We start from the raw sequence: 144,179 nt of genomic DNA on the forward strand, positions 1-144,179 counted from the left end.
AAGACAGAAACCAGTCCCTCAAATAGCCCCCAAACAAGCCAGAACGTTGTATGCATGGTCCACTCTCTTGTTTTTATCCCAAGGGAGGGGCCCAGAATTCGTGATTTTTTTTTTCCTAGTGTTCCACACTACACCATGTAGAGGGAGGGGCACAAGGGGGATGCTGAATGCTGGGAATTTTCCTACCCCTGTCACTGGAATCCCCTCTTGGTTTTACAAGGGCCAATGTGCTGTAGCTTGTCCAGTGATCTCTACAATTCTCACAGAGGTATTTAGGTTTATATAATGTTGTTAAGTTAATGTCTCTATCAGGGAAGGAGGGACTGTAGCTTTCTTGACTGCTGTCATGCTGATATCACTCCCATGGGGGAACTTTTTAACAAGTGGTATTGGAAAAACTGGATCTCTTCCTCACACCATACACGAGGATACATTTCAAGTGGACCAGAGTTTACAGTGTGACAGGAGACAATCTTCTCTATATTTAGAGTGGGAAATCTTTCCTAGCTATGACTAAAAACCCAAAAGATATAAGGCAAAATATTGATAAAGTTTATTAAGGAAACATAAAATGCTTTTGCATGGCAAACAATGAAACAAAACACCATCAATGAGGTAAAAAGATACATGACAAAGAGGAAAAATGATTTACGACTTATATCAGAAGGAAAGGTAAATGTCCTAATATATCCCTAAGACGTAAAGAACTTTTCTTGGAAAGGAGAAAATGCCAAGGCCCCTATACTAACTGGGCCAAAACTATAAACTAAAAGTACATAAGAATAAAGAAAACAGGAATTTCTCTTAACCGTATGGAAAAGATGTGCAGCCTTGCACATGTGAAGGGAAACGCAAGCTAATGTATGCACTAATATATCATTTATCTCCTATCAGATGGGCAAATTCAAAAATCTGGCAATACTACTGGTGAGATGCTGGGAAAACTTTCTTTCTCCGATATTGATGGGGAAAAGGCAAATGGTCCATCCTTCTTGAAGAGGTATTTGACAGTAATGAGCAAGATACCTTGTGTTTTCACCTTTTAAGCAGCAATGGTACATCTAGGGATCAATCCCAAAGATGTAGTGATATAAAAATTGCTAAAGATTATGTCAGGAGCCTATCCATTGCAGCCATATTTAAAATAATAGCGAGAGCCAGGTGCGGTGGCTCACGCCTGTAATCCCAGCACTTTGGGAGGCCGAGGCAGGTGGATCACCTGAGGTCAGGAGTTCGAGACCAGCCTGGCTAGCATGGTGAAACCCCGTTTCTACTAAAAGAAAAAATAAAATAAAATAATAGCAAGAATAGAAACAACCAGAGTGTCCATCAATAGAAGACCAGTTGACCACACTATGGTAGGTCCACACAATGGAGTACCCTCTAGTTGTCGTGAGGAGTGAGGGATGTCTGCAGGGAGGACTGTGGAGTGATCTCAAGGATATCTTTTTTTTTTCTGAGGTGGAGTCTCGCTCTGTCGCCCAGGCTGGAGAGCAGTGACGCGATCTTAGTTCGCTGCGGCCTCTGCCTCCCGGGTTCAAACAATTCTCCTGCCTCAGCCTCCTGAGTAGCTGGGATTACAGGCACCCACTACCACGCCTGACTAATTTTTGTATTTTTAGTAGAGACGGGGTTTTACCATGTTGGCCAGACTGGTCCCAAACTCCTGACCTCAAGTGATCCACCTGCCTCGGCCTCCCAAAATGTTGGGATTACAGGCGTGAGCCACCACGCCGGCCTCAAGGATTTCTCTTTTTTCACTTTTAGTAACTTTGTTTATTCATGTGTCTTTAACCACTTCAGTACATGCATTACATTGTAGCTAACACATCTACTCACTGAAATAACACAGTTCTCAACGTGGGGAACAAGTGGCATTTATAGAAATTTTTCTTATATGTGTGACTTTAAATGCTTCACAAGATGCATAATAGTGTGGTCAGTACATCCATTCACTGAAATAACACTGTTCTCAGCTTGGCGATCAGGTAGCCTCAAGGATGTGTTTTTAAGTTTTTAAAAAAGGCGAGGTGGAGAAGTTTATGTATTAACAGCTTATGCAGCATTTATCTAAGCAGGAGGCGAGAGTGTAATGAATGTCAGTCTCTCTAAAGAGAGATACAGGTCCAATGGCCAGGTAATACCGGTTGCCCCCATTTCTCTAGCCTTTAAGAAATCTGTTGACAAAAAAGAAAAGAGAAATCTGTTGAATATAACCGTGTATGGATGGGTTTTGCCAATTCTGAGATCCCTACCACTCACCTCTACCCGACTTTGGCCCCCTCCAAGAATGCGCATTCCCACATAAATGGTTTTGACTGTTTATTCCGCTCAATATTTGTCCCAGGTCTTTCCATTTTTTAATTTAAAAATAATACTTTCCCATACATTTTAGGCTGTTCTTGATCAGAAACCAGCAGTAGCAGCCCTTTATGGCCCTGCAGTGTTAGCGGAACCTACTTTGGAAAAGCTGTCTTTCTGGGCAAGGGTTGAAAGTGGCGGAGTGCTGGAGCTGGCTCTTACCAGAACATAAGAGCCAACCATAAGATTTTCAAGAATTTTGTGAGCCAGTTGTTAAATACAGCCATTATTAAAAACTACATTATATAAACTAACAATCACATCAATTATATTGAAAACAAACATAATATATGCTAAAAAATATCAATCCCTAATTATTTTTCTACGTTGTACTGTTATCTGTGTTCTTGTGGTTATTTACATTTATGGTATCCGAATGGTAAAAATACATCTCTTCCCAACTCTGCGTTCACTGACATCACTTTGATATCTTGCATTCGGCAAATGCAACAACCCAGGGCATTTCCCCCAACCTTCCTTTCCCCTGAGAGCCAGTTGCTAAACCTGTACCTGCACACTAATGGTTGAAATTGATCCACTCTACAGAAGCTCTGATGTGATGGGTATGCTCAGATCTAACCAATGCTGTTATGTGACATACACGAGTCAAGACATAACTCACAGTGCTCTACACAGCCATGTTTTAAATCTATGAACAGGGGTAGTACACGGCTAAGGGAAGTACACGAAAAAGGTTTGATATTTAACATTCACAAAGATGTCCTAAGATGCCAAAAATACACCATTATGAGACTTTAGAAAAAGTGTGTGTGTGTATGGGGGGAGGGGGGCATCAGGAAAATAAAAGGGGACAGGGAAAAGGGCCTCACTGCTTCCCCCAATGCCCATCACTTTATTTCTGTTTTTCCTCCCTCTTCTCATGCCACATCCTTTAACCAAAATATGCCTCCTCTTTCACCCAAGTCAACTGTGGGACTGTGGTGTGCCTAGGACACGATTTCATAGCAGGATCTTAGTCCTCTTCCAGGTACTACCGCTTCATTCCTCCAGAAATATGTGGACTTGTTCATCCATCACTAGGAAAGGAGGGGCTTTGGGATCATTTGTTCGAGTAACAAATCAGGGAAGAAGGAAGGTGTGAGCTGGACTTCAGTCTAGTCTTGCTCCGAGTCTGAGTGACTTTGCACGTTTGTTTCTCTGCCATCAGATCAAGAATATAAGAATCCTGACTTCTCGGGGTCTCAAAAAAGAAAGGACAAGTTGTAATTGGATGTCATCCGAATCAATTGTCTTGGGTAAAGTACTGGGAGGGAAGAAAGGAGGGAGATAATAGCATGGAAAAGGGCCCATATCCAGGCATGTCCAATTGAGCTTTCTTTCTGCCTGGTGGGGGGTCTCCAGGTCTTCATTTGTTTAGAATATCAGCAGAGGACTGGGAAACCAGTGCAGGTAAGAAAGATCTGATCGATTACTACATATTGTTGTTACCTTGAGTAAGAAATAAAGGGACTATTTTGGAAAAACCCTCTGACTGATGTTTGTTGCTTTGAGTTTTGAACCTTTTATTCAATGCTTTATTTAAAAATCGAATTATTCGCTGATTTAGGGCCTGATAAAGACAAGGGAGTGTTCGCTGATCTTTGGCTTAAAATTTCCCCCAAACCACTTCTGCAAGTCACTTTCATTCTTTGAGTGTGTTTCCTCATAGGCAAAATGGCAATAATAATGCTCAGCTTGCAAAGTTGCCGTGAGGCTGTATGTGCTTAGTGCGGTGTGCACAGAATAAATAAAAGGTAGTGATGCTTCCTCATATTTCATGGGTCCTTCAAAAACAGGGTCTGAGTCTAACTCATTTCTCCTGTTTGATTCTTCTTGTCCTGATTGGCCTCAGTTTCCCCCACTGTAAAATTCACATTGGTCTAGAACAAAACTGGCATTTCCCTTGGCCAAAACTGTCCTTCAAGGAAGTTTGGTTTGGCCCAGATATAGGGCTTAAAGAAGAAACCCGAGCCAACGTTTAAAGTTGAGTGATTTTATGTAGAAATCTAGAATTCCATCTTCTCTTGAAAAAACAGTCAATTTGGCCACCATGAGTCGCTATCCCTGCATGGCAACAATTGCCTGGAGCCAAGCAGCAGCTGCCCACTTACGCAGAGCATACACTGTCAGTTTGGCCAGAGGCCATCGGGCCTGCTCTACTCATTTACATGATCTGCTTGATCCTACAGGCATTGCCACTTACGGCCCTCTGGGCAACTGGAAACAGTCTATGCCAGGCAGAGGGTAGGTACTTCCTTGCTCAATGAATACATACCCTACTCTTTTTCCTCTACCATTTTCTTATCTAGCCATGTTAGGAAATCCCAGTTATTGGATAAGGTGATTCTCACTTTGAAACATGAATTGAACAAATCGGTTAGAGTCGCGATAGTCTGGGTTATACTGTGGTAACAAACAACCCGTATATCACAGTGCCTTATAACAACAACGGTTTATTATTTGTTCACGTACATAAACCTAGACACAAAGTGAAAACATCTTCATGTTTCCACATGCAGGGGTATACACATGAGTGCACAGGTATGTCAGCAATCACAAGACGAATAAAAACTCTGGCATATGAACTCACACAGAACCCCACTGAGAGACTGATCAACTTAGATTGCACAATCCTGTCTTTATGAGACAGAAAAAGGCCCCAGCATCCAAAAGAGTAAGGGACAGAGGTACAAGAATATCCACCCTCAGCCAAGGAGTTGCCCCATATAATAAAAAGCTTATAAAACACCTGAAGGCTTTAAAAAAAGACGTTAAGCGTTTTGGACGTTAACCATTTTGCACATTCAGAAACTGGATACCAAATAGGCAGTGCTCTATTGAGGCCTCCTCCTCTGGGTTCCTAGCTCAAGAGGGAGATGCATCCCAGATGTCCAATAGGCAGCGAGATGGAGCTGGCTGGCCTGGGGCGGAGAGAGGGGCTGGGAGGCTGGAATCCTTTATCTCCAGCAGGAGCTGTGGACAGAAAGGAAGGGGCCAGAGCCAGGTCACATCCACATCCCCTTCCAGATCTACTCTTTTTATGCGTCCCGCCCAACCAAAGATTTGTCACCTGGACTGTTGCATAGACCTCTTCCTCTCTGATTTCCCCATCTCCCATCTTGCCTCCCCCAATCCTTCCATCAAAGCCACCACAACTCTTTTTGTCAAGCTCAGGGTCTCTGAAATTGTTCTCCCTAGCTCAGAAAACGTTCCCTGGCTCCTCACTACCCACAGTTGCTGGTCCAGCCTCCTAAGCCTGACCTGTCAGACCTCTGTGATTGGTATCCTCTCCAGCCTCATCCCTTTCTGTTCCAGCAGTCCCTCCAGGGGTGTTTCTTCACTGACACACCATGCTCCATTCACCATTTGGATCTGGGAATGCCTAGCCTTCCCTCCCAGCCTCCCCAGTTGTTTATCCCCCCTCGGAGCTCCTCCAGCCCCTCCTCTCTGGGCACATCGTTAAAATTTGGCCACAAAACACAGCTTGCAAGGGCATCCAGGCTCCACATCTAGACTGGAAGCTCCCGGAAGGCAGAGACCAGACCTCCTTCCAGACCAAGCCCTTTATCACCTCTGTATGTCCTCCCCAGACCACAGTAGGCCACAGGCGGCTGAGCATAGACCCTGGGCTGAAAGTCAAGAGGGCCGGTTCTTCCACTTGATATGCTGCATGCATATCAGAGAGGGCAAGTCCCTGCCACTCTCAGGGCCTCAGCTTCCTTCTTTCTTGACATCAGGGCACTGAACGCTTGCTGTTGCACACAAAGCTCAATAAACCGAAGATTCAATAAACAGCCCTCAACTACCATCTCGGGAGTCATACTGAGGAGCTTGGGTGCCTGGCCCCAAGGAGATTCAACTTACTGACTCTGATTTTTCAGTTAGAACCTGCTTACCACAACGACCCCCATTCCCCAGCTATTCCCACCCTGTATTCTCCTTTCAGGGAGCAGGCTACCTGGTGGGTTGCAAGGCTGGTGCAGGGAGATGGAGTCAGGAGGGGCCTGGGCAGAGTTTCTCAGAGTCAGCAGAGCCTCAGCGGCCTCCAGCTTCCGCTGCCACTCTGAGTGGGCAGAAACCAAAGCCTGGTCAGAGACTTTGGGGACCTGGAAAGGAAAGTGCATGAGAGAATAGGCACTGGGAAACTACACCTCTTCCCAATACGACAAGTGCCCCTTCAGCCCCCTGTTCCCTCAACCTCCTCCCCCACCCCCACCAAGGCCTTCTGCTCTTCCCATCCACTAAACTCCGCCCCTCCCAGGGTTCTGGACCCCACTACTTTCCCAGGACCTGTGGCTGCAGTAGAAGAGGGTCAAGGGTGGCACAGGGCTGGAGGATCAGAGTTGAGCATCTAGAAACAAGGAAAGGAGAGGCCAGGGGATTAAATCCGCTGGCGGACACATACTACCAGTAGACAGAAAGAGGGGCAGGATTTTGCAGTATCTGGATGTGAGAATCCCAATGCCTGCTGGACCATTAGTCATTGTGGCTGGGGCAAGTCCCTTCTCCTGCTTGGCCAGGTTTCTTTTCCATACCTCTTTTTCCTGACAGGGACGCTTATTCCTACCAGCTCTTTCCTCCCAGGGCAATGGTGAAAATCATGGGAAATTACAGGTGTCCGTGCTTTAATTTGCAAAACACCTGGAGAGATGTGATTACTGTCCCTCTTCAGGGACTGGTTCTCACTTCCATATTGCCCAGTCCCCATGGGTCTTGAAGGGTCTCCAGGAAGCTTTCTCTAATGGCCTCTGGGCTTTGCCCTGGGCCTCTGTGGCCCTCGCCAGCACGGACCCCACCTTTCAGCAGGACCTTCTATCCCATCCACCTGTTTCATGTGGCATAACAACCCCCATTTGTTGAAGCCCTACTATGTGGCAGGCCTTGTGCCCGTTCCCTTTTCAATGCTATGGGTATAGAATATTGTCCTCAGTACATCCATAGGGAAATGGAGGTTCAGACACATAAAGTCACTTGTCCAAAGTCTCACAAATAGAAAATAGCAAAGCTAGGAGAGCCCTGTCCTCGCCCGTTAGTATTAGATGCTGCCTTGCCCTCCTCCTTCTTCTCCTCCTCCTCCTCTCCCTCCTCCTCCTCCTCCTCCTCCTCCTGCTCCTCCTCCCCCTCCACCACCTCCTCCTCCTCCTCCCCCTCTTCCTCCTCCATCTCCCACGGCATCAAGGACAAGGTTAGGCACACAAGACACAACCTGCTCCATGGTCCTCACGCTACTCACATGCTGGGCAGGGCAGGGGCCCTGTGGGGATCCCCAGAAGGAGAAACCAGTTGCTGCTCCAAGGTCACTGGAGTACAGGGCAGAGACAAAGGTTCTGGGGCCTGGCCAAGCAGCAGAGCCCCTTGGGAGCTCCCCTGCAGGGGCAGAGAGCACAGGTTGCAGTCAGGTACCAGGCCAGCCATGGAGAGAGGAGGTGTGGACATGTTTTAGGATGAGGATAGGAGCCTAGAATGTCAGAGCTCCGAAGACCTTGAAGACCAGCCAGTCTTGCCTTTCATTTTGCAACTGGGGAAATTGAGGCCCAGGGAGGAGAAGTGATATTTCCCAAGGTCACATGGTGAGCTGGTGATAGGATTGGAGATGAAACCCATGTCCTTGGGACACGGTGAAAGATGTCTGGACAGTGGCTGGGTGGGAGCCTGCCCGACTGGTCACCGACTCTCCTTACCTCCTCGGGGGCTGTGAAGATGTGGGTCTCGGGCTGCAGCATGTTGTTCTCCTTCCCAGCTGTGAAAGACCAGGAACAGCTTTGGTGAGTCTTTCCCCCAACCCCACCCCACTTCACCCCACCTCCAGTCGCAGGTCTCATCTCACCATGGAGCTCTTCGATTGCCCTGTCCCCCAGCTCTCTCCTTCCTACAAACACTTGGTAGACAACATTGGTGACATTTTGCACCTGGGCACACTAAGGTCCAGGGAGCAATTTGCCCCAGGTCGCACTGCAATTCTGTGACAGGACTGGTGACAGAACCACTCATGCTTCCTCCACCCAAACTCTGGCTCCCTCCCTTGCCAGAAACACTCACTGAGGGCTCCTGCTCTGATGGTCAAATTCCTGACACGGATGGGAGCTTTGGGAGGGGCAGCCATACTCCTTATTGGTCCTTGAGCCAGGTGTCTCTTTGATCGTGCCCGCTGCTCCCTCTTCAAGGCACTCACAGCAGGCAAGACCCTGAGGCGTTCTCTGAAGCAAAGGATAGCAGGGCTAAGATTAGTCCCATTTAGAGGAGGTCTGGCCCCTCCGCATCTCAGACACCATACTCATGAGAAGAGGGCACAATTGTGACACTCGCAGGCCTGGAAGAGGCAGAAATGCTTGTGGCCCCTGATTTGGGCAGTGATACCCAAATGGTTGTGGCAGCGGTCACAGCAACCTATAGCTCTTCTGGGGCCAAGTTCAGTCCCCCATGGGGCTCCAGTCTGACGCCCTGTGGTGCATTCAGAGTCAGAGGGGCAGCAGGGTGCAGCGGGTATTTATTTGTCCTCAGTACATCCATAGGGAAATGGAGGTTCAGACACACGGGATCCATGCTTCTAGGGTCAGGAGCGGAGGTCAGAATGGCCACGTGATCCCCTACCCCCAACGTACTTCCTCTGCCCTTGGAAAACCCTATCTGAGGTGGCTCAATGCTCCTTCTCCATCCTTCTCACCGCTGGAATCAGATTGCCTTCCCTCCCCTTCTTCTCCCATGGTTTTCGCCAACCTTCACTGCAACCCCCTTGCTGATGTTGCCTCCTTCCCAGAAGCCCCACTCACACATAGCCCCCTCCCAAGAAACTCTTGGAATGGATCCCATACCCATTCAATGCAGTCATTATTCTCCTTGCTTACCGTCACTTCACCATAGACCCCACTTTCAGGCATGCACATGCACTCCCCTGCCCTCTTCCACCATTACTACACGCCCTTCTTGTGTATCATCCTGCACTCTGCCAAACCCAAGTATTATTCCTGGCATCCACTTCACCAATTCTCTTCAGAACCTCCTGCATTCATTCACTCCCCGCACAGGATTTTGTGCCACCAGCACTCAATTCCATTGTCAGTCTCTTCTATGCCCTATATTCAATTTTCCCCTCACATTTCATGCTGGTTCATGCTGATTTTTTTCTTGTACTCCACCTTACACTTAATTATTCCCTTGCTCCCCCTTTGAGCTGATTTCCCTCTTGTATCCCATGAAATCATATTGTTCTCCTGGATCCCTGGCCCTCTTTCAGTTACTAATTTCATTCATCCCTTCATGCATCCCCCCCGGCCTTTTTTTTTTTTTTTTTTTTTGAGACGGAGTTTCACTCGTTACCCAGGCTGGAGGGCAATGGTGTGATCTCGGCTCACTGCAACCTCTGCCTCCCGGGTTCAAGTGATTCTCCTGCCTCATCCTCCCGAGTAGCTGGGATTACAGGTGCCTGCCACCACGCCTGGCTAATTTTTTGTATTTTTTTTTTTTTTAGACGGAGTCTCGCTCTGTCGCCCAGGCGGGAGTGCAGTGGCGCAATCTCGGCTCACTGCAAGCTCCGCCTCCCGGGTTCACGCCATTCTCCTGCCTCAGCCTCCCGCGTAGCTGGGACTACAGGCGCCCGCCATCACGCCCGGCTAATTTTTTTGTACTTTTAGTAGAGACGGGGTTTCGCCGTGTTAGCCAGGATGGTCTCGATCTCCTGACCTCGTGATCCGCCCGCCTCGGCCTCCCAAAGTGCTGGGATTACAGGCGTGAGCCACCGCGCCCCGCCATTTTTTGTATTTTTTAATAGAGACGGGGTTTCACATGTTGGCCAGGCTGATCCACCTGCCTCGGCCTCCCAAGGTGCTGGGATTACAGGCGTGAGCCACCGGGCCCGGCCGATTCCCTTGATTCTTCATTCAGCAGGTACCTGTTGAGCCTCCTATGAAGTGTCAGGTTCTGATCTAGCCAGTAGGGAACTCCTCAGTGCAGTAGTGTTTCTCTTGGACTCACACACCTTTTCTGCTTTCATGAAAACCCACACATTCCCTCCACAGCCTCCCCAAAATCTTCCATAATCCTCTCCACACTTCAACAATTGTGCTTGAGCACACCATTTCCCCCCACCCCCACCCCACCCCACACACGCAGTCCCACCACCCTGGAGCGCACCACTTCCTCAGGAAGCCCAATCATCCACTCCCTCCCGGACCTCCGAATCAAAAGCAATCCCATGAGCCCTGCCTCATTGGCCAAAGGCCAGGGCTCAGGGGGCTGGAGCAAGGAGTCCTCCCGAAAGGGATTCCGGGAGAGCTGAGGGCGCGATGGGACATCAGGAGCAGTTGGGGGTTCCCTGCTGAGGTAGCAGAGAGGGGAAGGGGTTGGGAATCTGGCTCAGGAGGGTGGGAGGAAATAAGAGGCGTGGAGAACGAGGACCTAATTCTGATGTCAGCCTGTGGTTGCCTCAGCCTCCGGCAAGTCAGAACCAGTCAGACGGTCTGAGGGAAGATCCAGCTTCTGCTTCCCTTCCCGCTCTTGCCACAAAGGCCAATGAGCTCTTGCGCTGCCTTCGACCTCCCGCCGCTGTGGCTGGCGACCAATGAACCTCGAGATCTCTTGACGCTCACGTTCTGAGGCCACGCCCCCATCACCTCCCCGTAGCTTCTCCCGCTCCCTGTACTAGGTCAGTCAAGAAATCGTGAAGTGATCGTTGAGCTTTATGCTCCCCAGGGCTTGTTTCCCAGATTAGTCTCCCTTTGGGTGTGAAATATTTGGTGTGCATGCATTTATAACTCATGTACTTGGTATTTTGTAATTTACCTTTTAAAAATTCAGCATGTGATTAAAGATCCATCCATATTTCCATGCCGCGGATTCCCAATCAGTGGTGACTTTGCAACCCCCAGGGAACAATGCTTGGAGACACTTTCGTCCATATTTGTGTGTCTCTGTTTATGAACTCCCTGTTATGTTCCACAGATAAATGTGTCTATTCCTGTACCACTACTAAATTGTCTTAAATTTTTTCACTTCGCAATACATCTTGACATCTGCTAGGGCAAGTCCCTGCATGGTGTTCATCATCTCCAAACACATCTTTGCTATTCTTTGCCATTCTTTGCCTTCTTGTCCTTCCGCACGAATTAGTATGCAATGTCAAGTCTCCCCAGACTCAGTCGTAACAGCTTTGGATTGCATTTTCACTGAATCTATGGATCAGTTAGGGGGAGAATCTACTATCTGTAGAATACTCAGCCTTCCTGTTCACCAACTTGGGATGTCTCCACTTATGTGCGTCCTTAATGTTTTAATCTTTCAGTTCAGTTTTTAGTTTCATCTTTTGTATATTTAGATCTTGCACATCATTTATTGTATTTATTCCAAGATACTGTAGATTGTTGCTGTTCTTGTACTTGATGTCTGTTTAAAAGGACAATTTCTATTTGGATCGAATTTACAGAAATGCCTTTAACTTTTAAAAACGTGACTTGATCTTAAAGTCTGTCAACATGCTAAACTCTATAGTAGGCGTTCTGGGATTATCTGTGAGTTTATGCATAGTAGAAATAGAATTGAAGTTATGGGGGTTTTTTGTTTGTTTTTTTTTTTTTTTTTTTTTTTGGTTGGTTGGCTGTTTGTTTTTTAACAGCGCTGGCTAGGAAATTTAGTACCAGATCTAATAGCGACAGCAAAATTGGGCTTCTTTGGGTTGTTCCGGATTTTAAAAGGAATGCTGCCAGCATTTCCATATTAATATTGTTTCCTTGTGTTTTCCTTAACTTTTCGTTTCCTTTTCTTTGCTTTCCTTTCCCTTCCCTTCCCTTCCCTTCCCTTCCCTTCCTTTCCTTTCCGTTCTTTCCTTTCCTCCTTCCTTCCTTCCTTTCTTCTTCCTCTCTCCCTACACCACACCACCTCCACCCCCGAATGTCTTAGGCCTTTTGTCCTTCTGCATAAATTAGCATGCAATTTCAAGTTTCCCAAAAACTCGGTTGTAACAGATTTGGACTGCATTTTCACTGAATCTATGGATCAGTTATGGGAGAATCCATTATCTCTAGAATACCCAGCCTAGGTAACTTCCCAGGTTTTTTCCAAAACCTTCAGCCAAGTTTAACTTATAATCCAAAAGGTTAAAAAATCATAAATGTATATCTTAATCAGTTTTCTATCTCTTTCTTTCTTTTCCTTTCTTTCTTTCTTTCTTACCCTTTCTTTCTCCCTTTCTCTCTCTCTTTCTCTTTCTCCTTCCTTCCTTCCTCCCTCCCTCCTTCCCTCCCTCCCACCCTTCCTTCCTTCCTTCCTTCCTTCCTTCCTTGGGCTGCTTTCTTTATTTGATTTGTAAACAAAGAAGAAACAAAAAAGCAGCCCCTCACTCTGTCACCCAGGCTGCTGAAGTGCAGTGTCGTGATCTTGGCTCACTGCAACCTCCACCTCCTGGGCTCAAGCAATCCTCCTGCCTCAGCCTCTCAAGTACCTGGGACTACAGGCACACGACCATCCCCAGCTAATTTTCGTATATTTTGTAGAGACGGGGTTTCTCCATGTTGCCCAGGCTATCGTGAACTCCTGGGACTACAGGCACACGACCATCCCCAGCTAATTTTCGTATATTTTGTAGAGACGGGGTTTCTCCATGTTGCCCAGGCTATCGTGAACTCCTGGGCCCAAGCAGTCCGCCCGACAAAAGTGCTGGGATTACAGGTGTGAGCCACCAAGCCAGGCCTCTTAATGAGTTTTCAAAAATTAAATATACGCATGCAATTAGTATCTAGAACAGGCAACAAAATATATGAGCAACACACAAACCTCTCTCGGGTCCCCTTCCAGTTACAGCTTTGCTAATGTCAAACCAGCTTTCCTCTCCCATAGTAAATGTAACTTAGCTATGGTGTATTAATTTTTTTGTGTATGGTACATTAGAGCAGTGGTCCTAAAACACTAGCTTGCATCAGAATCACCCAGAGGGCTTGATAAAACAAAGATTTCTGAGCTCCGTATCTGTATTCTCAGACGACAAGATCTGGGGTGGGACCCAGAGTTTGCTTTGCTTTGCTTTGCTTTGCTTTGCTTTGCTTTGCTTTGCTTTGCTTTGCTTTGCTTTGCTTTTTCTCTTTGCTTTGCTTTGCTTTTTCTCTTTTCTTTCTTTCTTTTTTTTTTTTTTTTTGACGGAGTTTCGCTCTTGTTGCCCAGGTTTCAGTGCAATGGCGCGATCTCGGCTCACCGCAAACTCCGCCACCCGGGTTCAAGATATTCTCCTGCCTCAGCCTCCCGAGTAGCTGGGATTACAGGCATTCACCACCACGCCCGGTTAATTTTGTATTTTCAGTAGAGACGGGGTTTCTCCGTGTTGGTCAGGCTGGTCTCGAACTCCTGACCTCAGGTGATCCACCCGCCTGGGCCTCCCAAAGTGCTGGGATTACAGGCGTGAGCCACCAGGCTCGGCCGAGTTTGCTTAGCAAACAAGTTCCCTGGTGATGCTAACACTGCTGGTAGGGGACCACATTTTGAGAACGACAGCACAAGAGAGGATAACATAAGGAACCTCCAAATATCCATCTCCCAACTGCAACCATTAACGACTCATGGCCAATCACATTTCATACATATCCTCTCCTCTCCCCCTCCTCCAGATTATTTTCAAGCAAATATCAGAAATCAAAAAAGTACAAAAATCATACGTGGATATCTTAATGTATCTTATTTGATTTGTAAACATTTCAGTGCGTAACTCTAAATATGAGGAATCTATTTTCCTCAACGTTTTATTTTGAAAATACACAAAGCTGAGGGGGTAATACAGTGAACAATCTGATGCCTAGATTCACGTTGTCTCATTGCTTTATCTCTCAGTAATTTTTTTCTTGCCTAACCACGTAGCAGTTCCAAACACTTCACCCAGTTACTTCAGCATGCACCTCCTAAACACTAGAATGTACTCCTATGAAACCGCAGTGCCATTATCACATTGAAGAAATGTAACAATGAAGGGGTAATACTATCCAAGTTCACATACAGTTCATATTTAAATTTCACCAAATGTCCCAATAATATCCTTTTGAAAGACTTTTTGGGGGATCAACAATCCAGTCAAGCATGGTACACTGCACACAGTTGTCATGTCTCTTTAGTGTCCTCTAATTGCAAACAGTACCCCCAAACAATTTTTTAAACCTTCCATGACGATGACATTTTTTCCAGAGCCGAGGCCTGTTGTCTCGTAAAGTGTCCCACAATACGGGCTGGCCTGATATTTGCCTCTTGTTTATATTTATGTTTGACACTTTGGGTACGAATATTAAGAAGGTGATGAGCAGTTCACATTATGTCACATCTGGAGGCTCCTAACGCCAGTTTCTCTAGTTATCGGTGATGCTGTTTGTATTCATCAGTTTTATCACTTAACTAAGGTATTTTTCAGACAGAGTACTACACTGGGAAGGTACTTCTCTCCCTTTGTGATTAATAAGTAGTCTGTCAGGATATTTCGATGACATGCGGATATTCTGCTCTCCAACAGAATTTTACCTCTTGGCCTTAGTATTCATTCAGGGCTCCTGCCCGATTTGATTATTACTTTGTTGGTTAAAAAGTGGTGATTTCTCTAATTCTATAATTCATTTCTGCTTTTATGGATGGGCATTTTGATGTAAAAAAGCTCATCTCACCCCCTCCCCCACCTCGTTGTTGTCGATGTTGCATTTGCTGTGGCAGAGACAGAGCACAAGCTGTTTATTCGTTTTGTTGAAAGAAATGTAAAGAGAATAAACTGGACAATATTAAGAGAAATGTAAGCAAATACATGATGAATTTGATAAGAATTTTCCCTCTAACAGTCTAATCAGATTGACAAAATTCGTTGCCTGAAATTAGAATTAATTGGTCAGCAATAGCAAAAAAGGCAGTTTATGATAATTATTAAGAGGATCTGAGGTTATTAATTTGGCCAACTAAAAAATGGCTCGGATCTTGTAGAATACACACACACAGACACACACACACACACATTTTTGGTGGAGACCTCATAAAAAGGTATTGTTATTTCAGTTACATAACGCATAATAGAAAATTATGAGACCACATATATAATATTTTACAGAACGCAGAAGGCCTTCACCTAAGTCGCCACTCAAATGTCCATGTAATACAAGACCTTTCTAACAGTATGGAAGAATAATTGATTCAAAGTCTGAAAAATTTCAACTACCTTACTTTTAGCATTACATGAATCATGGGAAATTTTGTCTCCAAGAACTTTCCAATTTGCAAAGACACGCTCGTAGCATGAAAAATTGAACTCATAGTGCAGTTATTTGGGTATCATGTCTACCTCTTAGAAAGGAAATCGAGTTAATTGTGAAAGACATCGCAGAAACTAGTTTCTATGGTGAAAGGCAGGGATCTGGCTGTTAGTTCAAAAATCAAATTTTGTTGTGATTTAAGTCAAGAGTCTGATGTTTCTTTTATTTCTTCTTTCCATTGTATGATTCATATTGAAAACATAAGGGCTTAGCTTCCTAAAGTCAACTATATGAAAAGTTTCATAACTATAGTTATTAAAGTCATTCAGTAAATATGCACAGAGGCAGTGAATCATCATAGGCTTATTTTGTCAGTCTTTGTTGAGTTTTGTATGTTTTGTTGGTCTTCTTAAAGACCTCGGTTTTTATTTATTGATTTTCTCTATTATTTTTCAGGTTTCCATTTCATTGATTATTTTACCTATCTTTCACATTTCCTTCCTTCTGCTTCTTTTGCTCCTCTTTTTCTAGTTTAGTGTAGTGACATCATAGATTACTGCTTTGATAATTTTCCATTTGTCTAATGGAAGCACTTAATGGCATAAATTTTCCTTTCAACAATGCTTTAGCTTTGCACCACAGATGTTGACATGTTTTATAATCATTTCCATTCAGTTCAATTCACTTTCTGAAGTCCTGGAAGATTTAGTCTTCAGTATTCTTTTTATTTAAATTGGCCAATAAAAATTGTATATATTTGTGGTGTACAACATGATGTTTTGATAATAAGTATACACTGTGAAATGGCTAAATCAAGGTAATTATCATATGCATTACCTCACATACTTACCATTTTTTGTGTGTGGTGAGAACACCTAAAAACTACTCTCAGCAAATTTCAAGTATACAGCATATTGTTATTAACCATAGTCACCACGGTGTAGAATAGATCTTTTGAAATTATTCCTCCTGTCTAGCTGAAAGTTTGTACCCTTTGGTCAACATCTCCCCCACTCCCCCAAACTCCAGCCTCTGGTAACCACCATTCCACTCGCTACCTCTAAAAGATCGACTTTTTCACCTTCCACACATGGAAATGCCACGTGTTGTTGGAAACGCCATGATTTCCTTCTTTTACATGGCAGAACAGTATTCCATTGTGTATATAGACCACACTTTTCTTTATTCGTTAATCCGCTGATGAACACTTAGGTTCATTGTAAGTCTTGGCTATTGTGAATAGTGATGCAGTGAAGATGGGAGTGCAGATATCTCTCTGACATGCTGATTTCATAGCTTTTGAATATAGTCCCAGAAGTGGGGAGGCTAGGTCATATGGTAGTTCTATTTTAACTTTATGAGGAACCTTCACACTGTTTTCCATAATGGCTCTCCTAGTTTACATCTGGAAGATTTTCTCTTTAGCCCATGGATTGAGTGGCATCCTTAACACTGAGTGGTGGTGAAAATCCTGACATCATCCCAGCAGGGACAAAGAGGGGTGTCTCCTTATGGCCTGGTGGGAGTATATGTTGGAGATCTCCACATAATCCTGGTGATATGATAGCGCAAAGGGGCCCTCGTCTCTGCCCATGGAAATGAATGTGGAAGTCTACGCTCCCCACTAGATCTTTGCTGGCATGAGTGGGGAAGGGGCCACAGAGTTTTCTGAGGTGTTCGACTGGAGTAGAGCAGTTATTGTGAAAAATATTTTCTGTCTTGTTTGGCTGCCTCTTTTCTGATCCTTAGGCTAGGCAGAACAGGCTTTTGTAGGTTTATTTCTTTGTTTCTTCACCTGTTTTGTTTAGTTTTGTTTCGTTTTGCCTGTGCATTTTGGCATTCCCTAGTAGCTGGTTTCTTCAGCTCCAAGTTTGGGATATATCAGGCAAAAACAAAACCCAAGGAACTCACCACCATGTCGTTCTGAGGTCCCCAGTTGGTCTACTTTCTTCTCTCCACTTCCAGCCTTATGTTTGTTTTATATATAGTGTCTAGAATTTTAAGTTGTACTTAGTGGGAAGAATAGGGAAATGTACAACTACACCATCTTTCCATCTTTCCAGAAGCAGCGGTCTCTATAAATTTATTTTATTTAAAAAAGCAAAAAATAATTATATATATTTGTGGGGTACAATACGATGTTTTGATATATGTATACAATGCGGAATGATTAAACTAAGCTAATTAGCATATCCATCTCCTCACCTACCTATCATTCTTTTGTGGCGAGAACATTTACAATCTACTCTTTTAGCAGTTTCAAAATACGTAATACATTATTTTTAACTAGAAATGCTGTGCAATAGATCACTAAAGCTTCTTGCTCCTGTCTAACTGGAACTTTGTACTCTTTGACCAACATCTTCCCTTGCCGTATCCCCCCCAAGCCCCGTCACCCCCAGCCTCTGGCAACCATCATTCTACTCTCTGCTTCTATTAGATCAACTTTTTAAGATTCCACATGAGTGAGATCATGTGGTATTTGTCTTCCTTTTTTTTCTTTTATTTTTTAGTTGACACATAGTAGTTGTGCATATTTACGAGGTACAGAGTGATATTTTGATACATCCATTCAATGTGTAATGACTATACCAGAGTAATTAGGGTATCCATCACCTCAAACATTTATCATTCCTTTGTGCTGGAAACATTCAAAATCCCCTCTTCCAGCTTTTTCTTAGCATATACTATACGATACTGTTAACTGTATTCAACCTACAGTGCTATAGAACACTAGAACTTATTCCTCCTATCGATCTGTAATATTGTATCCATTAGCCAACCTCTCTCTATCCTCCCCTCCCCTCTATACTTCCCAGCCTCTAGTAACCACAATTCTACTCTCTACTTCTATGAGCCCAGTTTCCTTCAGCTTCCACATATGAGTGAGAACGTGTGGTATTTGTGTCTTTCTGTGCCTACCTTGTGTCACTTAACATAAAATCCTCCAGGTTCATTCATGTTGCCTCGAATGACAGGACTTCATTCTTTCTGGTAGCCGAATAATGTTCTATTGTGCATAGATACCACATTTTCTTTATCCATTCATGTCGACGGACACTTAGGTTGATTCCGTATCTTAGCTATTGTGAATAGTGCTGCAATAAACGTGGGGAAGCAAATCTTTCTTTGATATACCGACTTCCTTTCTTTTGGATAAATACTCAGTTGAGGGACTGTTGGATCATATGGTAGCTCTGTTTTTAGTTTTTTGAGAAACCTCCGTACTGTTTTCCATGATGTCTGCACTAATTTACACTCAGACCAACAATGTGTAAGAACTCCCCTTTCTTCACATCCTCGCCAAAACTTATCTTTTTGTCCTTTTCATAATGGCCATTCTAACTGGGGTGAGAGGATATCTCACGGTAGTTTGGACTTGCATTTCCCTGATGATTAGTGAGGTTGAGCAATCTTCCATAAACTTCTTGGCGACTTGTATGTCTTCTTTTGAGAAATGTCTATTCCGATCCTTCGCTCATTTTTAATAGTGTTATTTGGGGGAGTTTTGCTGTTGAGTTCTTTGAACGTCTAGTGTATTCTGGATATCAGTCTCTTATCGGACGATTAGTTTGTAAGTATTTTCTCCCATTCTACAGGTTGTCTCCTCACTCTATTGATTGTTTCCTTTGCTGTACAGAAGCTTTTTAGTTTTATATGGTCCCATTTGCGTATTTTTGCTTTTGCTGCCTGTGCTTTTGTAGTCTTACCCATAAAATATTTGCCCTACTAGAACAATGCCCTGAAGCTTTTCTCCTTTGTTATTTTTATAGTTTCAAGTCTTCCATTTAAGCCTTTAAGTTTCTATAACAATATCACGGTGTCTTGGTTACTATAGCCTTATAGTATATTTTGAAGTCAGGCAGAGTGATGCCTCCAGCTTTGTTTGTTTGCTTCCCCCAACCCCTCAGGATTTCTTCGTTTATTTGAGGTCTCTTGGGGTCCCATATGAATTTTAGGATATTTTTTTCTATTTCCGTAAAAAATATCGTTGGTATTTTGGGTGGGATTGCATTGAATCTGTAGATTGTTTTGGGTAATATGGTCATTTAAGCAATTTTCATTCTTCTAATCCATAGGCATGGAATGCCTTGCCATTATTTTGTGTGGTCTTCAATTTTTTTTATCAGTGTCTTGAAGTTTTCATTGTGGAGATCTATCACATCCTTGGTCACATTTATTCCTAGATACTTTTTTTTTTTTGTAGCTACTGTAAATGGGGTTGCCCTTTTTTTTTTTTTTTTAATTTTACTTTAAGTTCAGAGATACATGTGCAGAACGTGCAGGTTTGTTACATAAGTATACATGTGCCATGGTGGTTTGCTGCACCTATCAACCCGTCATCTAGGTTTTAAGCCCCGCATGCATTAGGTATTTGTCCTAATGCCCTCCTTCCCCTTGCCCCCCACCCCCAACAGGCCCCAGTGTGTGATGTTCCCCTCCCTGCGTCCATGTGTTCTCATCGTTCAGCTCCCACCTATGAGTGAGAACATGCGGCGTTTGGTTTTCTGTTCCTGTGTTAGTTTGCTGAGAATGATGGCTTCCAGCTTCATCCATGTCCCCGCAAAGGACATGAACTCATTCTTTCTTATGGCTGCAGGGGTTACTCTCTTGATTTCCTTTTCTGCTAGTTCATTATTGGTGCATAGAAGCACTACTGATTTTCGTACGTAGATTTTGTATCCTGCAACTCTATTGAATTTGTTTATCAGTTCTAAGAGTTTTCGGGGAGTCTTTAGGTTTTTCCATCTATCCGATCATGTCATCTGTGAAGGGGTGCAATTTGACGTCCTTTCTTTCCATTTGTATGTCATTTATTTCCTTCTGGTGCCTAATTGCTCTGGTAGGACGTTCAGTACTATGTTAAATAAGAGTGGTGAGAGTGGGCCTCCTTCTCTTGTTCCTGTTCTTAGAGAAAAGGCTTTCAGCTTTTCTCCATTCAGTATGATGTGGGTTAGTTATATATACAGCCTTTTATTATGTTGAGGTATATTCCATTTGTACCTAATTTGTTGAGAGCTTTTATCATGAAGTGACGCTGCATTTTGTCCAACACTTTTTCTGCATCTACTGAGCTGATCATATCATTTTCAATCTTTGTTCTGTTGATGAGACAGATTATTGATTCGTGTGTGTTGAACCATCCTTGCATTTCTGGGATAGATCCCAATTGATCGTGGTGTATTATCTTTTTGATGTGCTGTTGGATTCAGTTTGTTAGTATTTTGTTGAAGATTTTTGCACCTGTGTTCATCAGGGACACTGGCCGGCAGCTTCCTCTTTTTCACTGTGTCTTTGTCTGGTCTGGGCATCAGGGTAATGCTGGCCTTATAGAATGAATTAGGAAGAATTTCCTCCTCTTCCCCCACCCCCTCCCCCTCCCCCTCCCCTCCAGCCCTCCCCAACCCCCACCACCACAGAAATAGCCAGGCAGGCAGTCTTGGGAAGGAGGGGCAAACACGGGGGCATGTGGCTCAGATGCACCTTGGTCCCAGGGCAATGGCAGCGGGGCCTGTGTTGGGCACATGAGCACGCCTGGACTCCGCTATCTCCCGGCCCAGCAGACAGTAGGAGCTGCAGCTGCTTAGGGCAGGACACGGAGCCTTGGGGGTGGGCACCTAGAGCCATGTTTTGCTGCAGCTGCCCAGCACACTGAAGCCTTTTGGGCTCCACACAGGTTCAAGCAGTGCCTCTGCATCTTCTCCCTGTAGCTCTGCCTGCCAGCCCAAAGGGAACTCCTGTGTCTAGGATCTCAGAGGTCCACAGCAGGAATGTGGTGCCTTAGGGTTCCTTCACTCACCACTTCCTCGGGTCCAGTCTGTGTCCAGGGGCCAGTCGTGGCACCCAGCAATACCAAACAGGCAGTCCTGCTTCCTCCCTCTTCCACCACAGTGTCTTCCATTGCCCCTTTATTGAATTCCCATGTTTTCTCTCAAAAGATGTGTTTGAAGTGTGCAGATTTACTTAATATTTTGCTTCCTCTCTGGGGAAGAGGCACATCCCAGCTGCATTTGGTCAACCATCTTTATTCCCAATCAAAATAAGCAATTCTGTCTGATAAAGCCATTGAAAAAAATGCAAGAGAACACTAAGAAAAAAAAAAAGCACGTATGTTGAATAGATTTTTTTTAATGGTATTTGAAAGACTCCCACGTATATCAAGAATATTTAAGGAACTCTATCATATGCAAACTGCCAGATTTTGGATTGAAAAAATAATAATTCAGAAAATTTTCAGTCTTTAATTCTGGATTTTTCCCCAGTTCCTAAGGTATGTCCACCTCCACTGAGTTAATATTCAGAAAGGTATATTTCATCTTTAATAACCAAAAATTAGTACTCCTGTGAAAGCTGTTAAAATGACAATCAGGAAATTCAGTAAATGTGGCAAATTGGCCATTATGTAAGTGCATTAATTTGAGGAGAATTGATTGTGTTGTCACCTAGCATCACTAAGCATATCAGGGAGAGTCATGAACATGAAGGATCTCTCTCCCTGGCCACTTTACGTCCGTGGAAACACAGGGGAAAAGCAGCTCACTGTTGGTCAGGTGAGGCAACTGGATTCCAAATCTCTTAATTTGGGTCACTAAAACAGACTGGGTGTTTATGGCATTAAGAGGTTGCTCACAGGTAGAGCTGGCAAAATGGCCAAATAGGAACAGCTCCGGTCTGCAGCTCCCAGTGAGATCGACGCAGAAGGCGGGCGATTTCTGCATTTCTAACTGAAGTATCCAGTTCATCTCGTTGGTACTGGATGGACAGTGCGTGCAGCCCACGGAGGGCAAGCCAGAGCAGGGTGGGGTGTCGCCTCACCCAGGAAGCACAAGGGGTCAGGGGATTTCCCTTTCCTAGCCAAGGGAAGCTGTGATAGACTGTACCGGGAGGAACAGTACATTCCAGCCCAGATACTGCACTTTTCGCATGGTCTTCACAACCGGCAGACCAGGAGATTCTCTCCAGCGCCTGGCTCAGCGGGTCCCACCCCCACGGAGCCCCGCAAGCTAAGATCCACTGGCTTGAAATTCTCGCTGCTAGCACAGCAGTCTGAGGTCGACCTGGGATGCTCGAGCTTGGTGGGGGGAGGAGCATCCGCCACTGCCGAGGCTTGAGTAGGCGGTTTTACCCTCACTGTGTAAACAAAGCCTCTGGGAAGTTTGAACTGGGCGGAGTCCACCGCAGCTCAGCAAGGATGACTGCCTCTCTAGATTCCTCCTCTCTAAGCAGGGCATCTCTGAAAAAAAGGCAGCATCCCCAGGCAGGGACTTTCAGATAAAACCCCCATCTCCCTGGGACAGAGCACCTGGGGGAAGGGGCGGCTGTGGGCACAGCTTCAGCAGACTTAAACGTCCCTGCCTGACAGCTTTGAAGAGAGCAGCAGTTCTTCCAGCACAGTGTTCAGGCTGTGATAAGGGAAGGACTGCCTCCTCAAGTGGGTCCCTGACCCCCATGTATCCTGACTGGGAGACACCTCCCAGTAGGGTCCAACAGACACCTCATACAGGAGAGCTCTGGCTGGCATGTGGGGGGTGCCCCTCTGGGACGAAGCTTCCAGAGGAAGGACCAGGCAGCAATCTTTGCTGTTCTGCAGCTTCCGTTGGTGATACCCAGGCAAACAGGGTCTGTAGTGGACCTCCAGCAAACTCCAGCAGACCTGCAGCAGAGAGGCCTGACTGTTAGAAGGAAAACTAACAAACAGAAAGGAACGGTATCAACATCAACAAAAAGGACGTCCACTCAGAGACCCCATCCGAAGGTCACCAACATCAAAGACCAAAGGTAGATAAATCCACGAAGATGTGGAGAAACCAGCGCAAAAAGGCTGAAAATTCCAAAAACCAGAACACCTCTTCTCCTCCAAAGGATCACAACTCCTCACCATCAAGGGAACAAAACTGGACGGAGAATGAGTTTGACTAATTGACCGAAGTAGGCTTCAGAAGGTGGGTAATAACAAACTCCTCCAAGCTAAAGGAGCACGTTCTAACCCAACGCAAGGAAGCTAAGGACCTTGAAAAAGGGTTCGATGAATTGCTAACTAGGATAACCAGTTTAGAGAAGAACATGGATGACCTGATGGAGCTGAAAAAAACAGCACGAGAACTTCGTGAAGCATACACAAGTATCAATAGCCGAATCAATCAAGTGGAAGAAAGGATATCAGAGATTGAAGATCAACTCAATGAAATAAAGCGAGAAGACAAGATTAGAGAAAAAAGGGTGAAAAGAAACGAACAAAGTCTCCAAGAAATATGGGACTATGTGAAAAGACCAAACCTACGTTTGATTGGTGTACCTGAAGGTGACGGGGAGAATGGAACCAAGTTGGAAGACACTCTTCAGGATATTATCCAAGAGAACTTCCCCAACCTAGCAAGACAGGCCAACATTCAAATTCGGGAAATACAGAGAACACCACAAAGATATTCCTCAAGAAGAGCAAACCCAAGACACATAATCGTCAGATTCACCAAGGTTGAAATGAAGGAAAAAAATGTTAAAGCACAGCCAGAGAGAAAGGCCGGGTTACCCACAAAGGGAATCCCATCAGACTAACAGCGGATCTCTCTGAAGAAATCCTACAAGCCAGAAGAGAGTGGGGCTCAATATTCAACATTCTTACAGAAAAGGATTTTCAACCCAGAATTTCATATCCAGCCAAACTAAGCTTCATAAGTGAAGGAGAAATAAAATCCTTTACAGACAAGCAAATGCTGAGAGATTTGGTCACCACCAGGCCTGCCTTACAAGAGCTCCTGAGGGAAGCACTCAATACGGAAAGGAACAACCGGTATCAGCCACTGCAAAAACATGCCAAATTGTAAAGACCATCGACGCTATGAAGAAACTGCATCAAGTAACAGGCAAAATAACCAGCTAGCATCATATTGACAGGAACGAATTCACACATAACAACATTAACCTTAAATGTAAACGGGCTAAGTGCCCCACTTAAAAGACACAGACTGGCAAATTGGATAAAGAGTCAGGACCCATCGGTGTGCTGTATTCAGGAGACCCATCTCACGGGCAAAGACACACATAGGCTCAAAACAAAGGGATGGAGGAAGATTTACCAAGCAAATGGAAAGCAAAGAAAAGCAGGGGTTGCAATCCTAGTCTCTGATGAAGCAGACTTTAAATCAACGAGGATCAAAAGAGACAAAGAAGGGCATTACATAATGGTAAAGGGATCAATGCAACAGGAAGAGCTAACTATCCTAAATGCATATGCACCCAATACCGGAGCACCCAGCCTCATAAGGCAAGTCCTTAGAGACCTACAAAGAGACTTAGACTCGCACACAATAATAGTGGGTGAAGCAGACCTAACGGACATCTACAGAACTCTCCACCCCAAGTCAACGGAATATACATTCCTCTCAGCACCCCATCGCACTTATTCTAAAACTGACCACACAATTGGAAGTAAAACACTCCTCAGCAAATGCAAACGAAAAAATGGAAATCATAACAAACTGTCTCTCAGACCGCAGTGCAATGAAATTGAACTCAGAATTAAGAAACTCACTCAAAACCGCACAACTACATGGAAACTGAACAACCTGTTCCCGAATGACTACTGGCTAAATAACGAAATGAAGGCAGAAATAAAGATGTTCTTTGAAACCGATGAGAACAAAGACACCACGTACCAGAATCTCTGGGACGCATTCAAAGCAGTGTGTAGAGGGAAATTCATAGCACTAAATGCCCACAAGAGAAAGCAGGAAAGATCTAAAATCGACACTGTAACGTCACAATTAAAAGAACTAGAGAAGCAAGAGCAAACAAATTCAAAAGCTAGCAGAAGATAAGAAATAACTAAGATCAAAGCAGAACTGAAGGAGAGAGAGAGACACAAAAAACCCTTCAAAAAATCAATGAATCCAGGAGCTGGTTTTTTGAAAAGATCAACAAAATAGGTAGACCGCTAGCCAGACTAATAAAGAAGAAAAGAGAGAAGAATCAAACAGACGCAATAAAAAATGATAAAGGGGACGTCACCACCGATCCCACAGAAATACAAACTACCACCAGAGAATACTATAGACACCTCTATGCAAATAAACTAGAAAATCTCGAAGAAATCGATAAATTCCTGGACACATACACCCTCCCAAGACTAAATCAGGAAGAAGTCAAATCCCTGAATAGACCAATAACAAGTTCTGAAATTGAGGCAGTAATTAATAGCCTACCAACCAAAACATGTCCAGGACCAGACGGATTCACAGCCGAATTCTACCAGAGGTACAAAGAGGAGCTGGTACCATTCCTTCTGAAACGAATCCAAACAATAGAAAAAGAGGGAAACCTCCTGAACTCATTTTATGAGGCCAGCATCATCCTGATACCAAAACCTGGCAGAGACACAACAAAAAAAGGAAATTTCAGGCCAATATCCCTGACGAAAATCGATGCGAAAATCCTCAACAAAATACTGGCTAAACCAAATACAGCAGCACATCAAAAAGCTTATCCATCACGATCAAGTCGGCTCCATCCCTGGGATGGAAGGCTGCTTCAACATACACAAATCAATAAACGTAATCCGTCACATAAGCAGAACCAATGACAAAAACCACATGATTATCTCAACAGATGCAGAAAAGGTCTTCAACAAAATTCAACAGCCCTTCATGCTAAAAACTCTCAATAAACTAGGTATTCATGGAACGTATCTCAAAATAATAAGAGTTATTTATGAGAAACCCACAGCCAATATCATACTGAATGGGCAAAAACTGGAAGCATTCCCTTTGAATGACAAGGATGCCCTCTCTCACCACTCCTATTCAACATAGTATTGGAAGATCTGGCCAGGGAAATCAGGCAAGAGAAAGAAATAAAGGGTATTCAATTAGGAAAAGAGGAAGTCAAATTGTCTCTGCTTGCAGATGACATGACTGTATATTTAGAAAACCCCATCGTCTCAGCCCAAAATCTCCTTCAGCTGATAAGCAACTTCAGCAAAATCTCAGGATACGAAATCAAGGTCAAAAAATCACAAGCATTCCTACACACCCGTAACAGACAAACAGAGAGCCAAATCATGAGTGAACTCCCATTCACAACTGCTACTAAGAGAATAAAATACCCAGGAATACAACTGACAAGGGATACGAAGGACCTCTTCAAGGAGAACTACAAACCACTGCTCAAGGCATTAAAAGAGGACACAAACACATGGAAGAGCATTCCATGTTCATGGATAGGAAGAATCAATATTGTGAAAATGGCCATACTGCCCAAAGTAATTTATAGATTCAATGCTATCCCCATTGACTTTCTTCACAGAATTGGAAAAAACTACTTTAAAGCTCATGTGGAACCAAAAAAGAGGCCACATAGCCAAGACAATCCTAAGCCAAAAGAACAAAGCTGGAGGCATCAGGCTACCTGACTTCAAACTACATTACAAGGCTACAGTAACCAAAACAGCGAGGTACTGGTAGCAAAACAGATATATAGAACAATGGAACAGAACAGAGGCCTCCAAAATAACACCACGCATCTACAACCACCTGATCTCTGACAACCCTGACAAAAACAAGCAATGGAGAAAAGATTCCCTATTTAATAAATGGTGTTGGGAAAATTGGCTAGCCATATGCAGAAAGCTGAAACTGGATCCCTTCCTTACACCTTATACAAAAATTAACTCAAGATGGATTAAAAAGTTAAACATAAGACCTAAAACCATAAAAATCCTAGAAGAAAACCTAGGCAATACCATTCAGGACATAGGCATGGGCAAAGATCTCACGACTAAAACAGCAAAAGCAATGGCAACAAAAGCCAAAATTGACAAATGGGATCTAATTAAATGAAAGAGCTTCTGCACAGCAAAAGGAACTATCATCAGAGGGAACAGGCAACCTACAGAAAGGGAGAAAATTTTTGCACTCTATCCATCTGACAAAGGGCTAATATCCAGGATCTACAAATAAGTTAAACAAATTCACAAGGAAAAAAACAAACTTCCCCATCAAAAAGTGGGCAAAGGATATGAACAGACACTTCTCAAAAGAAAACATTTATGCAGCCAACAAACATATGAAAAAAATGCTCATCATCACCGATCATTAGAGAAATGCAAATCAAAACCACAGTGAGATACCATCTGACACCAGTTAGAACGGCAGTCATTAAAAAGTCAGGAAACGTCAGATGCTGGAGAGGATGTGGAGAAACAGGAACGCTTTTACACTGTTGGTGGGAGTGTGAATTAGTTCAAACGGAAGAAAGTGTGGTGATGCCTCAAGGATTTAGAACTAGAAATACCATTTGGCCCAGCAATGCCATTACTGGGTGTACACCCGAAGGATTATAAGTCATTCCACTATAAAGACACATGTACACGTATGTTTATTGCGGCACTGTTCACAATAGCAAAGACTTGGAACCAACCCAAATGCCCATCAATGATAGACTGGATAAAGAAGAAAATGTGGCACACGTACACCGTGGAATACTATGCAGCCGTAAAAAAGGGTGAGTTAATGTCCTTTGCAGGGACATGGATGAAGCTGGAAGCCATCATTCTCAGCAAACTAACACAAGAGCGGAGAATCAAACACCACATGTTCTCACTGATAAGTGGGAGTTGAACAATGAGAACACATGGACACAGGGAGGGGAACATAACACACCGGGTCCTGTCCGGGGGTGGGGGGCTGGGGGAGGGATAGCATTAGGAGAAATACCTAATGTAGATGACGGGTTGATGGGTGCATAAAACCACCATGGCACATGTATACCTATGTAACAAACCTGCACGTTCTGTACATGTACCCCAGAACTTAAAGTATAATAAAAATAAAAATAAAAATAAAAATGAAAATAAAAAAAGACGTTGCTCAATAGTAACTAAACCTAATATTTTTTGAAGCATTAGCTGGCTGCCGGATAGTGCACCACATGCTTTACACGTATTGTCATCTTTAATTCCTACAATCCCTTTAGTCTTATCCTCAGTTTTGCAAGTTAGGAATCTGAGGTTGAGGGAAGCTAAGTCATTTATCCATGGTCACGGGAAAGAAAGTGGCAGAGCCTGGATTCAGAGTAAAATTTGTCTGACTCTTAAACATTATACTGTCATTTGAAGGCTCTTGGCAACTTTACAGACATATTTATCCAAGGCACCAGAATACTTTGAGAAGTCACGCCCTCAACAAACAGGTTGTGAGTAAGTTAGCAGCTTCAGTTCAAAGGGTTTCAGAGACAGGTTATTCTATGTAAACTCAAGTCTTAGGTTACTAACGGGATCCTCGATCAATGACCATGTGATGTTTGTTGATATGCAGAGGTTGATTCAAAAGGAGAGGGATGGAGTTATGTTTCCACGCTGTGGTGTAAAGAGCAGTCTCTTGGGTCCCTGCTGCTTTCTACCTAAAGGCCTATTAATAACTGCCCAGGTGGTGGGCTGCATCGATATAAATCAAGCCATTTCAGTGGGAAATCCTAGATTGGTGCTAAGGAGTTATTCAAAACCAAGCCCAGTTGTTGAAATAAATTTCAGTTTCTAGCTCTTCATATGGGACATCTCTGCAGCACCTCATCTGCACTCTTACTCCCTGAGGCTCCCAGCCACTTCTGAAGTGGCTAGGAATAAAACCTGTTGTGACAAGAGATACTAGCCAGGCTGCTGCCAAATATGCAGGTAAAAGCCTGGTTATATTTAAGACACGGTGGCCAAAAACAGCCCACATCCTTGATCCTCCATCCCTGCCCCCATCTTACTGAATTAAGAAATAATTTGGTGACCAGATGCAGGCTTGGTGATCATAAGGCTTTAAATGTTTTGGTTAAATGGAATCTACTTGAGAATGACAACTTTGAGATCAAAGGTGGTGAGCTATACATCTTTGCTTCTAGAGCTCCGGTTGTGGTCCCTTTCACATGGTCGGTAACCCGTAAAGTGATTATTGAGAGATACGTAAGTTCCGAGCACAGAGGGACCACCTAACAACAGACACCCTCATGGATAGGTATAATGAAAACTCGTGCAGAGAGTCAGCAACATCAGCAACGTAAGGACCTCTAAAAATTCTCCCCTTCGTAAATGCAATGAGAAAACTGGCAAAAATTGTCAAAATGAATGTTTTCGGAAACCTGCAAATTCACCTAAAGCTGAGGGGCAACCTTGGGCGTGTTTATTCAAGAAAAACAGCAGAATCTTTTTAGGAACAGTGAACTATGTGACATTTCAACTAGCCCTATCCTCATGGCCCTTTATGCAGCTCCATGGTAGCCTTGAATACCAACAGCCTGCAATCATGGTGAAAACCAGCAGCCTGGCAGCCACCAGAGGGAACAGAACAGGGTTGGAGCTCCTGCAAAGCCGCATTCCCGAGAATTGTCATTATTTGATCTGTCTGGTAGTTCCCGGGAAGGCCCTACTTACATGGCTGTCTTTATTTGGACTGACTCAGAGTGTGCCCAGTTTGAAACGCCTTTTTCCCTGGATGCATTTGTGAAAAATATTTGGAGGCAATTGCTCAATATTGCAGCTGCCTCAGGCAATGGATAACACTTGGGGCACACAATAGGCTAACCGATACCTTAAAAGGAAATCTAGGTAACGAGGTGTCCATTGGGACTTTTAAAAGCGATTACCTATTCCTGGGAATCTAGAAGGCCAGACACTCACCTAGGACTATGACATGGTCTGCAAAGACCCAAAAGGTGCCTAAACGGCCAACTCTGGTTTATTTTGAGGCTCTGTGAAAGAGTTGTCAATTGCCTGGCTGCGAGTTGAAGGCATGTCCAACATATCCACAGAGCCCCATGGCAATGACTGGGAAACTTACCTTTTCCAGGCATATAAAGACATCTCTGTCCAATCACCAGGTCACCACTAAGCCAACCAAGCAGGGCATTCAGTAGCCACACATAACAGAGGATACAGACTTTACAGAAGTAGTTCAGAAAAGTCACTAAACAAACAAGTGACAGCAGGATTAATAGCACCAAACAACAACAACAATACCTTGAAAGAAGGGAGAGTCTGAATTTCAGCGTTGCCACGTTCTATTAGTTAAAGTGTCCAGTTTTCAACAAAAAACTTACGAGACGTGCAAAGAAACAGGAGAGTATGGAACACGCAGAGAGAAGCTCAGACATTGGACTTACTAGAAAAAGACTTCAAATCAGCTATTGTGAATATGTTCAAACAACTAAAGGAAACCATGTGAAAAGAATTAAAGAGAAGTATGAGAATGATGTCTCAACAAATAGAGAAATCATCACAGAATATAAATTAGTGTTTTTAAAACACCCAAGCAGAAATTCTGAAGTGGAAATGTACAATAACTACAGCGAAAAACTCACTAGAGGGGCTCAACAGAAATGGGAACTCGAGAAAGAGAGAACATTTGAAACAATAATGGCCCAAACTCCCCAAGTTTGATTCAAATTATTAATGGACACAAATGAGAACCACAGAAACTCCAAAGAGGATGAATTCAAGAAAATCTTCACCGAGGCACATCTTAGCCAAACTGTTGAAAATCAAAGACAATGAGAGAATGTGGAAAGCAGCAAAGAAAAACAGCTCACCACACACAAGGGATCCCCAGTAAGATTAACAACCGAGTTCTTATCAGAAACCAAGGGGACCAAAAGGTAGTGAGAAGTCACAGTCAAAGGGGTTAATGAAAACAACAACAACAACAACAAACAGTTAACCAAGAATGTTCCATCCAGAAATACTCTCCCTCAAAAATGATGATGAAGTAAAGCTATCCCCTGATAAAGAAAAGCTGAGTCAATGTATCATCAGCAGACTTCCCTTACAAAAAAATATTAAAGGGAAATCTGGAAAAGACAGTAGACAGTAACTCAAATCCCGATGAATAAATAAGAACACCATTAAAGGTAACTAACTACAACAGCATTGATAAAAGACTGTACGAATGTATTGTTGTTTGTAACTCTTCCCTTCTTTTACCTGATTTAAAGGACAATTGTTGCATAAAGCAATCATTATAGAACTATCTAGATGGGCATCACAGGTATAAAGAAGTAATTTTATGACAATAGTAGCACAAAGGAGAAGAGACTCTTGAGCTTTATAGGGTCACAGTTTTGTGTAATATTGAAATTAAGGTGGTATCAATCTGAACTAGATTCTTTTGAGTTAAAATGTGATCTGTAATCTGTGGGGCAACCACTAAGAAAACAACCCAAAAATACAATAAAGAAACAACAGGTAAATGAATAGAGTATATGAGAAAATATCTGTTTAGCAGAAAAGAATACGTCAGTGCAGGGACAGAGGAACAGTAAGACATGAGAAAGAAAATACAAAAAACGGCAGGCATAAATTCTACCCCAACAGTAATTACATTAAGTAATTACATTAAGTTCAGTGTGAATAGACTGAACAATACAAATGTATTTTAAAGCAGATATTGGCAGGATGTAATAAAAACATGGTTGAACTAGATGCTGTCTACAAGACACACACTTCGGATTCAAAGGCACAAATAGTTAGAATGTAAAAGGTTGAGAAAATAAATACACTGAAAACAGCAACCGCAAGAGAGCTGGAGTAGTTTTGTCAACCCCAGAAAAAATAGAGTTTAAAACACAAACTATGACTAGAGATAAAACATGAACATTCTACAATTATAAAAGTGTGAAGAGGAAGATATATAAATTATAAATATATTTGCACTGCACAACAGAACACCAAAATACCTGAAGTAAATGCTGACAGAAATGAAAAGGGGAATAGATAATTCAGCAATCATTGTTTGAGACTTCAATACCTTGCTTTCAATAATGAATAGAAAAGCTAGTCAGAATACCAACAAGGATATACTAGATTTGAAAAAGCAATAAATCAAATGGTCCTAACAGACATTTATAGAACACTACACCCAACAACATCAGAATATATGTTCTTCTCAAGTACACCTGAAATGTTCTCCAGGATAGACCATACGGTGGGCTATAAAACACCTTAATAAATGTAAAAGGACAGAAATAATATAAAGTAGGCCCCCAAACCACAATGGAATGAAGTTATACATCAATAAAACATACATTAGTGGGAAATACATGAGCATAAAGAAATCAACAAACTCCTAAATAATCAAGGGTCAGAGAAGAAATCAAAAGGGAAACTAGAAAATACTTTTTGAGATATATGAAAATGAAGACTCAGCATGTCAAACTTTTGGGATGCAGTTAAGCAGTGCTTAGAAGAAAATGTATAGCTCTAAATGCTGATACTAAAAAAAAATAAGAAACATCTCGGTTGGGAGGCCGAGGCGGGTGGATCACGAGGTCAGGAGATCGAGACCATCCTGGCTAACACGGTGAAACCCCGTCTCTACTAAAAATACAAAAAATTAGCCGGGCGAGGTGGCGGGCGCCTGTAGTCCCAGCTACTCGGGAGGCTGAGGCAGGAGAATGGCGTGAACCCCAGGGGGCGGAGCCTGCAGTGGGCCGAGATTGCGCCACTGCACTCCAGCCTGGGCGACAGCGAGACTCCGTCTCAAAAAAAAAAAAAGAAATATCTCGGGTCAATAACCTTACCCTCCGCATTGAGACCCTGGGAAAAAGAGCAAACTAAACCTAAGCAAATCGAAGAGAAAAGTGGACACTGATTAGAGCATGAATTAATGAAATGAAGAGTGGAAAAATAACAGAGATAAACCAATGAAACAAAAATCTGATTCCTTGAAGAAGTCAACAAAATTGACAAACTGTAAGCCAGATTGATCAAGAGAAAAGTGAGGAGGTTCTATTCGCTGAAATCAAGAAAGAAAGAGGAGACACTGCTATCTACATTATGGAAAAATAAAGAATTATAAAGAAATAATATGAACAATTGTATGCCAATAGATTTGATGGCTTAGATGAAATGGATGAATTTCTAGGTATACATATACCATGCAAACTGGCTGGAGGAGAAATACACAAGTTAAATAGATCTATGAAAATGAAACAGAATGAAATAGTAATTAAAAACAAAAAACAAAAAGCAAAAAAACTACCCAGAAAAAAAGATCAGGCTCAGATGGCTTCAATGGTTAATTCTACTAAATATGTAAATAAGAATTAATAGCAATTCTTCAACAGTTCTTCCAAAAAAATAGAAGAGGAGGGAAAACTTCATAACTCATAAGCCTGGCAACAAAATCATATATAGACTCAAAAGCAAAACTATGAATAGGACAGAAAAAATCCCCAACAAAATATTAGCAAACCAAATCCAGCAACATACAAAAATATTTATACTCGGTGACCAAGTGGCATTTATCTCAGGCACATAAGGTTGCTTTAACAGCTACACATCAATAAATGGATTTTATCATATGAACAGATAATCATTCAAAAAACACGTATTCATCTCAATTTATGCAGAAGAAGCATTTGAAAAAGTTCAACAGCCTGTCATAAGAAATACACTCAAGAAAAAAAAAACTGGGAATAGAAGGGAATTTTCCTCAAACTGATAAAGAGCACCTATGATAAAGAACACCCACAGGTAACATCATATTTAATGGCAGAAGACCGAATCTTTTACCCTTAATGTCTGAAACAGCACAAGGATGCCTGATGTAGCCACTACTACTCAACAATGTATTGAGGGTTGTGGCCATGGTACCTGGTTTTCAAAAAGATGGGAAATGAAGACATAAAACTACCTCTATTAGCATACGGCATCATCTTGTAATTATAGAATCTTAAGGAATCCACTAAAAGACTTTAAAGACAAATACTGAATTTGGCAAAGTGAAGGAATACAACGTCAATACACGAAAATAATTTCTATTCCTATAGAGTAGCAAAAAGGACATTGAATACAAAATTAAGAAAACAATTCCATTTGCAATAGCAGCAGAAATAATAAAATACATGGGAATAAACCTAACAGAAAGTGCAAAACTTATACTCTGCAAAACCACGAAGCATCGTGGAAACAAACTAAAAGACTTACAGTGTTGAAAGACAAACAATAGTTGGAGACGTCAACACCCCATTTTGAGCGTTGAACAGATCATCCAGACAGAAACTCAACAAAGAAATATCGGACTTGCTCTGCACGATACACCAAATGGACCTAACAGGTATTTACAGAACATTTCCTCCAACAGCTGTAGAATACACATCATTCTCCTCAGCACGTGGATAAGTTCTCAAGGATATGCCGCATGTTAGGCCACAAGACAAATCTTAAAACATTCAAAAAATTGAAATAATATCAAGTATCTTCTGTGACCAAAATGGAATAAAACTTGAAACCAATAACAAGGGAAATTTTGGGAACTATACAAAAATGTGCAATTTAAAGAATGTGTTCCTGAATGAGCAGTGGGTCAATGAAAAAATTAAGAAGGAAATTGAAAAATGTCTTAAAACAAATGATAGTGGAAACACAAACTGCCAAAACCTGTGGGTTGCAGCAAAAGCAATACTAAGCGGGAAGCTTAACAGTTATAAGCCCCTATATCAAAAAAGTAGAAAAACTTCAGGTAAACAACCTAACAACCTAACAGTGCATCTTAAGAAACTAGAAAAGCAAGAGCAAACCAATCTCAAAATTAATAGAAGAAAAGAAATAATAAAGATCAGAGCAGAAATACATAAAATCTAAACGAAGAAAACAATGCACAAGATCAATGAAATGAAAAGTTGGTTTTTTCAAAAGAGAAACCAAATGGACCCACTTTTAGCCAGAATAAATGAGAAATAAAAGAAAAGAACCAAATAAATAAAATCAGGGATGATAAGGGAGACATTACAACTGATAGTGCAGAAATTCAAAGGATCGTTAGAGGCTACTGTGAGCAACTATATGCCTGTAGATTTGAAAACCTTGAAGAAATGGATAAGTTCATACACACATACAACCTACAAAGATGGAACCATGAGGAAATTTAAAACCTGAACAGAACAATAACAAGTAATGAGATGGAAGCCATAATTAAAGTCTCCCAGCAAAGTAAAGCCTGGTACCCAATGGCTTCACTGCTGAATTGCGCCAAACATTTAAAGAAGAACAAATACCAATCCTACTCAAAGTACTTCAAAAGGTAGAGGAGGAGGGAATACTTCTGAACTCATTCTATGAGTGTTTTCCTGATACCAAAACCAGACAAAGACACACACACACACACACACACACACACACACACACACATACACACACGCAGAAAACTATAGGCCAATATCCCTGATGAACATTGATGCAAAAATCCTCAACAAAATACTCACTCACAAACCGAATTCACCAACACATTAAAAAGATAATTCATCATGACCAAATGGGATTTATCCCAGAGATGGAAGGATGATTCGACATATGCAAATCAGTCAATGTGATGTATCATATTAACAGAATGAGGGACAAAAACATATGATAATTTCAAAGGATGCTGAGAAAGCATTTGATAAAATTCAACATCCCTTCATTATAAAAACTCTGCAGAAACTGAGTATAGAAGGAACAAACCTCAGCATAATAAAAGTCATATATGACACACCCACAGCTAGTATCATACTGAATGGGCAAAAACTGAAAGCCTTTCCTCTAAGATCTGGAACATGACAAGGATGCCCACTTTCACCACTGTTATTCAACATAGTACAGGAAGTTCTAGCTAGAGCAGTCAGACAAGAGAAAGAAATAAAGGGTGTCAAAATTACAGAGGAAAAAGCCAAATTATCCTTGTTTGCATATGACATAATCTTATGTTTGGAAAAACCTAAAGACCCCACCAAAAAACTATTAGCACTGATAAACGAATTCAGTAAAGTCCCAGGATACAAAATCAACATACGAAAATCACTACCAACTGTGAACAATCTGGAAAAGAAATCAATAAAGTAATCCCATTTACAATAGCTATCAATAAAATAAAATACCTAGGAATTAACAAAGGAAGTGAAAATCTCTACAAGGAACGCTGTAAAACACTGATGAAAGAAATTGAAGGGGATTGCAAAAATATGAAAAGCTATTCCATGTTCATTGATTGGAAGAATTATTATTGTTAAAATATTCATACTATCCAAAACAATCTACAGATTGCCAAAAGAAGAGCAAAGGCTATCCTGAGCAAAAAGAACAAAACTGGAGGAATCATATTACCTGACTTCAAATTATACTACAGAGCTATAGTAACCAAAAAGGCACGGTACTGGCATAGAAACAGACACATAGATCAATGGAACAGAATAGAGAGCCCAGAAACAAATCCACACACCTGCAGTGAACTCATTTTCCACAAAGGTGCCAAAAACATGCACTAGAGAAAAGAGTCTCTTCAATAAATGGTGCTGGGAAAACTGGATATTCACATGCAGAAGCATGAAACTGGACCTCTATCTTTCAACTTACACAAAAATCAAATTAAAATAGATTACAGACTTAAATCTAAGACTTCAAACTATGAAACTACTAAAAGAAAACATTAGGGGAAACTCTCCAGTATATTGCACTGGGCAAAGATTTCTTGAGTAATACCCCGCACACACAGGCAACCAAAGCAAGAAAAAAAAATAGACCAATGGGATCACATCAAGTTGAAAAGCTTCTGCCACAGCAAAGGAAACCGTCAACATTGAAAACAAAATAGAGAATAGAAAACCATGGGGGCAAAATCAATGAAACTAGGAGTCTCAAGTGGAATCCTTTGTTCATCAACAAAGTAAAGAGGCAAACCCACAGAATGGGAGAAAATATTTGCAAACTACCTGTCTGACAAGAGATTAATAACCACAATACATAAGGAGCTCAAACAACTCTATAGGGAAAAAATGTAATAATCCGATTAAAAAATAGGCAAAGGATCTGAATAGACACGTCTCAAAAGAAGACACATATATGGCAAACAGACATACGGAAAGGTACTCAACATCATTGATCATCAGAGAAATGCAAACCAAAACTACAATGGGATAGGATAAACAGGACTTTCATTAAAATTAAAAACTTTTTGCTGCAATTAATAATACCATCAAGAATGTGAAAAAAGAAGCCCCAGAATGGGAGAAAGTATTTGCAAATCATATAACTTATAAGTGACTTGTATCTAGATTACAGAAATTAGTTTTAGAAATTAATAATAAAACATATAACCTCATTGAGAAATGGGCAAAAGATGTGAACAGCCATTTCTCCCCCCAAAAAAATACAGGCAGAAGTAAATATAGGCAGAAGTAAAATGATACCACGTGGAAACTAGGATTGACCAAGAGGAATGAATGAAACCTATGGCTATATATGAAAGATAGCTTTTTTCCTCATTTAAAAAAATATATATATAAATGACAACTGACAGTTTATAACTAACTTGAAAGCGGAATGATGTTTATAACATACATATGTTATAGCATATGTAGAAATAAAATGCGTAACAATAGCACTGCAAAAAAAAAAAAAAGAGGAGAAAAATAAGGTATACTCCACTGAGATTGAAGCACTGTATGTGAAATGCTATAGTATTACTTGAAGATAGAGTGTGGTAAGTTGAGCAACCATTTAAATAAATTGAAATAGATACAGCTAATAAGACAGTAGTGAAGACAAATGGAATCCTAAAACGCCCAACCAAAATGTGATGAGATGAAAAAAAATGGACGAGAGGAGTAAAGAACAAATGGGAAAATAGAAAACAAACAGCAAGTACATAGATTTAAACAAAATATATTGATGTCCATTAAATTTATTTTTTATTTTAATTTTTATTTTATTTATTTATTTATTATTTTATTCTGAGACGGAGTCTCGCTCTGTTTCCAGGCTGGAGTGCAGTGGCGCAATCTCAGCTTACTGCAACCTCTGCCTCCTGGGTTCAAGCCATTCTCCTGCCTCAGCCTCCCGAGTAGCTGGGACTGCAGGCGCCCACGCCCGGCTAATTTTTTGTATTTTAGTAGAGACGGGGTTTCACCATGCTGGCCAGGATGGTCTCAATCTCCTCACCTCGTGATCCACCCGCCTCGGCCTCCCAGAGTGCTGGAATTACAGGCGTGAGTCACGGCGCCTGGACTAAATTTACTTTTTATCTCCAGGAACTAGGAAAAGAAGAACAAACTAACTCCAAAGTTAGCAGAAAGAATGAAATAATAAAAAATTAGAGCAGAAATAAAAAAAAAATAGGGAATAGAAGACCACAGGAAAATAATCAGTGAAAATAAGAGTTGGTTTTTTGAAAAGATAAACAAAATTAACAAACCTTTAGCCAGACTAAATGAGAAGAAAAGAGAGAAGAATCAGGGAAATAAAATCAGAAATGAAAGAAGAGACTTTACAATTGATGCCAGAAATATAAAAAGAACCATAAGAGACAACTGTGAACAATTACGCAGCAATAAATGGGTCAGCCCAGAAGTGGATAAATTCATAGATGCATACAACCAACCAAGCCTGCATCATTAAAAAAAACAGAAAATCTGTACAGAACAATAAGGAGTAAGGAGATTGGATCAGTAATCAAAAACTTCCCATTAAAGAAAAGCTAAGGACCAGATGGCTTCCCTGGTGAGTTCTACCAAGCATTTAAAGAAAATTAACCCCAAACCTTCTCAAACGCTTCCCAAAGCTTGAAGAAGAGAGAATGCTGTCAAGTTCGTTCTATGAGGCCAGGGTCACCCTGATACCAAAGCCTGATGAAAACACTTCAAGAAAAGGAAGCAGGAGGACAATATCTCTGATGAACATAGAGGCAGAAATTCTCAACAAAATACGAGCAAACCAAACTCAGGAGCACATTAAAAGGATCGTTCACCATGACTAAGCAGGATCTATTTCTGGGAAGCAAGCAAGGATGGTTCAACACGTGCAAATTAATTAATGTGATGCACCACATTAAAAGGAAAATTACAATTGAGGCAGTAACTAATAGCCTACTGACCAACAAAAGCCCAGGACCAGACGGATTCACAGCCAAATTCTACCAGAGGTACAAAGAGGAGCTGGTACCATTCCTTCTGAAAGTATTTCAAACGATAGAAAAAGAGGGACTCCTCCCTAACTCATTTTATGAGGCCAGCATCATCCTGATTCCAAAACTTGGAAGAGACACAACAAATAAAGAAAATTTCAGGCCAATATCCCTGATGAACGTCCACACAAAAGCCCTCAATAAAATACTGCCAAACCGAATCCCGCAGCACATCAGAAAGCTCATCCACCACGATCAAGTCGGCCTCATCCCTGGGATGCAAGGCTACTTCAACATACGCAAATCAGTAACCGTAATCCATCACATAGACAGAACCAATGACAAAAACCACATGATTATCTCAATAGTCGCAGAAAAGACCTCCAATAAAATTCAACACCCCTTCATGCTAAAAACCCTCGATAAACTAGGTATTGATGGAACATATCTCAAAATAATAAGAGCTATTTATGACAAACACGGAAACATTCCCTTTGAAAACCGGCACAAGACAAGGATGCCCTCTCTCATCACTCCTATTCAACATAGAATTGGAAGTTCTGGCCGGGACAATCAGGCAAGGGAAAGAAATAAAGCGTATTCAAATAAGAAGAGAGTAACTCAAATTGTCTCTGTTTGCAGATGTCATGACAGTATATATAGACAACTCCATCGTCTCAGCCCAAAATCTCCTTCAGCTGGTAAGCAACTTCAGCAAAGTCTCAGGATACAAAGATCAATGTGCAAAAATCGCAAGCATTCCTATACACCAATAATAGACAAGCAGAGAGCCAAATCATGAGTGAATTCCCATGATTTCTTCTTTGCTACAAAGAAAATAAAATACCTAGGAATACAACTCACAAGGGATGTGAAGGACCTCTTCAAGGAGAACTACAAACCACTGCTCAAGGAAATAAGAGAGGACACAAATGGAAGAACATTCCATGCTCATGAATAGGAAGAATCAATATCGTGAAAATGGCCATACTGCCCAAAGTAATTTATAGATTCAATGCTATTCCCATCAAGACCATTGACTTTCTTCACAGAACTAGAAGAAAAACTACTTTAAGTTTCATATGGAATCAAAGAAGACCCCATATAGCGAAGACAATCCTAAGCAAGAAGAACAAAACTGGGGGCATCACGCTACCTGACTTCAAACTATACTACAAGTCTACAGTAACCAAAACAGCATGGTACTGGTACCAAAACAGACATATGGACCAATGGAACAGAATAGAGACCGCAGAAATAACACCACACATCTACAACCATCTGATCTTCGAAAAACCTGACAAAAACAAGGGGAAAGGATCTCCTATTAAATAAATGGTGCTGGGAAAACTGGCTAGCCATACGCAGAAAACAGAAACTGGACCCCTTCCTCAGACCTTATACAAAAATTAACTCAAGGTGGATTAAAGACTTAAATGTAAAACCCAAAACCATAAAAACCCTAGAAGAAAACCTAGGCAATACTATTCGGGACATAGGAATGGGCAAAGACTTCATGACGAAAACGCCAAAAGCAATTGCAACAAAAACCAAAATTGACAAATGGAATCTAATTAAACTAAAGAGCTTCTGCACAGCAAAAGAAACAAGCATCAGAATGAACAGGCAACCTACAGAACGGGAGAAAATCATTGCAATCTACCCATCTAACAAAGGGCTAATATCCAGAATTTACAGGACACTTAAACAAATTTACAAGAAAAAAAAAAACAAACAATCCCATCAAAAAGTGGACAAAGGATATGAACAGACACTTCTCAAAAGAAGACATTTACATGGCCAACAAACATATGAAAAAAAGCTCAACATCACTCATCATCAGAGAAATGCAAATCAAAACCACAATGAGATACCAACTTATGCCAGTCAGAATGGCGATTATTAAAAATGTCAAGAAACGATAGATGCTGGCAAGGCTGTGGAGAAATGGGAACGCTTTTACGCTGTCGGTGGGAACGTAAATTAGTTCAACCATCGTGGAAGCCAGTGTGGTGATTCCTCAAGGATCTAGAACCAGAAATACCATTTGACCCAGCAATCCCATTAATGGGTATATACCCAAAGGAATATAAATCATTCTACTATAAAGATACATGCACATGTACGTTTATTGCAGGCACTATTTACAATAGCAAAGACTTGGAACCAACCCAAATGTCCATCAATGATAAACTGGATAAAGAAAATGTGGTACATATACACCATGGAATACTACGTAGCCATAAAAAGGAATGGGATCATGTCCTTTGCAGGGACATGGATGAAGCTGGAAACCATCATTCTCAGCAAACTAACACAGGAACAGAAAACCAAACACCGCACGTTCTCACTCAGAAGTGGGAGTTGAACAATGAGAATACATGGACACAGAGAGGGGAAGGACACACACCAGGAGCTGTTGGGGGGTAGGGGATGAGGGGAGGCAACTTAGAGGATGGGTCAATAGGTGCAGCAAACCACCATGGCACACGTATACTTATGTAACAAACCCGCACGTTCTGCACATGTATCCCGTTAATTGTTTTAGAAGAAATAAAGAAAAATAAAAATTAAAGAAAAGAAGAAAGAAAATAAGACATTTAAAAGCTGAGGAAAATTTTTTAAGCACACTCTTCTAATAACTACATATAATTAATTGGTAATCATCCCTAAAGACCTTGTTAAGGTTAAAAGAATGGTTATGTGGAGACTTTTTAAAACCGTATTTGTAAATCATAAAGAAAACTTCAGTCTTCAATAGATTTACTGGTTAGCAGTGTCATACATTTAAAGAAAACATAGTAGTAGTCCCAAAAGAACACTTTTAGAAAATACAGGAGGGAACACTTTCCAGTTCATTTTATGATGGCAGCATTACTTTTATTTAAAAAAAAAAAATAGAAAAAAGATACCAGAAGAAAAAAAGGAACTACAAACCAGTGTTCCTAATGAACATAGTTACAAAACTCCTTGATAAAATTTTAGCAACTTGAATCCAATAATATATGAAAAAAAAATAATCTATTACCAAGCACAGTCTGTCCTGGGAATGTAAGGTCATTTTACCATTAAAAATCCGTGACTATATTTCACCATATTAATGGAATAAAAGAAAAGAGCATTTATTATCCAGATATATAACAGAAAAGTAATTTGATAACATAAAACACCCATTCATGACCAAAAAACCCAAACCACTTGATAAGTACATAAAGCAACGTCCTCAACCTAATAAAGTACTCCTACAAAAAACCTGCAGCTGGCACCATGCCTAATGGTGAAATACTGAATGCTTCTCCCATAAGATTAAAAATAAGGCAGACTCTTACTATGCGTATACAATTATCCTTGAGGTCCCAGCTAGTGCAATGAGCCAAGGAAAATAAGTAAAAGGCATACAGATTGAATAGGAAGGAATAAAAAAAACCTCTCCATTTACAAATAGCATGATAGTCTACATACAAAATACTAAGGAATGTGGGGATAAACATCTCCTAGACCTAACAAGTCACATAACAAAGTTACAAGACAGAAACTCAACATACAAAAACCCACTGTGTTTCAACATACTGGGAACAAATAATTGGAGATGACATTATTTAAAATGTCATTTATAATTACAGCAAAATAAATGAGGTATCTATTGAGAATTTTAATGTAATATGTGAAAGACCTGTATGCAGACCACTATAAAATACTGGCGAGAGAAAGTGGAGACCTAAATAAACAGAGATATATAATGTTCGTTGATCAGAAGACTCAGGTTAAGATGCCAATTCTCAAGTAATGGATCTATAGGCTCACCATAATCATAATTAAAGTGAAGAACTGTTTCTCAAAAGTTATATATAAATGCAAATGACATAGAAGATCCAAAGCCATTTGGAAAAGAACAAGCATGAAGGACTCACATCACCAAAGTCTCTGACTTAATATAAAGACATGGTAATCATGACAGCCTGGTATGACCTTAAGAATTCACATAGGGATCATTGGATGAAATAGAAGAAGGGCTAGAAATAGACTTACATATATATAGTAAGTTGATTTCTAATAAAGGCTCAAAGATAATTAAATTAGCTGACAATTAACTAATAGTGCTGGAAAAAGTAGATCTCTTTACGGAAGACCCAAACAACTTCAATATCTCACCATTCATCCCGACATTATTCACACTTCATGCAGGCATTAATTCAAAATAAATCCTAGATCTAAGTGTAAATTGCAAAATATTAAAACCTACAAACATCAGAAGAGAAAATCTCTGTTGTGAGGCTAGGCAACGATATCTTAGGGTAGGACACATGAAAGCATGAATCACACTGGAAAAATGATCAATGGACTGCTATTGATCAAAATTCTATTATCAAATTCTATTAAATCAATATATATCAAAATTCTATTAAAAATATACCCTTTGGGTTCTCAAAAACCAGGGTTCAGTGTCTCTGTGAGGCACAGCTTTTCAGGTTCCTGTACTGGAACCTCGTGACTGACTTTGACTTCTATTAAACCCTAGAACAGAAAACCAGGCCTACATATTTTCAGTTGCAAAACCTCACGGTATTGTCTTGGGCTTCTACTTGTGATGCTCTCCCTTTTCTCTATTTCTTGGCCAATTTCTTTTGTCCCTCCTTTCAGGCACGCCTCCTCTGGGAACTCTTCACTGACTCCGTTCCAATTCCCAAGGCTGAGTGACTGCCCGCCTCCTCAGTCCTCCCGTAGCCCCATAAACGTCCCTCCATCACTCTCTGTTACATTCATGCCTCTCTCGGTTTCTCCCTCACAGAAGAGCTTGAAGCAGAGCCTCATTCAGGGCACGGCCCATGATAGGCTCACAGAGATCAACTCTGTAGCCTCAGGATTATGTAAGAGATGCTTTCCTAAACAGCACTATTGTTTCAAAAGCCAAAGAAAGACTCTGAGGCCACCTACTTCCACTTTCCCTTCAGGGTACTGTTTGCAGGGAGCTCCTGTGAAGTCAGCGGTGCGGACCGCACAGACCTGGTTAGCAAACGGGGGGCATAACTTGGCAGCATTGCTTGTAACTCAAATGTCAAAGCCTGATTTTGACATAGCAAGACTAGGCAACAAGGAGCTTTCACCTCTGCTCTTCTACTTTCTTTTGTTTGTTTGTTTGATTTGTCAGTTTGTTTTTGAGACAGAGTCTCCTTCTGTCTCCCAGCCTGGAGTGCAGTGGAGTGGTGCCATCACGGCTCATTGCAGCCTCCGCCTCCCAGGCTCAAGCAATCCTCCCCCCTCAGCCTCCTGAGTAGGTGGGGCTAGAGGTGTGTGCCACCATGCCAGGCTACTTTTGAAATTTTCTGTGGGGGTGGGGTCTCCCTATGCTGCCCAGGCTGGTCGGCTGTTCTACTTTCAACTCACCCCAGCCCAGGCCCTTCACCTCTCCCTCTCTCTCACATTTTCCAAGCCCTCCAGGCCCTAAACCACCTGATACTGACTGGTACATAGACGTGGAGTCTCACGTAAACCTCTGAAAAGAAAACTGCTGTTGATTTGGACTCTGGATACCATTACCCAGCTCACGCTCCTTGCTGTGACGACTCATTTGGACTCATACACCTGCCCAGGGCATCCATGTACATAATCCTGTGAATCAAAGGCAGGAGAGCACCCACATGGACACTCGGGTCTGTGGCATCCCCACCAAATGATGACTCATCACCAGCTTGAAGACCTCTGCTTTTTCTGCTCGGCAAGGAGAAACGTGGCTCGAGCCTGCTGAGAGGGCCAGGAAGCAGCAGCAAAGGAAAGAAAGATTGGAGGACTGGGAGTAAGAGATACAGAAACAAATGGAATGCGACATGCCAGAAATGTATCCCCTGCTGGAGCACCAGGCTGTAGGGGGGGAGGGACGATGGGGCAGGGGCAGAGGGGCTGAATGGGGCGTGGAGGGGGCAGGCCCTCGGCCTCTTTGCACCGGGCAGAGTGACGAGCTTCGCCGGTGTCTTCATTGAAGTCCTGTTGGTCCCTACCGGCACATCACACACTCCTGGAAGCATGATCTTCACTCCCTTCCTTCCACCTGCTGACCTGGTGAGTCTGGCTTCCCTCCGTTGTCCTGGAATGTCCCCTAGGAGGCTGGGCTTTGGTCTGCGCAGGTCACTGCTGCATCCCTCACCCATGGAAGAGGGCCGGAGATGCACACAACAGTTGCGTAACGGAAGCCAGGGATGGGAGGGAGCATTAGGATCCAGTTATTTAGTCTGTCTTTCAGAATGTGAAAGGGCCGCAAAAAGACCCTGAGGAATTGGTTGCTGTATCTGACACCGCGGAGGACCCATCCAGTGGCACAGGCTTGCCCAGGGAACCTGCTCTTCTGCGAGGGTCTTGGAGGAGCCGGTTCCAGAGGGCCCTGGCATGTTTCATCAAGTGCTTCAGGCGAGAGCTCCTTCGGAGCCAGCCTCTGCCTGTCTCACTGGCTCGCCACCAAGCCCATCCGCCTCCCCTTCCTGTTCCACCAAGAGAACCTCAGGCCAAGCCAGAAATCCCCAGGGCTCCCGAGGGTCCACTTGTCACTCTGCTTTCCTCCCTAGGGGAGGATACCGGGCACTCGGAATCTGAGACCACCGGAGCCACAGACACAGGCGTGAACGGTGACCGAGCCCCCTCTGATGCTCCATGCCCCTGCTCGCCCCAGTGTCCCGGTCACCGGGCCTGAAATAAATGCTGGCACGCTTGACTGTTTTTGCTTTGTGGCATTTGATGTAACTTTCAACACGTCGGCTGAACTGGGGGTGGTCAGCTTTGGTGGTGGTGGGGTTGTGAAGGGAGAGAGCTAGCATCTTCCTTAGCCCTGTTAGGCTGTCTGCCCTCCTCGAGGCAGCGCTGCTTGTTACTAGGTCCTGGTGGCGATGGGCTGTAGCCAATCAACGGTGAGTTTTCCACGGCTCTCAGCTCTGACCCTGGCGGGGCACTTACATGCAGGAATGAGGACGGAATAACATCTCACATGCAGGAATGAGGACGGAATAACATCTCTCTTACCCCCAGCAATGCACACAGTCTTCATATCTGAGGAAAACTGGGCGGTGTTTATATGCGGAGGCGAGAGGGTCATGTGGAGGAAGAATCTGTGGACCTCAGAAAAGGCGTTAACCCCTGTACTGACAAAGAGCTCCCAAGCCCCGCCTACTCCACCACAAGACAGAGACCCCTTCCAACAGACGGCCTTGTCTCCAACTATGCATTGTTCCTTTCCATAAGATGAGGACTTTATTTTTTTTCTTTTGCCTTCCTAAGGTGACCTTGATATGTGTTGCAACACAGTATCAGCAGGAGAATTCTGAAAGGGGGGCGGTTGGAGCATAATTGTCCCTGTTAACTAACAACCATGGAGGAGGCCCTGTTAGAAACTGCAGCACCAGGAGTCACCAAAGTAAATGGACAAGGATATTGGATGTGCTCTTTAGCATCAAGAAGCCTAACTAGGACACAGGAACACCAAAATTCTCTCTCCCCCTCCCCCGTCTCATGCAGTCCCCTGTGCAAAGCCAGGGGAGGAAAAAAAAAAAATGCTTTCTTAGGGCCTGCTGGGTGAATTACTCACCCTCTGGTTCTTCAGAGGTCCAGGGCCTTTAAGCTCAAATGAAATCCAGATGGGGTAAGGTTCAGGTAGGCGACAGCATTTGGAAGTCCCACAGCCCTTTTCCTATATTCCTGGGGAACAGCCACGGTGAGACCCATAGGTACTGAACAGACAGAGCTGTTAATTATGGAGTGATGGAGTTCTTTAGATCCCATGTCTCTGCAGCTTTTTCGATGGCACAGGTACCACCTATCTCCCCACAATGGCTCTGTCCTCCTGAGCTGGGCCCTAACTCAGTGGGGGAAGTTCAGCTCCATGTTGCTGCTTCTCCAAAAGGGGCTAGGACTTGACATCATGGGGTTTAGCCCTAAACCCCATGTTTAGTCCAAAAGAGGAGCAGCGTTCCAACTCCCTAGGGCTGGGGGCTTGTTGGGTGTTCGTTCCTTCATAGCTGCTGTCATAACCATGAGCTCAGTCATTGCACTGGTAAGGGAGTGTCAGGGAGAGTCTGTGCATACATGTGCATGGGCATGCTTGTGCTTGTATGTGTGTATTTAGGATGCAAATACTTGTTGAAACAAGAAATGATGTGGGGAAATCTGGTGGATAGGGCACAACTTGGCAGTCACTCTTGAAACCCAAGTGGCAGAGATGGGATTTAAAGGTAGCCAGACTCAGCAACAAGGAGCCCTTCTCCCCAGCACCACACTCTCTCCAGGGCTCTCCAATCTGATCCTAACATTGTCCAAGTCTGCTTTGCCCAGAACCATATGCCCACTACCCACCAGATGCTGACTGACTCCCACACACAGCCACAGCACTACGCATCATCTCCTGAAAGGAACACCTCCACTGCTGATTCGACCTCCAGTTGCCATCGTCCACCTCAGGCCCTCTTGGGTTGGATGGACCATGAGGACTTCCCTGCCTTCCCCATTGCGCAGGCCAGTGGACTCTGCAGCCTCACAGCAGAAAATGCTTTCCTCTGCCAGCCCCGTATACACAGGAGATTCCACTCATGTTGAAATTTGGTCCCCAAGGTGGTGGTGCTGGGAGGTGAGGCTTAGTGCACGGTTGTTTGGGTCACGAGGGCTCCACCTTTGTCCTTGTAGGTGTCTTGGTGCTCTCCTCACAGTAGTGAGTGAGTTCTTGCTCTGGCGAGACTGGATTAGTGCTCGCAGGAATGGACAAAGTGCCCAAGATAGTAGGTTGCTATACAGCCAGGATGCCCCTCAGGTTTTCTCTCATTGCATGTGTCCACTTCCCCCTTGACCTTCCTCACCACATTATGACACAGCACACAAGCCCTCGCCTGAAGCTAGGGCCATGCCCTTCAACTTCCCAGCCTGCAGAACCATGAGCTAAATAAATATTTTTTTATTTATAAATCACGCAGTCTCATGTATTCTGTTACAGCGACACAAAACAGATGCTCATGCATCTCAAGAGCAGGCCCATTACCCATTGCATGATGAACCATTTGAGCATGCAGGGCAATCACATGCAGGAATGGGGAAAGACAGGTCAGCAATAGGGGAAGGCATGGGTCGTCAGCTTTACACCTTCGTTTCTGAAATATGACCGTGACCGAGTTATGAGTTCTTCTCCTTTGCTTACACCTCCCCCCGACCCGCGTTTACATCACCTCACAATCCCCGTGCCTGAGAGACGTCTCAGGTAGGTCAGTAAAGTAAAGTCGACAGTGCCTCAGAAGAAGGTGTGGGGTCAGAAATTCCACGGCTCCAGGCTCACCCAGCACTTCTGGTGAACAGAAGACCATTGGACTGTGCGAGTGAGCAAGAGATTAAGCTTGTTTTTCTGCCCCACCTGTCCTCAATCTCTCTGGTGCTATGTTCCCGTGAATCCTGGGCAGCCTTACAGAGGCAGCAACATTTGTACTTAGCTCCATGAAATGTTACACAGCCTGCTGTGTTACAGGAGCGTCACATGTTTTTGTTTTATTATTCCACCATCCGGATCAAGGTGAGTGGTGTGATCACCATTCTGAGGTTGCATCGCCAGCACAAGAGGGAGCCAAGATACAGTCCCTGGTTGATCTGAGGCAAGGATCCTTCCATTACAGCAATGCAGTCTAAGAGCCACTGTCACCAACTACAAATCTAGGGGGTCCTATTGAACTGTGAGTTACAGCCCATGCTCTTGGTGATGGAGACACTGTACTTGCAGTCCCACATGCAGCAAAGCTAAAACATTCATGGAGTCAGGGTTCCCCGGTAACAGGGTGCTTGGAGACAGTTCCCACCACACAGTGCCCAATCTCCTCCCACACTGCACCCACTGGGGACTTGTTTTGACTGGTAAAATGATGGTGCGACGTAATGGGGAAAAAACTGCATCTGTCGTGCCCCTCCTCCAGTGCTCCCCATGGTCACCTGAGGTAATTCTACAGACTGCCAGAGTACTCCTGAGAACAGTCGGAAGACTGCTGGTGTCCTACAGAAGATGGAGCCTAACCGTGGGCCTTCCAGACACATACTAATGAGTGATGGGACCTCACATTGGTCATATCAAATCACATTCATCTGGTTTATTTCCTGTAGGGGGAAAGCTGCATCTCGCTGGAACCCCCAGAGTGGTGCCCGCAGCATCACAGGGTGGGCAGCTCAACCTTTAAGCCATCCCAAGGGGGAGCACACGCTCCAAGACCACTCTCATAAAAGGCTGACCCATCCTCACTGCACTGATTACAAAGAGAGACTTGGCTTTCCTGGGACTCCAGCATGAGGAAGTGTAATGAGATCATGCCAGTGAGGGTCAACGTGGGCTTTGCTTGTTTCTGTGACCCTGCCAGTCAATTTTATTCATTCACTGGCCATCTTTAGACACCTCTAGTCTCAATCACAGAAAATAGATGGGCATAGGGAGAAATTGTGCCCAAAGAAAATGCACTCACTCACTCGTGGGTTTTAAAGTTTGTGGGGAAAATTAGTGGAGGAGGGTTTGGAGGGAAGTGGCATTACTTGAGAGATGCTTTTCATAGGATAGATAGAACGGTGCTGTGTTAGGCTGGAGGTGGGCCTGGGGCAAGGTCCAGAGGCAAGGGGCCAAGGATGACACCCAGGTTTCTGGCTTGAGTGACTTGTGGCCCTGGGGTACCATTGACCCAGATAGGGATCACAGGCGGAGGAGGAGAATTCAGTGAAAGGCTGAAGAAATCGGGTCTAGTCTTCGGTTCTGCTAAGATTCATATAGCTGATGGGTTGCTGAGAAGCTACGTTGAACATACTTGGCAATTACACAGGAAATAACCAGAATTCTACCCCATTCAGGAAATTTATACACATCCTGTTCTTGTTTCGGCTTGGTTTGGAGTTTGTTTACATACACGATAACACATGTATGTTTTGGTGTATGGTGTAAAGGTGAGGCTCAAAACTGGTGGTGCTCAACCATGTTGGGTAATATTTGCAGGCTGTCCCAGGCCCTAATTGGCCACTTAAGGGTGGACAAGACCTGTAGTGCAGAGACATCATAAACCATTGGCACACACCATGGAGCATGGGTTAGGAGGCTTTGGTCTTGGTTTACTTATCCATCAGCGTCCTCTGGGGATTGTGAGGGGAGGGTGAACAGCCTCCTCCCAGAGGTAGGAGCTAGACTTGTCTTATTTACTTGCTGTGAGAACTAGATGGGGTAAAACGTGTGGGGGCATGCCAGGCAAAACCTGGTCCCCAGTAACAGTGACTTCCCATATCTACCGAGAGGACAGGAGCTATGGATTCTTTGGGTGGCATTTGTAACTCCACTGGGAATAGTATCATCAGTGGGCATTTAATGATTAGTAGTAATGTCGGTGACCATTTGTCTCATAATACACAGCTCTGGTATGTTTTCTGCAATTGCCTGGATGAGTAATCTGTTGGACTTGCATCATGTTCCTCATGTTCTTGTTTTTTTGTTGTTGCTGTTGTTGTGGGTACATAGCAGGTGTATCTCACTTTCTAATATCTTCCAGGGCTGTTGGGAGCTTTCTCATTGCTCCTCACAGCAGTCCTGGGTGGTTGAGAAGGACCGATGCTATTACTCTTTGTGGGAGCGGGAAAGAAAGCGTCTCACAGAGGGGTTGTGAAGATTACTTGGGATGCCCCCTCCACAGAGCAGCTGGTGTTGTACCAGGCCTAGAGGCAACATCCATCAGGTTCCTTGAGATCAGGCCCTTTGGGATAAGCTCTGGATGCCATTTGTCCCCAGATCATCATCCAGCAGCAGTCATTTACATGCAAATCATGATGATACTAGCAATAGCTGCTAAGCCTGAGAGGTTGCATTGATAAGAGCTATGGGCTGCTGAAATGATTGCTGGAGGTATGTCTCACCCCCTTTCCTTTTATCCCAGCTGGGGTCAAAAAACCCACCTTTCCGACACTTGCAATGGTGGCTCAGAACTGTTATCTGGTTATTAGAGAAGTGGCCAGGAGAGAGCCAGTTGCTTAGACAAAGTCACAGTTAGTGGTGGGTCTTGTCCTGGCCCCCAGATCTCCCAACCCTCACTACAAGTGTCCTGTCCAGCAGGCCCATTATTATGCCCCTTCTTCTGCCATTCCTTGTCTTGTGTGCTTTGAAGTAGGCACACACCTCTGAGGACAAAAGAGGGCTTCTTCTGCTACATGCTGTGTTCCCTCTGTGTCTAGGAGGAGGCCAGTATGAATGGGGCTTTAATGTTGGCCTATAGCCTGCCATGGGCCCACGTCACTGCATAGCTTTCCAGTTAGGCACACATAGGTCGGGATCTTGGATTAGAATCTAGGGACAAATCCCTGCACCTTTTCTTAGCCTCGCTTTCTGCATTTGAGCGCTGGGGTAAATAGGAGGAGCGACGTCAGCAAGAAGGCTGAACAGATGATCCCACAGTACCACTCTCCCCACAAAAGTACAACTACAAATTAATCAAAGGCAAGAATACCACCCTGGTTTCACTAGAACTTGGGGGAGAAGCAAGGAAACTTCCTGGGATGACAAAACTGAGAAAAGCCACAACCAGTAAGAGGAACAACAGTCACGTTAGACTGTGCCACCTCCTCCCCCAAACCAGCATAATGCTACTCACAGAGAATTTCTCTAGACCCACAATTTCTGAGGTGGAAGGAGGGAACTGGAAGTGGACATGTGACCTCCCCATCAGTCTGGGAATCTTCATGGGAAGTCCCCTCCAGCCCTATCCCACGGGTACCCTTCAGAGTTCCAGAAGAGAGCTGAAACACCTGGGGTGAATTGGGAACAGAAAGTGGGTGCACTGATCACAGCAACTCTCACGTGGATCTTGGCAGCTGCTCTGTGCCACGATCAGTGGGCATGCCAATGCTGAGGAGACTGGCCAGAACCACAGCACTGCTGGGGGCGCAACACACAGGAAGGCCCAGATCCCTGGCCAGATTTCTCACTAAGCCCATGTGATCACATGGAGCCTTCCCTTGACCTGGAAAGAACTAAAAGGTTGGCAATAATGGGCCAGTGTTCGCTTAAGTCTTCCCCAGACCAAGAAACAGTGGCAGGGCAGCAACATAGTTAAGTGGAGCATTTAAGTTCTGGTGCTCACAGTAAGTCTTTTCCAGACTGAAAGCAACAGCTGGCCAGGGATTAAGTTCCAATATTAAGTAGTAAAGGTTTGACACCACCAAGGAGCAGCTGCAAAACCTGGAAGAGGTGAGCATCTCCTTAAACACACAGACATCAACATAAAGAGACAAGGATTGTGAAAACTCACAAAATGTGACACGCCAAAAGAAACCAACCAAACTCCAGTAACAGACCCAGAAAAACTGAAGATCTATGGAATGTCTGACAGACAATTCAGAATAATCCTAAAGAAGTTTGGGGAATTACATGACAATATGGATAACAAACTAAATAAAATTTGAATAACAATCCAGGAACAAAACAAAAAATTTGACAAAGAAATAAAAACAATTAAAAAAAAAAAAAAAAAAAACCAGAAGTCCTAAAATAGAGAATACAGTGACTGAACTGAAAACCTCATTAGAAAGGTTTAACAGCAGAGTTGACCAAACAGGGGAAAGAATCTGTAAGCTCCAAGACAGAACATATATAGAGGAGGAAAAAGACAAAAGCATTTTAAAAGAGGGAAGAAGGCCTTTAAGAATTATAAGACATCATCAAGAAAATTAGACTCTGCATAATAGAAATTGCTGAAGAAGACAAAAAAAAATACAAGGTCTAGAAAGCATATTTAGAAAAATAACGGCTGAAATTTCCCAAATCTGGAGAAAGATCATAGCATTCAGGCACAGGAAGCTCAGAGGTGACAAATAAAATTCAACCCAAAGACAAATTCCCCAAGGCACACCATATTCAAATTATTTAAACAAATCAGAGGCAAAGAAAAATGCTCAAAGCATCAAGAGAAAAACAACAAAAACAACATATCACACTCAATGGGTCACCAATACAGCTTTCAGTGGATTTCTCACCAGAGACCCTGCAGGCCAGGGAAGGGAGGAATGATACATTCAACGTGATGAAGAGGAAAAAAACTGTCAGTCAAGAATACCATATTCAGCAAAGCTATCCTTCCAGCAAAAAAGAAAGAAAAAGACTTGCTGAAACAAAAAGAAAAGAAAGAAAAGAAAAAACGTGAGAAAAATCATCAACACAACACCTGTCTTACAAGAGATGCTAACGGGGTTTCTTCAGTCTGAAAGAAAAGAACACTAACATGTAACAAAAAAATATCCGAAGGTATAAAACTCACAGGTAATAGTAAGAAAGCAGACAGATTTACAATGCTATAATATTGTCATCGCGGGTTGCCAAATATATCTTAAGTATGAAACCTAAAAGACAAAACTGTTCAAAACAGTAATAACTACAACAATTGGTTAAGAGATAAGAATACAAAAAGATGTAACTTAAAACATCAGAAAGTCAAAGTGTGGAGGGAGGGATGAGTTAAAGTGTAGAGTTTGTTTTTGTTCGTTTTTCCTGTGATTAAAGTTAAACTGCTATCTGTTTAAAATAACCTGTTGTAATTATAAGACATATTTTATACATCTCATCATGGTAACCACGAAGCAAAAACCTATAATAGGGACACTAAAATATAAATAGGAAGGAATCAAGATTTACTACTAGAGAAAAATACATAACAGCAAAAGAAGACAGTAAGAGCAAAACAAAGGAAGAACAGATCTACCAAAAAAAAAAACAAAAAACAAAAAACAGAAAACAGGTAACAAAATGGTAGTGTTAAACTTTTACCTGTCAATGATAAACTTGAATGTAAATGGACTAAGTTCTCCAATTAAAAGACATAGAGTGGCTAAAAACACAAGCCCCAACTAAATACTGTCTAGAAGAAACTCACTTCACCGACAAAGACACACACAGACTGAAAGCAAAGGGTTGGAAACAGACATTCCATGCAAATGGAACCCAAAACAGAGTGGGAGTACCTCTACTTAGATCAGATAAAATAGACTTTATGTCAAGAACCATAAAAAGAAAAAGACAAAGAAGGCCATTATATGATGTTAAACAGGTCAATAAAGCAAAAGGATATAACAATTGTAAATATATGTGTGTGTATATATATACATATGTTTTTGTAACAATTGTATATATAGTAATATATATTACAAAATATATATATTTTAACAACTGTAATATATATTGTAATATATATTTAATTGTTAAATACGTATATTCTAACCATTGTAAATATACATATTTTGTAAATATATATATAGTAAATATATATAAATACTTATAATTGTTATAAATATATGCACCCAACACCAGGGCATCCAAATATGTAAAGCAAATATTAAAAGACCTGAAAGGAGAGATTGACCATAATACAATAATAGTGAGGGACTTTAATACCCCACTTTCAGCAGTGGACAGATCATCCAAACAGAAAATTAACCAAACAGAAAATTAATGTCGGCATTAAACTGCACTCTAGACCCCATGGACCTAACAGATATTTACAGATCATTCCATCCAAAAGCCACAGAATACATATTTTTTCTCAACAGCACATGAAACATTCCTCAGAATAGACCATACGTTAGTTCACAAAGCAAGTCTTAACAAACTTTTAAAAATCAAAATCACATTGAGTACTTTCTGACCACAATGAAGTAATCAATAACAGAGGGAATATTGAAAACTGGGCAAAGTCGTGGAAATGAAACAACATGCTCCTGAACAATGGATGGGTCAATGAAGGAATTAAAAAGGAAAAAGGAAATTTAAAGATTCCTTGAGACAGATGAAAATGGAAACACAACATACCAAATCCTATGGGATACAGCAAATGCAGTTCTAAGAGGAAAGTTTATAGCAATAAATGCCTGTGTAACAGAAGTGGAAATATCTCAAATAAACAACCTAATGTTACGCCCCAAGAAACTAGAAAAAGAACAACAACAACAACAAAAAAAAAAACCCAAAGTTGGCAGAAGAAAAGAAATAACAAAGATCAGGGCAGAAATAAACAAAATAGAGATTTTTTAAAAACAACTTAAAAATCAAAAAACAAAGAGTTAGCCTTTTAAAAGATAAAGAAATTGACAAATCTTTAGCTAGACTAACTAAGGAAAACAGAGAGAAGATTCAAATAAAAACAGAGATAAAAAAAGGAAACATTACAACTGGCACAACAGCGGTGGAGATGATGATAAGAGACTATCATGAACAACCATCTGCCAAGAAATTCAAAATCTAGAAGAAACAGATAAGTTCCTGAACACATACAAGCTACCAAGATTGCATCACAAAGAAATAGAAAACCTGAACAGAAACAATAAGGAATAATGACATTGAAGCAGGAGTAAACACTCTCCCATCAAAGAAAAGTCCAGGACCTGATGGATTTGCTGGTGAATTCTACCAAACATGTAAAGAACTGGTACCAATTCTTCTCAAAGGCTTAAAAACAAACAAACAAACAAACAAGCAAATAAATGAAGAGGAGGGAATAGCTTCAAACACATTTTACGAGGCCAGCATTACTGTAATTCCAAAGCCAGACGAGGACACGACAAAACAACAAAGCTAAAGACCAATATCCCTAGTAAGCATGGATGCGAAAACCCTCAACCAAACACCAGCAACACATTAAAAACATCATCCATCATGATCAAGTGGGATTCATCCCAGGGATGCAAGGTTGGTTCAATATATGTGCAATGTAATAAAAGTGATGCCTCACATCAACAGAACAAAGGACAAAATCCATATGCTCATTTCGATAGATGCTGAGAAGCATTCAAAAAATGTCAACATCCCTTCATGATAGAAACTCCCAGCAAAGTGGGCAAAGAGGTAAAAAACATACCTCAACAAAATAAAGGCCGCATATGATAAACCGAAAGCTAATATCATACTGAATAGGAAAAAGTTGGACGCTTTTTCTCTAAGATTTGTAACAAGAAAAGAATGCTCACTTTCACTGCTTAAATTCAACTTAGTATTGAAAGTTCTAGCCGGAGCAATTAGGCAAGAGAAAGAAATAAAGAGCGCCTGTATTAGTCTGTTCTCACGCTGCTGATAAAGACATACCCGAGAGTGGGTAATTTATTTTTTAAAAAGAGGCTTAATGGACTCACAGTTGCACGTGGCTAGGGAGTCCTCACAATCATGATGGAAGGCAAAAGGCACATCTTACATGTCGGCAGGCAAGAGAGAAAATGAGAGCCAAACAAACGGGGAAACACCTTATAAAACCAACAGGTCTCGTGAGACTTATTCACTACCGCGAGAACAGTATGGGGGAAACCGCCCCCAAGATTTTATTATCTCCCACCAGGTCCCTCCCACAACACATGGCAATTATGGGGGCAACAGTTCAAGATGAGATCTGGGCGGGGACACAGCCAAACCATAACAGCATCCAACCTGAAAGGAGGAAGTCAAATTGTCCCTGTTTACAGACGACATGGTCTTATATAGAGAAAACCCTAAAGACTGCACCAAGTAACTATTAGAACTAATAAGTGAATTCGGTAAAGTTGCAGAATATAAAATCAGCATACAGGAATCAGTAGCATGTCTGTTTGCCAATAGCAAACTATCTGAAAAAGAAATCAAGAAAGTAATTCCATTTACAATAGCCACAAAAAAATAAAAAATAAAATCCTAGCAATAAACTTAAGCTAGGAGATGAAAGATCTCTACAGTGAAAACTGTAGAACACTGATAAAAGAAACTGAAGAGCACACAAATAAATGGAAAGAGATCCCACATTCATGGACGAATTAATATTGTTACAATGTCCATATTAACCAAAGTGATCTCCATGTTCGACATTTGACATCCCTGTCAAAATACCAATGACAGTCCGGATAGAAAAAAAAAATCCTAGATTTGTATGGAGCCACAAAAGATGCTGATAGCCAAACCAATCCCAAGCAGGAAGAACAAAGCTGGAGACAACACACTACCTGACCTCGAAATATACAAAAGCAACCAATACAACAGGGCACTGACATAAAATCAGATACATAGACCAATAAAACATTATAGGGAACCCAGATATAAATCCAAGCATTAACAGCCAACTGATTTTCTACAAAGGAGCCAAGAACATACATGGAGGATAGGACAGTCTCCCCAATAAATGGTGCTGGACAAACTGTACGTTCACAATCAGAAGAATGAAACCAGACCCCTATCTCTCACCATATACAAAAGTCAAATCAAAATGACTTAAAGACTGCAATGTCAGACCTGAAACTGTGAAACTTCTAGAAGAAAACATAGGGGAAACGTTTCACGAAATTGAACTGGGCAACGATTCTTTTCTTCAGTAAGGCCTCGAAAGCATAGGCAACAAAAACACAAATAGACCAATAGGATTATATCAGACTATAAAGCATCTGCACAGCAAAAGAAACAATCAGTAGAGTAAAGAGACAGCTTACAGAATGAGAGAAATAGTATTTTCAAACTATGCATCTGACAAGGGGTTAATATCCAGAATATATAAGGAGCCCAAACAATAGCAAAATTCATAATAATTCAATTAAAAATTGGGAAAAATGCCTGAATAGACTTTTCTCAAAAGAAGATGTGCAAATGGCCAACGGATATATGAAAACAGTCAACATCACCAATCATCGGTGAAATGCAAATCTAAACCGCGATGTGATATCACTTCGCCCCAGTTAGAATGGCTATTATCAAAAAGACAAAAAGTAGCAAATGCTGGAGAGGATGTTGAGAAAGAGGAACACTTATGCACTGTTGGTGGGAATGAAAATTACTACAGTCATTATGGAAAACAGTATGAAGATTCCTCAAAAAATTGAAAATAGAACTGCTGTGTGATTCAGCAATCTCGTTACTGGGTATATAGCGAAAGAAAAGGAAATCATCACGTTGACGAGACATCTGCACTCCCGTGTTCGTTGCAGCAATATTCACAATAGCCAAGATATGGAATCAACCTAAATGCCCATCTACAGATGAATGGATAAAGAAAAATGTGGCTTGTATATACAATGGAATACCATCCAGCCATAAAACAAAATGAAATCCTGTCATTTGAGGCAACATGGGTGAACCTGGAGGACATTATGTTAAGTGAAATAAGCCAGGCACAGAAAGACAAACACCACATCACCTCACTCAGATGTGGAATCTTAAAAAGTTGATTTCACAGAAGCAGAAACTAGAGTAGTGGTTACCAGAAGCTGGGGAGGGAAGGGGGTGTGGGGCAACGGGAGAGGTTGGCAAAAATGTAAAAAGTTACAGTTAGACATAAAGAACGAGTTCTGGTGTTCTATTACACAGTAGAGCGAGTATAGAAAATACCAATGTAGTGTATACTTCAAGATTTTAAATCTAGAAGATTTTAAATGTTAACACTGCAAAGAGATGATAAATGTTTAAAGTGATGAATATGGTAATTACCCTGACTTGAAGATTATACAATGTATACAGGGGTTGAAACATCACACGGTACCCCATAAATATGTACAATTATGTGTAAGTAATGCATTTTTAAATCATGAATGAAAAGAAAAAGAAGCTTAAGAGTGTGCCCGAAACTCTTACAGGTGGAAAGCTCTGTAAGGGTACAGCTCATTACTGTGCCGCCAGCCCTCAGTGTGATCTTGGCGCATGGAACTATGGTGATTCTATCCCCAGTGTGCAGAGTACCTCTGACACCCAACTCAATGAGCATTTATTAAATGTAAATAAAACCAACCAAACAAAAAGAAAACTGAGGTAAATACGAACAACCTCACATGGTTGTGGTGAGGCCTGAATAAAGCAGTCTGTATGAACACCCCAAATGAAAAGTGTCCATGCAAGAAGACACAGGAAACAAAATGCAAACACAAGTGAGAGACAGGGAGCAAACATCTTCTTCAATTATAACAGACTAAATAATCACATTTGCAATATACAGAGAGCTCTGATGAGACAACTCAAGAAACACATGCGAGAACAAACAACAATAGAAGAGCTAACAAACAATCTGAGCAGGCCATTTATAGAAATACAAATGGCCACTATGAAAGGAATAGGAGCTCCACATCACAAGTCATAATGGAATTAAGATAACAGTGAGATTCCACTTTTCAAACTGCAACCTGACAAACACTTAAAATTATAATGATACCAATCGGGTATCATATACTGAGGTTCTGACGCTGGTAGTGTGAATTGGCACAGATTCACGCTACGCGCCAAATGTGCACTCCACATTTGGAGTGCCATTTGTCAGGGATTAAACAGTTTTAATATATTTACCCTATGGTGCATCCCCAAATTCTTTCTTCCTCCTGACACCAATCATAACTAGAAGTAGGGTGGGAAAACTGATGCTTCCTAGACCAGAGCCCTGGGGGCTCAGATGCCACTGTCTCAAGGCCCATCACAGGGTCCTAAAAGGGTTCTGTCAAGCCCTTGACAGACCCCTGGGCATCCTCAAGGCCAGGACCTTGGAAGGCTCCCGTAGGCTGAGCCTGAGCCTTGACTGAGCAGCCTGACTCAAAAATTATAGCTAAAAATCTCAGGGCTCCGTGAGACACAGTTTTCTACATCCATGCTTCCCTCAAGCACCCTACGTTGGCTTCCACTAATGCACAGAAGAGAAACCTGGAGTTTGATTGTGGATCCCCAGCAATGCTGGGGTTCGGCTCACTGGGAATTTAGGGGTAGTTTCAGGGTTGTCTACTCACTGAGTTTCTTGACATGAAGATGGAGCTGGTGGGGGGAAAAATATAATTGGCAAGTACCCCGGTTTGAATTTCAGTAAACCTTAAAGATAACAATGCAGAAATAGATCTTCCCTTAAGTCTTTAGGCTTATATAAGTAGAGTAATGTGAAAATCAGAAACCATCACTTTCAATTCGTCATTTAATCATCTACATGAGAGTCGCGTTGTGGGGCTGGAAGCTGATTAGAGTGGGTTCAAGGGGGAGTCGGGAGAGAGGAAAGGGAAGCGATGATACTAGTCAATGAGGCATCTCAGCACGTGAGGGAGTTTACGAGAATGTATCATCAACTGCTTGAAAAGAGCATACTCATCTACAGGAGGGGAGGGTGAAGATCCAGGCCAGGGACACGGGGATGGATTTTCACAGGGGGGGACAGGCCCTGAGCCAGAGGCCCAGCACAATGAAGAGTTCTGCCGGCCTCTGACAATAAGTCCTTTCAGACACCACATGTACATCGCACTTCTCAGAAAACATGAACTTCACTGGCATTCCTGCTGCTGCTGAGTCCTGATCTGACTGTATGGAGAAAGCCGCATCCCCCAGACTGGTGCTCTCAGCTTTGCAAGGTGGGCAGCTGCAGTTTTTAGCCTTCCCAAGGAAGAGCAAACTCTTGAGGACCTGGTGAGCCTGATTTCCCTCCAGCGTGGCAGATAGTCAGCCCCAGGAGAGCTGGGATCTAGATCTCTAGAGTTCATTGCTGTATCCCCAGTACCTGCAACTGATCCTGGTGTACACAAAACAGGCCCCCAGCGAACACCCGACGAATGAAGGAAGCAATGTTAGTGCTGGCTAGAATGATTTTTCCCTATTTTCCTGAACGGAACTGGTTCAGCTAAAGACACTATGCCCTTGGTTTATTTTGCCAACACCATAGAGGACCAGGCTTGCCCAGGGAACCTGCTCTTCTGAGAGGGTGTTGGAGGAGCTGGTTCCAGGGAGCCCTGACATGTTTCACCAAGTGCTTCAGGTGAGAGCCTCTGCCTCTCTCACTGCTCACCGCCAAGCCCACCAAGAGAACCTCAGGCCAGGCCAGAATCCCCAGGGCTCCCAAGGGTCCAATTGTCACTCTGTTTTCCTCCCTAGGGGAGGATACCGGACACTCGGAAACTGAGACCACGGGGGCCGCAGACACAGAGCCGTGAACGGTGACCACGCCCCTTCGGCTGCTCCATGCCCCTGCTCACCCCAGTGGGCCTGAAATACATACTGGCACACTTGACTCTTTTGGTGTTATGATATTTGATGTCCCTCTCCACATGAATATCCACCTCCTGTGATTTATGGTTTGCCTCTTTCGGTGAAGGTGGCAGGGAAGGGGGTCGCTGTGGAGAGAGAGTTAGGCACGGGGTACCTAGCCAAATGGGTTACTGTCCTCGTACCTTGGAGCAGTACTGCATGTCCCCCAGTCACTTTTGCAATAGCACAATGGTTGATGGACAGTAAACATGCTACTGGTTTCAAACACTTCATATAGGGTGGCTGATGGGCACTGACTGAGTGATAGCCCTTGGGCCGGAGAGGAGGGCTGTAGGTTGAGGGACAGGGAGGTGAGGTCAGAAGGAGAGAAGATGTCACAGAATCCACAGGAAAGGCTTCAGAGGCATTAAGTTATAATCTGACCACAACAACCCCCACCTCAACCTTGGAGAGAGCCCCTCCAGCACATGGCCTCATATCCATCACCTCAGGTTGTTTGTCTCTTATTATGACACCGTGTCTCTTTGTAAGCTGCCCCTGATATATATTGCAAGAAAATAGCAGCAGTGGGAAGAGCTGAGTCTGGTGGATGCTTCCCAGAACTGGAAAAAGCCCAGGCTTCTCCGGGATGGCTCTGCTCCTGGCTAAGGTTCTGCCATGGGAGTCCAGCCACCTGCAGTCCCGATCCCCACAGCCTAATGGAACCACTGGGTTCCTAGGAAACTCACAAGTTCACAATGCCACCCCCCAGCTTGACGCATTTGGCTCTGAGACACGCCTGGGAAATGTGGAGTCCAGGGGTCCTGAGAGCCCCCTCCTTCTCTTCTGTTTTCTACTTTTAGAGTATTGTACTACTGAAATATTTCAAACCTACAGAAAAACAGAGAGAAGAATACAGCAGCCACCATCCCTACTTAAAAATGCTTTGCTATATGTGCTTCACATCTCTCTCTGCTTTTGAGTTAAATACATTTTGGAGACACACAAACCATCCCCAATCTATACTCACTCCTCTCCTCCCTAGAGTAGGTCCCCCATCTTAGGCGTCTGAACACTTCTGGGTCTCCACGCAGCTTCAGAGCAGCTCCTTCTCTGGCATGGGTGCTCCCACGTTGCCTTAGAGATGTTTCTGTGATGCCTGCTGGAGAACTTGGGGGGATTCTACCCAGAATCCCAACCCAGAGGGTAAAAGCAAGAACATCTCTGCAGCTTTCACAGATAACTCTGGACCCAGCCCTCTCCCACCTGTACCCGTGTTCTCCTGAGGTGGGCCCTGTCTCAGTGGGAGAGCTGAGCCCTTCACCTCTGTTTTACCAGGAGAGGCCTGGAGCACCATCCTGGGTCCCAGTCCCACCCGAGTGATGGGTGTGTGCTTCAGTCACAGGGAGCAGGTCCCTTTTCAGCTGCTGTGACATCTCATGGGCTCAGTGGCCAGGAGTAGCTGGTAGGTTTGGGGAGGAAGGCAAGGCCAGGCAGACTCGAGTCCTGGGCCTGCTGGAAGAGAGGTGGGATCAGATAGATGCAGGCCACATAGCACAGTCCAAGGTGGCCCATCAACCATTTGCTCCGTCAAGGTGGTTGATACCCAGAGGGGCTCACTATACTGAGGTGGGTGCAGGAGCAGGTGTGGTGGGCAGCCTTCCAGAATGGCTTCCAAGGATCCCCCTTCCTGGCACCCATGCTCCTATGGAATTCCCTCCCCTTGAGGGTGGGCTGGACCTAGTGGCTTGCTTCTAACCAACAAAATTTGGCAAAGGTGATGGCGTGTCATTTCCATGCTTAGGCTATAACAAGACTGTGACTTCTGACCTGCTGGCATTCATTCTCTCCCTCAGGCTCTTCCTGCACGCGTGTTTGCCCAGATGGAGAAGGCCAGCTGGCGAGGAGCTGATGAAAGTCTCTGGCCAACAGCCATAGAGGAACTGAGGCCCTCAGGCCAGCGACCCACTAGAGCCTGCCAACAATCACATGAGTGAGCTTGGAAGTCTATCTTTCCCCAGCTGAGCCTACAGATGAGGAACTGGATCCTGCCAACAGCCGCATGAGTGAGCTTGGAAGTCAATCCTTCCCCAGTCAGGCCTACAGATGAGACTGTTGTCCCTGGGCTGGCAGCCTTGTGAGAGACTGGGAAGTAGAGGATCCAGTTAAGCCATACCCGGATCCCTGATCTACAGAACTCTCAGAGAAAAACTGCTTATCATTTTAACTTGATATGCTTGGGGTAGTTTTTTATGCAGCAATCAATAACAATTAAGACAGCAGGAATATCTGGGGGCTAGGGACTGGGTGCAAGACACAGAAGGCTCCATTAAGGCTGGGAGGGGTTCTCAGGTGCCAGGGTGGTGCATGGTGCGCCCACGTTTTAGTCAGACCTGGGGTCAAGTCCCAGCTTTGTCAGTAAATATCTGTGTGACCTTGGACAAGTATCTTGAAGTCTCCGGCTCCAGATTACACCCTGTAAAATTTGACTGACATTGAACTTGCAGGACCGTTGGAAAGATAAGTGTCAGCTTATGTAATCCACACGACAGAGTGTCTGATGTGTATTAGGCCCTCAGTAAGTGGCAGCCATGAGTAGTAATATAGTTGACCTGGGACCCTGCATCCTCCTCTTGGGAGCTCCCGGGTGACTCCGGGTCATTCCAGTGCCAAAAAACAAAAACCAAAACCCAAAAACAGTGCAGGAAAAATATCTTCCTAGCAAGTAGGACAAAGGCGTCTGTTCTCCAGGAAGAGAGGCCCATCACAGTGGATACTTTTCCAAAAATTCTGGTGTGAGGGAGGCAGCCCCAGCAGGCTGCAGCTCATAGGCCATATCCCTTATGCAAAGGACCAAATGCTCTCCTCCCTCCCTCCCTCCCTAGATTCCTCTCTTCCTCCCTGCCCCCATCCATCCCTTCCTCCCTCCCTCCCTCCGTCACTCCCTTCCTCTCCCTCTCCTCACTTTCTCTCTCTCTCTGCCTTCCCCTCTCGCCGAGGCCTGATTCCAATATCTTTACCCCACAATTCTGCCTCTTCACACTCATTTGACCCCTACTAGAAACCCAGCCCTTCTTTATGTCATCCTGGTTTTATTCTAGATGAACCCATATCAATGTCCTCATTATGCACTGTTTGCCAGCTTCCCCAGCCACACAGGATGGTATCCGATCACTGGCTTCTAGGGAACAGCTTGGGTGGGCATCACTCTGACCTCACCATTGCGCTTTAGAGTTGGTGTGTTTAGAAGGCCCAGTGTATGCACTGTAGAAAACTGCACAGGGACGGGAGCCCAGGACTCATCCTGGACCAGCAATGGAGACTTCCTTCTATACCATCCAGATCCAAATGAGATGATTCTGTGAGAGCCCCTTTCTATCCAGGACATTGTCTCTCATCCCTCAGACTTTCCATCTGGACATCTCAACTCTGCTCCTCTCCTACAGCCTCGTCTCTCTCCACAGCGTGGCTAAAATTTGCCTTCAGTACCCCCGAAAATAGCTGTTAATTCTGCCCTGCCTCAGGGCCTTTGCATTATGGCTCTCCTCTGGAGCCACCATTTCCTTGCTCAGCCTGTCACTTGTCCTTTTGATCTCTGATGTTCCTACCCTCAAAAAGAACACGTCCTTCTTCCCTTGGTAACATGTCTCCCCTCCACCATGCCAGTCCCAATCACAGTCTCCTCACTTGACTGTCTCACCATAGTGATACATTTTCTCTCTGTGTTACCTTGAGGAAGTTGCTATACCTTTCTGGGCTTCCATTTCCCTATCTATATGATGAAATATTTGACTAACACACAAACATACTGTGTACTCTTCTCTATCATAGCATTTCTCATGCTAGACTGCCCCCTCTGGCAGCTTAATTTGCATGACTGTCCTCACCCAGGTTCTCATCTCTGGAGCATGAGCTCTGCCTTGTTAGTCCTGGAACAGCCAGTACCTGGACACAGGGCTTTACCTACAGCACGGCACCAATAAACCTTTATTGAAGAAAACAAATCAATGAGCATGTGTCCACCAGAGCTTTGCTGTGCCTGGACTCTCTGATCTGGGATAAGGGTGAGAAGTATTCCTTTTATTTCCTCTAGCTTGGAGCCCAGAGCCTCCTGCTCAGCAGGAACCAGATGTTTTCAATGTCTGGACTCAGAGCTGTCTTCCTGGAGGTGCTGAGGCCTTTTCTCCAGTCCAGAAATGAATCTGGGCTGGCTGAATGTGGGTAGGGCAAGGGATATGAGACTGTGTGGGACACAGATATGGATGAAGCTGCCACTGTAGCTTAAGAGGCTCAGGCCCAGGGGACAAGATTTGAGGCCACCTTGTTCCCTCCTTCCTTCCCTTGGGCTCAGAGGGAGGACCCTTGTCTGCAACGATACCACCGTCCAACCAATCCAGTGGGTTACGAGGGGCCATAACTTGGAAAACAGCAGTCAAAACCCAAGTAGTCATAGGGGATTTAATAGAGCAGGGCTTGGTGTCAAGGGGACCTCACCTCTAAAACACACACACACACACACACACACACACACACACAGAGAGAGAGAGAGAGAGAGACAGAGAGAGAGAGAGAGAGAGAGAAAGAGAGAGAGAGAGAGAGCGAACGCCAGCCTGGAGCCCCCTGTTCACCACCCACCAGAGGCTGATTCACACACCAACACAGCCTCACACATTATATCCTCAGAGGCACAACACTGCTGCTGATTGGGACCTGGCTGCCATGAACCTCCTCAAGCTGTTTGCTGTGATGACCCATTTGCACAGGCTCTTGATTTCTAGAACCTCTCAGGTTCAGGGGAAGACAGGTTTCATCTGTCAGTGTTAGTCACAGTGTCCTCCCTTCACTGTCTCACCATAGTGATACATTTTCTCTCTGTGTTGAGCAAGTTGCTATACCTTCTTGAGCTTCCATTGCCCTATTGACATACTGAAATCTTTGGCTAAATGACCTCCAAATTCTTGTTCTTCTCACACATTTAGTGACCCCGTGGCTTAGGGGACTACTACATTCACAGCTACCTGCTGTGTCAGCCAGCTGCCTAGTTGCAAGTCCCCTGATGGCACTGCTGCCCTGGGGGCTATTATGCCTCCCATGAGCCCCATTGCAAGTATTTTCAGTATCCTCTAAGGATACCCTCACTACCCCCTAAGATACTGCATGACACCATTGGCATCTCACCCTGCCTAAAATTGCTTCTTTTCATACCCCAGAGCTACAGAATGGGTGGGCAGCTGACTAGAGTCTCCCAGGCTAGGTCCTTAGGAGACTATATATATATGTATCACTATCTTATGTCCCATGACAGACTTCAGAAACTCTAGGCCAGGGCCTGGATGCAACCCAGAAGATCCTCAAGGGCTGGACCTTGGAACTCAGGCTAGCCCCTGATTGAGCACCCTCATTCTAGAGAACTGCAGCAGAGGAACTCAGAGTCTCCACTGGGACACACGTTTCTGATCCAGCACCGTTTCATGGTAGCCAACCTTGACTGCTACAAGTGCACAGAATAGAAACTGGGTCTGCTTATTTGCAGTTTCCAAAATCACCTCAGTGGCCTGGTCTTTGTGCTTCAAGTGCTGTTCCTCCTCTCCCTTTCCCTGTCTAATTTCTTTCCTCACGCCTTTCAGGCACCTAATCCTCTGGGAAACCTCCACTGACTCCATTAACATCCCCAAGGCTGAGTGGGTGCCCTGTCTGAGCCTTCTCATGGACCCCGAAACTTCCTCCTGTCACTCTCTGTTGTACTCTGTTGTGCCTTTCTCAGCCTCTCCCCACCCAGCCCACTGGAGGCGACATCTGAGTATGGGCTTGCAGGCATGACCAGCCCTGGACCTTCACAGATTCTGTAAGGAAGGCTTTGTCTCAAAACCTTTTATATATCAACCACCAGATTAGCAAATAGTTAAAGGGATGAATAACATCAAGAGCGACGGTGAAGGACAATGAACACTATCCTACACTGCTCCTGAGAGAATAAATTGCTGCCACCTCTTTTCAGATCCATTTATCAACGGCTACTCAGTGTTGAAATATTTGTAGGGTTTTGTGCCAAAATTCTATTTATGTGTATCTCTTCTAGAGCGACACATCCTCTGCAAACAAAGATATTGGAAAAACTTTTGAGAACTTTAAAAGTTGAGGAAAAAAATGTGAAGGTCCTTGTGTATGGAAGTAGTTAAAGAATTATGGCATATCACTTAGAACACTATGCAGAAGTTAAAAATGATGAGACAGTTCTCCATGAACTGACAGGAGAAGTTCACCCAGACTTGCTGTAAAATGCAAAAATCAAGTGCCACACAATACGTGCATCCTGAGCCAGTCTGTATCTTATGGCCCCATAAAAGACAAGCGTATGTTTCTATTAGTGCATGTATGTGTATGTAAATGCATCGATTGAGGAATTTTTGAGGAAACACATTAAACCATTGCTGAGGGGGCTGGTGACGGAGAGGGGTGGACAAGGGAGACTATTGTTTTGTCTGTATTGTTTTCATACACGAGGATTATTTGCATAAATAAGACAGTATTGTAAACAGGTGATATACCTGTACTTACTAGGTCTTTAATAAAAAGAAACTGTTATTATTTGTCATAATAAGAATCACTTCGCCTCTTGCAGGAGCTTCTGCGAAACTTGCGTGCAAGTCAACGAAATTGTATTGAGATCCTCTCATGTACCCAGTGCTTTCACACATATAATTTACCTGTAATTTATCCAGTTCAATCTCAGGGCTGGCAAAATCCAGTTGACCCCTACTCCCTGTAACAACCACTCCAAATTAAAAAATCAACTTTTTCTTGAATCCCTACACACTTGTTTAATCTCAGCTGAGGGAGACATGGTATAAAGCTACGAGGGGCTGACCTCGTAGCCTTTCTCGATATAAATCCCATCCATCCACAGGGTGGTGCGGGGCGGGTCTTATCACCATCACTCACAGCCCTTCCCTGACTCTTTGCAGAACTCTGGGTCCATTCAAGGCAGTTGCACAGAGGCAGCTTATTTTCTCAAAGGAGATTCAGAAAAAAAAAAGGAAATGTTACTGGGCGGGACAACAGGGTTGTCCACCTCACCTGCCATCAGGCTTCGGGGACTGAGCAGCCTGGCCTCCTGGGCCAGCCCGGGACTCCTTTCTTTGAAAAACCGCTAGGTTGGTGTATTAGTCCGCTCGGGCTGCCATAACAAAATACCACAGGCTGGGTGACTTAAACAACAGACATTTATTTTCTCACAGTTCTGCCAGCTGGGAAGTCCAAGATCAAGGTGCTGGCCGATTTGGTTTCTGCTGAAGGCTCTCCTCATGGTTTGCCTCCTTCTTGCTAAGACGTCACATGGCCTTTCCTGGGTGCATGCAGTGCAGAGAAGAAGAGACCTCCCTGCTACCCAAATGTCCCTGCAGAAGCACAGTTGTCACTACCTCGAGATACTGACAGATACAATGAGCTCTGTGGCGTCTCTTCTCATAAGGACACTAATCCTGTAGGAGCAGGGCTCCACCCTTATGACCTCATTTAACCTTAATTGCCTCCTAAAGCCTCTAGCTCCAGATACAGTCCCATTAGGGGTCGGGGCTTCAATATATTAATTGCAGGGCGGGGGAACGCAATTCAGTCCACAGCAGTTGGCAAGGTTTTGTGTTGCGGACCCTCACTTTCTGGCGTTTCTGATTCCCTGCTGTTCAAATGTCCCTGCAGAATCACAGATGTCACTACCCTGACATACTGACAGATACAACTGGCCCCTCATCCTGCCTAAAGCCACCTACTACCACATCCCAGGGTTACTAATGAGGAGGTGAACTGGGTCTCCTAGCCCAGAGGCCCGGCTGATCGATGTCACTGCCTTAAGCGTCATCATAGACGTCAGAAACCCTGGACCAGGCCCTGGGTGCACCCTGGAATAGCTTAAGAGGGCAGAACCTTGGGATGGTTCCCCAGGAGTGATTCCAGCCCCTGAGAAAACTCACTCAAAAACTGCAGCAGCAGGGGCTCAGGGACTCCGTGGGGCACGGTTTTCTCATCTTGTTCTGCCACCTGGTGGCAGTTGGCTGCGTCTACAAGGAAACAGGTGGAAGCTCCATAAAACCTGGGCCTTTCTTCCTGGGAATTTCCAGCAGTTTGGAACAACCTTCCTACTTAGAAAATGAGTTTCTTTATATGAGAATGAAAGTTGTGCTGGGAGATGACAGTGTAGTTACTTGGGTCTTCATTTCTATTCATTTTTTAAGTTAACAATTTAAACCTAGCTTTTATTAAGCATTTAAATACAACTTGCCGGTTTGGTCATTTTAATCACATAGCTAGTCATATACAACTATAAGAAACATTACTTTCACTTGTTCATTGGTTCATGTTCAATTAACTCCTAAGTTTCAGTGGAGTGGTGTAGGAGAAAGCCTAACTGGAGTAGATTCAAGGAGAGAAAAGGGAGATAGGACAGACAATGAGACCTGCTCACTTCTTGGAGGAGTTTCTAAGTATTTCACAACACTTGCCTGGAAATTCACAAGATTTTGAGGAGAATTTTTGTACACGTCAGAGGGAATTACGTATTTACATGAAAGCTAAGGGCTCTTTACCTCTGATTTGCACACGAATCCTATGAATCACAGGGCTGTCTGAAACCATTTGAACCCTCCTCTCTGCAGCATACGGTACAAGTGACCACTCAGGCTGTGTTTCAGCACCTCTAATGTTGCTAATCTCATTACCTTACAAAGCCAGCGATGGCCTGGCTGGTGGGAAGGACATCTTCGTGTGAGTCCCATCTGCAGCATCTGTGGTCTTGTTAACCTCTTTCCCGGCTCCTTCCCCTGACCTTGTCTCTCTGCAATTCTGGGTCCATCTAGAACTCTGGTGTGACACCCCAAGAGCAGATGTGATGGCTGAGGTCCAATCATAGGCTTTTAGTGGATATGTATTCAGGGGCAAACACATAATGCTGCATTTACCTCCACACTATGAAGATATACAGAGCCTTCAATACACATCGATTACTCATAAATGTCTACTTCTTAGGTATCAGGATCACTCTTACAATTTCATCTACAAGGTCCAACTGTTAAATGTGAGAAAAACAGTGCACAGTAATGTGACAATAGTGTCCACATGAATGAAGTAGTTCCAGTTTCCCTGGGACTGAGAGCTTTCCCGGGACAGGGGCCTTTAAGTTTTAAAACCGGAATGGTCCCACTCATGGCAAACTAGGACCATGTGTGACCTTGGCATGCAATGAACCATTCATGGCCAAATAAAATGAGCTACCTGTAGAAGACCTCTACACATCATGTTCTCTCGAGGAGGACCCTCGGGGCTGTTCTGCTCAGCAAGCAGAAGCGTGACTCGAGCCTGCTGGGAGGGCCAGGAGGAAGAAACAAAGGAAAGAAAGATTGGAGGAGTGGGAGTAAGAAACACAGGAACAGACGGAATGTGACATACCAGAAATGTATCCCCTGCTGGAGCACAAGGCTGTAGGAGGGAGGGACGATGGGGCAGGGGCAGAGGGGCTGAATGGGGCGTGGAGGGGGCAGGCCCTCGGCCTCTTTGCACCCGGCAGAGTGACGAGCTTCGCCGGTGTCTTCAACGAAGTCCTGTCGGTCCCTACCGGCACATCACACACTCCTGGAAGCATGATCTTCACTCCCTTCCTTCCACCTGCTGACCTGGTGAGTCTGGCTTCCCTCCATTGTCCTGGAATGTCCCCTAGGAGGTTGGGCTTTGGTCTGTGCAGGTCACTGCTGCATCCCCAGCCCCTGCAAGAGGGCCAGAGACACACACAATAGTTGCTGGGTGGGGTGAAGGAAGCCAGGGATGGGAGGGAGCATTAGGATCTGGCTATTTAGTCTGTCTTTCAGAATGTGAAAGGGCTGCAAAACGACCCTGAGGAATGGGTGGCTGTGTCTGACGCCACGGAGGACCCATCCGGTGGCACAGGCTTGCCCAGGGAACCTGCTCTTCTGCGAGGGTCTTGGAGGAGCCGGTTCCAGAGAGCCCTGGCATGTTTCACCAAGTGTTTCAGGTGAGAGCTCCTTCGGAGCACGCCTCTGCCTCTCTCACTGCTCGCCACCAAGCCCATCCGCCTCCCCTTCCTGTTCCACCAAGAGAACCTCAGGCCAAGCCAGAAATCCCCAGGGCTCCCGAGGGTCCACTTGTCACTCTGCTTTCCTCCCTAGGGGAGGATACCGGGCACTCGGAATCTGAGACCACCGGAGCCACAGACACAGAGCCATGAACGGTGACCAAGCCCCTTCTGCTGCTCCATGCCCCTGCTCGCCGCAGTGTCCCAGTCACCAGGCCTGAAATAAATGCTGGCACGCTTGACTGTTTTTGCTTTGTGGCATTTGATGTAACTTTCAACACGTCGGGTGAAGTGGGAGTGGTCAGCTTTGGTGGTGGTGGGGTTGTGGAGGGAGAGAGCTAGCATCTTCCTGAGCCCTGTTAGGCTGTCCGCCCTCCTCCTCGAGGCAGCGCTGCTTGTTCCTGGGTCCTGGTGGCGATGGGCTGTGGCCAATCAATGGTGAGTTTTCCACAGCTGGCAGCTCGGACCCTGGTGAGGCACTTACATGCAGGAATGACGACGGAATAACATCTCTCTTCCCCCAGCAATGCGCACGGTCTTCATATCGGAGGAAAACTGGGCAGTGTTTATATGCAGAGGCGGGAGGGTCATGTGGAGGAAGAATCTGTGGATCTCAGAAAAGGCATTAACCCCTAAACTGACAAAGAGCTCCCAGGCCCCCCTACCCCACCGCAAGAGAGAGAGCCCTTCCAACAGACGACCTCGTCTCCACCTACGCGTTGCTCGTTTTCATAAGAGGAGGGCTTCATTTTTTCTTTCTTTTGCCTTCCTGAGGTGACCTTGATATGTGCTGCAACACAGTATCAGCAGGAGAATTCTACAAAGGGGGTTGGAGCATACTTGTTCCTTTAACCTGTTAGAAATTGCAACACAAGCAATCACCAAGGTCAATGGAGAGACGGCGGGCCTTTCAGACACACAGTAATGGGTGGGAGGACCTCACAGAGGCCCACGTCAAATTACATTGATCTGTTCACTTTCTGAATGAGGAGCTGAGTCCCACGGGTGCTCCCAGAGTGGGGTCCTCAGCTTTGCAGGCTGGGCAGCTCTAGTGTCTCAGCATGCCCAGGGGACAGCAACACTCTCGAGGACCCACTCCCACAGGAGGCTGACCCATCCTCCCTGCTGGCACATTCTCTTGCTTCTCTCTCATTAAGACTGAAATAAATCTGGAAGTGTTTGGTGGTTTTATGGGTCAATATCTTTTTACACCTCTTGAGAAAGATATTTAATCGGGATAGGGTTGGCTGTTGGAGATGGAGAGGAGCTTAAGACATACATACGTATCTGGACTCATGTATGTGGTTATAGTCATGGGACAGCATTGCTTCTTCCTAAGTACCTGTTAGGACTGTGACCTATAGACAATGCTTTTTCCACAGGTATCTTGCTATGGCCTTGAGGAGGGCAATTCAGTGTAACAATGCAGAAAAAATATCATCTCTCCCTGCCCAAATGCATATACCCTTCATAACTGACAATGTTTATTGGCTTCAAATGGAGAGCAGGCGGCTCGGGATTTTGAGGAAAGGCCTCAGATTGAGGTACACATAATCAGCTCCAACTATCCCCACCCCAAACTAAGACAGAGCCCTTCCAAAACCCTTTCCCCATTCACCTCAGATTGCATGTTTTCACATTATGATACCCCCACCCCCACTGCACCACCCCACCACCACCACCACCTCCAGCCTTTCCTTGACGCCAGCAGAGGAATGCAAGTGAGGGGTTACAGTGTAATATTCTCTGGATCCTACATATCCTAGGGTAGGCCCTGAGAGAACTGGTGCCAGGATCCCACAGTGTTTGTGACGAAGGGCACAAAAAGGCTTTGCAAGGCCAACGGGCAGGGATGTAAAACATGCATGTCAATCTCTAAGAACTGAAGATAATTTTAGGCTAGTTATTATGATCACTATACCCACCAGGACCATTCTAAGGCATGGAGAATACTGGTCCTTTGAAAACCACGCTGGTGCTGGCCACTGTAATTTTGGTAGGGTTTGGCCTTCATCAGATCCTTCCCTGCTCAGGAAACCTCCATAGCTTCCTGGGCCAGCCAAATCAGGTTTGAGCCATCAAGGCTCTTCCTGGCTTCGCTCCAGGCTAGTCTAGACTTATCTCTCACCCCTACAAACAGTTTTCCCTCTGTATAAACAGGATAACTTATCCATTCTAACATCTAGGCCTTTGTTTCTTAAAACAACAACAACAACTAACCGTAGTCATATAACCCACTGAGCTCTGTCTCTCCCAGGCTTCAGGGGCGAACATCTGCTCAGTAGCTTCTGGGAATCAGCTCCGGTGAGTGCAACACTTACCCCCTTGCCCATCACTCCTTACGGATGCTGAATGTAAAGCACCTGCTGTGTGCACTGTAGAAACTGCACAGGGACAGGAGGCCAGGACAGCTTCTAGGCATGCCACAGGTGGAGTCTTTTCTCTGGCTCATCCAAGAGCCAAGAGCAGCTGCTTTCCAAAGAGTCACTTTCCACTACACGTTTACTTTATTACTATTATTTTTTAATCTCTCAGCTGTGAAGTCCACCAACTGAGGATCCTGGCTCCTGTACAGGTCCCCACCCCCAGATCATCTCTCCCCAGTCTCCCCAAATTCTAACCTTCCAGTTCCACTGAAGAACATGGAATGCTCCCGATGCCCACAATACCCTGCCTCGGGGACACACTGCACTTACTACTCCTTCAGTGCTTCAGATCTCAGATGGCATCTCACTACAAGGAAGCCTTCCTTGTTCCCAGACATCCACCACCCAGGGTTAAGTGTCTCTCCTCCGGGCTCCCATACCACCTGGTCCTTATCCTCATCCCGGCAATTAATACATCAAACTGCCACATCTGGCTGATTTACTTACATGACAGCCCCATCTAGACTCTCAGATGTGGGGCAGAGGCTGAGTCTGGTGCATTCCTCTATCTCCAGCGCCCGGCACAGTGCCTCACATATAGTAGGTAGTCAGTAAATGTATGTTGAATAAATGAGTCGATGAGCAAGGTGTCTAATTCATTGAATTTTTATTTTTCCCTACATTCTGGAGAACTAGGCAAATACAAGCAGAGAGCGGTTGTAATTTTGTGCAACAGACACTGACCGGCTTTTTATTTTATCTTTTTATATTTGGGGGAGGGGGGGAATGATTGTACTGGTAAAGTCTCTCAAACCTCCAAAGAACAGCTTATTCCAATGCTATAATAAGTTACAGGCATAAAATGATATACTCTCCCAATTTCTTTTATGAAACAGCAAATCTCTCCTGCTAAAACCGAAACAGAGAACAATAAAACATTTGACCAACGTCATTCATAGACCTAGATGTTCAACTTAAGTACTCAATCAAGTGTCTATGGAACAAAGGATTTTGAAAAAAATGCTTAGGTATGGCGTTTGTTTCAACTCTGATATAATTCTGTCATCATGTAGTTTTAACCAGTTTATTTCCTGTAAAATGATCATCATTATAAAAGAAAGTTAATTAAGGCAAACAAAACTTTGCAGTATGCAAATTGAAAGCTAAATCACTGAGAAAGACAAATAGAACTGGAACACAGATACCATGGGCGGCAGGTTCTCCCTAACCCCACTCTACCCCTCGACTCTTGAAAAGTCAGGACCCCAGCACCCACTGCTGTGGGGCCCTTTTGACTACCCACAGCAAAACAAAGTGAAGACTCAGCCCCAGCCTTCACTGCTGGCAGGAGGAGTCCCTGACACTAGCCTGAGATTGCAACCACACTGGCACTGTCCCAGGTACTGATACTTGCTCCAGCCATGGCTCTAGCCCTGGCACTGGCAACTGGCACTTGCATTGGTGCTGGTGCTGATGCTTGCTTCAGCCATGGCATAGGCCCTGGAACTGGAACTGGCACTAACACTGGCACTTGTCACGTCACCAACGGCAGCTGCCATCTCGGGCACGGGGTATCTCCTCCTCTTCTCTCAATGCCTCATTTACTGCCACGGAAAGGAACTGGGGTGGGTGTCATTCACTTTGGCCACAAACTCCGGGACTTCCATCTGTCTTGTTTCCTTTGAGAGCCCCCACAAGAATACCTAGAGCGTGGGATTGCTGTGGGACACCTATTTGTGCACCAGATACTCCTGCTGCACACTAGCTTTGGTGATGAGCTTCATGGACTCCCCAAAGACGAAATGCTTTTTAGACGAAATGTGCCTCCAACACCCTCAACACCTCCCAGACCACCTCCTCGGGGACACAGCTGGCCTGCATGAAGATCGAGTCCAGAGTAATCATCAGGAGCCGGGTCTTTGGTGTGCCCTGGTCGCCTGTCAGGCCCCAAACCAGGGCAGGATCGATTTTTCTGATCAAGACATAGGAGTGCTCTGCTGGATCAAGTTCCTTCAGATAGAACCCAAAGACTAACTCGGGGAGGTCAGAGGCTTTCTTGAAAATCTCAGGGAGGAAGCTCCTGTACCTTTTGATGACATACTTCAGCATGTCTGCCCTTTTGATCGCCACCGTCTTCCGGTTCTTAACCAGCAGGTACTGCACCAGCTCAGCTACTTTCTAGCTCACAGGGCCCCTGGGCATGCGCATCAGGGATGTCGGGGGCCGGAGGGGTACTGCGGGGGCGGGGGGCGGCGGGGGCGCGGGGCGGGGCAGACAGTTGCCTAGGGGTTTCTGGGGTCCACAAAGGAACTTTCAGAAGCACCTGAGCAGGGGCTCCATGCCTCAGAAGAAGTGCTCCCAGGGCTCCGGGGAGCACTTGGTGTCCCCGCTGCAGGCGCCCCCGTGGGGGTTTCTTGGGCAAGGAGGAGAGGAGCAGGCCACCGGGCCTCTGAGACCCGCAGGCCCTGGGTGTCACCTCTACCGCGGACGTTCTCACCTGCGGCTTTGGCTGGCCCAGGAAGCAGGAACTCTGGGAAGAGATGCGCGTCCACGGGCATTCGGCGGCCGGAGCGCTGTGTGCCAGGCCGAGAGGACAGTGACGTCGCCGCGGCTGCTGCGGCGGCTGCTAAGAAGACCCGGAGCCCCAGGGTCTTGAGTCGGAGACCGCCGCCCTCAGACCGGGAGGAGGAGGAGAAGGAGGAGGAGGAGGAGGAGGAGGAGGAGGAGCAGGAGGAGGAGGAGCAGGAGGAGGAGGAGGAGGAGGAGGAGGAGGAGGAGGAGGAGGAGGAGGAGGAGGAAGAAGCGGGAGGGGAGGGGGCTAAGCCTCCGCCGCCCGGGTCTTCCCGGAGCTGTGGGAATGGGCGGGCGCCGCCCCGCAGTGCCTCTTCTGGCAGAAAACAGTACCGCAGGCTACAGCCTGAGGGATGCGGGGGCGCTGCTCCCAGAGGTGGGGCTGCTCATGTGAGGCTTGAAAGAGACCATAAGCCTAAAAGCCAGGCCCAGTGTAAGCGCTTAATAACTGTTACCTGTTGTTGTGATGAATCCGATCATTCTGGATTATCTTCGTATCCCTCCTTCTCTCCTGTGGAGAAGGCTCCTAAGAGCGTAGGCATTTCTGTCCAGCGGCTGCCTCTGCAGCTTCCTCTTCAGATCATCTACCTGAAGTTGCTTTGCTCAGTGCCTGGCCTAGAGTAAGCACTTAGTGAGTTTTCCTTTGCGTTCGTTTCATTATTATAGTGTACATCGCATCTACATTGCTTGCACCCTGTGTGGTCATCTAGATGTGGAGGAAGGACCCGGGAAACAAGTGACCTCCATGGAGAACTGAAGATGTGTTTCCTTTTCTTTATGATCAGTGGATCTGGGGTGCACAACATCAGTTCTCTTGCGTATTCTTTCTCTCCTACACAGTCTGGAAAGTTATTGTTAATTGTAATCTAACTTTGCAAACCACCATTCCCATAATGACATCCTCTTCTTGCCTCTCTTACTCTCATGTCACTGCGCCTCATCCTTTCTCTACAGAGCGCTCTCTCCCATTTCACCTCTCATCTGCGATTCGGGGACCTTAAATCGACTCCTGCTTTGAGGTCAGCCCCTAGGAAGCCTGCAAATAAATAGCAAGAAGACTCCTCCACCCTAGCAAGTGCATTCTCTTATTGTATCGTGGTACAACTTAGCATTCCTTTCTTTCATCCTAACCTTTCTAGACAGTAACCAGTATAGCCTCCTCACACATAACAAAACGGTCGACGTCGTCGTCGTCGTCGTTGTTGTTGTTGTTATTGCTGCTATTGAGACGGAGTCTCGCTCTTGTCACCCAGGCTGGAGTGCAGTGGTGCGATCTTGGCTCACTGCAACCTCCGCCTCCTGGGTTCAAGCTTCTCCTGCCTCAGCCTCCTGAGTAGCTGGGATTACAGGCGCCCGCCACCACGCCCGGCTAATATTTGTACTTTTAGTAGAGACGGGGTTTTGCCATGTTGGCCACGCTGGTCTTGAACTCCTGACCTCAGGCCCGCCCTCATCGGCCTCCCAAAGTGCTGGGATTACGGTCGACTTTTATACAGCAATTGTTATACCTCGAAATAACACGTACTAAATTTCCATATAATGTCCACGCTTGCACTTCAAATTTCTTCCATTGATCTAAATTCTGTTGTTGCTAATTCTGCTATAAAGATTTAGAAATTGTTTTTGTGTGAGTAGAACTAACTCCCCCCTCACTATTCTTCTTTTACAAAATTTCTTCAAAATATTTTGGAAAATGTCGTCATCTGTAAGAACTTCAAAATCAAAGTTTTCAAGTTAAAAAAAATTCCCTGGCTTGAATTTTAACTAGAATTTCTTAGGACTTATAGTTTACTATGAGAATAATTAACATCTCATTAACATGAGAAGATGGAGGGTCCTCAGCCACAAAATATAGCATGTTCTTCATGTTCTTCCATTGATTCTGCTCTTTAATCAGGGTACTTCAATCACCTTTTAGTTTGCTTTATATAGCTTTTGCATAATTCTTAAGTTTGTCCATGGCAGTCTTTTTAGTTTCATTGCTGCTATGAATTGTGTATTTCCCATTATGTCTTCTAATTACTTATTTCTGACATATAGGAAGCCTACTGGTTTTGTATACTTTGGGGCATACGGCCATCTTAATATCCCCTCTCCTTAATTAGAATGCTTTTTCAGTGGATTCTCGCGCGTTTTCTAGGTAGGCAATCACAGTCTCTGCATATTATTAATACAGTATTCATTTTCCCTTTTCTTATTACATTGACTAGGACCGTGGTACCCTGTTAGCTAATAGCGGTGATGTGAAACTTTTTTGTTGTCCTTGTTCCCACTCTTAACGGGAAGGACTCCGTTCATTTGGGGCTAAATATGTTGTTGGTTTTGGATACCGATTGTGACATTTATCAACGTGTTGTCTGTCAGGTCCAAGTTACTCCTTCTTTGCCCTGCTTTGTCACACTAGAGATGATCCTTGTGAGTCTTTCTCCTATGCCAGCTAACAGAATGTTAGGCTCTGGCCATAGAGAGCACTGGGGGTGACCCTACGAATCCCAGCAGGAAAATTCGTCCCTCCTGCTAGTAGCAGTCTCCCGTTTGATGATATTCACTGAAGGAGGTCAGAGACCAGTGCAGACAAGCTCCAGCTGCACCTCCAGACCATGATTTCCCCACTATCAGTTGCCTCTGAGCAGCTCCAGCCTTCCCATGCACCACCACCACCCACCACCTTCCTGCCTTGGTGGTCTCTTCTACAGACCAGCAAAGGCCCACACTCTCTGGTAAGTTTCGACACCACTGGCAGGCTGCAAGTTCTTTTGGCAGCTACATCCTCTTCAAAGAGGTCTGATTCTCAGCTCGGGAGGAACGGTGAACTCTCCTACTCCTTTATTGCCTGCTATTCCTCATCCTAGAGGTAGTAGCTGCTCTTTTGCAACTGCTACTCCTGGACCCCTTAAAGTTCTCTTTTGTGCCTTTTAGGAGGTAACCCCCTTCTACCACTTAGCCATGTTTTCTACTCACTGTGCTCTGTCCAAATAACCTGCACGGTTTCCGTCTCCTGGTTGGGCCCCGACTCACATACCACTTATCAACCTGGAGATGTTTCCCTCTAAACCAAACTTTCTAGCAGGCTTTCTTTTCTTCTTCACCTTCGCCGCCGACTCCTCCTCCTCCTCCTTCATCTTCTTCCTCTTCTTCTTCTTGTTTGCAAATGTACTTTAAATTTCATCAAACGTCTTGTCATTATCGATCAAATTATTCACATGGTTTTGCTTCCATAAGGGCTTTTTATATTTAAAGAAGCCTGGAAAAATGCAGACAACACAAACAAGAGATATGCATTAGAAATCATTGCAATGAGCAGGGCACAGTGGCTCTCGCCTGTAATCCCAGCACTTTGGGAGGCCGAGGCACGCGGATCACGAGTTCAGGAGATCAAGACCATCCTGGCCAACGTGGTGAAACCCCGTCTCTACTAAAGATACAAAAATTAGCTGGGCGTGGTAGCGTGTGCCCGTAGTCCCAGCTACTCGGGAGGCTGAGGCAGGAGGATCGCTTGAACCTGGGAGGCAGAGGTTGCAGTGAGCTGAGATCGTGCCGCTGCACACTCCAGCCTGGTGACAGAGAGAGATTCTGTCTCAAAAAAAAAAAAAGAAAGAAAGAAAGAAAAGAAAAAAGAAATCATTGCAACACACAGTAGTGGGAATCATACAGATTTCTTTAAAACTGTCCTTGGTGAGTCTTTGGCTGCAGACTCTCATTAAGATACTGTAAGTACTATAGAATCCTCTCTACATTGCCCGCTGAACCCAACTGCTGGCCATGTGGAGGGTTTTAGCCTGTGAGGTGAAGGAGAGCTCTGTTCCCTGGAACGCTCCCCACTGTAGTATTTGTTCACAACTGTTCTCTGTTCTCCCCACGACAAAGTCACCCAACCTCCTCAAAAAGCTATCCAATCCACTACTCTGTCCACAGACAGACCTGAGAGGGCCTCTGCAGGCCAAGGAAAGGGGAAAAGCCAAGGCCAAAATGCTTTACACTTTTGAAGAGGGGCCACCAGAGGATGACCCAAGCTGAGAGCAGTGTGCTTGCTAGGCATACTCAGGCTGAGTGACGCATTCAAGCTTCCTTCTCCTCATGCTCTCTCTCTGCTTCTCTCTGCAGCAGCATAGGCCTATGCCCTGCCTCCCTTTACCGCCCCACACACTGCTCACACTGGCCCGCTCTAAAAAAGTAAAGAAAAGGTAGAAAACGGGCAAAACTTATGGACCTACTCCCCAGAGTCAGAAATTCAGATGGCCAACAAACCTGCATGTTGTGCACATGTACCCCAGAACTTATAGTATAATAATAAAAAAAAAAAAAACAAAATCTTCAGGCCGGGCACAGTGGCTCACAACTGTAATCCCAGCACTTTGGGAGGCTGAGGAGGGCAGATCTCTTGGGGTCAGGAGTTCGAGACCAGCCTGGCCAACAGGGTGAAACCCTGCCTTGACTGAAAATACAAAAATTAGTCAGGCGTGGTGGTGCGCGCCTGTAATCCCAGCCACTCAGGGGGCTGAGGCAGGGGAATCGAAAAAAAAAAAAAAATTCTTTGATCCCACCAACAATCAGGGAAATACTCATAAAACGACAAAGAGATACAATTATTTACCCAACATACAGCAAATCCATTTTTAAGTAGATTCATATCAAATATGGCAAAACACAATTGTAAAGACTGTCAATCAGCTGTAAAATTTTAAATGCGTATACACTCAACAACAAAAATTCACTTATAGGTATTCATCCTTCATATTGGTACCAAATAAAATAATGGACTCCCAGTTAAGCTTGAATTTCAGATCCACAGCAAATACTTTTTTAGTGTAAGTGTGTCCTGTATGCAATATTTGAGGCATTCTTACACTAAAACACTTACTAAATGCTAAGAAATTCAAATGTAACTGGGTTTCCTGTACTTTTATTTGCTAACTCTGGCAACCCTAATCCTAGAGAACCACCCAATCCTATGCACAAGGAGATGTGTGCAAGAATTGTCATTGCTGTCTTGTATATAATGGTTACCAAAATTGAAAATAACAGAAATATTCATCAATAAGAGAATGCTTTTAAAAACTACACTGTGACTAACTACCATGTGTAAGTTGAAAGATTAAGGAAGATTTACAGGTATGACGTGAAAAAACATCTATTCTTGAGTTTTAAAATGTTGAGGAACAATATATAGGATTGTCATCATTTAGTCAGACAAAGCAAAACTCAATCATACATTTCTGTGGGTAAAAATACACTAGTGTAAAAGCATAGAACAGGTCTAAAAGGATACGCATCAACCTTTTAAGTGTGGTCACCTTTGCTACGCTTATTTTTTTTTTTTTTGTCTTTTGTTTTTTGTTTTTTGTTTTTTTCCTTTTTCTGGAGAATGGGGTCTCGCTATATTGCCCAGGCAGGTCTCGAACTCCTGGGCTCAAGCTATCCTCCCGCCTCTTGCCTCCCTGAGAGCTGGGATTACAGGCGTGAGCCACCGCGCCCGGCCTAAGAGTGGTCACCTTTGGAGTGGGGCTTTCTATTTGGGGGGTTGGAAGTACGTACTTTCTATCAAATGTCCATCATTGCAACACTGACTTGCAGTGCCAACAAATGTTAAACTTATCAAATTCCCTACATGCAAAGGTCTGTCTCTGGGTTTTGTGTTCTTTTCTGTTGACCTATTTATCTCAAGAGCCAGCACAACACTGTTCTAATTAGGATATCTTTATCATACACATAATTTACATCATGGCAAGTTCCCCTCTGAGTTCTTACTATTCAGAAATGCGTAAGATTAGCTGCATGTCCTATTCTGTTCCGTCCATAAGAAAATTCTCAACTGGCAAGTTCAGTTTGACCCTGGTCAGGAAACAAGGGTCACCCATATAGTTCCATCCCAGCTCTGTTCATTGAAGCTTCCAAATAGATCTCAGGCTGTTGGGCTATGGGTTGTTCATATATGGCCTAATAACACAGCGTGAGTAAGTCTTAATGCAAAATAATTACAGTAAATGTAATTGTGAATCTGCTACATTCACCAATTAAAAGAGACCCTCAGGTTGGATTTTTAAAATGAGAACCAAGAAACACGTTTACATCAAAAAAATAAAAAATAAAAATAAAAAACAGAAAGATTGAGAACAAAAGTGTGGAAAACAATATAAAACAAAAAGAAAGTTGGGGTAGCAATTTTTTTTTTGTTTTATTCCTTTTCTTATACTGGCAGCACTTTAAATTGGGAGCATAAATTACATGCACAAAAATGCACAAATCCAAATGGTTAAGTATAGAGATGGCTGATTTTTGTCCAATGCATTCACTTTGGTAACTGTCACACAGATCAGAATAGAGACGACTTCAATCGCCCCAGAAAGTTCCCTTGCGTTGCTTCGCAGTCAGTCAGTATCCACCCATCCCTCCAGCGGCAACCCCTTTTCTGATTTCTATCACCGCAGATTAATTTTGCCTCTTCCGCAACTTTATAGAAACTGAGCCACAGTGCTCATTTTTTTCAGGCTTCTTTTGCTCAACTTAACGTTTTTTGAGATTCATCCTTGTTGTTGTGTGCATTGACAGTCTGTTAGTTTTTATTGCTGAGTAGTATTCCATTGTACGAGTACATCACAGTGTGTTTATTCTCCTATTGACGGTGGTACAGCCCGATGACCTGGCTAGCTGCCAGGTCTGCTGCTCCCCTCCTTTTAAAGGTATCAGTGTCAACACACTCCACACCAGAGCCAGCAATTATCTCAAGTATTTCAAAGGTGTATTAGTCACCCGGGGGTAGTTAAAGTGAGGGGCGTCCCCGAGGAAGGGAGAGGGAGGTGTGGGGGAGGGAGTGGAGCACCTGGAAATATATACAGGATAAGGAGCCCCCCTGTAGGAGTTTTTAATAGTGTCGGGGGAGGGGGAATGGACCAATTTCTGACAGCCCACAGAGTGCAGGGGCGGCTGAGGAGTGAGTGGAGTGAGGAAGAGCAGTGTTAGCAATGTGCAGGCGAGATTTCTAAGAGTGAGCTTAGCAGGCGGGAGTTATCTAGGAGACTGGCACATGCCACTCTCAGGTTTACCTGGAGGTTCCTTTATTATGTGGGGTATTATGTCTGCTTATGCTGTGTGGGCATAGGCAAACAAATAGGAGCACATGCATTTGGATAGGTGCCTGACCTGCAATCATGGGCCTGGGACCAGACCTGATACATCAGCATCCCCTTGATCTGGACCTGGACAGCATAGAGGGAAACCCACGGCCTTAAAACGATAACGTTTGCTATGGATGGCTTTATGGGTTTGTTTCATGAGCTTTGGGTCAGCAAATAAGAGGGGGGGGTCTGTTCCTGGGGGCAGGAAGCAGGCCTGGCATTGTGTGAGGTCCAGCCTTTGGGATGTAACTTCAGCTATGTATACACACAGATTATCACAGGGGGTAGGTAGCCTCAAGCAGTAGCCTTGCCTCAGGAGGCACACGGGGACAAGGTTTTAGCCTTAGTGGAAATGGGCTTTGTTCTCCTAGGGTGGGTATGGAAACTCTAGTGAGGCTGGTCTTAAAAGTGTGGTTTTATGCACACAATGAGGAGGATGGGGAAGGAGAGGGTTATAACCCAGGAGTCTAGAAGGTGGTGGTTGTTTGGACTGTGGTCATCCTTTGAGATACTTTGGTTGGCTGGGCTGTAGTCATCATCCAGGATGTGGCGATGGCCTCCCAGGGCCAGTATGACTCTTGAGCCAAATCCAGGACTTGGAGGCACAGGTCAAGGTCAGAAAGTCTATCATCATAACTACGCTAAAGGTAGCTCCAGGGAGCACAACCAGTGTAGGACCACATTATTTTTTATTCATCCTGATGGCTGGTCTGGATACTGTTCATATGCCTAGTCAATGGTTTTGCAGAGGACTAGTTGTACACTACGGATAGAGATGACACTGTGGGTGCAATACTGCCTTGGTAGCCTGGCATTGAGTAGGGGAAACTGTGTCCCAGATCCAAGCCACCAGCCATATCAGGCATAGCTAGGCCAGTGATAGCCATCGTTCTCTCCTTTCTGCAAGATCTACATGGTGGTAGGCATGGGTCTATAGGCCAACACTTTTATTTCCTGTTGGGAAGGGCCTGTAATTAGCTAACCTTTAAATCCATCATAACTGTGGAAAGCCTTAGAAAGTGGTAGTGCCTGCTTTCCAGAAAAAGTAGAAAAGTCATGTTGGATATTTCACTGTTCCATCTATGGCCAGAGGATCCCAGTGTATTATCCTGCCTTGGGTCCAGGTGTCAACTCTTTGTGGATTGCATTTGGGTAAAAAAAAAAAAAAAAAAGGACACAGAAATGCAGTATGGAGGTTGTGCTCAGGAAATGGGAATCAGAGTTGGGAATCCATGACTTGGAGTCCAAATATATTCATATATTTGTGGGGATTGACAAATTTCACCCATATGGAAAGTATTACTGGGGTCCATTTGGCTCCAATAATTAACACAACCGTGTTTAGTTTGACCCATCCTGTTGTCCTTTGAGTCAGGGCATCAGTGCAAATGATCAGGCTGGCGAATTTGATGGGTGCTATGACCATGGTAAAAATCACACAGAATAATGGTCTCAATGGTGAGGGCTGGCAGGGGGTGGCATACCCTTGCTTCTATAGCCTATAATCCACCTTGGTGAAAAAGAATCCTCTGCTTGAATTTGGAAGGATCCCCAGGAATCCAAGTGACCAGAGAACCTGTGTTGAGTAAGGCCAGAAAGTGTTGAGTATTATGAGGGAACCAATGGACCACCAGGGTTGTATATGGCCATATGACCCTGGAGGGTGGCACCAAAGATGGCCAAGTCTCTATTATATGGAGCTATCGATTCCATTGACAAAGATTGGGGAAAGTAGAGAGGCCATTTAGTGGGAGAGCCATAGAAAATCAATGGCCCAGCATTTGACCCAGAAAAGGATACTTGTGGGCCATTTAAATGGCCCATTATTAGACGTCCTATAGTTCATTTTCATTTTATTTCCATACGGTTTTCAGGAAAAGGTGGTGTTTGGTTACCTAGGTTCTTTAGTGGTGACTTGTGAGATTTTGGTGCACCCATCACCCAAGCAGTATACACTGTACCCAATTTGTGGTCTTTCATCCCTCACCCCCTCCCAACCTTTTCCCCCAAGTCCCCAAAGTCCACCGTATCATTCTTATGCCTTTGCATCCTCATAGCTTAGCAACCATTTATGAGCGACAACATACAATGTTTGGTTTTCCATTCCTGAGTTACTTCACTTAGAGTAATGGTCTCCGATTCCATCCAGATTGCTGCAAATGCCACTATGTCATTCCTTTTTACAGCTGAGTGGTATTCCATGGTATATATACACACCACAATTTTTTTACCCACTCACTGATTGATGGGCATTTGGGCTGGTTCCATATTTTTGCAATTGCAAAATTTGCTGCTATAAACATGCAAGTGCAAGTATCTTTTTCATATAATGACTTCTTTTCCTCTGGGTAGATACCTAGTAGTGGGATTGCTGGATCAAATGGTAGTTCTACTTTTAGTTCTTTAAGGGATCTCCACACTTCTCTTTTCCACGGTTTGTACTAGTTGCGCACTAGTGCTTTGTACTTGCTTACATTCCCACCAGCAGTGTAAGAGTGTTTCCTTTTCACCACATCCCCGCCAACATCTATTATTTTTTGATTATGGTCATTCTTGCAGGAGTAAGGTGGTATCACATTGTGGTTTTGATTTGCATTTCCCTGATCATTAGTGATGTTGAGCATTTTTCATATGTTTGCTGGCCATTTGTATATCTTCTTTGAGAATTGTCTATTCATGTCCTTTGCCCATTTTTTCATGGGATTGTTTGTCTTTTTCTTGATAATTTGTTTCAGTTCCTTGTAGATTCTGGATATTAGTCCTCTTTCGGATGTATAGATTGTGAAGACTTTTTCCCACTCTGTGACTTGCCTGTTTATGCTGCTGTCCATTCCTTTTGCTGTGCAGAAACTTTTTAGTTTAATTAAGTCCCACCTATTTATCATTGTTTTTGTTGCATTTGCTTTTGAGTTCTTGGTCATGAAGTCTTTGCCTAAGCCAATGTCTAGAAGGGTTTTTCCGATGTTATCTTCTAGAATTTTCATAGTTTCAGGTCTTAGATTTAAGTCCTTGATCCACCTTGAGTTGATTTTTGTATAAGGTGAGAGATGAGGATCCAGTTTCATTCTTCTACATGTGGCTTGTCAATTATCTCGGCACCCTTTGTTGAATAGGGTGTCCTTTCCCCACTTCAAGTTTTTGTTTGCTTTGTCAAAGATCAGTTAGGTGTCAGTATGTGGCTTTATTTCTGGGTTCTATATTCTGATCCATTGGTCTGTGTGCCTATTTCTATACCAGTACCATGCTGTTTTGGTGACTATGGCCTTGTAGTATGGTTTGAAGTCCGGCAATGTGATGCCTCCAGATTTGTTCTTTTTGCTTAGTCTTGCTTTGGCTATGCGGGCTCTTTTTTGGTTCCATATGAATCTTAGGATTGTCTTTTCTAGTTCTGTGAAGAATGATGGTGGTATTCTGATGGAAATTGCATGGAATTTGTAGATTGCTTTTGGCAGTGTGGTCATTTTCACAATATTGATTCTACCCATCCATGAGCATGGGATGTGTTTCCATTTGTTGGTGTCATCTATGATTTCTTTCAGCAGTGTTTTGTAGTTTTCCTTGTAAAGGTCTTTCACCTCCTTGGTTAGGTATAGTCCAAGTATTTTATTTTATTTTATTTTATTTTATTTTATTTTATTTTATTTTATTTTATTTTATTTTATTTTTTCAGCTATTGTAAAAGGAGTTGAGTTCTTGATTTGATTCTCAGCTTGGTTGCTGTTGGTGTATAGCAGAGCTACTGATTTTTGTACATTAATTTTGTATCCTGAAAGTTTGCTGAATTTGTGTATCAGTTCCAGAAGCTTTTTTGGAGGAGTCTTTAGGGTTTTCCAGATATACGATCATATCATCAACAAACAGTGACAGTTTGACTCCCTCTTTACTGATTTTGATGCCCTTTATTTATTTCTCTTGTCTGATTGCTCTGGCTAGGACTTCCAGTTCTATGTTGAATAGAAGTGGTGAGAGTGTAGATGACCTATAGTTCTGAAACAGTTTTCCCTGCTACTAAGTGGTCGAGGAAACCTAAATCTCAGTTTCTAGTGTCAGAGAGCCTGTTTGAGATCTTGGCGAATTGGGTGTCAGGGATCCTTATTGTCACCTATGGGCCTCTTTCATTTAAAGGCTTTATTTTGTGTTTGAATTTGGTAGACAATGGCACCTCCCCAAACTATTCAAAAAAATTAAAGAGGAGCGAATTCTCCCTAACCCATTCTATGAGGCTAGCATTACCCTGATACCCCAACCAGACAAGGACACAACAAAAAAAGAAAACTACTGGCCGATATCCCTGATGAACTTAGATGCAAAAATCCTCAGCAAAATACTGGCAAGCCAAATCCAACAGCACATCAAAAAGAAAATACACCATGATCAAGTGTGATTTATTCCAGTGATGTAAGGATGGTTCAACATACAGAAATCAATAAACATGATACATCACATCAACAGAATAAAGGACAGAAACCATGTGATCATCTCAATAGACACAGAAAAAAACATTTGACAAAATTCAACTCCGCTTCATGATAAAAAAAAAAAAAAAACTCTCAACAAAGTAGGCATAGAAGGACCACACCTTAAAATAATAAAGCCCATATGTGACAAACTCATAGCTAACATTATACTAAGTGGGGAAAAATTAAATGCCCTTCCACTAAGAATTAGAACAAGACAAGGATCCCCACTTTCACCACTTCTATTCAACACAGTACTGGAAGTCCTAGCCAGAGCCATCAGGCAAGAAAATGAAATAAAAGTCTTTCAAACTGGAAAAAAGGAAGTCAAAATATCCTTCCTTCCAGACAACATAATCTTATATCTAGAAAAAACAGAAGAACCCCACCAGAAAACCGTTGGAACTGATCCAACACATTCAGTAAAGTTGCAGATACAAAATTGACATACAGAAATCAGTAGCAATTTCAGACACCAATTATGAAATAGCTGAAACAGAAATCAAAAAGGCAACGCACAAAGCAATGGGGTTACAAGCATGAGCCACTGTGCCCAGCAGAGAATTCTTTATATATTCTTAACACAAATGCTTTATCAAATATAAGCTTTGCAAATATTTTTTTCTCAGTCTGTGGTTTGTCTTTTCACACTCTTAACTTGGGTCTTTGCAAGAGCAAAAGTTTTTAATTTTGACAAAGTCCAATTTACCAGTTTTTTTCTTTATGGTGTTTTTTCTTTCTTTATCCTTTTAGTGTCAGATATAAGAATTTTTTGCCTAATCTATTATCACAAAGATTGTCTCCTATATTTTCTTTTTCTTCCCCTTTTACTGACATGGAATAATTTACATACATGTGGGTACATGTGAGTGTTTTTTACATGCAAAGAATGTATAATGATCAAGTCAGGGTAACTGGAGTACCCATCACCTTGCGTGTTTATCGTTTTATGTGTTGGTATCATTTGAACCCCTCTCTTCTAGTTACTTGGAAATGTAAACAGTATTGGTTTTAAGAATAGTTGCCCTAATCCACTACCCAAACATTAGAACTTAATTCTTCTAACTGTGTGATGGTATCCATAACCAACCTCTCTTCACACCCCCTTCCACCCTACCCAATCTCCCCAGTCTCTGGGATCTATCAGTCTATCCTCTATGTCCTTAAAATCAACTTTTTTCGCTCCCATGTGCAAGTGAGAACATGTGAAATTTGTCTTTCAGCACCTGGCTTATTTCACTTAACATGATGACTTCCAGTTCCATTCATGTTGCTGCAAATGACGTGATTTTATTTTTTTCTGTGGTCAGATAGTATTCTATTGTGTGTATATACCACATTTTCTCCATACGTTCATCCACTGATGGGCACTTAGATTGATTCCATATCTTGGCTATTGTGAATAGTGCTGCTATAAACATGTGAGTGCAGGTATTCCTTTGATGTACTGATTTCTTTTCCTTTGGATAGATACCCAGCAGTGGGATTGCTGGGTTGTATGGTAGTTCTATTTTTCATATTTTGATCAGATCCTGCTGGTCGTTGCCTGGAAGTTATTTACACAAACGGGGTTTCCAGCCAGGATTCAGCTGAACTTGTCACTGTATTGGATCTGAATCGTCAACTCAATAAGAGTGTGCATATCTGAGACCTCTTGTTGTCTCTACCTGTTCAAGGTGTCATCTTACCCATGGCTGGTAGAAAGTTCATGCTGAATTAAGCTTTGAATCTCTTCATCGTTGGGTTTATTGAATCACTCCATCATTGGGTTTGTTTCAGTTTCCTAGGAATACAGTCTCTTGGGATTTGTTTGATTCACTGGTCAGATTTGTGTTGTTCCTTGGTGCAGTTGCTTTCTGGCCTTCTAAATCTGCTCTTATGGTCTGTCTGCTTGTTTAGTATCTTAAGTGCCATTTGTCTGTAAAATGATTACTGAGTGGGGGAGGATAGGCATAAACTCAGTAAGTCTGTCTGCAAGCCAGTCCCTTGGACTGAGAAGCTCAGACGATCTCCCAAGACCGTTTTTCTTCAGACGTATGTTGTCTCAGGTCACCATATCGAAACACTTTAAGGACCTTTTCCTTAGTCTTGTGTTTGTGTCAGTTTGCCAAAACTGCTTTGTTCAGTTTCACTTGCCCAGAAACAGCTGGTATTGTCTGGCCCCTGATGGGGGACAACTGGCCTTGCACCAAATTCCACAGACACTAAGTTACAAAAGCGCCATGCTTGTAGACTGCTGTTTCTTATGGGGTCATTCTATCTAAAACTGCATTTCTTCCAGGACAAACACCTGTTTCCTTCATGTTTTCTCATTATAATGTTAGCGTATGTACTTGTCCCTAACGGACACAATTTCACTAGGGCCAATTTGAAAATTGCTATGGCCTTTTTTGGGACATCTTGACACGAATCAGATTTTTCATTTGACAGGTACCCTAAAAACAAAACAAAATGTGAATCAATCTTCATGAGGAGATTGTTTTTCCTGGCTGCCTAAATGAGAGATCATTTTGTTTAATATAGGAGTCAGTCCCATCTTCATTTCCATCACTTGGATTAATACATCCCAGCTCTTTATTCGCGTGGCTTGATAATATTGTCTAGGGCTTAAGTCCTCAAATCAGCCACACTGTCACTCTCTTTAGTGTGTATGTTTATCAAAATGTTTCTCTATATCTAAACTTTGTTTTCTCTCCTTACAGGAAGCCCTATAAAATGGACATAAATCTTAAAACCTTGACATCTTTTACTTGCATCCAGAGGTATGGCCATAATAAAAGTGGAGTTTAAACAAAAAATGCTTCCTGATATTTCTCACAATTGCAGAGATAAGTTGGCCATGATATTGAAGCATTCAATATTAGTTGAGTAATTTTAAGAATATTGCCAAGAAAATTTCCAATACATATCTACCAGCTGAAGACACAATCCTGGCAAGACTATGCAGGCAAGACATGGGACAGAGCCACAAGCTCAAGGCCTCTTTGAACACCTCCAAATGGATTTTCCACAAGTGCCTTCAGCAGCGGTCCATAAATATGTTCTGGTTATTGGTTTTCGTTCTTAGGGTGGGTGCACTCTCTTAGTTGAACAGCTATGGCCGTCATGATTTTTAAAATTACTTTATATTCAAAAACTGGAGAATTCCAACTTATCTCTTCAGTAACATGGACACATATTTCACTAGAAGTATTATTAAAGAATAATTTAACACCTTTTATTCAGAACTCCACTGTCCTTATCATCCGCAGACTGCAGAGAAAATAAAGAGAGCTAATGGAATTCTCAACTTAGAATTTTCAAAGCTCTCAGGTATCCTTAAACTTCCAAGCACCGAACTATTTCCACTGGCCTTGATGACAATAAGATCAATCCCCCTCAGGACCTGCAAGTTCTCTACTCTGGAGTTAATTATCAGACTGCCCCACACATTTGGAAATTGCTTCCAGTCGTACTTTCTGCCACACTACAGTCAATGTGTCTGAATACAAGAGATCATATGATGCTTCCAGGTGTTTCACCAAGTACAAGCTTCATTTCCAAAACCCCAGCTAAGAAGCTTCTGTAAGATCTGTAACTGGGAGATTTAGTCTTCTGGAAGTGACATAAAAGGAAAACTGCCCTTGAACCTCAATTAAAAAGACCTCATCAGACACTGCTAATAACTGACACAACAATAAAACAACACGGAATAGATCCGGGAATCATACTTCCCAATTAGAAAAAAAATACATCATTTTGTCCCGACTACTGGAAGCCCATTCCATTAGGGAACCTCAAACTGAGGATTCTTAGAAATTCTTCAGAAACAGCTGATTTCAAAAATGGACAGATTCCGTCCAAGACTATAGAATGAACCACCTACTTCGGAAGTGGACAACTTCTGCCCAAAACTGCAGAACGAGGTTAATTTTCTGATTTTTTTTCCCAGCACTTTTTTCACCTGTCCTATGGCCTATCATGTTGTGTCACCCTCTGGAACATTAACATGATCTTTTTATCTTTTTTCTGCCCCCGCTATGGTTTTCTTCTACCACTTAAGAAAAAAGCAAAACTCTTTTGTACTTTTTCCCAGACTCTAGCTATTGCTCTGAAGTTCACTGGTTCTAGGATTTATAGTCCCTTGTTCTCCTTTCTGGCCAAAATTTAATAGCCATCCCTTTAAACAGTTCAAAAGGTAGGGCTGGGCACGGTGGCTCACGCCTGTAATCCGAGCACTTTAGGAGGCTGAGTCAGGCAGATCTCTTGAGCTCAGCAGTTTGAGACCAGTCTGGCCAACATGGTGAAACCCTGTCTCTACCAAAAGTACAAAAATAAGCCCGGTGTGGTGGCACCTGCCTGTATTCCCAGCTACTCATGAGGCACAAGAATTGCTTAAATCCGGGAGACGGAGGTTGCAGTGAGCCGGGATCATGCCACTGCACACCAGCCTGTGACAGAGTGAAACTCTGACTTAGAAAATAAATAAACAGATGCTGACTTAGGAAGATGGCCTAATAGGAACAGCTCCAGTCTGCAGCTCCCAGCAAGATCGATGCAGAAGATGGGTGATTTCTGCATTTCCAACTGAGGTGCCTGGTTCATCTCATTGGGACTGGTTGAACAGTGGGTATAGCCCACTGGGGGTGAACTGAAGCAGGGCAGGGCGTTGCCTCACCCAGGAAGCACAAGGGGTCGGGGGATTTCCCTTTCCTAGCCAAAGGAAGCCATGACAGACCGTACATGGAGAAACGGTGCACTCCTGACCAAATACTGCACTTTTCCCACGGTCTCAGCAACCGGCAGATCAGGAGATACCCTCCCATGCCTGGCTCGGTGGGTCCCATGCCCACGGAGCCTTGCTCACTGCTAGCGCCAGCAGTCTAAGATCAACCTGCTATGCTGCAGCTTGACGGGGGGAGAGGCGTCCACCACTGCTGAGCCTTGAGTAGCTTACCGTGTAAACAAAGCAGCTGGGAATCACAAACTGTGTGGAGCCCACTGCAGCTCAGCAAGGCCTACTGTCTTTATAGATTCCACCTCTGGGGGCAGGGCATATCTGAACAAAAGGCAGCAGACAGCTTCTGCGGACTTAAACATCCCTGTCAGACAGCTCTGAAGAGAGGAGTGGTTATCTCAGCATGGCATTCAAGCTCCAAGAATGGACAGACTGCCTCCTCAAGCTGGTCCCTGACCCCTGTGTAGCCTGACTGGGAAACACCTCCCAGTAGGGGCCAACAGACACCTCAAGCAGGCAGGTGCTCTTCTAGGACGAAGCTTCCAGAGGAAGGATCAGGCAGCAATATTTGCTGTTCTGCAGTCTCCCCTGGTGATACCTAGGCAAACAGGGTCTGGAGTGGACCTCCAGCAAACTCCAGTAGACCTGCAGCTGAGGAGTCTGACTGTTCAAAGGAAAGGTAACAAACAGAAAGGAATAGCAACAACATCAACAAAAAGGACATCCACACCAAGATCCCATCTGTAGGTCACCAACATCAAAGACCAAAGGTAGATAAAACCACAAAGATGGGGAGAAACCAGAACGGAAAAGCTGAAAATTCCAAACACCAGAGTGCCTCTTCTCCTCTAAAGGATTGCAGCTCCTCGCCAGCAGCAGAACAAAACTGGATGGAGAATGAGTTTAACAAGTTGACAGAAGTAGGCTTCAGAAGGTCAGTAACAACAAACTTCTCTGAGCTAAAGGAGCATGTTCTAGCCTATCACAAGGAAGCTAAAAACCTTGAAAAAAGGTTAGTCGGATGGCTAAACTAGAATAAACAGTGTAGAGAAGAGCTTAGATGACCTGATGGAGCTGAAAACCATGGCACGAGAACTTTGTGATGCATTTACAAGCTTCAATAACCGATTCAATCAAGTGGAAGAAAGGATATCAGTGATTGAACATCAAATTATTGAAATAAAGAGAGAAGACAAGATTAGAGAAGAAAGAGTGAAAACAAAAGAACAAAGCCTCCAAGAAATAATGAGACTATGTGAAAAGACCAAATCTACATTTGATTCGTGTACCGGAAAGGGATGGGGAGAATGAAACCAAGTTAGAAAACACTCTTCAGGATATTATCCAGGAGAACTTCCCTAACCTAGCAAGGCAGGCCAACATTCAAATTCAGGAAATACAGAGAACACCACAGAGATACTCCTTGAGAAGAGCAACCCCAAGACACATGATTGTCAGACTCACCCAGGTTGAAATGAAGGAAAATATGTTAAGGGCAACCAGAGAGAAAGGTCAGGTTACCCACAAAGGGAAGCTGGTCAGACTAACAGTGGCTCTCTTGGCAGAAACCCTACAAGCCAGAAGAGAGTGGGGGCCAATGTTCAACTTTTTTAAAGAAAAGAATTTTCAACCCAGAATCTCACATCCAGCCAAATTAAGCTTCATACGTGAAGGAAAAATAAAATCTCTTACAGACAAGCAAATGCTGGGAGATTCTGTCACCACCAGGCCTGCCTTACAAGAGCTCCGGAAGGAAGCACTAAACATGGAAAGGAACAACCGGTATCAGCCACTGCAAAAACATGCCAAATTGTAGAGACCATCAAAGCTATGAAGAAACTGCATCAATTAACGGGCAACATAACCAGCTAACATCATAATGACAGGATCAAATCCACACATAACAATATTTAGCTTAAATGTAAATGGGCTAAATGCCCCAATTAACAGATACAGACTGGCAAATTGGATAAAGAGTCAAGATCCATTGGTGTGCTCTATTCAGGAGACCCATCTCATGTGCAAAGACACATAAAGGCTCAAAATAAAGGGATGGAGGAAGATCTACCAAGCAAATGCAAAGCAAAAAAAAGTAGGGGTTGCAATCCTAGTCTCTGATAAAACAGACTTTAAAGCAACAAAGATCAAAAAAGACAAAGAAGGCCATTCCATAATGGTAAAGGGATCAATTAAACAAGAAGAGCTAACTATCCTAAATATATAAGCACCCAGTACAGGAGCACCCAGATTCATAGAGCAAGTGAGACCTACAAAGAGACTTAGACTCCCACACAATAATAATGGGAAACTTTAACACCCCCCTGTCAATATTAGACAGAACAACAAGACTGAAGGTTAACAAGGATATCCAGGACTTGAACTCACTTCTGGACCAAGTGGACTTAATAGACATCTACTGAAGTCTCCACACCAAATCAACAGAATATACATTCTTCTCAGCACCACATCGCACTTATTCCAGAATTGACCACATAATTGGAAGTAAAGCACTCCTCAGCAAATGTAAAAGAACAGAAATCACCACAAACAGTCTCTCAGACCACAGTGCAATCAAATTAGAACTCGGGATTAACAAACTCACTTAAGTCAGGTAGCGTGATGCCTCCAGCTTTGTTCTTTTGGCTTAGGATTGTCTTGGAAATGCGGGCTCTTTTTTGGTTCCACATGAATTTTAAAGTAGTTTTTTCCAATTCTGTGAAGAAAGTCATTGGTAGCTTGATGGGGATGACATTGAATCTATAAATTACCTTGGGCAGTATGGCCTTTTTCACGATATTGATTCTTCCTATCCATGAGCATGGAATGCTCTTCCATTTGCTTGTGTCCTCTCATATTTCCTTGAGCAGTGGTATGTAGTTGTCCTTGAAGAGGTCCTTCACATCCCTTGTTAAGTTGGATTCCTAGGTATTTTATTCTCTTTGAAGCAATTGTGAACGGGAGTTCACTCATGATTTGGCTCTCTGTTTGTCTGTTATTGGTGTATAAGACTGCTAAAACAATTAGGAGATATACCTAATGCTAAATGACGAGTTAATGGGTGCAGCACACCAGCATTGCACAGGTATACATATGTAACTAACCGGTACATTGTGCACATGTGCCCTAAAACTTAAAGTATAATAATAAAAAAAAAGCATTCCTGCTGGTTAACAAACCATGGAGGGAAGGACAAAGCAGAGAGGGCTTGGCAATACACCCTGCTAGGAAAGAACTCTTCTCTATGAGATGGTAAAGTACTTTTAGGCCCACTCTTCAGAATGCACAGTGCTGAGTGTAAAAGTATCATTATTGTAAACTCGAGCAAAGTACAGCCTAATCACAGTTGATAAAGGAAAGGGGAGGAGAAGCCTGCAATTCACATTTTAAAAATCAGTGGTGTTTTCTCTGAATGGCACTTCTTTCCTGCCAGGTCTTTTCTTGACTATACCATCTCAGGGGCTGCCAACAACCTTGTTAAACAGCAAAGAATCTTTGTAGTAGAAAAGTATTTAAAATGCCATCTAGGCCCATTTTCTGACCACCTATCTCTAGTAATGGAGATGATGTGGTTGCTATTTGGGGGCTTGACAACATTTACCAACATTCCAATATTGAAATTGCTTCTTGGAAAAATACACCAGAAAAGTTCAAAAGAACCTCTGAGATGGTTTACTTCAGTGTCCTCTTTCTCTGGATTCTGCAACTGAAGCTCAGAGAGGTTAAGTTACTAATCCAGTAGTTTTGAGTTAGTTAGGATCCAGGGATAGAACCGAGGTCTAAGTATTCCTGAGGGGGGCATTTTCCAGAACTGGCAAATCAAACTTTGTTGCTTTATTGGTTATTGTATCAGTCTTTTGCTTGCCATACCAAAATATTCCAGACTGGGTGCCTTAAACAATTGACATTCATTTTTCACAGTTCTGGAGGCTACAAATCTTAAGGTCAAGGTGCCATCATTGCTGGTTTATAGTAAGGGCTCTCTTTCTGGCTTGCAGATGGCCGCCTTCTCACTGTGTGCTCACATGACTTTTCTATGTGACTGCGTTGAAAGAGAGAGCTGATTTGTGCTCCTTCTCCTTATGAGGGCACTAATCCCATTAAATTAGGGCCCTACCCTTATGTCCCTATGTAACCCTAATTACCTCCCAAAGGTCTCATCAACAAATACCATCGCATTAGGGCTCGACATATGAATTTTGGGTGACACAATTCAGTCCATAACAGTGTTGAAAGAAGTAGCCACTGCTTTTGTCAAAGTGGAAATCTAGATGCTACCATACACAGAAGAAGAGTCTAGGGCTCTGAAACGTCACCAGATACCCTCAAATGCCTGTTTTATTACAGGCATTTCCTCATTCTTCATTCTACTTGACGTTTGTGCAGTTACCACATGCTTTACCTTGGAGCCTCGTCCTGGAATGCTCATCCAGCTCCTCTGACGTCAGTTGTCTTTCTCCTCCTCTGCTGGCTCAGTCACTTTCCTTATTTTAGTCAGGTTTCTTCATAGAAAGTAGATGCCACCTGAAGTTTTCTGTTTGGCCTCTTCCCATCTTTGTCTAATTCCTTACTCTCCCTGTCAAGCTCCCATTGATTCAATTCTCACCTCTCACTCAATTCTCAGACCTGAATTCTAACTACCTGCTGGAAGTTTCCATACAATGCCTTAGAATTTAGAAACTAAACTCATTTCTCTCCTTAACACTTTCCAGCAAACTTCCATTCCTGTCTTCTCACATATTGAGTTATTTTCAACTTTGCCTTTATTTCTCTCTTACATCACTCAAAAAGTCCCTTAGACACAGCCTCCTCAATGCTTTCTGTTACTGGAGTTTCCCCCCTATTGTCTTTATCAAATTTAGGGATTTAGTGCATTTAATCTGATACATTGTATTGAGAACCTAACTGACTACTTTTCACTCTAAAACATTCTGAAAATGGTTTCCAAATAAATCGTTCTAAAGTAAAAAAAAAAAATGCTAAAACACCAAAAGCAATGGCAACAAAAGCAAAAATTGACAAATGGGATCTAATTAAACTAAAGAGCTTCTGCACAGCAAAAGAAACTACCATCAGAGTGAACAGGCAACCTACAGAATGGGAGAAAATTTTTGCAATCTACCCATCTGACAAAGGGCTAATATCCAGAATCTACAATGAACTCAAACAAATTTACAAGAAAAAAACAAACAACCCCATCAAAAAGTGGGTGAAGGATATGAACAGACACTTCTCAAAAGAAGACATTTATGCAGCCAACAGACACATGAAAAAATGCTTATCATCACTGGCCATCAGAGAAATGCAAATCAAAACCACAATGAGATACCATCTCACACCAGTTAGAATGGCAATCATTAAAACGTCAGGAAACAACAGGTGCTGGAGAGGATGTGGAGAAACAGGAACACTTTTACACTGTTGGTGGGACTGTAAACTAGCTCAACCATTGTGGAAGACAGTGTGGCGACTCCTCAAGGATCTAGAGCTAGAAATACCATTTGACCCAGCCATCCCATTACTGGGAATATACCCAAAGGATTATAAATCATGCTGCCATAAATGCACATGCACACGTATGTTTATTGCGGCACTATTCACAATAGCAAAGACTTGGAACCAACCCAAATGTCTATCAATGATCGACTGGATTAAGAAAATGTGGCACATATACACCATGGAATACTATGCAGCCATAAAAAAGGATGAGTTCATGTCCTTTGCAGGGACATGGATGAAGCTGGAAGCCGTCATTCTCAGCAAACTATCGCAAGAGCAAAAAACCAAACACCACATGTTCTCACTCATAGGTGGGAACTGAACAATCAGAACACTTGGACACAGGAAGGGGAACATCACACACCAGGGCCTGTTGTGGGGTGGGGGAAGTGGGGAGGGAAAGCATTAGGAGATATACCTACTGTAAAATGACGAGTTAATGGGTGCAGCACACCAACATGGCACATGTATACATATGTAACAAACCTGCATGTTCTGCACAGGTACCCTAGAACTTAATGCATAATAAAAAAAATTAATGTCAACGTAAAAAAAAAAAATAAACTCACTCAAAACCACACAACTACATGGAAACTGAACAACCTACTCCTGAGTGACTACTGGGGGTAAAATAACGCAATGAAGACAGAAATAAAGGTGTTCTTTGAAACCAATGAGAACAAAGACACAACATACCAGAATCTCTGGGACACATTTAAAGCAGTGCGTAGAGGGAAATTTATAGCACTAAATACCCTCAAGGGAAAGGAGGAAAGATCTAAAATCAACACCCTAACATCAGGATTAAAAGACCTAGAGAAGCAAGAGCAAACAAATTCAAAAGCCAGCAGAAGGTAAGAAATAAGTAAGATCAGAGAAGAATTGAAGGAGATAGAGACACAAAATCCCTTCAAAAAAAAAATCAAAGAATCCAGGAGCTGGTTTTTTGAAAAGATCAACAAAATACATAGACCACTAGCAAAACTCATAAAGAAGAAAAGAGAGAAGATTAAAGACTTAAATGTTAGACCTAAAACCATAAAAGCCCTAGAAGAAAACCTAGGCAATACCATTCAGGACATAAGCATGGGCAAGGACTTCATATCTAAAACACCAAAAACAATGGCAACAAAAGCCAAAATTGACAAATGGGATCTAATTAAACTAAAGAGCTTCTGCGCAGCAAAAGAAACTACCATCAGAGTGAACAGGCAACCTACAGAGTGGGAGAAAATTTTTGCAATCTACCCATCTGACAAAGGGCTAATATCCAGAATCTACAATGAACTCAAACAAATTTACAAGAAAAAAACAAACAACCCCATCAAAAAGTGGGTGAAGGATATGAACAGACACTTCTCAAAAGAAGACATTTATGCAGCCAACAGACACATGAAAAAATGCTCATCATCACTGGCCATCAGAGAAATGCAAATCAAAACCACAATGAGATACCATCTCACACCAGTTAGAATGACGATCATTGAAAAGTCAGGAAACAACAGGTGCTGGAGAGGATGTGGAGAAATAGGAACACTTTTACACTGTTGGTGGGAATGTAAACTAGTTCAACCATTGTGGAAGTCAGTGTGGTGATTCCTCAGGGATCTAGAGCTAGAAATACCATTTGACCCAGCCATCCCATTACTGGGTATATACCAAAAGGATTATAAAACATGCTGCTATAAAGACACATGCACACGTGTGTTTGTTGCAGCACTATTCACAATAGCAAAGACTTGGAACCAACCCAAATGTCCAACAATGATAGACGGGATTAAGAAAATGTGGCACATATACACCATGGAATACTATGAAGCCATAAAAAAGGATGAGTTCATGTCCTTTGTACGGACATGGATGAAGCTGGAAACCATCATTCTCAGCAAACTATCACAAGGACAAAAAACCAAACACCACATGTTCTCACTCATATGTGAGAATTGAACAATGAGAATACATGGACACAGGAAGGGGAACATCACACACCAGGGACTGTTGTGGGGTGGGGGGAGGGGGGAGGGATAGCATTAGGAGATATACCTAATGTTAAATGAAGAGTTAATGGGTGCAGCACACCAACATGGCACATGTATACATATGGAACAAACCTGTATGTTGTGCACATGTACCCTAAAACTTAAAGTATAATAAAAAAAATTAAAAAAAAATAGAACAGATCAGGATATTACACAAATGGAAAAGATACATTTGTTTTATGAAATGTTTCTTTCTGCTGTGAGTTTGTGTGTGTGTGTGTGTGTGTGTGTGTAATGGGCGGTGATATAAAAAGTACTATGAATAACAATAAATTTTTTTATCTTTCTAATTTTTAAATAAATAAACTTTAAAAATAAAGAATCAAATAGACACAATAAAAAATGATAAAGGGGATATCACCACGGATCCCACAGAAATACAAACTACAATCAGAAAATACTATAAATAACTCTATGCAAATAAACTAGGAATCTAGAAGAATAAATTCCTGGACACATACACCCTCCCAAGTCTAAACCAGGTAGCAGTTGAATCCCTGAATAGACCAACAACAGGTTCTGAAATTGAGGCAATAATTAGTAGCCTACCAACCAAAAAAAGTCCAGGACTAGACGATTCACAGTCGAATTCTACCAGAGGTAAAAAGAGGAGCTGGTACCATTCCTTCTGAAACTATTTCAATCAATAGAAAAAGAGGGAATCCTCCCTAACTCATTTTATGAGGCCAGCATCATCCTGATCCAAAGCCTGGCAGAGACACAACAAAAAAAAAAAAAAAAAAGAGAGAGAATCTTAGGCCAATATCCCTGATGAACATCTGTGTGAAAATCCTCAGTAAAATACTGGCAAATTGAATCCAGCAGCACATCAAAAAGCTTATCCACCATGATCAAGTCGGCTTCATCCCTGGGATCCAAGAGGCTGGTTCAACCTATGCAAATCAATAAACGTAATCCATCACATAAACAGAACCAACGACAAAAACCACATTATTATCTCAATAGATGCAGAAAACATCTTTGACAGAATTCAACAGCCCTTCATGCTAAAAACTCTCAATAAACTAGGTATTCATGGAACGTATCTCAAAATAGTAAGAGCTATTTATGACAAACCCACAGCCAGTATCATACTGAATGGGCAAAAACTGGAAGCATTCCCTTTGAAAACTCGCACAAGACAGGGATGCCCTCTCTCACCACTCCTATTCAACATAATGTTGGAAGTTCTGGCTAGGGCAATCAGGGAAGAGAAAGAAATAAAGGTATTCAGTTAGGAAAAGAGAAAGTCAAATTGTCTCAGTTTGCAGATGACATGATTGTATATTTAGAAAATCCCATCATCTCAGTCCAAAACCTCCTTAAGCTGATAAACAACTTCAGCAAAGTCTCAGGATACAAAATCAATGTGCAAAAGTCACAGGCATTCCTATACACCACTAATGGACAAACAGAGAGCCAAATCATGAGTGAACTCCCATTCACAATTACTACAAAGAGAACAAAATACCTAGGAATGCAACTCACAAGGATGTGAAGGACCTCTTCAAGGAGAACTACAAACCACTTCTCAACAAAATAAAAGAGGACACAAAGAAATGGAAGAACATTCCATGCTCAAGGATAGGAAGAATCAATATGGTGAAAATGGCCATACTGCCCAAGGTAATTTGTAGATTCAATGCTATCCCCATCAAGCTACCACTGATTTTCTTCACAGAATTAGAAAAAAATACATTAAAGTTCATATGGAACGAAAAATGATCCCGCATAGCCAAGAAAATCCTAAGCAAAAAGAACAAAGCTGGAGGCATCACACTACCTGACTTCAAACTATACTACAAGGCTACAGTAACCAAAACAGCATGGTACCAAAACAGATAAACAGACCAATGGAACGGGACAGAGACCTCAGAAACAACATCACACATCTACAACCATCTAATCTTTTACAAACCTGACAAAAACAAGCAATGGGGAAAGGATAGCCTATTTAATAAATGGTGCTGGGAAAACTGGCTAGCCATATGTAGAAAGCTGAAACTGGATCCCTTCCTTACACCTTATACAAAAATTAACTCAAGATGGATTAAAGACTTAAATGTAAGACCTAACACCATAGAAACCCTAGAAGAAAACCTAGGCAATACCCTTCAGAACATAGGCATGGGCAAAGACTTCATGACTACAACACCAAAAGCAATGGCAACAAAAGCCAAAATTGACAAATGGGATCTAATTAAACTAAAGGGTTTCTGCACAACAAAAGAAACTACCATCAGAGTGAACAGGCAACCTAAAGAATGGGAGAAAATCTTTGCAATCTACCCATCTGACAAAAGGCTAACATCCAGAATCTACAAAGAACTTAAACAAATTTATAAGAAAAAGACCAAACAACCCCATCAAAAAGTGGGCAAAAGATATGAACAGACACTTCTCAAAAGAAGACATGTATGCAGCCAACAGACATATGAAAAAATGCTCATCATCACTGGTCGTCAGAGAAATGCAACTCAAAACCACAGTGAGATACCATGTCACACCAGTTAGAATGGCGGTCATTAAAATGTCAGGAAACAACAGATGCTGGAGATGATGTGGAGAAATAGGAATGCTTTTACGCTGTTTGTGGGAGTGTAAATTAGTTCAACCATTGTGGAAGACAGTGTGGCGATTCCTCAAGGATCTAGAACTAGCGATCTTGACCCAGCGATCCCATTACTGGGTATATACCCAAAGGATTATAAATCATGCTACTTATAAAGACGTATGTTCACGTATGTTTATTGTGGCACTATTCACAATAGTAAAGACTTGGAACCAACCCAAATGTCCAACAATGATAGACTGGATTAGGAAAATGTGGCACATATAGACCATAGAATACTATGCAGCCATAAAAAAGGATGAGTTCACGTCCTGTGCAGTGACATGGATGAAGCTGGAAACCATCATTCTCAGCAAACTATCACAAAGACAGAAAACCAAACACCACATGTTCTTACTCACAGGTGGGAGTTGAACAATGAGAACACGTGGACACAGGGCAGGGAACATCACACACCAGGGCCTGTCAGGGGGTGGAGGGATGGGGGAGGGACAGCATTAAGAGAAATATCTAATGTAAATGACGAGTTGATGGGTGCGGCAAACCAACATGGCACATGTATACCTATGTAACAAACCTGTACGTTGTGCACATGTACCCTAGAACTTAAAATATAATAAAAAATAGATAAATAAATAAGGCCAGGCATGGTGGCTCACACCTGTAATCCCAGCACTTTGGGAGGCCGAGGCAGGCAGATAACCTGAGGTCAGGAGTTCGAGACCAGACTGGCCAAGATGGCAAAACCCCGTCTCTATTAAAAATATAAAAATTAGCCAGTTGTGGTGGTGGGTGTCTGTAATCCCAGCTACTCCGGAGGCTGAGACAGGAGAATCACTTGAATCTGGGAGACAGAGGTTGCAGTGAGCAGAGATTGCACCACTGCACTCCAGCCTAGGCAACAGTGAGACTCAGTGTTAAAAAAAAAAAAAAAAAAAAGTAAATAAATAAATTAAATTGACCAAAAAAAGTAGGTTTCCTTTTGCAGACTCCTTCTGGTACTTACAATTTCCTCTCCAAATTCTAGTCTTGTGAGAAAAACAGACTTTGACTTCACATCAATAAAATGCTTCTACTGAGGTCATTACAACGTTACACAGAAACCTAGACCCTCAGGAATGGGAATAAATATTTGTTCCATTCAAAGACACTGCAGCTGCTTTGCAGGAACTATTTGGCTCCACTCAAGGAATTTACCCCCCTAAGTGACAAAAAATGGGCTTACTCTGGCTGGGAGCGGTGGCTCACGCCTGTAATCCCAGCACTTTGGGAGGCTGAGGCAGGTGGATCACGAGGTCAGGAGATTGAGACCATCCTGGCTAACACGGTGAAACCCCGTCTCTACTAAAAAATAGAAAAAATTAGCCGGGCGTGGTGGCGGGCCCCTGTAGCTCCAGCTACTCGGGAGGCTGAGGCAGGAGAATGGTGTGAACCCAGGAGGCGGAGCTTGCAGTGAGCTGAGATCGTGCCACTGCACTCCAGCCTGGGTGACAGAGCAAGACTCTGTCTCAAAAAAGAAAAGAAAAATGGGCTTACTCATGATGGGCCAAGTTATAGTCATACTCCCAATGCAGCCTGTATCCCACCTGGATACTACTTAAGTGGACATCAGGCTTACCCTCTTCTGCCACTAAATCAGCCTGGAGAATCTGGATGATTGACAGAGAATTGAGATATTTAGAACTAGTACCTCTCCATGTTTGCATGGGGAAGAAGCCCAGAAACCTTCAAGGTGAGGTGAGCACAAACTACTTGGGAGAATTCCCAGAAGAGATAACTGACTCCCTCTTTTTGCATACTATGCTGGCTACAATTCGCACAGCAGAAATAATACGACTAGAAGAGGTGGTGCAGAATTTTTCTCTGGACCTGGAAGAAGTCACAAATGGAACAATTTCTACTCTGGATGCCCTCCAAAAACTACTCTAAATCTGTTAGCTAGAGTTCTCATGGACAATTGCATAGCCCTTGGTTTCCTCTTAGCTATCCAAAGGAGAGCTCATGTTAGAGTAAATACATCTCGCTGCACCTGTGTAAATATTACACGGCAAGTAGAACAGTTTACGGTATATTAAAAGAAAATAAACTCATCTGGATCTCTAAGGCAGACCCAGCTGGATTCTGGGACATGCTTTCATTGCCTAGGCTTTATAACCTAGACACCCTTGGCTTGGAGATCTGCAGCAAGGGCTAATAATCATTTCATTTTTGTTAACTGCCTGTGTTGCAGTTTGTCAACATATCATGTCTAGCATCTAAAATGCTACTGTGTAGTTTTGAGAGATCTCCTTGATACTGATTTCTATTTTTATTGTACTGTGGTCCAAGAGTACACTTGGTATGATTTAAATTTTTTTTAATTTATTGAGACTTGCTTTATGACTGACCATGTGGTTGATCTTAGAATATATTCTGTGTGCACATGAGAAGAATGTGGATTCTGTGGTTGTTGGGTGGAGTGTTTCGTAGATGTCTATTAGGTCCAAATGGTCAAGTGTCAAGTTTAAGTCCAGGGTTTCTTGGTTAGTGTTCTGCCTCAGTAATCTGTCTAATGCTGTCAGTGGGGTGTTGAACACTCCCACTACTATTGTGTGGTTGTCTAAGTCTTCTGATAGGTCAAGAAGAACTCATTTTATGCATCTGGGCTCTCCAATGTTGAGTGCATATATATTTAAGATAGCTAAGGCTTCCTGTTGGATTGTTATTGTTTGTAATGCCCTTCATTGTCCTTCTTAATTTCTATTGGTTTAAAGTCTGTTTTATCTGAAATAAGAAGAGGGACTCATGTTCCTTTTTGTTTTCCATTTGCATGGTAGATCTTCCTCCACCCTTTTACTTTGAGCCTGTGGGTGTCGTTGCATGTGAGATGGGTCTCTTGAAGGCAGCAGATGGTTGGGTCTTGTCCTTTTGTCCAGCCTGCCACTCTGTGCCTTTTCAGTGGGGTGTTTAGCCCATTTACATTCAAGGTTAGTATTCATATACGGGATTTTGATCCTGTCATCATGATGCCTGGTGGTTGTTATGTGGACTTGACTGCGTAGTTGCTTTATACTGCCTGTGTGCTATGTGCTTAAGGGTGCTTTTGTGGTAGCAGGTGTCATTATTTTGATTCCATGTTTAGCACTCCCTTAAGAACCTCTTGTAATGCTGGCCTAGTGGAAATGTATTCCCTCAGCATTTGCTTGTCCGAGAAGGATTTTATTTCTCCTTCACTTATGAAGCTTTGTTTGGCAGCATGTGGAATTCTTGGCTGGAACTTCTTTTCAGTAAGGACACTGAAATTAGACCCCCAATCTTTTCTGGCTTGTAAGGTTTCTGCTGATAGGACTGCTGCTAGCCTGATGGGGTTACCTCTGTAACTACACTATAAAGCCACAGGAACCAAAACAGCTTGATACTGATAAAAAAAAAAAAAAAAAGACACATAGACCAATGGAACAGAATGGAAAACTCAGAAATAGAGCTGCACACCTACAACCATCTGAACTTTGACAAGGCTGGCAAACACATGCAATGAGGAAAGGACTCGACTCCCTATTCAATAAATGATGGTGGGATAACTGGCTAGCCACTTGCAGAAAATTGAATCTGGACCCCCCCACTTTTCACCACATACAAAAATAAACACAAGGTGGATCAAAGATTCAAATGTAACACCCCAAACCATAAGAATCCTGGAGGACAACTTAGGAAACACTCTTCTGGACATCAGCCTTGGCAAAGAATTTTTGACTAAGTCTCCAGATTTAATTGCAACAAAAACAAAAATTGACACCCCAAGACCGAATTAAACTGAAGAGCTTCTACACAGCAAAAGAAGCCAGCACCAGAGTAAACAGACAGCCTACAGAATGAGAGAAGATATTAGCAAACAATGCATGTGACAACGGCCTAATATCCAGAATCTATAGGGAACTTAAACAAATCAACAAGTAAAACACAAATAGCCCCATTTAAAAAAAAAAAAAAACAGGCAAAGGACATGAACAGACACTTCTCAAAGGAAGATGTATAAGCGGCCAACAAACATGAAAACATGCTCAGCATCACTAATCATCTGAGAAATGCAAATCAAAACCACCATGAGACATCATCTCACACCAGTCAGAATGGCTATTACTAAACTGTCCAAAAACGATAGATGGTGGCGAGGCTGCAGTGAAAAAGGAACGCCTATACACTGTTGGTAACTGCTGCTTCTTTACCACTTACAGCCCTAGGCATCATTTATTCTTCCCTCATTCTAGATAAGATTTATTAAGATACCCAATCATAGGATTGCCTCTGCTCCTTAGAAGTATCTAATGCAAAGTTTGCCCAAATCCTGTAAGTCCTTTCTAATGCCCTCCTGCTGAGTTGCTCCGCAGTTTCCCATGGGGTGCATTCTCCCTTAATACAACAAGCAATAAACCCAAATTTGTTCGACTACAGGCGTGCTCCTGGTGATTGTTGGGTCGTGAGCACTGACATATTATAAAGATCTGCTTAATTGCCTCCACCCTACCCCATCCCACAGACTGTGACCTTTGTTAGAACAGGGCCTGTGGCTTATTTATTTTTTGTCCCCAGTTCCAGTGGTGAATGGATGTATCATGGATGGCTCCATGGACGGATGGATGGATGGATGAATAAGAATAAAAGGGGGAGAAAGGGGAACATTGAGAAAATGAGGAGGGAGAGAGAAAAGAAGAGGGGAGGGAGGGAGAGAAGGAGAAGTAACTCAGGTTGTCCTGCTCTATTCCTTGGCCCGTGCACATGCTCACTTATCTTTACACACTGTCTTATTTCCTATGGGATCCATAGTCACCAGATGTCTGTTAAGGTGACATTTTATTTTGAAGGCAGTCTAGACGCCTATTACTCCAATTTTCTGCCATTGCCCTGTTTTCTTCCTACTCTTCCTCCCTTGTTTGTCTCATCCACGCTCATGGCTTCTCTTACTACTTTTCAGCAGAAGCCTTCCAAGTCGCTTCCTCCAACGCCAGCCTCTTCCCAAAGTTGTGGTCCTACATGTCTAGTTGTACCACATGGTGGTGCTCAAGAAGAGAGAAACTTGGATATGTTTTTCTGTTACATGTTCTGGAAGCTCTAACCGCATTCCCTCTTCTGTCTTCTGCATCGTGCTACAGTTCTCTGGTTATATTCTATTTAGGCTCTCGGTAGCTGTCTTGAGTCAAACTTCAGAGGAGGAAGGGCTTTTCTAAGAGGGTGAGGGAGTCATAATCTGAAAGTAACAACAATAATGATAATACTTGTGTGGAGGTTCTCCTCTGGTAGGATCAATACTAGACACTTTAAATGTTACCTCATTGTTTTCTTTTTTTGAGACAGGGTCTTGCTCTGTCACCCAGGCTGGAGTGAAGTGGCATGATCATAGCTCATTGCAGCCTCAAACTCCTGCACTCAAGCTATCCTCGTGTCTCAGCCTCCTGGGTAGGTGGGACTGCGGGCACGCGTCACCATGCCCAGCTATTTTTTTATTTTTAGTAGAGACGGGGTCTTGCTGTGTTGCCCAGGACGGTCTTGAACTCCTGTGCTCAAATGATCCTCGTGCCTCAGCTTCCCAAAGTGCTGGGATTACAAGCCTGAGCCACCACGCCCAGCCCTGTTACATCATTTAAGCTTGATCCTCACAACAATCATAGTAGAAAGGGCTTATTATCTTTATTTATAAATAAGAAAACAGGCTTAGAAAGGTGAATTCACTTGCCCAAGGTCACACAGCTAGTAAGTGGAAGAAATACCAGGATTCGAACTGGAAGCTGAGCTGCTACTGTAGAGCTGGAGCTCTTAACTGCTATGTTGTATTAATCCAGGGAATGAAGACAATGAGGTCTCTGCCCCCAGGTCTATATGGTGTTTGGGGTATGACAATAAGAGAATCATCTAGTGAAAAATGCTGTGGGGCAGTGGTGTCTTTAGGTGAACTAGGTAAAAATAAGGAATGATACCTAGTTCTCTTGTATTGCTACAATTAAGAAAAGGAGCTGGAGTGAACACTGAAAACAAAGTGGGAGGATATAGGGGAGATTTATTTAAAGTATGAAACAAAAAGCCAGAGTGCATTCAAGAAAAGAGTTGGGCAGAGTCAGACATAGAGAGGAAACAAGAAAATAATAGCCAGAAGTTCCTGCATTTGGGGCAGTATTGAGATTGACAGAGAAATGAGGCTTGGTGGCATCTGCTGGTCTAAAGATACCAAACAGAGGAGACTCTGATTAAAATTGGTCTGTGCTGGTACACCAATGTTCTGGAAGGTGCTGGCAGCCTACTGATTAGAGGCAGGTGGAAGTAGCAGTGGCCAATGCTCAGGGTTCAGGAGTAAGTGTCAGTGAAAAATTGTGATAGTGTTCTCTGCAAAAGAAGCAGACAGTTCCTAGGGCAGTATTTCACAGACACGGAGGCACAAACTCTATCTTGTGTTCCTATTGCCATACTGTTCCTGATATATCTTAGGAAGGCACCATATACATAGATCATTCTCATTTGGAGGATGTCTGGAATCAAGAACAAGAGCATTTGCCAGAGTGCTCCAGTTAAATGTTTGCAAGAGCCAATTTGTCATTCCACGAAGGGAACAAGGAAGATGTAACCTCGAGAGGATTAGAAAGGCTTTTTACCTGGTTGGGGAGAAAGTATAGAATACTTACGAGAAAATAAATCAAATCAGAAGACAGACCTCAGAGGGGAAGTGTCTGGCTGGATGTGGGAAGGGAGAGCAGAATGTGAGCACATTTTCTGGGACATGTGATAGCTGAGGAGAGGAACTTCTTAGGCATTATAGTCCACTGCAGCATGTGGATACAGAGATGGAAAAGGAAGCTGTTTTTCATTAAATGAGATACATGGAACAAGAGAAAACAGGCCCTAAACTCCATCCCCAAATGTGTAAGGCCAGTACTGGTGGCCCCAGACAAAGCTGTTACTATCCCTTGGAGGTCTTTGCTTCTTGCACAAGAGACCTTGTCAGCACCCTTACTGGCAGGGCAGCAACATTGGCACCAGGCTCCCATATTTGTTCCAAAGAATTGGGTACCACCTCAAAACTGGGAGGCTAAGGGGCTCTGGGGACAAACAGGATAATGGCAATTTGTGACAACACAATAATTATACATACCTTCTCTTTCCTTCCTCCCATCTGCCACCCCCACTTCCTTGCCCTTAGCTTAGAGGGAGGGACTTGTTCGTGTATTAGAGGCTGATTGGCTGCTGTGGGGGAGATATGAAATGGCAGGCTTATCATCAGCTTGCATCCTGATTGTATTTCCGATCATCCTAGCACATGATGATTTACAAGTTAAATTCAATCTCTGAAGTCAAACCATCTAGGTTCAAATTTCAGTTTACCACTTACTATCTGCGTGTGTCCTTGAGCAAGTTACTTAAACTCTCTGTACCTCAGTTTCCTTATCTGTAAATGAGAATAATAATAACAGCACTCTCTTCATTGGATTAATATATTAAATAAACTAGCATGCTTAGCACAGGCCTGCTCATCAACAGCTCGTCCGACAACAGAAGGAACAGAAGGGATTAACCCCAGTCTAACTACAGATTATGTTCTGTATAAAAAGTGTTTAATAAAAGTTAGCTAATATGATGATGATCTCGAGAAATAGACACCTGATACATTGCTACTTAAAGCCTCTCATAGTACTGATCAACATAAGCATGTAAGAAAACTGCCCCGGATAAGAAAGAGCCATGCAAAAGAATTAGAGGGAACAGTACCTGGTACTTTCACAAGACTAGCAATAATGCCTATTCTCAACTATCAGACTGGAAAGTCTCTCAATTCTCTGAGCAATATACAAAGTGCTGAAAAGAGATTTACCTAACTAGTGGAGAGTAATGGGTCCTAGACTAAACACAGCTTTGGTATCATCTAACAAAGCTTAAAAGCAAGACCCCAAAGTATGAAACTACAAGCGACTTAACTGCATCCCAGAACAAAGCTCAGGAAAAATTATGAGAATACAAAAATATTCGGCACTCAACAAGCTAAAACTCATCATGTCTTGGCATCCAGTTAAAACCTAGCAAACAAATGAAGAACCAAGAAAACATGACAATAACAAGGAGAAAAATCAATCAACTGAAAATGACCCAGAATTGACAAAGATGCTTAAATTAGAAGAGAAGAATATTAAAAGTTATAATAACTGTAGTTCATATGCTCAAAGTCAAGTCAAGACATGGAAGATACAGAAAAAATGCAAATCAAACTTCTGGAGATGGGCACTACTATATCTATGATGGAAAATGCACTGGATGGGATTAACAGTGTATGAGACATTGCAGGAAAAAAGATTAGTGAACTTAAAGACATGGGAATATAAGCTGTACAAAGAAAAAAATGTAAGAAAAATGAACAGAGCAACAGAGAACTATAGGACAATGTCACACAGCCAAATATATGTGCAATTGTTGGCCCTGAAAGAGAGAAAATAAAGGAGGGAGGGACAGAAAAAATATATTTGAATAAATAGCTGCTGAAATCTACCCATAATTGCTAAAAACTTTAAGCCCACACATCCAAGAAGCTGAACACACACCAGGCACAAGAAACGTAGAGAAAGCTACACTAAGGCACATCACAATAACATTTTACAAAACCAGAGAGGAAAAAAAAAACCTGAAGAGCAGTCAGGAAAGATGGAGAGGCCACACGTTGCATACAAAGGGACTGAAATGAGGATGACAGCAGATTTCTCATCAGAAAAAAATGCAAGTGAGAAGACACTGGAGCAACATTTTTGAAGTACTAAATGAAAAATACTGCTAACCTAGAATGCTATGCCCAGTGAAAATGTCTTTCAAAAATGAAGGCCAAAAAGAAGGAAAGGGGAGCAAATTCATGAAGCCAATAGAAAACATAACACAAGATGGTAAATTTAAACCTAACCATATCAATAATTACATTGAATATAAATGGTCCCAACATGCCAATTAAGAGACAAAAACCACCAGACTGGATAAGAAAGCAAGACTCAACTCTATATTGCCTATAATAAACCCACTTTAAATATAAAGACACAACATAGCTTAAACATAAAGGTGAGGGCAGTATACCAAGCTAAGACTAATCACAATAAAGACGTAGTTGTTACATTGATATCAGACACAGTAGACTTCAGAACAAAGAATATTACCATTGATAAAGAAGACCATGTCATAATGACAACTCAGTGAATTTATGATGAGTAGATAACAATTCTGTGTTTGTGCACCTAAAAACAGAGCTTCAAGATGCATGAAGCAAAAATGAATAGACCTACACAGAGAAATAGCTGCATCAACAATTCTCGACAAAGATTTCAATGCCCCTCAATATATTGCTGGTAAAACAAGCAGACAGAAAGTCAATGACAATATAGAAGACTCGAGCATCACTATTACCAACTTGACCTAATTGTCACATGTAGAACCCTCCACCCCACAACAGAAGACTATGCATTATTTTCAAGTGTATGTGGAACATTTACCAAGAGAGACTGTATTCCGTGCCATAAAACAAGTCTCAGTACATTTTAGACAATTCCAGTAACACAAAGTGTGTTCTTCAACCACATACAATAAAATTAAGTTAGAAATCAACGAGAGCGTTATTCAGAAAATCTACAAATATTTGGGAACCAAATAATGTGCTTTCAATTACCCTATGAATCAAATAAGAAATCATAATGAAAATTAGAAAGTGTTTTGAACTGACGGAAAAGGAAAAAACAGCATATCAAAAGTTGTGAGATGCCAGTTAAAAAAAAAAGGACTTGGGAAATTTCGTAGCAGTAAAAACACCTCTATGAGGAAAAGTCTCAAATCAATGAGCTCAGCAGCCATGTTAATACATGAGAGAAATGTAAATGGAAACTAGATTGAGATACCACCATTAACACATTACATACACATCTATAATTTAAAAAACTTTTCATGAAGCAAATAAGAAGCATTGGTAAGGATGTACAGAAGTTGAAATTCTTGCACATTGCTGATGGGAATGTAAAATGGTGCACCTCTGTGGAAAAGCTTCCCGTCCCTCAAAGAGCTCTTTCCATAATGTATACAAAGATCAAAACTTCACATTGCACCCCATAAATATACACAGCTATTATATCAATTAGAAATAAATTTTAAAAGAGTTAAACATAGGATGCCTTATGACCAGGCAATTCCACTCCTATGGAAATACACCCAAAATAATTGAAAATAGAATCTGAGACAGACAGTTTCACACCAATGTCCATTGCAATGTTATTCACTATAGCGAAGAGTTGGAAACAACCCAAGGGTCCATCAGCAGATGAATGGACAAATGAAATATGGCATGTGTATGCAATGGAATATTATTCAGTTGTGGAAAGAAATGAAGTTCTGATATATGCCACAACATGGATGAACCTGGAAAACATTATTCTAAGGGAAATAAGCCAGACACAAAAGGAAAAATACTGTATGGTTCCACTTACATGAAATACCAAGTATAGGAAAATTCATAGAGAGATCAAGTAGATTAGAGGTTTTCAGGGGCTAAAGGGAGGAGGGAATGGGGAGTTATTGACCAATGGGTACAGAGTTTCCCTTTAAAGTTTGGAAATAGTGGTGATGGTGTCACAATGTTGCCAATGTAATTAATGCCACTGAATTGGACACTTTAAAAGGGTTGGGTCTCCATTCCAAGATGGCCAAATAGTAACAGCTCCAGTCTGTAGCTCCCAGCGTGATCGACGCAGAAGATGGGTGATTTCTGCATTTCCAACTGAGGTACCTGGTTCATCTCACTGGGACTGGTTGGACAGTGGGTGTAGCCCATGGAGGGTGAGCTGAAGCAGGGCAGGGCATCACCTCACCCCAGAAGTGCAAGGGGTCAGGGGATTTCCCTTTCCCAGCCAAGGGAAGCCGTGACACACTGTACCTGGAAAAACAGGACACTCTCACCCAAATACTGTGCTTTTCCCAAGGTCTTAGCAGCCAGTAGACAAGGAGATTCTCTCCCGTGCCTGGCTCAGTGGGTCCCATGCTCACGGAGCCCTACTCACTGCTAATGCAGCAGTCTGAGATCAACCTGCAAGGCACCAGCCTGGCTGGCAGAGGGGTGTCCACCATTGCTGAGGCTTGAGTAGGTAAACAAAGAGGCCAGGAAGCATGAACTGGGTAGAGCCCACTGCAGCTCAGCAAGGCCTACAGCCTCTACAGACTCCACCTCTGTGGGCAAGGCATAGCTGAACCAAAGGCAGCAGACAACATCTGCAGACTTAAACGTCCCTGTCTGACAGCTCTGAAGAGAGCAGTGGTTCTCCCAGCGTGGTGTTTGAGCTCTGAGAAAGGACAGACTGCCTCCTCAAGTGAGTCCCTGACCCCCATGTGGCCTAACTGAAAGACACCTCCCAGTTGGGGCTGACAGACACCTCATATAGGCAGCTGCCCCTCTGGGATGAAGCTTCCAGAGGAAGGATCAGGCAGCAATATTTGCTGTTCTGCAGCCTCCGTTGCTGATACCCAGGCAAACAGGGTCTGGAGTGGACCTCCAGCAAACTTCAACAGACCTGCAGCTGAGGAGTCTGGCTGTTAGAAGGAAAACCGACAAACAGAAAGGAATAGCATCAACATCAACTAAAAGGACATCCACACCAAAGCCTCATCTGTAGGTCAACAACATCAAATACCAAAGGTAGATAAGACCACAAAAATGGGGAGATACCAGAGCAGAAAATGTGAAAATTCTAAAAACCAAAGTGCCTCTTCTCCTCCAAAGGATTGCAGCTCCTCACCAGCAACAGAACAAAGCTAGACAGACAATGACTTTGAGAAGTTGACAGAAGTAGGCTTGAGAAGGTCAGTAATAACAAAGTTCTCCAAGCTAAACAGCATGTTCCAATCCATTGCAAGGAAGCTAAAAACCTTGAAAAAAGGTTAGATGAATGACTAACTAGAAAAAACAGTGTAGAGAAGACCTTAAATGACCTGATGGAGCTGAAAACCATGGCATGAGAACTTTGACACATGCAGAAGCTTCAATAGCATATTCGATCAAGTGGAAGAAAGGGTATCAGTGATGGAAGATCAAATTATTGAAATAAAGCAAGAAGACAAGGTTAGAGAAAAAAGAATAAAAAGAAACAAACAAAGCCTTCAAGAAACATGGGACTATGTGAAAAGACCAAATCTCCGTTTGATTTGTGTACCTGAAAGTGACGGGGAGAATGGAACCAAGTTGGAAAACACTCTTCAGGATATTATCTGGGAAAACTTCCCAAACTTAGCAAGGCAGGCCAACATTCAAATTCAGGAAATACAGAGAACACCACAAAGATACTATACTCCTCGAGAAAAGCAATCCCGAGACACATAATTTTCAGATTCACCAAGGTTGAAATGAAGGAAAAAATGTTAAGGGCAGCCAGAGAGAAAGGTAGGGTTACCCACAAAGGGAAGCTCATCAGACTAATAGCGGCTCTCTTGGCAGAAACCCTACAAACCAGAAGAGAGTGGGGGCCAATATTCAACATTCTTACAGAAAAGAATTTTCAACCCAGAATTTCATATCCAGCCAAACTAAGCTTCACACGTGAAGGAGAAATAAAATCTTTTACAGACAAGCAAATGCTGAGAGATTTTGTCACCACCAGGCCTACCTTACAAGAGCTCCAGAAGGAAGCACTAAACATGGAAAGAAACAACCAGTACCAGCCAATGCAAAAACATGCCAAATTGTAAAGACCATTGATGCTATGAAGAAACTTAATCAATTCACTTGCAAAAGAGCCAGCTAACATAATAAAGACAGGATCAAATTCACACATAACGATATTTACCTTAAATGTAAATGGTCTAAATGCCCCAATTAAGAGACACAGACTGGCAAATTGGATAAAGAGTCAAGACCCATCAGTGTGCTGTATTCAGGATACCCATCTCACATGCAGAGAAACACATAGGCTGAAAATAAAGAGATGGAGGGAGATCTACCAACCAAATGGAAAGCAAAAAAAAAAAAAAAAAAAAAAAAAAAAAAAAAAAAAAAAAAAAAGGCAGGCCTTGCAATCCTAGTCTCTGATAAAACCGACTTTAAATCACCAAATATCAAAAGAGACAAGGCAATTCCATAATGGTAAAGGGATCAATTCAACAAGAAGAGCTAACTATCCTAACTATATATGCACCTGATACAGGAGCACCCAGATTAATAAAGCAAGTCCTTAGAGACCTACAAAGAGACTTAGAATCCCACACAATAATAATGGGAGACTTTAACACCCCACTGTCAATATTAGACAGATCAATGAGACAGAAGGTTAACAAGGATATCTAGGACTTGAACTCACCTCTGCACCAAGCAGACCTAAGAGACATCTACAAAACTCTCCACCCCAAATCAACAGAATATACATTCTTCTCAGCACCACATCACACTTATTCTAAAATTGACCACATAATTGGAAGTAAAGCACTCCTCAGCAAATGTAAAAGAATAGAAATCACAACAAACTATCTCTCAGACCACAGTGCAATCAAATTAGAACTCAGGATTAATAAACTCACATAAAACCACACAACTATATGGAAACTGAACAACCTGCTCCTGAATGACTACTGGGTAAATAACAAAATGAATGCAGAAATAAAGATGTTCTTTGAAACCAATAAGAACAAAGATACAACATACCAGAATCTCTGGGACACATTTAAATTAGTGTGTAGAGGGAAATTTATGGCACTAAATGCCCACAAGAGAAACCAGGAAAGATCCAAAATCGACACCCTAACATCACAATTAAAAGAACTAGAGAAGCAAGAGCAAACAATTCAAAAGCTAGCAGAGGCAAGAAATAAGTAGATCAGAGCAGAACTGAAGTAGATAGAGACACAAAAAACCATTAAAAAAATCAATGAATCCAGGAGCTGGATTTTTGAAAAGATCAACAAAACAGACCACTAGCAAGACTAATAAAGAAGAAAAGAGAGAAGAATCAAATAGATGCAATAAAAAAGATGATAAAGGGGATATCACCACAGATCCCACAGAAATACAAACTACCACCAGAGAATACTATAAACACCTCTATGCAAATAAACTAGAAAATCCTGAAGAAATGGATAAATTCCTGGACACATACATCCTCCCAAGACTAAACCAGGAAGAAGTTGAATCTCTGAATATACCAGTAATAGGCTCTGAAATTGAGGCAATAATTAATAGCCTACCAACCAAAAAAAGTCCAGGACCAGATGATTCACACCCAAATTCTACCAGAGGTACAAAGAGGAGCTGGTACCATTCCTTCTGAAACTATTTCAGTCAATAGAAAAAAGGGAATCCTCCCTAACTCATTTTATGAGGCCAGCATCATCCTGATACCAAAGCCTGGCAGAGACACAACTAAAAAAAGGATTTTAGACCAATATCCCTGATGAACATCCATGCAAAAATGCTCAATAAAATACTGGCAAATTGAATCCAGCAGCACATCAAAAAGGTTATCCACCATGATCAAGTTGGCTTCATCTCTGGATCCAAGAGGCTGGTTCAACATACGCAAATCAATAAACGTAATCCATCACATAAACAGAACCAATGACAAAAACCACATGATTATCTCAATAGATACAGAAAAGGTTTTCGACGAAATTCAACAGCCCTTCATGCTAAAAACTCTCAATAAACTAGGTATTGGTGGGACGTAGCTCAAAATGATAACAGCTATTTATGACAAACCCATAGCCAATATCATACTGAATCGGCAAAAACTGGAAGCATTCCCTTTGAAAACCGACAAAAGACAAGGATGCCATCTCTCACCACTCCTATTCAACAAAGTGTTGGAAATTCTTCTGGCTAGGGCAATCAGGCAAGAGAAATAAATAAAGGGTATTCAGTTAGGAAAACAGGAAGTCAAATTGTCCCTGTTTGCAGATGACATGATTGTATATTTAGAAAACCCCATTGTCTCAGCCCAAAATCTCCTTAAGCTGATAAGCAACTTCAACAAAGTCTCAGGATACAAAATCAATGTGCAAAAATCACAAGCATTCCTATACACCAATAACAGACAAACAGAGAGCCAAACATGAGTGAACTCCTATTCACAATTGCTCCAAAGAGAATAAAATACCTAGGAATCCAACTTACAAGGGATGTGAAGGACCTCTTCAAGGAGAACTACAAACCACTGCTCAACAAGATGAAAGAGGACACAAACAAATGAAGAACATTCCATGCTCATGGATAGGAAGAATCAATATTGTGAAAATGGCCATACTGCCCAAGGTAATTTATAGATTCAATGCCATCCCCATCAAGCTACCAATGACTTTCTTCACAGAATTGGAAAAAACTACTTTAAACTTCACATGGAACCAAAAAAGAGCCCGCATAGCCAAGAAAATCCTAAGTAAAAAGAACAAAGCTGGAGGCATCACACTACCTGACTTCAAACTATACTACAAGGCTACAGTAAACAAAACAGCATGGTCCTGGTACTAAAACAGATATGTAGACTAATGGAACAGAACAGATGCCTCAGAAACAACATCACACATCTACAACCATCTGATCTTTGACAAACTGGACAAAAAGAAACAATGGGGAAATGATTCCCTATTTAATAAATGGTGCTTAGAAAACTGGCTAGCCATGTGCAGAAAGCTGAAACTGGATCCCTTCTTTACACTTTCTACAAAAATTAATTCAAGATTGATTAAACACTTAAATGTATAACCTAAAACCATAAAAACCCTAGAAGAAAACCTAGGCAATACCATTCAGGACATAGGCATGGGCAAGGACTTCATGACTAAAGCACCAAAAGCAATGGCAACAGAAGCCAAAATAGACAAATGGGATCTAATTAAACTAAAGAGTTTCTGCACAGCAAAAGAAACTACCATCAGAATGAACAGGCCACCTATAGAATGGGAGAAAATTTTTGCAATATTCTCCTCTGACAAAGGGCTAATATCCAGAATCTACAAAGAACTCAAACAAATTTACAAGAAAAAAACAAACAACCCTATCAAAAAGTGGATAAAGGACATGAACAGACACTTCTCAAAAGAAGACATCTATGCTGCCAACAGACACATGAAAAAATGCTCATCATCACTGGTCATCAGATAAATGTAAATCAAAACCACAATCCACAAAACCACATATCACAGTTAGGATAGTGATCATTAAAATGTCAGGAAACAACAGATGCTAGAGAGGATGTGGAGAAATAGGAATGCTTTTACACTGTTGGTGGGAGTGTAAATTAGTTCAACCATTGTGGAAGACAGTGTGACGATTCCTCAAGGATCTAGAACCAGAAATACGATTTGATCCAGCGATCCCATTACTGGGTATATACCTAAAAGATTACAAATCATGCTCCTATAAAGACACGTGCACATGCATGTTTATTGTGGCACTATTCACAATAGCAAAGACTTGGAAATCCAAATGTCCATCAATGATAGACTGGATTAAGTAAATGTGGCACATATAGACCATGGAATACTATGCAGCCATAAAAAAGGATGAGTTAATGTCCTTTGCAGGGACATGGATGAAGCTGGAAACCATCATTCTCAGCAAACTATCACAAGGACAGAAAACTAAACACTGGATGTTCTCACTCATAGGTGTGAATTGAACAGTAAGAATGCTTGGACCCAGGGCAGGGAACTTCACACACTGGTGCCTGTCAGGATGTGGGGGCTGGCAGATGGATAGCATTAGGAGAAATACCTAATGTAAATGACGAGTTGATGGGTGCAGTAAACCAACATGGCACATGTGTACCTATGTATCAAACCTGCATGTTGTGCACATGTACCCTAGAACTTAAAGTATAGTAATAATAATAATAATAATAATAATAAAAGGGTTAAGATTTTAAATTCTATGCTACATATATTTTACTATAATAACATTTTCCAAGGCCTGATGCAGTGGCTCATGCCTGTAATTCCATGTACTTGGGATGCTGAGGCGGGAGGATCACTTGAGGCCAGGAGTTTGAGACCAGCCTGAGAAACATAGCAAAACACTGTCTCTACAGAATTTTTTAGAAATTAAAAATTTCCCAAAAGGGAAACAGAGAAAAAAATCCAGGACTACAGGAGGAACAATCTGCGCCCCGCACCTTCCTTACTGCTGTCTTTTAGAACATCACAAACTAAATTCAGGAAGGCACTGGGAAACCCTAAGCCACAATTCATAAGTAACACTGGCAGCAATCTTCTTTCAGTACCATCATAACAGCTGCCTCTGAGGCAGCTGCTACATTTCCCGTCTCCCACCTCTGCTTCTTGGGTTACAACTTTACCCTCACAATCTCTCTTTCCCACTCTACCAGCATACTGAACGTTTCTCACCAACAACTTCCTTCCAATCCACCCATCCTGGTGAAAATTCTCAGCCTATATTTATGACCCTATCTTACTGACCAATCTATGTCTAGAACAGGACTCTCAACACTGTGCTGCTTTAGGTCATACCTCAAGCTTGACGACACTGTTTGAATAGTGAGTCTGAAATATGGGAATTGACTCTGACAAACACACTTAATATTAAGCCTTTAGTTTGCCTTTATTCTGGTTCTGTGTGATCATAGGCAATATACCACTCAGAGCTCAGCATCCTCATTGATAAGACAGGAATAGCATTGTCTTCCTCAAAGAGTTATTTTTTAGGATTAAATAAGACTAACATGTGGAACATATCTAGTACATAATAGAGTCTAAGTAAACTTTAGTTATCTTCCCCTTCTTGATAACATGTTATTACCAGAAACTGGGATGCTGGGGTAGGAGTGGCCTTGCATTTCTAGCATTTTGAGGATGACATCAGGCAGACAACCTTACCTTCAGACATGCTAATATTCATGCCTCTGCCAAACACCAATCCTGGGATGAAGGGAGGATGGATTTGTCTTATTATGGCAACCTTCTGTTCTTCTGCACTAAAGGCCATTGCTATTTAGAAAAAACATCCTCCAGTGAATAATTTTGTGAATTAACTACCTTACAGTTTCAAAGCAAACCATTATGTCTTTTGAGGAAAACTGTTTTCTTTCATTTTTATTTATTTGTTTATTTTTTGAAATGGAGTCTCACTCTGTCACCCAGGCTGGAGTGCAGTGGCGAGATCTTGGCTCACTGCAATCTCTGCCTGAGTTCAAGTGATTCTCCTGCCTCAGTCTCCTGGGTAGCTGGGATTACAGGCGCGTGCCACCATGTCTGGCTAATTTTTGTATTTTTAGTAGAAAAGGGGTTTCACTATGTTGGTCAGGCTGATCTCGAACTCCTGACCTTGTGATCCACCCACCTCGGCCTACCAAAGTGCTGGGATTACAGGCGTGAGCCACTGTGCCTGGCTTGAGTTTTCATATATCTTGTATATTGAGCTTGCTTAGACTAAGACACAGCTCTACAATAGAGGACCACAATATCAAGGAAGTGGAATTACCCTTCTTCCAGGCAAAGCGTCATTTATTCATAAATGTATCCATTCAACGTTTATTATGTGCCACTATGAGCCATCCCTGGGGATACAGAGTTGGAAAAACCATGGTTCCTACCCACAAGGAGCTCACAGCCTAGTGAGGGAGACAGAGAAGTAATTAGACAACTACAATACATTGCACTAGGTGCCGTGATTGAGGGGAATTTTAGGAACAGGTTGGTAGGAGGCAACACTTGCGTTGTCTTGAAGTTCATGTATGAGATATAAAAACTCACCCCATTGCTATTATTATTTTTTCTAGGATTGCATATACATACGTAAATTCATAGAAAAACCTCTGGAAGGATCACACCAAACTAGACATTTATAGTCAACAAGTATTTCCTAGATCCCTACCATGTGCCAGGTGCTCTTCTAGGCACTTGGGACATATCACTGAACACAACAGACCACGATCCCTGCCCTTGTTGATTGGGGCTTATATTTTAGCAGAGGGAGACACACAGTAAAAAATAAATAAGTAAAATATATATTGTATGTTGTAAGGTGATAGGTGCTATGAAAGAAAAAAGGAAAACTTTAGTAGAGATAGAGAGTACTTGGGGAAACGTAGTTAGGCTGCAGTATTAAATATAGTGATCATAGTTGACCTCCCTGAGATGGTGGAAGTTGAGTAGAGACTGGAAGTAGGTGAGGAAACTAGCCAAGTGAATATCTGGGGAAATAGTGTTCCAGGAAGGGACAAGAATTAAAGAAAGACCCTAAAGCAGACATATGGTTGACATGTTGGAGAAACAGCAAGGTCATTAATGCTGGAGCCGAGTGAATGAGGGAGAGAACAAGAGGAAGTGAGGTTAGAGAGTTAAAAGTATCCTGATGAAGAATGCAATTTCATTTACAATAGCCATGAAAAACCAAAATACCTAGGAATACATCTAACCAAGGAGGTGAAAAGTCTCTACAAGGAGAGCTAAAAAACACTGATAAGTTACAGACAATGCAAACAAATGGAAAAACTGATTGGAGGAATCAATATCATTAAATGGCCACACCACTCAAAGCAATCTACACATTCAACACAATTCCTATAAAGTTACCAATGTCATTCTCCACTGAATTAAGAAAAAACCTATTCTACAATGCATTTGGATCCAAAGAAAGAGCCTGAATAGCCAAACCAATTCTGAAAGAATAAAGCTGGAGGCATCACATTACTGGACTGCAAACTATACTACAAGGCTACAGTAACCAAAGCAGCATGGTATTGGTACAAAAACGGATATATAGAACAATGGAACAGAATGGAGAACCCAGAAACAAAGCCACACACTTAGACCCAACTGATCTTTGACAAAGTTGACAAAAATAACCATGGTGAAAGGACACCCTAGTCAATAAATGGTGCTGGGATAGCTGGCTAGCTACATGCAGAAGAATGAAACTGGATCAATACCTCTCACTATATACAAAAATGAAGTCAAGACGAGTTAAACATTTAAATGTAAGACCTCAAACTATAAAAATCTTAGAAGAAAACCTAGGAAAATTCTTCTGGACATTGGCCTAGGTAAAGAATTCATGACTAAGACCTCAGAAGCAAATGCAACCAAAACAAAAATTGACAAGTGGGACCTGATTAAGCCAAAGATCTTCTGTATAGCAAAAGAAATCATCAACAGAATAAACAGACAACGTACAGAATGGGAGAAAATATTTGCAAACTGTGCATCCAACAAAGGACAAATATCCTGAATCTATAAGGAAACTAAACAAATCAATGAGAAAAATCAGCCCCATTAGAGTGTGGGCAAAGGACATGAACAGACACTTCTCAAAAAGGCAAAAAAGTGGCCAAAAAAATATGAAAAAAATTCTTAACATCACTAATCATCAGAGAAATGCAAACCAAAACCACAATCAGATGACATCTCACACCAGTCAGAATGGCTGTTATTAAAGACTAAAAATAACAGACGCTGGCAAGGCTGGGGAGAAAAGGGAATTCTCATAGATTGTTGGTGGGAATTTAAGTTAGTTCAGCCGCTGTGAAAAGCAGTTTGGAGATTCCTCAAAGAACTAAGAATAGAACTACCATTCAACCCAGGAATCCCATTCCTGGACATAAACCCAAAGCAAAAGAAGAAATCATTATATAAAAAGACACCTACATTTGTATGATCATTGCAGCACTACTGACAATAGCAAAGTCATGGAATCAAATGAGGTGCCCATCAATAATGGATTAGATAAAGAAAATGTGATACATATACATCATGGAATACTATGTGGCCATAAAAGGAATGAGATCATGTCCTTTGCAGCAACAAGAATGCATCCGAAGGCCATTATCCTGTCAATCAATGCAGCAACAGAAAATCAAATACTGCATGTTCTCACTTATAAGTGGGAGCTAAACAATGGGTACACATGGACATAAAGGTGAATACAATAGACACTGGGGACGCCAGAATAGAATATTCATAAGTAAAAACAAATAAATATTGAAGTTTGGGATATGATGAAGATGGCATCTTAAAATGGTTGGAGAAAAGGTGAACAATTCAGTAAATAGTTGGGACAACCAGGTAGCCATATGAAAAAAATAAAGTAGATTCATACTTCACACTGTACACCAGGATAAACCGGAGAGGAATCAATTATTTAAATATAAAACATTACAATAAAAAGCACTGAAAAGAAACATGGAAGAATTCCTTTCTAACCTTAGAGTTCCAGGGACAGCCCTCCTAACCATGATTCAAGATTCAAATGCCGTAAAAGATGCCCTAGAATTCCATAAAAGACCAGCAGTCCAGTAGAAAAATGGGCAAGCCTCAACCATCACTGGTCATTAGAGAAATGCAAATCCAAACCACAATGAGATACCATCTCATGCCAGTTAGAATGGCAATCATTAAAAAGTCAGGAAACAACAGATGCTGGAGAGGATGTGGAGAAATAGGAACGCTTTTACACTGTTTGCAATGACACACATAGGCTCAAAATAAAGGGATAGAGAAAGCTCTACCAAGCAAATGGAAAACAGAAAAAAGCAAGGATTGCAATCCTAGTTTCAGACAAAAAAGACTTTAAAGCGACAAAGATAAAAAAAGACTAGGAAGGGCATTACATAATGATAAAGAGTTCAATTCAACACGAAGATCTGACTATGATAAACATATTTGCGCCCAACACAGGAACACCCACATTAACAAAGCAAGTTCTTAGAGACCTTCAAAGAGACTTAGACTCCCACATAATAATAGCGGGAGACTTTACCACCCCGCTGACAATATTAGACAAATCATCGAGACAGAAAATTAACAAAGATATTTAGGACCTGAACTCAGTGGTGAATAAAATGGACCTGATAGACATATACTGAACTCTCCACCCCAAAACAACAGAATGTACATTCTTCTCATTGCCATATGGCACATACTCTAAAACTGATCACATAATCAGAAGTAAAACACTCCTCAGCAAATGCAGAAGAACTGAAATCAAAATAAACAATCTCTTGGACCACAGCACAATCAAATTAGAAAACAAGACTAAGAAATTCACTCTAAATAGCACGATTAAATGGAAGTTGAATAATTTGCTCCTGAATGACTTTTGGGTAAATAATAAAATAAAGGCAAACAGCAAAAAGTTTTTTGAAACTAATGAGAAGAAAAGATACAACATATCAGAATCTTTGGGACACAGCTATGGCAGTGTTAAGAGGGAAATTTATAGCACTAAACACCCACATCAAAAAATTAGAAAGATCTCAATTTAACAACCTAATGTCACTACTAAAAGGACTAGAGAACCAAAAGCAAACCAATCCCAAAGGTAGCAGAACACAACAAATAACCAAAATCAGAACTGAATCAAAGGAGACTGAGACCCAAAAAGCCATAAAAAGATTAACAAATCCAGGAGTTGTTTATTTTTAAATTAATAAAATAGGCCACTAGCTAGACTAATAAAGGAGAAAAGAGGAAAGATTCAAATATATACAATCAAAAATGACAAAAGGAATATTACCACTGACCCCATGGAAATACAAGTAACCATCAGAGAATCCTATGAGCACCTCTATGCACACAAACTAGAAAATCTAGAAGAGATGGATAAATTCCTGGACACGTACACCCTCCCAAGACTGAACTAGAAAAAAGTTGGATCCTTGAACAGACCAGTAATTAGTTGGAAATTGAGTCTGTACCATACAGCCTAAAAAAAAAAAAAAAAGCCCAGGACAAGACAGATTCATGGCTGAATTCTACTAGATGTACAAAGAAGAGCTGGTACCATTCCTGCAGAAACTATTCCAAATAATTGAGGAGAAAGGACTCCTCCCTAACTCATTGTATGAGGCCAGCATCACCCTGATATCAAAACCTGGCAGGGACACATACCAAAACAACAACAACAACAACAACAACGACAACAACAAAAACTTCAGGCCAATATCCTTGATCAACATAGATGCAAAAATCCTTAACAGAATACTGGCAAACCAGATCCAGCAACACATCAAAAAGCTTACTCAACACAATCAACTAGGCTTTACTTCTCGGATGCAAAGTTGTTTCAACATGTGCAAATCAATAAATGTAGTTCATCATATAAACAGAACTAAAGACGAAAACCACATGATTATCTTGACAGATGTGGAAAAGGCTTTTGATAAAATTCAACAACCTTTCATGTTAAAAATCTCTCAATATACTAGGTATTGAAATAACATACATCAAAATAATAAGAGACATCTTTGAAAAACCCACAGCAAACATCATACTGAATGGACAAAAGCTGGAAACATTCACCTTGAAAACCGGCACAAGACAAGAACTCTCTCTCTCACCACTCTTATTAGACACATCAGAAAAGAAAACTATAGGCTAATATCTCTGATGAATATTGATGAAAAATCCCCCCAAAATACTAGCAAGCTGAATTCAACAATACAACAGAAAGAGCTTTCATCATGACCAAGTTGGATTTATCCCTGGGATGTGAGGTTGGTTCAACATATGCAAATCAATCACCTTGATACATCATATCAACAGAATGAAGGATAAAACTATATGATCATTTGAATTGGTGCTGAAAAAGCATTTGATAAAATTCAATATCCCTTCATGATAAAAACCCTCACAAAAACTGGGGATAAAAGAAACATACCTCAACATAATAAAAGCCATGTATGAGAGACCCACAGCTAGTATCATACTGAATGGAGAAAAACAGAAATACTTTCCTCTAAGATCTGGAATGTGACAAGGATGCCCACTTTCACCACTGTTATTCAACATAGTACTGGATGTCCTAGCTAGAGAAATCAAGCAAGAGAAAGCTATAAAGGGCATCCAAATTGGAAAAGAAAAGGTCAAAGTATTCTTGTTTGCTGATGACATTATCTTATATTTGCAAAAACCCAAAGACTCCACGAGAAAACTATTAGAACTGATAAATTCAGTAAACTTACGGGATACACAATCACCATGCAAAAATCAGTAGCATTTCTATATGCCAACAGTGAGCAATGTGAAAAAGAAATTTTAAAAGTTATTCCATTTACAATAGCCACACATAAAATCAATACCAAGGAATTAACTTAACCAAATAAGTGAAAGATCTCTATAATAAAAACTGTAAAACACTGATGAAGGAAATTGAAGAAGATAACAAAAAAATGAAAAGATATTCCATGCTCATGGATTGAAATAATGAATATTGTTCAAATGTACATACTACCCCAAATAATCTACAGATTCAATGCAATCCCTATCAAGACACCAATGACATTCTTCACAGAAATGGAGAAAATGATCCTAAAATTTATATGGAACCACAAAAGACCAGAACAGCCAAAGATATCCTAAGGAAAAGGACAAACCTGGAGGAATCACATTACCTGACTCCAAATTATATACTACAGAGCTAGAGTAACCAAAACAACATGGTACTGGCATATAAACAGACACATACACCAATGCAACAGAATAGAGAACCCAAACACAAATCCACACACCTACAGAGAACTCATTTTTGACAAAGGTGGCAAGAACATACACTGGGGAAAAGACAGTCTCTTCAATAAGTGGTGCTAAGAAAACTAGATATCTATAGGCAGAAGAATGAAACCATACCCTATCTCTCACTATGTACAAAAATCAAATCAAAATGGATTAAATACTTAAATCTAAGACCTCAAACTATGGAACTACTACAAGAAAACTTTGGGAAAACTCTCCAGGACATTGGACTGGGCAAACATTTCTTGAGTAATACCCAACAAGCACAGGAAACCAAAGCAAAAACAAACAAATGGGATCACGTATAGTTAAAAAGCTTCTGCAAAGCAAAGAAAACAATCAACACAGCGAAGAGACAACATGAAGAATGGATTTGCCAACTATCCATCTGAGAAGGGATTAATAACCAAAAGATATAATGAGCCCAAGAAACTGCATAGGAAAAAAAATCTAATAATCAGATTAAAATGGGCAAAAGATCTGAATAGACATGTCTCAAAAGAAGACATACAAATGACAAACATGCATATGAAAAGATGCTCAACATCACTGATCACCAGAGAAATGTAAATCAAAACTACAGTGAAGTATCATCTCACCTCAATTAAAATGGCCTATATCCAAAAGACAGGCAATGAAGAAATGCTAGTGAGGATGTGGAGAAAAGGGAACCCTTGTACACTGTTGGTGGGAATGTAAATTAGTACAACCACTATGGAGAGCAGTTTGCAGGTTCCTCAGAAAAGAAAAAATTGAGATGCCATATGATCCAGCAACCCCACTGTTATGTATGTACCGAAAAGAAAGGAAATCAGTAAAGCTAAGAGACATCTGCATTCCTATGCTTGTTGCAGCACTGTTTACAATAGCTAAGATTTGGAAGCAACCTAAGTGTCTATCAACAGATGAATGGATAAAGAAAACATGGTACATATACACAACGGAGTAATATTCAGCCACAAGAAAGAATGAGATCCACTCATTTGCAGCAACATGGGTGGAACTGGAGATAACTATGTTATGTGAAATGAGCCAGGCACAGAAAGACAAACATCATGTGTTCTCACTTATTTGTGGGATCTAAAAACGAAAGCAGTTGAACTCATAGCATAGACAGTAGAAAGATGGTTACCAGAGGCTGGAAAAGTAGTGGGGTGTTGGGGGAGTGAGGTGGGGATTGTTAATAAGTACATAAAAAATAGAAAGAATGGATGAGACATACTATTGATAGCAAAACAGGATGACTAAAGTAACAACTTAATTGTACATTTTAAAATGACTAAAAGAGTGTAACTGGATTGCTTGTAAAACAAACGATAAACACTGGAGGGGACTGATACTGCATTCTCCATGATGTGCTTGTTTCCCATTAAATGACTTTATCAAAACATCTCATGTACCCCCTAAATATATACACCTGCTATGTACCAACAAAAAAATTTAAAAAATATATAATGAATAAACTTAAAAAAACCCCCTCAAATGTGGCATACCTTTCAGGAGTTCATAAAATACAGTGAAAGAGAGGATTCAAGCTTGATACCAGGATTAACCTCCCTATAGTTACCCACCTTAAAGTGTGAAGAAATGTGACCCTTGTGGACAACATTATTAGAGATTCATTAAAGGGTAAAAGGCTTGTGTTGCTTTTCAAAGCCCAAATAATTCAACTAAGTTTTCAGAAGTGGATGTCAATGAGCAGCAGTCTGTTTGGAAAAGAGGATATAGAAAGAGGGAGGAGAGGCTAAGGGAAGGGGAGGGGTGCTAACATCCTTATTTTATGGGAAACTGACGAAGGTGTACGCTAGAGACTGAGAGTTAAGCATATCACTTAAAGTCACTGGAGTCACCAATAGAAGAACTAAAGATCAAAAGGTATAAAAATTGCCAGAAGGAAAGACAGGGCAGATTGAAGATAGTGTGAGTGAGTTAAATCCTCCTCTCTGGTAGAGGATGGTCACTTGATGATGTCTGAAGTTGATGAATTATTGAATTAGCAGATTAGGCATTTTCTTTAGATATAAGGAGGTAATGGTCAGAACACTGCAAACAGAAATTGTTAAAGTGGTCTACTCTGGGAAGCACAGTTGGGGAGTAGGAAGTGATGGGACCTTGAATCTTTGTTTTTTATCATAAGCTCCTTTGTACTTTCTGATCATCACTATTATATTTACCATGTGCATACATATATATTTTTAATTAAGAACTATTATTTGGAGACAGTTTTAAAAAGATGATCTGTATGGGAGGAAGTCCCAAGGTTAATCACCTTGACATTAGCAAGATTTTACCACATTGAAGGAGATTTCGTTTTACATCTATTAAACAAAGCGAAAACCTAAAATTGATCAGCAGCTCATGATACTGGAGATCAGCCAACTCACGCTTCAGTAATCCATGCATGCATCACATCACAATGGTGAATATTGGTAATATTGTTCCAGAGACATCATGGAGACATCAAAGTGTGTTCAGTAGCCTGCAGCAAAGAAGCTGAAGGAGTGTATTACCTTACAGTAAATTACCTCTCAAATGGCCCCCAAGATGTTGCTCAAAAGGATGAATAGCAGTTGACAGAAAATTCTCTCCTGTCTCAATACCCCATTTTGTTGAGATAGTGTTATTAAATCTTCTGGGTGGTTTCCTTGAGTACAGAAAATGCCATGCTTTCATGTGTTAATTAATGTGCGGACCCTGAGCCTCCAGAAAATAAATAACTGGATCATTAAAAGGTCCTATGGTTGGGACTAGTACAGAGAAGCTCAATGAGAGTGTGAGCTAAGCGAGTTCAGGCCAGAGAACCCAGAGGATCAGACTCCCTCTGTACTGACACTTTGCTCCTGGTTAGAGAGAAAATTCCAGGCTGCCTGGAGCACCAGAAAGACAAGACACTGGACCTTCAAAAACCAGCTGAACAAGCACAACCCCAGGACAGAGGGCAATAAGATTAATAAGGAGTCTCTTGTATTGGGCATTGAATGCATGCCAGGCACTGTGAAAAACATTTACCATACATTATCACTTGTTATCCTTATAAATATCCCTTTGTACAGATGGGGACTCCAAAGCTAAGATGGAAAAAAGGGGGGTAAAGTACCTTGACCAAAGTAAGCACAACTCTTAAGTCATGGCCTGGGGTGTATCTGTAGGTATATTGTTATAAAATCAGTTTTGTGAACTGCCTAAAATTATAACAAAGAAGGGCATGAGTTAAGGCTTCAAGCGTGTGTTAGAAGGTGAATTGGTTCTCAGAGAGAAAAATATCTGGAATGCTATGCAAAAACCATCAGTCAATACAGCCCTTTGGCTCGGTTTCTAAGCAGAGCTGGGGCAAAACTGCTTGTCACAAATGAAATTTGTAAGATGCTTAATTAGGGTTTCTGAAATTCAAACTCTGAGCACACACTGAGGCTCAAGAATGGTTAAGTGTTTTGCTCTGAAATTCAGCCTACTAGTCAATCTGACTCCAAGGCCCATCTCCTTTTGTTTGCACCAAAATGACAACAAACCTGCTTTTCTCGCCTGGTAATAGCACATTCTGGAAATCCCCTTAAATCAGCTTATATAGAGATAACTCATACTTGTTAATGGTTGCATAATAATCCTCAGAATGGCTGCACTGCCAATGTATCAGTCACTCCTCACCTGATGCATACTTGCTTTGTGCCCTGATTTGCCCAATATGAGTGTTTCTGTGATAAACATACTTGTACATATTTCATCACCTCCCGGGGTTCTTATTTCTCCAGGACTGACTACCATTCCATCCCTGCCCCATATACAAATCTGTCTCCGTCAACTCTTCACTTTATAAGGACCCAAAGGACCATTTGCTAAATTTGTTGTATTGACTCAGGACAACTTAGTAATCATTGTTATCGTTTATTAAACAACAGGGCCACATTCAAACGCTTTCCAATTCTCTCTAAATAACAGCCTAACGCTGACGTTTTTGTTGGCCTGTATCTCATAATTATTTTTATTTAGAGGAATTTGGTAGTGGCGGGGTTGGGGTGGGAGGTGGTGTGTGGACGGTGTGAATTGACAGAAACAATTTCCCTACACCAAAATACAGGTATGTTTTCATTCTCTATGCCCCTAAACACCCTCCCTGCAGCTATGCAACGAGCAATTCACGGGAAGAGGCTTCTTTACATAGACCCCTGTTTTTGGTGTTTTGATTTACTTTTGTGTATAGAGTTGATCTGTCCCTCTTCCCATTGGTGTCCTCCCCCCCCACCCAACCCTAGTCCTCTTCCTTCTTCCTTCTTTTCTTCTCTTCTCCTCTGCTCTCTGAACTGCATCCCCACTCCTTCTGATTTCTCCCTCCTGAAAGGAAAAAGGAGATGGGCCACATGAAATAGCAGAGCAGTGCCTACCCCACTCTTCGAAGTTCTCTGCATCCGAACCTCTCTCTCTTTTGAAAGCTCCACTGAGAAATGATCAGAGAGTGAAGTCCAAAGCCAAGCACACAAAGTCGTTGTTGTCCCATTTTAAACCAACTCCCATGCACGTACAGCTAGGAGCATTGAGAGCAGAGTCTGAGTGAGGATATTGAGGCTGGTGATGAAAAGCCTTGGCGAGAAGTTTGGACATGTTCGGACATGCAAGGCCTTAGAGAGGAGTCCTGTTCACTGTCCAGTCCTTCTGAATCTATTTTGCTGGCTTGTGCTCCCCACCCAACTTCTAAGTGTCAGAGTATCTCAGGGAGTAGCCCTGCACCTTCTTCTCCTGGCTATACTCTCTCTAGGTGATCCTACTCAGTTTTGTGGCTTTAGACCCTAACTGTGTCCTGTTGTCTCAACAATTCTGTTTCTCCAGCCTCTATGGATGACAAGCAGACCTCAGTAACTAAACCTGTGCAAATAGGAGCTCTTGACACACACCCCCATCTGTCTTTCTCCCTTCTCCAAATCTACCATGCCCACCCACTCTCTGTCTTTCCTATGACCGTACATAGACCTCTGAGATTGCCTCGAATCCACTCACAAGCGCTGTCTCTTCCACTTCCAAAATATCATGTGAATCCACACACTAGTCTCCACATTGATGCTTCCAGTCTGGGCCAAGCCCCTGCTGTCTCTGGACTGGACTACTGCAAGAGCCTCCTAACTGGTCTCCCTGCTTTCCTTTGTGCCCTGCCCACTTGTGATATTGCCCACACAGAGCAGCTAGAGAGAAACCACTGAATGGGCATTAGATTATGCTACTACCTGCTTCAATCCTTTCTCTGGCTCTCCTGAGCTCTCTGAAGAAGAACCAGACTCTTCATCATGGCACCACCCACCACTGCGCCTTCCTCCCTTTCCTTCCTCTATCCCCTCTCACACTGGGCTCCATGCAACATTGGCATCCTTTCTGCCCCCACCCCCACCCCCAGCACCCTCTCTTTTCTGCCACAGGGCCAGGGGAATTGCCCTTCCCTCTGCTGGGCAGGTTTCCCCCCTGGTTCCTTGAAAGACTGGTGGCTTATCATTGTCCTCAGAAAGGCCTTCCCTGAGCTTCATGTCTCCCGTTTTGCCACTTTTCTGGGGTTCTAGGCAATATGTACCAAATCATCTTGTTTATGTCCCCGAGAGCATTCATAGCAACCTTTAACTGTTTTCATATTCCCTGATCTGTCTATTGTCTGTCTCCCCACTAGAAAATAAGCTCCCTGAGTTCAGGGACGGTCTGGCCGGCAGAATACTTGGTACATAGAAGACCCTCCAGGAATATTCATTGAATCACTGAATAAATAAAATCAACAGCACTTCCTCCCACGGGAAAGGAAACTTCCCCTCCCTCCATTGAGGCTCCACAGGGCTCTTTATTTTTGCCCCTGTCACAGTGTGTAGTGGTCAGAACACATTCCATTTGCAGGTGGCAGAAACTGACCACAACGTAACTTTAAAAATAAAGAATAAAAAGGAGATGGAAACTCGACTCCATGGAAGCCCCTGAGAAAGGACTTGGGGAGCAGTCCCTGCTGTGTCCTTGTCACTTTGGTAGCCCTGCTCCTGTTGCTAGAGGTTCAGGATCCTAGGAATTGTTTTCAGGTTTGGGGATTTGCTAGCCATAGCATGACTTCCCTGAACTTCCTTCTCCTGCTGTTTCACTGATTTCTGTTGGCCCTGTGTACTGGAAGGCAACGCCAGAGACAGAGATCTTGCTGAGTCCTGGTCCTCGACTTGGTCTTCCTTGTCATTTCTGTTTCCTAACAATGGGCCGAGGAGCTCTTCTCATCCTCGCCACATCCCCTACCCCTCTGCGAGCATGGCTTCCCCCTTGGCCTCTGCCTTCTCAGGTCCCTCTTGGACACCAACCTGGAAATGGTGAGGCACAGCTTCATCTTCTCCCTGCCTGCAAGCAACCTAGACCCCCAGGAGATGGCTCTTAACAGCGGTGACAGTGATCACCTTGGTCAGGCATGCGCTGTACAGCAGGCTTTTCCTAGGTCTCTGTCCCTTGCCTTTGCCGGCACTAGCCCTGCCTAGAGGCAGAGAGCTGGACTTTGCAAGCTGGAGAGGTACATGTCTGTGTATCTGCTTCTCAGCCACCTTGGGATGCTTTCCAGCCAGCGACGAAGAGTTCTCACTGCCTCGCACCCCACAGTGACTCAGTCACTTCCTCAGGTTCACGGTTGTTCTATCATGTATGACTGCCAAGATCCAGCCATCACTGCAACCACAGAAAACAGCTTTACTTACCCAAAGAAGGCAGAGGAGGAGAGGATGAGAGAATACGTGCTGGGCAGGTGAAATTCTATGGCCACCGTCGTCCAATCACATAGCACTTACAGTCCTCTGCTGACACTTCTGTTCTCTGTGGGGGCAGACTGAGCTTTAGCAGAGTGAAGGCATCCTGAGGGAAGGCACTATGGTTTTCTCTTTTTAAACATCTGGCCCCACTGGCTCACGGTAAACGTGAGACCCCTATTTATGGAATGAAAAGGAATAGAGGGAAGGATTGTTCAGACTCTTTTTGAATTGGTCACATCTGACTTTCTTCCTTGTGTTCTGTCAGCCCTGTCTTGGTTTTGTACATGCGTGTACATGTAAATGTGCACTTATACATGCACATTGATGTTTAATTTGTACTCATTCTAAAGTTCTCATCATACTGCTTCCCTCCTTGAACATGCTGAGTGGTCCCCGTGACCTTGGGTATACAGTCGAAGCACCTTAGCTTGATTCTCAGGGCCCCACACCTTCCAGCCCTGTCTGCTACCATGTGCTCTTGGAGACCATGAGCTCTGTCCCTGCCAGATTATTAGGCATGGCCAGAAGCGACCAAGCATGTGCTCTCATGACAAAGGGCCTTGGGCACAGACTGATCCCTCTGCCTGGAGTGCCTTCCTTCCTGCCTTGACATGGTGGACTGCTCCTCATGTTTCAGAGCCCACCTCGGTGGTTCTGTCTTTGGTGCAGCCTCACCTAATTGCTACTAAGAAGAGTTAGTGGCTGGTCCTCCTCTCTGGAGGAAGTGGGACTGTAGCTTCTGTTACACTCAACTCTCATGGTTGCTCCCTTGTCTATACCCCCAGCATTTGGCTCTGTGTGGCCTCTCTGCTCTCACTACACACACACTGCTCACCTCTTCTCACCCTGCTCCACACCTCCAACACATCAACAGTCCCTGCTCACTTACCACATTGCGGGCCCCTTAGCCCCCAGCACCAAGTACCTGATAAGCTTTCCATAAATATTAGATGGTGAACTGGGACCAGGCACTTCATTCTAGAGAGAGAGCTCAGGTTTTGTTTTGGTTTATCCTTTGAACCTGAATATGTACTTCTTGGTCCAGGTTGGGAACCTCAGCGCCTTGAGAGCAGAGTCAAGAATAAACAAGCGCCTGGCTCTGGACCAGGCCCTGTTCCCAGTCCTGGGTTTGGCTTTCCTCACCTTATCATTGAGGACAGTACTAGAGACAGGGTGCTCTTGATTCCCCCACTTCCAGACTGCATGTACTGAGGCCTTGAGTGTATTCTCAAGGCCACCCCACCCTCTCCTGCAAGGTACTTGATTTAACCATTTAAACGTTCCATTATGTGGAGAGGGGATAAAAATAACGCTCCCTTCTGAATCGAACCCTTATCCCTTCGGTCTACAGCGGAGCCCTTTCCCTGGCGTCCTTTTCATAAATATCCAGGCGACCCGAGAGACTGAGCACTCCCACTCCCGCTCCCGCTCCCGCCCCTGCTCCCGCTCCTGCTCCCACCCCCGTCATCTCCCACCGCCCGCAGCCCGGCAGCCCCGCAGCCCCGCAGCCCCGCAGCCCCGCAGCCCCGCAGCCCCGCAGCCCCGCAGCCCCGCAGCCCCGCAGCCCCGCAGCAGCCACAGGGGGAACCAAAGAGACAGAAGCCTTCCCAGCTGCCCGGACGACAGACGCCAACACCCCCCGCCCCCCACCACACGCCGCCTGCCCGCCCGCACCCCGCACCCTGCGCGCTAGCCCACGACCGAGCGGCGGCGGCAACAGCAGCTGGCTGCAGGCTGCGGCGACTCGCACCGGCGCGCTCCTGGCAGCACTTGCCATCCCAGGTGACTTGAACTCGCCAGTTCGGATCCCCTGCGCCAGCTCCCGCTCGCGCATCGGGTCTGTGTTCCCGCACCCACCCGCCCTCCTGCCCTCCCGCCCTCCCCCGCCTCTCCGTCCCCCAGCTCGCGGGAAGGGAGGTCGCGGCAGCGGCCCGGCGGCAGCGGCGACCGTGGCGACAGCAGCGACAGTGGCGGCGGCGGTGGCGGCAGCGGCTGCGGCGGCGGCGGAGGCTGCGGCGGCGACCGTGGCAGAGGCGGTGGCGGAGGCCTCCGTGGCGGAGGCGGAAGCAGAGGTAGAGGCTGAGGTGGAGGCCGAGGCCTCAATAGAGGAGGCAGCATCGGAGGCCACCCCGGGGGAGGCGGAGGCCGCCCGGGTGGCAACGGTGGTGGCGGTGGCGGAGGGCAGCGCGGCCGAAGCCGCCGCCGCAGCGGAGGCTGCGGGGCCCCCCTTGGGGGAGGCGGAGGCGGATGCGGATGCGGATGCGGATGCGAATGCGAAGGTGGCGGCCGAGGTGGCGGCCGAGGTGGCGGCTGCGGCGGCCGCCGCGGATGCAGATGCGGATGAGACCCTCGGTGACTGTGAGGGGAACCCAGATTTTCAGATGGCCTCCCTGTACGTGGGCGACCTGCACCCTGAGGTGACCGAGGCAATGCTGTACGAGAAGTTCAGTCCAGCTGGGCCCATCCTCTCCATCCGCATCTGCAGGGACAAGATCACCCGCCGCTCATTGGGCTACGCGTATGTCAACTACCAGCAACCGGTGGACGCCAAGCGGGCCCTGGAGACCCTGAACTTTGATGTCATAAAGGGCAGGCCAGTGCGCATCATGTGGTCCCAGAGGGACCCGTCGCTCCGCAAGAGCGGGGTGGGCAACGTCTTCATCAAGAACCTGGGCAAGACCATCGACAACAAGGCGCTGTACAACATCTTCTCGGCGTTCGGCAACATCCTCTCCTGCAAAGTGGCCTGTGACGAAAAGGGGCCCAAGGGCTACGGGTTCGTGCACTTCCAAAAGCAGGAATCTGCGGAGCGGGCCATCGATGTGATGAATGGCATGTTCCTGAACTACCGCAAAATTTTCGTCGGGAGATTCAAGTCGCATAAAGAACGAGAGGCCGAAAGGGGAGCCTGGGCCAGGCAGTCCACTAGTGCTGACGTCAAGGATTTCGAGGAAGACACCGACGAGGAGGCCACCTTGCGATGAAGACATCCCAGGAGCTAGCCAGCCAGCAGAGCCAAACCTTGGCTCACACCCGGTTTACAACCCCCCACCCCCAGCCCTCCCCCGCCAACCCACCAGCAGTGTATTTATTGTATTGAGAGTGCAGGTCTCTCTCTCTCTCTCTCTCCCCTTCTCTCTCCCCGCTTCCTATTTTCTCCCTCCACCTCTCCTCTCCTTCCCTTCCTCTCCCCCGCCCACCCCCACCAAGGGCGTTGTGAATAATCTTACTAATCTGTGCCATTTGTAGGTTAAAGGCTGCCTCTTCTCCCTGTGGTTTGGTTTAAAAAGCATTTTCATTCTCTCTTTGTTTACTGCACAGGTGGTACAATTTCATGGTAGAATCATCAGAAAGGAGAAGGATATCAGATGAGGGAAGAAACAAGAGAGTAATTGCTCCCCTGGTCCTACTCCCCAGAGAGAACCACTTTTACCTTTTTGGTGTGCTGCTTTTCCAGGCTCTCTTCTCTCCCTCTCTCTCCTTTGCTCACCCCCACCCCGCCTTCCCTTTTAACACACCGTTATAGAATGGTTCATGTATGTGGTGTTTCTTAACCTGCTTTTTCAGCAACTAAAACCAAACAAAAATCAACCCATTGAACTTCTTTCCATGTTATCAACAGGCTTATGAAATGTCATCTTCAGTGCCTGCAGAGTGCTCCAGTGTATCCGTGGACCTTAACATTTCTGTAATCATTCCCGCATTGTTGGACATTCAGGTGGTGCCTAGTTCTTTCCCTGTGTTTAAGACCAACATTGCGTGCTCTGTGCTTTGATGAGTGAATCCTTCCTTGTCAAGCCAAATCTTTGCTAGCATCCCGGTGGTCTCCTTAACTGCGGACTTGCAAGATCCACATATAGACATTTTAAAGACTTTTCCTGTGTGTTGCCAAAAGGCCCCCTTCATAAGCATTGTACCGATTTGCACTCGTGCCGGCCAGCGCAGCTAGTAAAGAGTATGCCCGTTTCCCCTGCATAGCCTCCTGGTCACTGTAATTGATCGTGTGTGTGCGTGCGTGCGTGTGTGCATGCGTGTGTGTGTCTTTGTGTGTGTGTCTTGGCCAGCTTGGCGGGCTGCAAAGGGTGTTTCCCTGTCCTCAGTGGTTTTGCTGCAATCAAACACTGTTTATTACCCCCTTCCCCTGTGCCCACTTCCTGTCCTTTTCCCTGTTGTCAGAAAAATAATTCAGCGTCATTGCAGGAAAAAAATAATCACGAAGCAGACAAGTTAACAGAAGAAAATTAATGTCACCAGTAATCATTTCTGATGATTACTTATACATTCCTGAAACATTTTCATCTGTATCTGCCCTGTATTTTTCATGTGATATATATGTGAAATTATTGTATATACTGTTTCAATATCTGCTTTTTCACACAGAAATATATATTATAGACATAGATTTATAGATATTCTTGAACTTTCATGTCATTAAATATTCTTCTAAAATAGTTTTCATGGATGTTTAGTGCTCTAATATGTGATTGGGCTTCATAGAGTGATAGATATATATACATATTAGATATAGATATAGGGATATATTTGTTTTAAGTAGTTATTGGACGTCTGGGTTGTTTCATTTTGTTTTCTTATGCAAGCCAAAGCTGCCAACAAGATCACAGTGCACAAACATTACATTCATGTTTATTTCCTGAACAAAAGTTAATAGTATAATTGAAGGATGAAAAGATATGGGAGGTTTAAAATCTTCTTTTTCCCTTCTTTAGTAAGTGACCATTGATAAAGATAGTACCAATTTACCCTCATAAAATATGCAGATATTGTGAGTGTACCTGGATACCTGTACAGTTTTTGAGACTTGGTATTAAATTATTTATAATTTGAGATTTTTTGTTTCTATTTGTTGTAAACATTCATCTTTATGCAGACAATAATTATCATACTAAAAGCATTTTTTAAAATATTGGTAAGGAAAAACTGAAAATCATTCTTAATTCTACCACTTGACAAAAATAGAAAAAACTTTTGAAGCATTTGAGACATATATGTAAATAACTAATGCCTCCAAAAATGTAATATAGGATGTATGTTTCATTGTGGTATATTTTCAGTGTGAGAAGTCTTACTTACCATCTTTCCAAATTACTTAGTGTTTCATTTTACAGATGAATTATAATTTCTAAAATCCTGCCCCTCAATATATTGTTAAATGGTTATGGCTTTTCCATAACACATTTGGGGCTGAATGTTTGCTGACATCAAGAAATATTTAATTGCCTTATACCTTGCTCTCTTGCCAAATGCTTCTTCCATAAAGTTTACTCCCTCCAACAGTGTAAGAGAATGCATATTTCCTTGATCATCTTCTTAAGTTAGTATTTTTTTAAGTTATGGGAAATTATTTAGGCTTGTAGTTTAAAAAATTATTTCATTTTACAAGTGCGTTACTTTAAAAAGACATGCATATTATATATGCACAACAGCCACTTTAAAGAGATTATGCCTTTGCAGGCTTTGCCTTTTGTAAATTTTAAAACCATTATAGAATCATACTGAATATATTCTATACTAAATGTATATTCTATGTGCTCATAGCGAAAGTATTCTGTCAAAATTTCTATTTAAGTATGTTGTAAATACATCTAAAACATCCTTTGCTACTCAATATCCTCCTACAACTCACTGCCATTGTATAAGTGGATCAGAATTATTTTTAAAGTGTTTCTTCACGTTGGACTTTAAAGTAGTTTCCAAATTTTTCCCAGAAACATGAATCTGTGGTAAATAATTCTGCAGCAGCATTCTTGTATTATTTACTTAAGATAAATACTTAAAAGGGGTGTTGAAAAGTAGAAACCTTTTAATATTCTTTAAATGTATTTTCAAGTAGCCTGAATATACCAATTTATACTTCCACTAGTACTTTAGAGAATGCCCATTTCCTGCACAAGTATCTCTTTGGATATTTTAAACTTTTTTTTTTGCCAATATAATGCTATGAGGACCATATCTCACTTTTTGTTTTTCTTTATAAATTTTTTAAAAAAGTTTTGTTATTCAAATAATATAACTTCATTTTAACAAGAAATCAAATAACATTCATAGGAAAATAAAAATCAATAATCATTCTCCTATGCATATATAATAATTGCCAACCTTTTGGTCTATGCCATGGATCTATTTCAATAGATTTCACCTTCATCTCTCCTCCAATTTTGATAGATTTGGGTGTTTGTTGTTTCTGGTGTTTCCTCATTGAAACCAAAGCTGCTAAGAATATTCTGATGCTGAAATCATTGCTTTAATTCAGTATTGTTTCCTGAACAAACATTCTTACAAACAAACATGGACTATCCCATTGCTACTATATAGTATATATGATTTTAATTTTTACACTTTTTCAATTAAATAGATAATAAAATTTTATTACAAAATATTAGCAATTTCTGGCTATAAGAAAAAGCATTTAAAACTACCTATAACCCTATCTTTAGTGCTGCTTTTAATGTTTTGGTCAGTACCTTTCTAGGATTATATTATATACATATGCATACCTACATATATATATATATATATATATATATATATATATATATATATATATATATATGGAGAGACAGCATTGTACAATACATACATATTGTTACATATTATGATTTACATATTTATATATTTGTAAAATACCAAATCATGCTTTACATCTTTACGTTTTTCTGGAATATTTATTTAATAATAAACCTCATATATTTTCATGTTTGTTTTTTTACATCATTTAAAATGGTCTTGGAATATTTATTGTGAATATGAATTCACTCATTTTTTCATTCCTACATTGTCAGAAATTTTATGTGTCCTCAATTCTCCTTTAATTTCAGATCACTATGTTGACTATCTTTTACCTAAATTTGCAGTTATATCCATAATCGTTTCCATAACAGATGCTTCTAGGATTAAAAACAAAATTATAGATCATTTATAAGAACTTATACTTCGTGGTCAAATTCCCACATAAAGTTGTGTCAACTTACACGGTTACTCTGTTATTTCCATTCTAAAAGGATACCCAGTTCTCTGCAAAAGGCTCTAAACTGGGTATTATAATTATTTCAATTTTGCTGTGTTTTCAGTAGATAAATACATAATTCATATTTTAAAATTTGATTTGTAATAACATTTTTTCTTTCATTTCTGTTTTCTGGGCAAACAAATCCTAGAATCATAATGTATTGTTGAACAGAATGAAGAAGCAGCATAATCCTACCACTGGGTAAAACCACATTTAAAATTTTGTTGTATTACTTTTCACATTTTTATAAATGTAAACATGCATGCATATTAAAGGGAAAGATCTCTGTATTAGGGTACTTCAGAAAAACAGAACCAATGTATATCTCAGAGAAAGAGAGAGATTTATTTTGGGAATTGGCACATATGATTATGGAGGTTGAGAAGTCTACTGTCTGCAAGTTGTAGAACCAGGAAACTTGGAAAGAATAGGCAATATAGCAGGAGCAGATTGGGACAATGGGCATTTGGGCCATTTCTTCATGTAACTTACTTATGCCTTTGAAACATACTCGAGCCTGATCACATATATACCACTTCCATTTTATGATAGAGTGTTGCTGTGCATGCCCAACTTTATGGCTTGGCGGGTCAGATATAACCCAGTTGATGATGGGCAGCTCAGGTAACATGGTAACTTGGCGGCCCATGGTCAAGTGTTCAGTTTCTACTAAGGCCCAGCAGCAGGCCAGGAATTGTCTCTCAAAAGGGGAGTAGTTATCTGTGGATGATAACATGGCCTTGCTCAAAATCCTAAAGGCCTGTGCTGCAGTTTACCTATAGCGGCTTGACAAAGGCTCCAAACAGCATCCTTATCTGCTACTGACATTTTAAGCACCATTGGATCTGCTAGATTATATAGTCCAAGTGGCAGAGCAGCCAGAACCTGTTGCATAGGCTTCTCTTGTTCTGGGCCTCACTCAAAACTAGCAACTTTTCAGGTTAATTGGTAAATGGGCCAGATTAACACACCCAAATGAGGAATGTGTTGCCTCCAAAATCCAAATACGCCTATGTCCTGAGTGGTAATGCCTAGGTTTTCTTCTAGGGTTTTTATGGTTTTAGGTCTAACGTTTAAATCTTTAATCCATCTTGAATTGATTTTTGTATAAGGTGTAAGGAAGGGATCCAGTTTCAGCTTTCTACGTATGGCTAGTCAGTTTTCCTAGCACCATTTATTAAATAGGGAATCCTTTCCCCATTGCTTGTTTTTCTCAGGTTTGTCAAAGATCAGATAGTTGTAGGTATGCGGCGTTATTTCTGAGGGCTCTATTCTGTTCCATTGATCTATATCTCTGTTTTGGTACCAGTACCATGCTGTTTTGGTTACTGTAGACTTGTAGTATAGTTTGAAGTCAGGTAGTGTGATGCCTCCAGCTTTGTTCTTTTGGCTTAGGATTGACTTGGTGATGTGGGCTCTTTTTTGGTTCCATATGAACTTTAAAGTAGTTTTTTCCAATTCTGTGAAGAAAGTCATTGGTAGCTTGATGGGGATGGCATTGAATCTGTAAATTACCTTGGGCAGTATGGCCATTTTCACGATATTGATTCTTCCTACCCATGAGCATGGAATGTTCTTCCATTTGTTTGTATCCTCTTTTATTTCCTTGAGCAGTGGTTTGTAGTTCTCCTTGAAGAGGTCCTTCACATCCCTTGTAAGTTGGATTCCTAGGTATTTTATTCTCTTTGAAGCAATTGTGAATGGGAGTTCACTCATGATTTGGCTCTCTGTTTGTCTGTTGTTGGTGTATAGGAATGCTTGTGATTTTTGTACATTGATTTTGTATCCTGAGACTTTGCTGAAGTTGCTTATCAGCTTAAGGAGATTTTGGGCTGAGACAATGGGGTTTTCTAGATAAACAATCATGTCATCTGCAAACAGGGACAATTTGACTTCCTCTTTTCCTAATTGAATACCCTTTATTTCCTTCTCCTGCCTAATTGCCCTGGCCAGAACTTCCAACACTATGTTGAATAGGAGCGGTGAAAGAGGGCATCCCTGTCTTGTGCCAGTTTTCAAAGGGAATGCTTCCAGTTTTTGCCCATTCAGTATGATATTGGCTGTGGGTTTCTCATAGATAGCTCTTATTATTTTGAAATATGTCCCATCAATACCTAATTTATTGAGAGTTTTTAGCATGAAGGGTTGTTGAATTTTGTCAAAGGCTTTTTCTGCATCTATTGAGATAATCATGTGGTTTTTGTCTTTGGCTCTGTTTATATGCTGGATTACATTTATTGATTTGCGTATATTGAACCAGCCTTGCATCCCAGGGATGAAGCCCACTTGATCATGGTGGATAAGCTTTTTGATGTGCTGCTGGATTCGGTTTGCCAGTATTTTATTGAGGATTTTTGCATCAATGTTCATCAAGGATATTGGTCTAAAATTCTCTTTTTTGGTTGTGTCTCTGCCCGGCTTTGGTATCAGAATGATGCTGGCCTCATAAAATGAGTTAGGGAGGATTCCCTCTTTTTCTATTGATTGGAATAGTTTCAGAAGGAATGGTACCAGTTCCTCCTTGTACCTCTGGTAGAATTCGGCTGTGAATCCATCTGGTCCTGGACTCTTTTTGGTTGGTAAACTATTGATTATTGCCACAATTTCAGCTCCTGTTATTGGTCTATTCAGAGATTCAACTTCTGGGCAAGGACTTCATGTCCAAAACACCAAAAGCAATGGCAACCAAAGCCAAAATTGACAAATGGGATCTAATTAAACTAAAGAGCTTCTGCACAGCAAAAGAAACTACCATCAGAGTGAACAGGCAACCTACAACATGGGAGAAAATTTTCGCAACCTACTCATCTGACAAAGGGCTAATATCCAGAATCTACAATGAACTCAAACAAATTTACAAGAAAAAAACAAACAACCCCATCAAAAATTGGGCGAGGGACATGAACAGACACTTCTCAAAAGAAGACATTTATGCAGCCAAAAAACACATGAAAAAATGCTCATCATCACTGGCCATCAGAGAAATGCAAATCAAAACCACTATGAGATATCATCTCACACCAGTTAGAATAGCAATCATTAAAAAGTCAGGAAACAACAGGTGCTGGAGAGGATGTGGAGAAATAGGAACACTTTTACACTGTTGGTAGGACTGTAAACT

The 144,179-nt window shown here is 42.7% G+C and overlaps 4 protein-coding genes and 2 long non-coding RNA genes across 11 annotated transcripts, besides 2 other annotated features; 3 read left to right on the forward strand and 3 right to left on the reverse strand.

Annotated features, from left to right (window-relative positions):
* Positions 1-4,794: 4,794 nt before the first annotated feature.
* DMRTC1 (DMRT like family C1) lies at positions 4,795-76,607 on the reverse strand. 4 transcript variants are annotated; one of them, NM_001386923.1, is made up of 7 exons: positions 76,345-76,607; positions 8,467-8,558; positions 8,043-8,101; positions 7,595-7,728; positions 6,652-6,712; positions 6,320-6,467; positions 4,795-5,334 (listed from the first exon to the last, which is right to left on the reverse strand). In NM_001386923.1, the coding sequence occupies exons 3-7, from the start codon at positions 8,082-8,084 to the stop codon at positions 5,222-5,224; spliced, it is 498 nt and encodes a 165-aa protein (NP_001373852.1). In that variant the 5' UTR covers positions 8,085-8,101; positions 8,467-8,558; positions 76,345-76,607; the 3' UTR covers positions 4,795-5,221. The 4 variants fall into 4 exon arrangements, 3 of the variants coding, with proteins under 3 accessions (NP_001373852.1, NP_149042.2, NP_001373853.1); NM_033053.3 differs by having other exon boundaries at positions 8,401-8,558; NR_170342.1 differs by lacking the exon at positions 6,652-6,712 and having other exon boundaries at positions 8,401-8,558.
* On the forward strand, positions 45,385-46,171 carry FAM236C (family with sequence similarity 236 member C). 2 transcript variants are annotated; one of them, NM_001351111.1, is made up of 3 exons: positions 45,385-45,520; positions 45,690-45,865; positions 46,021-46,171. In NM_001351111.1, exons 1-3 carry the CDS (start codon positions 45,485-45,487, stop codon positions 46,046-46,048), a joined length of 240 nt encoding a protein of 79 aa, NP_001338040.1. In that variant the 5' UTR covers positions 45,385-45,484; the 3' UTR covers positions 46,049-46,171. The 2 variants fall into 2 exon arrangements, with proteins under 2 accessions (NP_001338040.1, NP_001338041.1); NM_001351112.1 differs by having other exon boundaries at positions 45,702-45,865.
* Positions 45,566-46,067: an enhancer, noted in NCBI's record as "H3K4me1 hESC enhancer chrX:72132634-72133134 (GRCh37/hg19 assembly coordinates)". NCBI's record gives its function as "activates a minimal SCP1, AML or CMV promoter by ChIP-STARR-seq in primed H9 embryonic stem cells {active_cell/tissue: H9 hESC(primed)}" and the evidence as "EXISTENCE:reporter gene assay evidence [ECO:0000049][PMID:30033119]".
* On the forward strand, positions 70,976-71,728 carry FAM236A (family with sequence similarity 236 member A). Of its 2 annotated transcripts, none has more exons than NM_001348070.2 (3): positions 70,976-71,068; positions 71,246-71,421; positions 71,576-71,728. In NM_001348070.2, the coding sequence occupies exons 1-3, from the start codon at positions 71,033-71,035 to the stop codon at positions 71,601-71,603; spliced, it is 240 nt and encodes a 79-aa protein (NP_001334999.1). In that variant the 5' UTR covers positions 70,976-71,032; the 3' UTR covers positions 71,604-71,728. The 2 variants fall into 2 exon arrangements, with proteins under 2 accessions (NP_001334999.1, NP_001335000.1); NM_001348071.2 differs by having other exon boundaries at positions 71,258-71,421.
* On the reverse strand, positions 74,498-76,520 carry FAM226A (family with sequence similarity 226 member A). Its single transcript, NR_026595.2, has one exon. It is a non-coding gene; the product is annotated as a family with sequence similarity 226 member A (long non-coding RNA).
* Positions 92,309-92,810: an enhancer, noted in NCBI's record as "H3K4me1 hESC enhancer chrX:72179367-72179868 (GRCh37/hg19 assembly coordinates)". NCBI's record gives its function as "activates a minimal SCP1, AML or CMV promoter by ChIP-STARR-seq in primed H9 embryonic stem cells {active_cell/tissue: H9 hESC(primed)}" and the evidence as "EXISTENCE:reporter gene assay evidence [ECO:0000049][PMID:30033119]".
* On the reverse strand, positions 131,158-135,626 carry PABPC1L2B-AS1 (PABPC1L2B antisense RNA 1). The gene is made up of 4 exons (NR_110398.1): positions 135,175-135,626; positions 134,957-135,093; positions 133,981-134,095; positions 131,158-131,620 (listed from the first exon to the last, which is right to left on the reverse strand). It is a non-coding gene; the product is annotated as a PABPC1L2B antisense RNA 1 (long non-coding RNA).
* Positions 135,627-135,708: 82 nt separating this feature from the next.
* On the forward strand, positions 135,709-138,876 carry PABPC1L2B (poly(A) binding protein cytoplasmic 1 like 2B). Its single transcript, NM_001042506.2, has one exon. The coding sequence runs from the start codon at positions 136,413-136,415 to the stop codon at positions 137,013-137,015; it is 603 nt and encodes a 200-aa protein (NP_001035971.1). The 5' UTR covers positions 135,709-136,412; the 3' UTR covers positions 137,016-138,876.
* The last annotated feature ends 5,303 nt before the right edge of the window (positions 138,877-144,179 follow it).

Source organism: Homo sapiens, chromosome X (genome assembly GCF_000001405.40).
Source record: "Homo sapiens chromosome X, GRCh38.p14 Primary Assembly".
NCBI classification, from domain to species: Eukaryota; Metazoa; Chordata; class Mammalia; order Primates; family Hominidae; genus Homo; species Homo sapiens.

Bases quoted from the DNA above. Each gene is read 5' to 3' on its own strand.
- DMRTC1 (NM_033053.3), bottom strand. From the start codon at position 8,464: ATGGCTGCCCCTCCCAAAGCTCCCATCCGTGTCAGGAATTTGACCATC. The intron at 7,729-8,042 runs GTAAGGAGAGTC...CTGCCCCTGCAG, and splicing joins TCTTCACAGCCCCCGAGGAG to GGGAGCTCCCAAGGGGCTCT. The intron at 6,468-6,651 runs GTCCTGGGAAAG...TTTCCTTTCCAG, and splicing joins CTCTTCTACTGCAGCCACAG to GTCCCCAAAGTCTCTGACCA.
- FAM236C (NM_001351111.1), top strand. From the start codon at position 45,485: ATGATCTTCACTCCCTTCCTTCCACCTGCTGACCTG. The intron at 45,521-45,689 runs GTGAGTCTGGCT...CCAGTTATTTAG, and splicing joins TCCTTCCACCTGCTGACCTG to TCTGTCTTTCAGAATGTGAA. The intron at 45,866-46,020 runs GCGAGAGCTCCT...TTTCCTCCCTAG, and splicing joins TGTTTCATCAAGTGCTTCAG to GGGAGGATACCGGGCACTCG.
- FAM236A (NM_001348070.2), top strand. From the start codon at position 71,033: ATGATCTTCACTCCCTTCCTTCCACCTGCTGACCTG. The intron at 71,069-71,245 runs GTGAGTCTGGCT...CTGGCTATTTAG, and splicing joins TCCTTCCACCTGCTGACCTG to TCTGTCTTTCAGAATGTGAA. The intron at 71,422-71,575 runs GTGAGAGCTCCT...TTTCCTCCCTAG, and splicing joins TGTTTCACCAAGTGTTTCAG to GGGAGGATACCGGGCACTCG.
- PABPC1L2B (NM_001042506.2), top strand. From the start codon at position 136,413: ATGGCCTCCCTGTACGTGGGCGACCTGCACCCTGAGGTGACCGAGGCA.